Genomic DNA, 144179 nt, shown 5'->3' on the forward strand with positions numbered 1-144179 from the left:
AAAGCCTCGTCCGCGCCCCGCGGGGCGCGGCCAGGCGCAAGGCGGGAAGTGTTGCCAACCCGCACATACTTTTGCTACATGTTCTTGTATGATCTAAAATATACTGTAACATTCTAGACTGTACTGTTCTGGATATATATAGGAGAAGAGGGCGAGAGGAGGGCAGTCCCAGTCATAGTAAGTTAGTGGTAAGTGAAGAGTCAGAGTGAAGTGTACTACCAAGGAAGAACATTAAACTACAGAAACTGTGCAAATTGTTTACATATCTCCTTCCCACGGAGTCTCCTGACGGTGACACGGAACCCAAGTAACACGTCCGTCATAACATTGGCATCAGGAGTGTAGCCATTTGTTTTTTCGCCACGGAGACTCGTTCCCAAGCTGCCCAGAGGGACGACATGTTGACTGAACTTTTGGAAGCCTTGAGACTACAGGGGGAGACACAAGAAAGAGCACAGTAACAACAAGAAAGAACACTCCAAGAACTCAAAGAACAACAAGAAAGAGCACACCAAGAACTCAAAGAACAACAAGAAAAAGCACACGAAGAACTCAAAGAACAACAAGAAAGAGCACAGCAACAACAAGAAGGAACACTCCAAGAACTCAAAGAACAGCTACAAGATCGCTTCACAGGATTACAGCAACAGCTAAAAGCAGTACAAGATGGAAGTGAGTCAGTGCGAAGAGAAATGACTGATGTGACCACGAACTTGGGACAACGCCTGATAGAAGTGGAGAAAGAACACACAAATCTTCAACAAGAGATGGAGGTGGTACGGGAGACGACACACAAAGAAATATTAGAAATAAGTGACAGAGTGAAGGCCCTTGAAGACTGCTTGGCTGGAAACGGACAGCCAGTGCCTGCAGGGGCTAGTTGTACCCAAGATGCTTCTCCTACGCAAGTCCGGGGTAGTTTGAGCCCTGTTTCGCCTGAGTTTATCCCCGCAAGAAGTTCCGCCAGCCCCATGAGTCTGCTGGGTTCGCCTGTTAGAAAGAAGCCTCAGGAGTTTGATGGCAAGGTCTCCTGGGAGGCTTACCGCACTCAGTTTGAGCTGTTGGCAGCTCGGAACGGATGGGATGACCAAGAGTGCGCGGTACAGCTGGCCACTAGCCTGAAAGGGGCGGCGCTGGAGGTCCTTGCTCAGCTCGACAATGCGACAAAGGGCAGCTACAGCGGGCTGGCACAGGCGCTGGAGCAACGATATGGGACCAAGCACTAGAACGAGCTCTTCAGGGTTAGGTTCAGAACCCGCAACAGGAGGCGCGGCGAGTCTCTTCAGGAACTTGCTCAGGACCTTGAGAGCATGGCGCACAAGACATACCCAGGTGCCACCCCTGACCTGCTGACGGTTTTGCTGCGTGATCAATTCATCGATGCCCTGGACAGCCCTCAGCTGAAGATACAAGTGAACCAAGCTAAGTCAACATCAATGCAGGAAGCTCTGGCACGTGCCATGGAGTTTGAGTCCTTTGTTAGGTCTAGCTTGTCAAGCTTCAGGGACGACTCGACTTCTGGCTTTAGGGCACGAAAGGGCGCTGTCAGTGACACAGACAGGTTCCAAGGAACGTGCTGGTACTGCGAGAAGGTTGGGCACAAGGAGAACGAATGCTATAAGAGGAAGAAGGAATATGAAGGCGGCGCTAAGAAGAAGCCCAGACAAGGACCCAAGTGCTGGACCTGTGGAGAAAAGGGGCACTGGAAGAATGAGTGTCGGAAAAATGTGCCCCCAACGAGGGACCACCACTCGGGAAACTAAGAAGGACTGGTTCACGGGGGCAACGACCAGTCTGTCCTGTACATGCCCCGAAGATATCAGTGTGCAGGAGAACCACCATGACAAGCTGCCAAGTGGAGGGCAAGTTGTGGCCTGTGGTCGTCGACACAGGCTCGGAACGCACATTGGTGCGGCCTGACGTGGTGAGTCATCGTCGGCTTCCTAAGACGCCGCATCGACTGAGCGGAGTCACAGGACACTACGCAGAGCTCAGAGGCCCAGTGGACGTGAAGTTTGAGCTCGGAGGAAAGGAAGAGTTCCTCTCTGTGTACGTGGCCGACATGGACGACCCCTGCATCCTAGGTATGGATTATCTTGTCTCCCACAGGTGCGAGCTGGACTTCCGCGCTAAGCAGCTGACTGTAGGAGGAAGGAGGGTGCCACTGACGACTGTGAACAAGGAAGACCTGCCAGTGACGGTCAAGCGCACCACCATTATTCCTCCGAGGTCGGAGATGCTGTTACCCTGTCAAATTACGGGTGCTCCTCCGGCTAGCCTGTGTGTGGTAGAGAGTGGAAGTCGATGCCCGGTAGAAAACGGGGTGATTGTAGGCAGTACTTTGGTAGACCCTGCTGCAGCGGAAGTGCCTGTCGTCGTGGCCAATGTCTCCTTCAGCCCCCAAAAAATAAAACAAGGGACCATGGTGGGGTTGTGCCAAGAGATCGACCAGAAACCAAGAAGCTGTGTCTGCAGGAGAGCCCTGACGAAGCCCCAGGAGGAGCTGCCCGACTACCTGCGCGACCTGTTTGACAGGAGCTCCAAGTGTCTAGAGGAGCCCCAAGTGGAGCTTCTCGTGAGGAATGCAGATGTGTTTTCCACAGGAGACCTGTACTTGGGGTGTACGGACCTGGTAGAGCACCACATCGACACAGGTAGCCACCGCCCAGTGAAGCAAGCTCCTCGAAGGATGGCACCAGCCCGTCGCAAGGAGATGGATGAGGTGATGGATGATCTCCGGCAACAGGGTTTAATCGAGCGGTCCAGCAGCCCGTGGGCGTCTTCTGTAGTGCTCGTCAGAAAAAAGGATGGTTCCCTCAGGTGCTGCGTGGACTACCGAGCCCTCAACGATCTCACCATCAAGGATTCATACCCACTCCCACGGATCGACGACACGCTCGACGCTTTGGTGGGCTCCAAGTGGTTTTCAACACTGGATATGAAGGTCTGGGTATCACCAAGTCAAAATGGCGGAGCAGGACAAAGAGAAAACAGCCTTCTCCTACGGTCAAGGCCTGTGGCAGTTTAAGGCCATGCTCTTTGGCCTGTGCAACGCGCCGGCCACGTTCGAGCGGCTGATGGAGAGGGTGCTGGAGGGATTTCACTGGAAGACGGCACTCATCTACCTCGACGACGTGATTGTCTTTGGCCAGACCTTCGAACAGGAAATGGAAAGGCTATCAGAGGTTTTCGCCCGGTTTAGAGCTGCACACCTTAAGCTCAGCCCGAAGAAATGCTGTCTGTTCCAAAAGGAGGTCCAATACTTGGGACACATCGTGAGCGAGGATGGAGTACGCACTGATCCTGAGAAGGTGGCTGCGGTAAGGGACTGGCCGACACCCACCAACGTGAAGTAGCTGCGGAGCTTCCTCGGGTTGTGCTCATACTACCGCAGGTTTGTGAAAGGCTTCGCTACGATTGCTGCACCACTGCACCTCCTGACGAAGAAGGGGCGCAAGTTTGAGTGGACAGCGGAAACTCAGGTTGCCTTTGAGAAGCTCAAGGAGGCCCTCTGTTGTGGTTGCTGGACAAGATAAACGCTGGCCAAGGGATGTAGACTGTATTAGGCAGGGAATACAGCAGCCAGACGTCAGTGGGTGTGTGGCCAGCAAGAGGCGAGAGCGGTCTGCCACATGACGAGATTATTACAAATATGGCGGCGAACTTAGCCGATGGTTCTTACAATATTATTGAACATAAATATATTCTTAATAATTATATGATGTTTAACTAACTTAATTATATAAATAATAATAATAATAATAACATTACTTAATCTAATACTTAGCCTAGAACATGGCTCGGCCACACCTCACTGTGCCCTCACAGTGTGAAAATAAGGGAAAATGTTAAAAGAAAAAAAAAATGGAGAGCCAGCACAAACATAGCATGGCGAGCAACAATTATAAAAAGAAAGGAAGAAAAAGGCCTAAGGAGACAAGGCATCAAACTTTTTTGAGCCTGTCAGCATGCACAACTTCACTTGCTTTTGACAATACATGCAGAATCTTAAACTTATGGCCGTGAAGCTGTTCCGTAATCACAAAGGGGCCAATGAATTTAGGAGCAAGTTTACATTGACGGTCAGGGGAACGCTTCATAACTTGGTCACCCACAGTCAAGGTGACTGGTGTAGCAATGAGGTGTTGCTTCTGAATCATCTCAGCCCGTGAAGCGGCAAGTCTCTTACGTACTGACTGGTGGATAGACTGGAACATATGGAGCAACACTTGATTATAATCATCACTGTAAAGAGGTTTAGGGGAGTCAAACAAAACATCATAGGGCAGACGCTTATCAGTCCCATAGAGAACAAAAAATGGAGATTTCCCCGTAGATGAACAGTGAGAAGTATTAATACTAGCAGCAACATGTGGAAGCCAATCTTCCCATGAATCATGAAAATCACCTGCAAAGTGGCGAAGGACATCAAGAATTTTCTTATTAGTCCTCTCAACAAGACCATTAGAGGCAGGGTGATGAGCTGCAATGAAGGTTTGCTTTATGTTAAATTTGTCACAAATCTGTTTGAGTATCTGATTTGAAAATTCAGTTCCATTATCTGAGAGTAAGATATGTGGGGTGGTATAAGGACAAATTAGATGAGAGACAAGAGCATGGGCCACAGTCTGAGCAGCTTTGTTCGGCAAAGGCACCAACACGACAAAACGGCTGAAATGGTCTACACAGACGAGCACGTACGCCGATCCTTGATGACTGCGTGGGAGCTGTAAGAGATCAATGCCTACAGTATGGAATGGAGCATCAGGCAAGGGATACTCTAATATAGGAGCAGTCTTGGTAGAGCCTTTGAACTGAGCGCAAGAAGTGCACTGGGCTACATATCGCTCTATGTCAATCCGCATCGTCGGCCAATAATACTTACGACGAGCGGCAGTTAAGGTTCTGTCACGTCCAGGATGACCTGCCTGAGGCATGTCATGGACAAGTTTGAGAGCAGTCTCTACCTCAGTCGAAGGAATGACCAGTTGTTTCACAGTGTCCTCACCCAGAGTGACGACACGACACAGAAGGCCATTCTCCAGTAGAAACTGAGAAAAAGGAACAGGCAGCGCAGGTAAGGCAGACTCGTCACCCGATTCGAGAGCATAGACGACAGCCTTCCATAAGGAATCCTGGCGCTGAGCCTTGGAGAGCTCTTCAGCAGAAAAATTATGAACCTGAGCAACTGCAGAAACAGGGATATTGCGAGAAAGGGCGTCTGCTGCAACATTTGCTCTGCCTGGCAAGTACTTGATGGTAGGACTAAATTCCTGAATAGTTAAATACCAACGAGCAAGACGGCCTGAAAGGATTTTACCTTTACCCTGGAAAAGTTGAGTTACTGCAGTGTGGTCTGTGTAAATGGTTATGGGATAACCAAAAATGATTTCCCGAAAATGTTTAAGTGCCCACACAACAGCCAGAGCTTCAAGGTGAGTCACTGAATATTTACTTTCAGCCGGTGAGAGGACACGGCTAGCATACGCAATCACCTGTTGATGTTGACCTTCCAATTGCTGCATCAAGACAGCACCAATGCCAAGAGCCGATGCGTCAGTGCACATGGTGAAGGGCATGCCATAATCTGGGAAGGTGAGAACAGGCGTATTAGTAAGCGCATGTTTCAAAACATCAAAGCTATGTTGCTGTGCATCATGCCACATAAAGGGGACATCCTTCTTCAGGAGACGAGTCAGAGGAGAGGCAATGGATGCAAAATTTTTGACAAAGGCACGGTAATAACCGGCCAACCCTAGAAAAGAACGCACATTTTCTGTGGTCTGAGGTGTAGGGAAATTTGTGACAGCTTTGATCTTGCAATCCATGGTATGGATGCCATTTTTGTCTACAGTATGACCCAGAAATTGCATTCTAGACTTGAGGAAACTGCATTTCTGAATGTTAAGTGTAAGGCCAGCTTGAGACAGCTTCTGAAGGACAACTTCAAGTTTAGCAAGATGACTATCAAGGTTCTTTGATACAAGAATGAGGTCGTCCAGGTAAACAAACAAGCCATTCCCAATAATACCTGCAAACAAGGTGTTTACTAAACGCTGGCAGGTCAAGGGAGCATTACGGAGACCCATAGGACATCTCAGCCATTCATCGTGACCTGAAGGTGTAGAAAAAGCAGTTATCTCTCTTGACTGGGTTGCAAGTGGAATTTGCCAAAAACCAGACTTTAAGTCAAGGCTCGTAAAGACTGAATTGCCCTTCCCGATGGACTGCAAAAGTTCAGATAGAACAGGCAGTGGGTAAACATCAGGGACAGTGACTTCGTTAACTTTACGAAAGTCAATCACAGGACGAAAAGATCCATCTTTTTTCTTTACGAGGAACATGGGCGAATTCCACGGTGAGTTTGATTCTTGAATGATATTGTCTTTGAGCATACCTTGAATCATGTCCTCAACAACAGCTTTTTGGCTATGAGGCAAACGGTACGCTTGCGTGTAGGATGGGCGTGTGTCTGGTTGAAGTACAATACTGTGCGAGACTTTGTCGGTTGCACCCAACGACTCACCTGGCAACGCAAAAACAGACCTATACTTGGCTAAAAGAGGAAGAAGACTGGGCTTAACCTCAGGGAAATCCAAAACCTTTACATAGGGAGCTATCTCACGAATTGTGGCCGCTCTGTCAGTAGACTCAAGATGCGCTGGAACAGACTGAACAGAGGCAATGAGATGCGGAGGATCCTGGGAAAACAACCCGTCACAAATTTCAAAACTGCCAAGATGGACACCATCCTTCAATTGTACAGGAGAACCTGTAGTATTTGTGACCAAGACATCAGTGATGTGGTCGTCACGCACAGTACACAGAGTACTTTCAAAGGCAAGCCGCTTAACTCGAGCAGTGTCAGGAAGAGACAGTACGGAACTGCCAACTGGGGCATCCTTCAATCGTACTGACAATCGTGCAGCACTAGTAGGGCCCACATACTGATCTCCAATAAGAACAGCAGACACCTGGCATGGAGTGGAAACCGAACTTTTCGATTCCACAGTACCCGACGTGGATACTGCCGCAGGAGCACATACAGGTGTCGCTTGCTCAGACGACTGCGAAACAGCGTGCACAGCGTGAACAAAAGTGTCAGGGACTACATCCATTGGATGGACAACTCGACTGAGAAGAGGAGTGGGAGAATCCATTGCCTGAAGGAAAAATCCATTAACAGACAACTCTCTGCGCCTGGGATACAAATCAAGGGAGTTAGAAATTAATGAATTTAAACCTAAAATGCCATCACACTCAAGTGCAAAGTCCTCAGTGACATAAAATGTGTCTGAAAAAGAATTTGAATCATCTGAAAGGCAAATTTGCAAATTGATAAGACCATTTACTTTAAGAGGAATGCCTTGAACACTAGTGAGAGTTACATCTGAGGACTGGAGTGACAAGGGAGATTGAGCATTAAGCACTTGAAAAGCAGAAAAACTAAGTAAATTTACCATGGCACCTGTGTCAACTCCCAAAGATATAAGCATGCCATTTACTGAAAATGAAAATGTTAATAATGATCCCGAGCATGCAGCAATGACTGATGGGACAGAATATGAGTTTAACTCGGAGCATGCGGAGAGGGGCGCTGAGGAAAATTTTGATTCTTTAGTCTCAAGATTGAGAAACACTCATCAGTCGTATGGTTACCATGCTCATGCACAACGCAATACTTCAAGGAACGAGAAGTCTGCGACTGTTGTGCTACTGGAGCAGGCTTAGAAGAAGTGACAGGCTGCTTGGTAGGGCTAGAAGCCGCAGAAACATCCTTAGGAGGAGTAGAAGCAGTTGGAGCAGCTGTCTTGTAACCTTCACGAGCATCACGCTTCTTTTGAAAGCAGAATCGCGAGGTGTGTCCGTCCTTCGAGCAATACGAGCAGGTACGGGAAGACCGTTTGAGCTGTGGCTGCTGCTGTGAAGCAGTAGGAAGGGATACTGGTGCCCTTGCCGAAACCGGAGCAACAGAAGCTGCAGAAGGAGGAGGAACTTTAGGGGACTCAGTCAATTTTTTGCTAAGTTTAGTGGAAAAATCATAAAATGAGTCAACAGGTTTTAGAGTAAGAGAGGACGCCATACGTCTCTCTGCAGGTGTAAGATATTGGACATAAAATAAAACCTCCAAGACTGTTCTCAGTTTATCTAAGGGGACAGCACCATTTACAGCCCATTTATCTTTGAATGCCGTGATAGCATCATCAGCTATTTCAGAGGCACGGGCCTGACCTCTAAGGTGGCCCACAGAACCTAACTGAGTAGTGAGGGACTCAGCCAAACGAAATGGGAACTGCAATGAATCATCACGCTGACAGGCTCCAAAAATGTTGAGAAAATGGAGCTTGAACTTGTCATAGTCATAGTTCAAAAGATCTGGACGAAAGTGAGAAGCCAGCATGAGATCAGAGGCAAGACTGTTAGGAGTCAACTGAGAGCGTACAAAGGATATTTTGTCAGCATTAGTAGTTACATTAGAGTTGCGCATGGCATCTTCAGCTTGTTGGATAAAAGAGGATGCTGAATACATAGGGTCCTCGCCAGAGAAACGGCGGAGACCTGGATCCTGATGAAGTAATTTAATGCAAGGAGAGACAGAAGTAGTAGCAGACATTGTGTTAGTAGAAGTAGTAGTAGTCATTGTGTTAGTAGAAGAGGTAGGAACAGAAGTATCAGTGACAGGCATGGTGAAAAAATTAGCTGGAAAATAGAGGTTATTAGATCTTAATAGCATAGAAAACACAGAAGAGTTAATACATAATAAGACATATAATAATAATAGTTAATGGCAGAAAAAAATATTGATAAGGGTTACATCAATGCCATATAATCATAAATCATCAAATAAGGGAAGAAAAAAAAATATATAGATGAACACCACTTTCAAAAAGAAAGATAATGTGGACTCACTGAAAGAAAATAATAATGCTAACAGCACAAGCAGTCACTAGTGAGTCAAGTGTTCACACAATGAAATCAATACTGGTTGTATAATGTTTGTAAAATATAAATGTTTTTTCTTCTTTGCCATAAATTTACTTGAGTTACCCCTGAAATTTTTCTGGCAGCAAGGGGGGAACAAGAGAAAACGGGATTCTTCACCAAAAAGTACACAAATCACTTACGGAAGGAAAATGTACACTGGTGGACAAGAATGTGTGTGTAATTGTGACAAAAGAATAAATATCACTGCTGTATACAATAAACTGTGTTAAATGTGCACAAAAAAATTAATGGGACGGAATACAGAAATGGCGCGAAGCAACTCAGCTGTAGCCAATCACATACGCAGGAGGCCGTGACGTCACGGAAGAGACGCTGCCTTTTGAGCCAATCACAGCGCACAAAACACAGCAGCCAATGACAGAGGCAGTAAGCAATGACGTCATCACACAAGGCACAGCGCGGCGGCCATCTTAACCGTTCAAAATTATAAACAGGCACATGCACAAAATAATAAACACAGGGAAAGCACTTGAGAACTCAACTGTCGCGTGGAGCAGGAGAAAGCAGGAGCAGGGTAGCAGTGTAGCAGGGTAGAGCGAGGCTCGAGGAAACTGCAAGGCGGTAGCGGACACACGTGGAGCAGGGGGAGAAGCAGGGGTCCCACGAAGGCTGGAAAATCTTGCACGCCAAAATATCAACCACAGCCACAGGCAGCACACAAGCAGGAAGGGTCCTAAAGCACAGGATACAATGAGAACCCGATACTATTCTGCTAGACAGCAAAGTGCAAACCAAACACAGGCGGGGCCGGTCCAGGCTGGGTGGCGGCGGCAAGTATGGCGACACGCGGTGTGGGCAGCGGGGCGCTCGGAGTGGCGGCCCCACACAAAGTCTTCTTTTTAAGTCCACTGGGGCAGGAACAAGCTCCTCAAAGGTCCACAGTTTACCGCAGCCACCAGGTGTTGTGGTTGCTGGACAAGATAAACGCTGGCCAAGGGATGTAGACTGTATTAGGCAGGGAATACAGCAGCCAGACGTCTGTGGGTGTGTGGCCAGCAAGAGGCGAGAGCGGTCTGCCACATGACGAGATTATTACAAATATGGCGGCGAACTTAGCCGATGGTTCTTACAATATTATTGAACATAAAGATATTCTTAATAATTATATGATGTTTAACTAACTTAATTATATAAATAATAATAATAATAATAACATTACTTAATCTAATACTTAGCCTAGAACACCTCATCAGCTCGCCCGTACTCACCTACCCAGACCCCTCTAAGCCTTTTATACTGGATTGTGATGCCAGTGATGAGGGGATTGGTGGAGTGCTGTCCCAGGCATGTGCCGACATGGAACGGGTTATGGCCTACTTCAGCAAGAAGCTCACCCCAGCCGAGAAAAACTATTGCGTGACCCGGAAAGAACTCCTGGCAGTAGTCAAGAGCCTTGACTTTTTCCATGCTTACCTGTACGGTGCAACTTTCACCATCCGCACGGATCACGCTGCATTGCGGTGGTTGAAGTCACTGAAAAACCCTGAGGGCCAGCTTGCTCGCTGGATAGGTAAACTAGAGCAACATCACTACACTATTGTGCACCGATCTGGGCTAATACACGGTAACGCGGACAGCTTGAGCCGGCGCCCCTGCCTACCTGAGTGTCAACATTGCCTCCAGAGGGAAAGCGTCCAGAATATGTGCCGCCGCACTACAGTGGAACAGACAGCAGAGGTGCCATGGGAAGACTTGGGAAAACTGCAGCGGGAGGACCGAGATCTAAGACCAATTATGGAGTGGCTGAGTCAATCGTCAACGCGACCTGGGTGGGAAGTAATCTCGAGAGAAAGCCCTACCACCAAGAATTACTGGACTCAGTGGGACACTCTTCGGATGGACAACGGGGTGTTGCAGCGACGCTGGGTCTCTCATGATGGTCTTGACCACTACTAGTCCACGGTGCTACCTATGGAGTCCCGGGAAGGCGTCTTGAAAGAAATGCACGACAGCATCACCAGCGGACACCTTGGGGTAAAGAAGACACTGAGTCGCCTGCGGCAAAGGTTCTACTGGGTCGGCATGAGGAAGGACGTGGAAGAATGGTGTCACGCGTGTGAGGTGTGCTGTGCCAAGAAAGGCCCCAAGAAGCGTCACTGTGCCCCATTGCAACTATACCAGGTTGGAGCCCCCATGGAACGGGTGGCAGTGGATATAGCAGGACCCTTGCCTCTGACGACGAACGGAAATAGGTACATCTGCGTCACAATGGATTACTTCACCAAGTGGCCGGAAGCCTACGCCATCCCTGACCAGGAAGCCACTACCATCGCTAAGGTATTGGTGGAGGAGTTCTTCTGTCGCTTCGGTGTGCCTAACGAGCTCCATTCCGACCAGGGAAGGAATTTTGAGTCAACAGTCCTTGCTGAGTGCTGCAAGCTTCTGGGTATCAAGAAAACCCGGACCACCCCTCTGCACCCACAGTCAGATGGAATGGTGGAGAGGTTTAATTGGACGATGGGCCAGGAGTTGGCCAAGCAGTGCAACAATGATCAGTCTTCATGGGATCAGAAGCTGCCTGCGCTTCTCATGGCCTACAGGTCTGCCGCCCACGAGACTACGGGGTATTCACCGGCAAAGCTGATGTTTGGACGTGAGCTGCGATTGCCGGTGGACCTACCGACAGGAAGGCCTCCTGAGGAAAGCCTTCCAAGGGACGCCTCCAGTTTTGCCCGTCAACTAGAGGAACGGCTGGAAGAGATGCACCATCAAGTCCGAGGTGCCTTGAAGTTCTCCGGGGAGGCCATGAAGCGCGGTTACAATATGAGGGCAAGCCACGTTGACTTCAAGGAAGGAGACCAAGTCTGGCTTTACAACCCGCAGAGGAAGAAAGGACAGTCTCCGAAGTTACAGAGCCCCTGGGAAGGCCCTTACACTGTGCTAGAACGCCTCTCCGATGTGACTTACCGAATCCGGAGAACGGAAAGGACCAAGCCAAAAGTTGTCCACGTCAACCGTCTATGGAGGTACCACGGTCCGAGAAGCTACACTTGGAACAACTACAGACACCCAGCAGCCGACGAAAACGCAAGGGACGTCCAGGACCTAGAGGAGGTCGACGACGACGTAGGCCTTCTGGACCTTTCAGCCGAGGGAGATAACCTCCCGGCTTCGGCAGATGTTCCAGGGACACCCCAAGAAGCGGACGACGACGAGGCGCACCAGGAGACAGACGCGCAGGAGGCACCGAGCAGAAGACAGAGACAACGCAGGCGTCCACAACGATACGACGATTATTGTTTTTGATTAATTCTCTTATGTTTGTATATAGTTAAGTGTGTGATCGGGACGATCACAATTAAGAGGGGGGGATAGTGTTGTGCTGGAAGCTTCCCCCGGCGTCCATGGGGCTCTAGAAGGCTCCGGGAAGAGCGAGCAGGGGGGCGGGGAGCAAAACCTCGTCAGCGCCCCGCGGGGCGCGGCCAGGCGCCAGGCGGAAAGTGTTGCCAACTCGCACATACTTTTGCTACATGTTCTTGTATGATCTAAAATATACTGTAACATTCTAGACTGTACTGTTCTGGATATATATAGGAGAAGAGGGCGAGAGGAGGGCAGTCCCAGTCATAGTAAGTTAGTGGTAAGTGAAGAGTCAGAGTGAAGTGTACTACTAAGGAAGAACATTAAACTACAGAAACTGTGCAAAGTGTTTACATATCTCCCTCCTACGGAGTCTCCTGACGGCGACACGGAACCCAAGTAACATGTCCGTCATAACAGTATGATGAAGACGGGGCGTGGATGGTGTGGTGACGCGAGCAGCGAGAGCGGTGTGTATATCACTTATGGTGGTCAGTGGATAACTAAACCGTGTGGGTATCGGGCGCCTCCCTTCTCAACTTTTACTAACACGCAGAACCCATTGCGTCGAACCCGTTTCACCCTTTAATAACTTATGGTACTTGACTAACCACTATTGCCAATTCCCTTCTTACCATTATTATATTATATTATATTATATGTACAACCTATCATACCTATACGGTTATGCACGTATAGTTATGATAGCTGCTTCCCCACACTCCACCTAAGTTCCTAGCCAGTATTTAGAAGCTTCCTGTAGCATAATGAGCTGCAGAAGCTTTCTTCAACTGAGCCTGAGTGCAGAGGAAAGTCTAAGGTAGTCATAGGGTGAAAATCTACGTCTTCTCGTCCCCAGCTTGACAGAGCATGCTCTCATGGAAAGGTGGACTAAATCAAACTAAAATAAATCGAACAGACGGACGAAAAATCAACAGATACCCTTAACATTCCAATGTCTTGCTCCTAGCGTCAAAATTAGAGGTCTAGTCATGTGCGGATCGGCTTTTAAAAGTGGATTATTAATAACTTTTCATGAGCAGGATGCCATGAGACGCTCACCTTAACCCTTCCTTAGTCCGGCAGCCGGGGGACTAAACCTTGTTGTAGCTTTGTAGTTATTTCACAGCTGATTCTGCTGCCTTAGATCATCATTTTGAAGAAATGCGTTACTGGACACCTGTCAGGATTTAGCATTTTGTTATATTAAAAAAAAAAGGTTTTAAATGAACTTTTAAAAATCATGAAAATGGTTTTAACATTAAGACTTTGATCCGATAGCATTGCCAGACTAAATACCAGGGACACCACTTTGGAGGAACTGGCTCATATATATATATATATATATATATATATATATATATATATATATATATATATATATATATATATATATATATATATATATATATATATATATATATATATATATATATTTTGATGGTAGTTAGATCCAACCCTTGAGGACCTCTGCTCCTCCATTGGTGATGAGGCAGACAAAATGTTCATGAAATGCTTTACAGTATTTCAGCCGCCAGAAATAGGCTACATAATACTTTGGCAAATCTAATAGCATAAATGGTAAAAAAAAAAAAAAAAAAAAAAAAAAGAGAGAAAAGTCTCATTTTTATCAGTTTTCACCAAAAAAACATTTGATTCATAAACTTTGAAGAAATATGTTTTATGCCACCTCTCGTAAATAAATTATTGTAATCTACAGTGATTCAGCTACACAATCATAAACAGTAAAACAAAGATTTGAACTTTTCCATTCTTTATATAGAGCTTTTTTTTCACTAAACCTACATTTGTATTTCCGCCTCCTCCTCACCTGGCACATTACTATGATCATTACAACATGTACAAGATTCGTAACATGAGCAAAGTATTGTGCATGATATTTTGGTACGGTTACATCTGCATTTTTTAAAGTTTTGCATGAGTGTATACTCCTGATGGTGCGCTTGGTCACCTTCAGAATCCCTTCTGGCACAACTTTTAAATCTGTGGAAAAAGTGTTTGGCAGCGGTGACTTTGTTTTGTTGTCATTTATCCATCCATAGTTAGAGGCGTCCCGTTTTGGTGAAGTACATTCTTCCAAATGTGCGTCTGCAGATGAGCACGCTGCACATTCTTAACAAGTGCCTGGCAGTGTGCCCAGCGGAGGAGTATGTGTCGCTTCTCTCCTGCCAACCTTTTCCCCCCACACTTTTACTCCAGCTTCTGACATAGATTTACCTTTTGGCTGTCCCTAACATGTTCCTATGAACTTTGTTGCCTGTTCTAATACATCTGAGCCTTCAGCTTCAACATTATCAATACGCTCTAGAGAAGAAACCCCACATCAAGCATTTTTGCCTTCCCTATGATGCAGCAGCAGCATCACAGTGGTGTTTCTACACAGTTGCTTTGATGTCAGTAACACACAGACACCCTCGCCATTGATCACCGGTTCTTCTGGTGTCTGCTCTTCCTATGTATTCCATTACCACTGATGTCTGTAGTCCTTGCTGTCGTGTCCGTGTCGTAACAAAGGACAGTCACCGGCTCCAGTGAGTGACTGCATTATGTGCAGTCTGCTGCCCATTTATGTTATCTGCCTCCTTATAGCTTGTTGTAGGGTCAGTTCTTACTTTGCAACCACCCATTCAATTTGTGCTTGTCCCATGACTACAAGTTTGTTCTGAGATCGGTGGGTATCAGTATCCTGGAGGAAACTTTTACAAAATATTTCAGTCAGCTGCTTCTTATTCTGCGCTACAGCCAGGGCAAGATTTATTGAAGGCAAAGAGAAGTGGCACTCAGCTGAAGAATTCTGGTGTTTCTTTTCTTAAGGTCCTTGTAGAATCTTTGCTGCTGAAATCATGACATATATCAAAGACTAAGTAGACACACCCTATTTCTAGTTTCATTCTTATCAGGGCTTTGAATGTAATCACAAAGTCCTGGACAGTGGGCTGCTGAGCCGTCAATTACCGTGCACACATTATTTTTTGCAGCATGCCTGGCTGAGTGTTCTACACAAGTTTGATTATTTAATTAAGACTGATTTTGCCTTGGATAAACGCAAGTATCCGGAGTCAGTGAAAAAAGCTGTGGGAACAGGGGAGAGTTCACAGGACAACTTTCTTGTCTCTTGAGCTTGCCTGAAGTCCTATGACTCAAGAGTAAATTAGTTTTGTATCATAAACATGACACCCATCCACATGGATAGATTTATCTGTGACGGCCATTGTTACTGTTTTCTTTGGTATGGTATCAGAATCCTGGAGACAGTTTTCTTTCAAATTATTTCATTTGTCTGGTAGCAATTTCAACTGCTTTGTTAACATTTAATGATGTTGGTGCAGTGCCTCAATTTACAGCATTTATGATTCCTTCTGGATGTTGTTCAGAATTTGGTGGGTCTGTGCAGAGACTGAGTGTTTGCCTCAATCCCTCTGTCACCAGCAGTGGTGCTTGCTGTGGCTTTCTCTTTGTGGACTGTCTGCATGTTGGGTGAAGGTTCGTGTTCTCTCATATTTGATATGTCTTCAACTGTCTTAGCACACAGATGCAAGCTAAGTCCCCAGCAGGTTTTCAGTGTTTGAGGTCTCAGTGTGTTTCCGATCATCCCAGCTTTGCCATGACCAAACCGCATAGAGGTGTTTCAATAAACACATCACTCCAGATGCCTTGCCAAACACCCTGTTTGTGTCTCATGACATGTGAACCTTTCACCATGTGTGTAAGGACATTTTCAGGTTGGGATGACATGCTTCTCAGGTAATGTTATACTCCATGTCTTGCATAATTTACATGCCCGGAAGCAAAGAAGTATGGTAACATGAGTTCAACTGCAAACAAGTGAAGAAGCCACACACCTCCTCGTTCTGCCTTCACAAATATCAGTACTGGTTTGATCAGACCATCAATCCACAGCTTAGCAGTGTTGCCATGGGAGAAGAGAAGAAGGAGTTTTTTGGAGAGAAAGGTTATGAAAGTGAGGAAGTGGTTCATGGTGACGAGAGAAAGGAGAGAAACAGTCTAACAGAAAAAGAGGAAGAATAGAAAGTGTCATATACGAATATCATTGGAATAATGCCATCGTGGATATAGTTTAACGACTATTTGAGAGACAAATAACCTGATATTGTGGGGCTGACATAAACTAAGTTGTGTGACCCAATTGAGGTGGTGGGGATTGGAGAAGGTGCATACAATATATGGAGGAGAGACAGAAAGAGAAAACAGGGAGGAGGTGTGATGTTGATGGTAAGGAAAGGCATTAGGGTGGAGGAGATGATTGAAGGTGAAGGTTTGGCAGAGGTACTGGAAGTGAAAATTGTGGGTGCTGAAGGAAGAAGGAGGCAGTTTGTAGTAGGGTATGTGCCACCAAGAACCAATGCATGGGAGGTCCGAGAATATGAACAAATGATACAAGACACGGTGAGTTGCTTGGGTGGAATGTTAAGAGAGTGTGAGATAATAATTATAATGGGTGATTTTTATTGCAAGGAGGTATAATGGGAGAACTGGCAGACGTAAGGAACAGAAGTGTCGTGGGGAAGAAGACTCCTGCAACTGGCAATGGAACATGTACTGACTCAATGGATTAAGGAACATACTAGATTCGGGAAAGAAGGCGAGGCATCAGGACTAGACCTGGTATTTAGCAAGGAGCCGGAAGTAATATAAAATCTTAAAGCAGATTCTCCAATAACAAAGAGCGACCATGCGGTTGTGGAATTTGAAGTAAAAGAAAAGAAAACGATTCACCGAAATGATGATCACAAAATTGGGAGAAGTAACTACTGCAAGGCAGACTTTGTTAGCATGATAACTTTTTTTTGAAAATGCAAATTGGAGTGGGCTGTACAAAGCCAAGAGTGCACAGGATAAGTGGGAAGAGTTTTTAAAACTATACAAGGAAGCCGAAAATAGATATGTCCCAAAGGTAAGCAAAAAGGATGTTGGTAAAAAGGAATGGTTTAACAAAAGATGCGAGGCAGCTAGAAAGAGAAAGGAGGAAGCTTGGAAGGGATGGAGGAGACGAAGTAGAATCTACTCGTGGAACGATTACAAACAAGCAAGGAATGAATATACAAAGTTTAGAAGAGAAGAGAAATGGAAATATGAAAAAGATGTAATCGACAAGTGCAAAGACCAACCCAAACTATTCTATAGACATGTGAACGACAAATTAAAGAATAAAGAAACAATCGATAAACTGAAAATGGATGGAACTACATATGAGGACCCAGCAGAGATGTCAGAAGTGATGAACAACATTTTCCATAGAGTTTTCACAAAAAAAGACGAATTTGTACAACCACCGGGCCATGAAAAAGGAAGGGTTATGCAGGAGATACAGTTAACGGTGCAGGAGGTCAAGGAAAGCTTGAACAACCTGAATGTAAGAAAGGCGATAGGGCCGTATGAGGTATCAGGGTGGATTTTGAAAGAATGTAGTGAGCAACTTGCAGAGAAACTGCACTCCATAATGAGCGCCTCCCTGAGTGAAGGAAAGGTACCACAAGATTGGAAGAGAGCGAACATAGTACCAATTTTTAAGGGAGGAAAGGCAGAGGACCCATTAAATTGCAGACCGGTACCACTCACTAGTGTGGTTGCGAAGATCTGCAAGAGGCTGGTTAAAAAACAGGTGGTCGGATTTCTTAGAGAGTGAGGAAATTATCTCGGATTGCCAGTTTGGATTCAGGAGAAGGAGATCTTGTGTCACCAACTTGTTGTGTTATTACTCAAGGGTGACAGATTTAATACAGGAGAAAGAAGGCTGGGGGCGGGGGGGAGTGTACCTGGATTTGAAATAGGCATTCGACAAAGTACCGCAGATAAGACTAATTTGGAAAATTTAAAAAAAATAGGGGTGGAGTGGGTCATGGACTGATTAAATGGCTGGAGGACTTCCTAACTAACAGGGAAATTGGTACGATAATCAGGGACACGGTTTCCCACTGGTGCCCTGTGATGAGTGGGGTCCCACAAGGTTCTGTGTTGGCGCCAATAATGTTTGCTGTTTATATACATGATATGGTGGACGGAGTGACCAGCTATGTGAGTTTGTTTGCAGATGATGCAAAGCTACTGAGACGAGTGAATGATGTGAAGGACTGTGAGGCATTGCAGAGGGACCTGGATAATATATGGGAGTGGAGAGGTACATGGCAGATGGAGTTCACCCTTAGGAGATGTAAAAGAAAAATAGAGTTTGGTAGGAGTGGAAGAAGATGTGGATATGATTATAAGATGGGAAGTGAGATAATATGCAGAGGAGTGGAAGACAAAGATTTGGGAGTGACTATCTCAGAGAACATGTCACCGGACAAACACATGACGGACGGCATTTGTGTATTTGGACGAGGAGATGATGAAGAAAATAATAGTTACAATGATAAGGCCAAGGTTGGAGTATGCAACAGTGGTCTGGTATCCTCACGGAAAGAAGAACATAAGAAAACTGGAAAGGGTGCAGTGACTGGCAACTAAGATGGTACCGGAACTTAGAGATCGGACTTATGAGGAGAGACTCAGTAGCATGGGGCTCACAACCCTGGAGAGAAGAGGAGAAAGAGGAGACCTGACAGCAGTGTACAGGGTGGCGAGCGGAGTGGAGCATTTGGACAGAGAGGACCTGTGTGTGTGGAACGAGAGAGAAACAAGAGGACTTGAAAATAAGTTGAGGGCGACCACGTGTAGGCGATATGTGAAAAAGTTTAGCTTCCCAAACAGAAGCATTGAGCTATGGAATAGGCTGGAGGAGGAGGTGGTTTGTGCAAGAAACACTCATGATTTTAAGGAAAAGCTGGACACAAGCGGATATGGAGACGGGACAGCGCGAGCGTAGCTCTTTTCTCGTATGTCACAACTAGGTAAATACAACTAGGTAAAATACACACACACACACACACACACACACACACACACACACACACACACACACACTAGCAGGCAGAGAAGGAAAGGAAAAAAGGGAAGTTGAGAGGCAGGAAAATGAGGAGGAAGATGAGGAGGAGGAGAACACACACACACACACACACACACACACACACACTCGTGGCCCAGACCTGACCGAGGTCAGACGTTTGTCACGGCGCTCTGAAAGGAGCAGCCAGGGGCCAGCCTGTTGGCCTCCCCGCTTCCCCTCCATCCCCCTCTCCCTTTTCATCAAAACCCAACACCGTAAGATGCTTTTGTGACATCATGGTGACAGACAGTGAGTGCAGTGCGATTGTGGTGCAGTTAAGACACTGAAGAGTAGAAATGGCCGGTGTGACGTCGACGAGGCCTTACCATCCAACCGACGCCCCAGGTGCCCCCAGGTGCCCCCAGATACACCAGCCCGACCATCATGCTGCTGGGAGAATTCGGTTCAGGTGCAGTGCAGTGTTGAGGCCCGTCACTCAGGTGGACTCATGGTTGGGGCAATCAGCACGCCGCTCAACATACGAGGCAGTGCAGGCGTTATAAATGTTCCCACGCCTACTGCCGCGCGGTCCACCTCTTCCTATCTTGTCACACCGGCTGGATAGAATAGCAGGTCATCGCTAAGCCCATAAGTTGAGTGACTGCCGACGCCTCCTCTACCTGCACCCCTGACTCTTTTTGACCTGGGGTTGACCTTGGGCTTAACACTTGACCCGTCATCCGAAAAAACACACCGCCTGCTACCGCACCAACGCACTGCATTCCACCACCTCCCTCCCCACCCACACCACCCCATACCCCCATATCCCTTTCATATTGTACATTTTCCTTTTTTTTTTCTTTTATATTTCAAAAGTGTATTTTTAACGTGTATATTTTCAGCTTTACAGCTGCTATCACTTAATAAACCGTTTATTATTATTATTATTATTATTATTATTATTATTATTATTATTACACACACACACACACACACACACACACACACACACACACACACACAGTACTTCTTATTGCCCTTAAAAAGTGCATAATCATAAAGTGAAACCCAGGATGAGGTTATAGTATGTAGTACAAGGTTATTCGTGTTGTGAAGGCAGTGGTGACAGGCAAGTACTGGTGCAGCCTCCTCAAGAAACAGACTTAACTGATCCCAACACTCTCTCTCACACACACACACATACACACACACACACACACACACACAATACAGGGACCTGCAAGTATACTTATAACACTGACATGATAAACAAAAGTCAACTCACATTTCTGTCCTTCGCTCTCAGCATGAAGAACTGCCCTCATAACACCTTGGCTATCCTGGACCTGTCGAGACACACCACACTGACTTTAATCAGCTATCCTGGACCTGTAAAGACACACCACATTGACATTACTTGGCTATCCTGGACCTGTAAAGACACACCACATTGACATTACTTGGCTATCCTGGACCTGTAAAGACACACCACATTGACATTACTTGGCTATCCTGGACCTGTAAAGACACACCACATTGACATTACTTGGCTATCCTGGACCTGTAAAGACACACCACATTGACATTACTTGGCTATCATGGACCTGTCAAGACACACTACACTGCCATTACTTGCCTATCCTTGAACTGTCAAGACACTCCAATCTGACATTACAAAACAATGACACAATAATAATAATGATAACAATAATAATTATAATGTATCTGACTACATATCAGGAGCATATGCCCAGGGGTGCGTTGCTTCACACAGTCGCCGCCACCACTCCCAACGGTTCCCCAAACAAGCCCCCATGCAGCCACCCCATCCTTCTCCTCCTCCTCCTCCTCCTCCTCCTCATTCTGTGGGTGGGGAGTGTAAGAATTCCACCACCGTATTCCCTGCGTGTCGTAAAAGGCGACTAACAGGGACTTCTTTCTTTCTCTCCGGACTATTACTTTTATTTTCCTTCCTATGGGTAGTCTATCCAAGGGTTGTCACCCTCCCCTACACTATGAGGACACATCCATTCCTTTCCTTCCTTTCTACAGGTATTCTACCCATTCTCTAGTCTCAGTCTTTCTCCGATGTTTATCTCACTATCCCGGGAGGTTCTAGTCACTTCGGAGTCTTCGCGGCGGTGTTCTTTTTTCCTGCGAAGTCCTCGGAGCACACCTGGTGACAGGTGCCTTGGGTCAGGCCCCGCAAGGCTCGTACTTGAAGGGGGACACCTGTTGCGATGCTCTTGGGTGGCTGACTCCTTTCTCTCTACCCAGTGTGGGTGATGGGTAACCACGCCGGCCCCAGTCTTTTTGTGACAAAGCTCAAGGACAAATTCGACCGAGTTGACAAGGTTACCAGCTTCAAATCCGAAGGCTCATCACTCATAATGGACATTTTTTTTCTGGCCCTGCGGAGGTCTCCATACCTTTATTTTCACGGGGCACTAAGAAACCGCAATATATCTTTGTCAAGGTTATGCTGGGGTTAGGTAAATTATGATTAGAGAAGGCGTGCGCGTGCTTCAGTGCCGGCCTAGAGAGCCCTCACTCCGCCTGCAGGTACCACGTGGACCTCCTCAGACGCTGCTGGGCAGAATTGGACCTGCAAGGAAGACAATACACAAACACACACAACCTAACCCAGCCCTTGAGGGTACTTGTAATAACCTCTACAGGCGTGACTAAGGAGAGACTCCACTCCCAGGTGCCAGAAACAGTAACACACTTCACAACACTAACACAATATTTATTTACTGGAAGCCCCAATCCACTCCCACCCACAACAGGTTACAGTAAAGACAAGCTAACCTAGCTAACTTAAGTTAAAACCATGTGGTGATGAGGTTCGATACTTAGCGTGCACGTGGTCAGCCAAAGGAAGAGACATTCCTCTCAGCTCCTGCCCAGAACCCGCTTGCAGCTCAAACACACTCCTGGTGGGGCAGCTAGGGCCCTCTGCATGTAGTCGGCGATGAAACGGCCCCAGGAACCTTCGCGGGCACGTGCAGACACAGGAGCAAGCCGGCTGGTAGCATGCCGGGATGTGAAGGCAGGAGAAGAAACTTATAAGTATAAGGAAAAGACGTGGGTTAAGTCATTATAAGTGATTACAAGTAGTTATAAGTGAACATACGTAGTTATGAGTAAGTATAAGTCACTATAAGGCCATCATAGATATGTAAGAAATTGTAAGTAGGTATCCTTAATCACAACCTATAACATAACCCCCCTCAGACAACAATTACACAATGTGGTGCAATACTTACGTCACTTTCTCGCCAGAACTTAGCGCCTGTCGCCCCTCCCTTTCCTCCCCTTCCCCCTACCAGCGCACGCACTTCGGAAATGTTGCCAGCCCTTGCTTGTCAATGCCCTATCAGTTAAAGTCATCCACCCTTGCATAGATTTTTTCCGCTGCTCCACATGAAATTTCGTCACCTTGCACGTTAAGAGACCGTACCCATACATAAACTACCCTAGTCTTCCCTTCATTTTTAATTAAACCGTAATAGATTATAAATCAGCTACTTGGCTTCCTTGTCCGCGCGACGGGGCCACCCCAGGGCGGGTATAAAAACTCAGGGTAGCGTTTTCCTGGGCAGACTCGCTGTGTTTTACAGGTTCTGGCGGCCCACTCCCTGCACACACACACATACACCCCACACACCCACACCACCCGTGTATCTTTCCCGACGTGTTCTTTTAGTTGTTAATCTCAATACTTTTCTTCTTTCCGTGATAAGGGTTGTTCTTGGAGCCTGGCGGGGGGGAGTAGGAACGGGGAGTCGAGCCCCCCCCTCAAAAATTTCCGTCTTATGCCCCTATTACGGGAAGGGCTTTGTAAGTATATAGATATCCGAGGCCCACAGATAGAGAGGTCGACCTACGAGCGTTCGAAATTTTTATGATCTGCGCATCCGAGACGTCAGCGGGTTCACAAGAGGTCTGAGTGGGGACCTTGGGTCAGTTAGCAAGCTGCCGGGCAGGTGTTCAGGTGCGTCTCTCTCTCCCATTCTCTCTCTGTTCCGCGCCAACATCGGTCACAATGCCGAGTTGTGCAGTGCGTGACTGTTACAATTATTCAAAGGGAAAATCAAATTATCATTATTTTCGCTTTCCGAAACATAGAGAGACTCAAGACAGATGGATACAGCTGTGTGGGAGGAAGGATAATTTCAACCCCATGACACAGCGGGTATGCAGCAAGCATTTTGAACAGTCAACATTTAAAATAAATCTAAAATATGTATGTAATAAATAAAAACCATTAAAATTTTGTTTTCCTGGTAATTTTGTACCTTAGTCTATTCCATTTGTAAATTTCTGATGTCTAGTTATTGAGAGGTCCCCATTCAGTTACGTGTGTAGATATAAATTGCCTCAATTATATATGTAACGTAAAAATGAAATAATAATAACAATAACGACAACAGCAACACTATATTAATATTAATAATAATAATAGCAAGAGTATAATAATAGTAATAATAATAATAATTAATACCAGTAAGAGTATTGATATCATTAAATATGATAATGATACAATGGTCAAAGAGAGAGAAAGAGAGAGCTCTGACAGTTGAGGGAGAGAGAGAGACCTGTAGGTGAACCCGCTGACGTCACTAGCCCCCCCCCTTTTCCCCCAACGGCTGCCTAAAGCTGCGCGTAGGTCGACCTCTCTATCTGTGGGCCTTGTAGATATCTAGGCCATTAATCTGTGGTTTATCTCTAGCGTAAGAAGTGTGAGTAAGATAAGGGGCTATATATTAGTGTCGTTTCGACGGAAATTGTACTCGCTGTGTACGGGCCTCCCCGGAAGTGTAAAGTCCCCCCCTCTGATTTTTTTTTTTTTATATATCTTATGTACCTGTTTTTTTTAAATAGTTGTACACCCGCGCAAGGGTAAGATTTTTCGTAGAGAATTCTCAGCCATGTTCTTATTACCACTGTGAGAGGAGTAACTAGTACTCAGTCGTGTGTCCATCCGCCTACTTCTGTCAGTCTTTCGGGAAATCGTGCCTTTATTCAGTTATTAGCTGTGAACCTTGTCATCAGGCATGACTATGTGTACCTCCTAAACTAAGTCTCACATGAAGAAATGTACCAACCCCTATTTATAGGCCTGTAATTTCTTATCTCTTCTCCCCGTCGTGAGTTTTGTCCGGCCGGCTGTGTAGTTAAAAGTACCTTTTTACCGCCCCCGAGTCTTCCCCGCTCACCACGTTACCCCCTGCCCAAGGGATCAGAGTCTCGCTCTGGGTCACTTTAACCCCTCATTAAATCCTTAGTCCTTTATATACATATACTTTAAGCTTCCCAGTGAGCTACCGGTGACATAGTTCATCGGTAGATCTCTGGGTGGTAGCAGCAAAACTACCCCCAGGGTGAGTCCCCCTTGTTTTTTCCCCAGATATCCATTAGTTGAATTTCCTTTTTAACATCATTTAGTGCCCCGAATTTCCGGGCACGACACGTAAACACCATAGGCAGAAGGAGGGAACGCGTGCAGACGCTACGAGGGCAGGGACCACAAGGCCGAGCCCGGCCAGCAAGGGTCACCACGGACAAGCGCGGAAGAACACACAACCCCTCACCTCGCACACACAACAGTTTTTTTTTGTCATGCTAGCATGCAACATATTGTAAGCAAGAATTATCCTGCTCTCCACTGCCGCGGGGCACAGGTCTCCGTCCGCACTGCAACTAGTTACACCCATCCAAGGCTGCTGTGGGATAAACGTAACCTTAGTAGGATGTATGACGGGCCAGGGACACCTCTGGGCATCCTACAACATAAACTAAGCGGCATGACACTCACATGATCGCTGGTATATCAAAGAAGGAGTCATGCCGACACTGGAATAAAACGTATTACTATCAGAGAAAACGGTGTGTCATGGGGCAGACCGTGACACTCCCCCTCACAAAGAAAATTTTATCCTGGAAGCAATTAAATTAACGTAAAGATAAAATTTGAAAATCCTAGCTTGCCCTAATTACAGAATAGCACACTGGACGGTCCTCGGGTTCTTTCACACGTAAGCTTCTTGAGAGTAAAACCTCCTGGTCTTGTATCACCAGGAGGAAACTCCTGAAGCTTACGGGGAGGTCCTCTCGGACACAGCTAGGGTCAAACACCCACATTTAGTATTTGTTGTGTGGTGTAGTGTCTGTTGTACACAGTGTAAATGGGACATGTGTGTGTGTTGATAATAACGCATGATAGACAAACATAACAACCACTTCCATACAGTCCAGCACCAGTAGCTACAACGCGCGACTCTTGAGCGGCACTTTTCCTCGTATGACGTCTTGACACGGGGAGGTTGAGAACACTGCTGTTACATGTACGAGTACATCCTGTAGGGGGGGCTAACCTGAGGCGCAGTAGGGCCCTCGTGCGACCAGACCATCCAGCCAACTGCAGCACCATTAACCAAGTCTGGTTCACCCTCTTCAACAAGGCGAGACAGAAGGTCGGCACCCATATTGGTAGTTTCCTTGATGTATCGAATGCTGAAGAGAAACTGCTGCAGGTAGAGGCCCCAGCGGGTGAGTCGAGCGTTAGTCGTCCTACTTGGCCGCAGGTGAGTCAGAGACATATGGTCCGTCTCCAGCACGAAGGAAGCACCGTACAGGAAAAAGTAGAACTTCTTGATGCCCTCGACCACGGCCAGGCACTCCTTTTTAACAGTGTTGTAGTTCCTCTCCGCTGCCTTGAACTTCCTGCTGTGGTATGCGACAGGGTGCAGTTCTCCATCCAATTCCTGAAGTTGGATGTCGCCCAGGCCATCCTCCGATGCATCCGTCCGCAGTACAAAATCCTTTTTGAAGTTGGGCATCTGGAGAATCGGGTTACTGCAGAGCAGCTGCTTGAGCATCCTGAAGGCTTTCTCTTGGGCATCACCCCAGTGAACCTTGTTGGGGGCGTGCTTCTTCAGCAGGTCATACAGTGGCAGGGCAGTCACATCAAAGTTGGGAACGAAATTCCTGTAGTATCCGGCTAACCCGACAAAGGCCCTCACTTGCTTCTTGGTCGTAGGGCGCGGGGCGTCACGGATCTTTGTCACCTTGTCCTCTTGGCACCTGCACTTCCCGGCTCCAATAGTGTGCCCCAGAAACTCGACAACTTGCTGGGCCACTTCACACTTGCTTGGCTTGACCGCCATCCGGTATCTCTGCAGGCGGTTGAATACATCTTGGAGAAGCTTGAGGTGATCCTCGAACGTAGCCGAATGAATGAGAATGTCATCCACAAACACCTCAACACCTTGCACTTTACTCAGCACATCCCTCATTGTTCGGTTGAACACTGCCGGAGAGTTGGTCAAGCCGAAGGGCAGAACCGTGTACTCGTAGAGACCCCACGGTGTACCAAACGCCGTCACCTTGCGGTTTTCTTCATGTAGTGGAATCTGGAAGTAACCCTTCGTCAGATCAAGCTTGGTGAAGTAGCGCGAGTTCGCCAGGCGTGCAAAGATAATCCCGTGGTCAGACATGGGTTTCGCAATGGTCCTGGTGACTGCGTTCACCTTCCTGTTGTCGCCACAGATCCTCACACTTCCATCCTTCTTCTTTACCACAACCATCGGGTTATTGTAGCTGGAGATTGACTTCTCAATCACGCCGGCCTCTTCCATGGCATCCAGTTCCTTCTTGACGCCGGGTAGAAGCTTCTGAGGTACTGGGTAAGACTTAACCCGGACTGGTTCCTTGCTGGTCAGCCCAATACTGTGAGGCTCCACTCCTGCAAAGGGGAGGCTTGTCGGAGAAGACCTCTGTATGCTGGTTTAGGAGACTTGCGATGGCTGCCCACTGTTCACCCGCCAAGTGATGGCTGATGGCAACATTCTCATGGTGTTCCGTCTGTTGCAGTTGCACGGTGATGGGGCCGTCCCCCTCGTCGTCAGATATTATCACTGAGGCACCACACAACTATTGCAATGGCCCTTCCCTAGACCCCAGGGTTGCGACTGGCATCCCATCTCTCCGATAATGGTCCTGTATGATGCCAAGGAGTTGCTGCTGCTCCAAGGTGAAGTTCCTTCCTGCTGCTGCAGCTGCCGTCTCCTCTGGTGGCTGAAAGTACTACTTCAGCATGTTTATGTGGAACCTCTTCCGCTCCGTTCCCATCTTCACAATGTAGTTCAGGTCCGACACACGCTCCACCACGTCGTATTGGCCCTTCCACTGCGCCAACAGTTTGTTGTGGGCAGTGGGCAAGAGAAAGAGGCACCTTTCACCTGGCGTCAGCCTGCGGAGACGAGCCTTCATGTCGAAGTGAGCTTTCTGAGCTTCCCTTGCCTTGGTGAGCTCTTGTCGTCCAAACTCACATGTTGCCTGGAGGCGCTCGGAGGGGTCAAGTACGTAGCTGTAGGTGCTCTTCACGTCGACGTCCACGCATGAGTCATCTCACAGCTCCCTCAGCACTTGAATCGGCCCCCTGACTGTTCTTCCGTACAGCAGCTCAAAGGGGGAGAATTTAAGTGACTGCTGAGGTGCCTCCCGATAGGCGAAGAGGAGCGGAGCGATGAACCGATGCCACTCCTTGGGTTGCTCAGCCGTCATTCGTCTTAGCGTCTTCTTCAATGTCCCGTTGTATCTTTCTTCAAGTCCGTTGGCTTGTGGGTGGTATGGTGTGGTGCGGAGCCCCTTAATGGATAGGAGCCGCATCAGTTCATCCCACATCCGAGATGTAAACTGTGATCCATGGTCAGTCAGCACTTGTCGAGGCAGCCCCATGCCTGAAAACACTTCTTTCAAGGCTTCTGCCAGAGTCACCGCCTCGATGTTCTTCACGGGTATCGCGTCTGGCCGCCGCGTGCTGAAGTCAACGAGGGTGAGGATATACCTGAAGCCCCCGCTTGAACGTGGCTCCACAGGCCCCACAATGTCCACACCAATCCTCTCAAAGTGCTCGGAGATGATCGGTAGGGGCTGTAGCTGTCCTGCTCTCACTCGTCCTCTATCCATGGTGCGTTGACAAATGCTGCAGGAGCGCACCAGACGGCTGACGTCGGCAGTCATCCCAGGCCAGAAGAATGCTGCTTCGATCCGTTGCAAGGTCTTCTGTCGACCCATGTGCCCGGCCAGAGTGCTTGTATGCCCCAACTTGAACACTGCGTGCCGGTACTTGGCTGGCACCACAAACTGTAGCTTCTCCTCGCCTGATGGGGACTGCAGTAGCCGATACAGGCGGTTCCTCTTCTTCACGATAGTGACAGTGGCGTCTCCCCGCAGCGTTCGAGCTGTACCCTCTAGGTGTTGCCTTCGCAGACACCTGAGCGACGGGTCTGACCACTGCTCCTCGACGACATCTTCACTCTTCGTTAGTTCTTCTACCGTTGGAACCACCAGTGGCACGGAAGGCCTCGGCCTCCTCCTTGCCCCGGCTCGTGTGGTGACAGCAGCCACCATGTCACAGGGCGTCTGGGTGCTCGCCTCCGTTCCTGCATAACCTCTTGTTCCAGGAATGTTTCCAATGACGAGATCATAGAGAGGATCTGGTAACGCTGCAGCGGTGATCCTTCCTGTGTAGAATGGTGTCTCCACTTGAACCCTCACTTCGGGACACGTAACTTCGGATGAGTCCATCTGTTTGAGGTGAATCCTGTTCCCTGTGTAGTGTTCCTGGCGCACAAGTTGCTGGCTCACAACACAGCCCGTTGCACCCGAGTCACGCATCACAACCACCTCCTGCCCTTCCAGCTTCCCTCACTGTGTGATAAGGCCAGAGGTCAGGGAGCAGGCTGTCCCCACTTGTCAGAAGACTTCACCTGGTTGGTGGACCATTGCTGCGGCTTCCTGGCGAGCTGAACAGTCGACGCTGTCCCTTGGAGGAGAGTATATGTAAGTAAATTCGGTGGCTTGTTCACTTGCCACAGCTGCCGTCTGCCGAGATCCATTGTAGCCCGGCCGTTGGTAGTGTCCACGACTATTCAACCAAGGCTCCTTCCTTTCCTGGTGTTGCTGTTGTCTCTGTTAGCCGGTGCGGTCGCCAGGCTCATTCCTCCCCACTTCAGAAGGTTTAATCCTTGGGGTGATGGGGGAAACTCTTGTTGGCCTGTTGGCTACCGTTTGGGAAGCTTCCTTTCTTCTACATCCTCTTCTCATAACCGTGGGTTGAGAACCATTCATCAGCGACTTCTGCGAGGGCTTCCCGAGAGCTCACCTTCTTGATTCGGGCCAGGACCAACAGGTCCGGGGGACATGAGCGCTCAAACTGCTCACGGAGAATCATGTCGAGCAGTCCTTCGTAGTTCCTGAGGCTGCCGTCTTTGTCCAGCCATTCCATGAGGCTGGTGGTGAGGCGGCCCATGAACTGGTGTACAGTCTCCTTACCCTTAAGGTAGTTCTCTCGGAACGTCTCCCGGAGATGGTCAGCTGTCTTCCCATAAGCAGCGGTTATGGTCGCCTTCATGTCCTCATAGGAGTTCCGGCCCTCCTCCAGGCGATGGAGTGTGTCCTGAGCCTTCCCTGAGAACAGGCTGAGGAAGTAGGCAGCCTTCACGTCGTCATTGCAGTCGTAGACGCTCACCATCCTCTCAAACTTGGCCACGTAGGTTTCAATCTTGTCCCTTTCATTGTAGGGCTGGAGCTTAATCTTGGAGAACAGCCCTGCACCTGAGGCCTGGGACCCTCCACTGGAGTTCTGGGATGGGGTCCGCGAGTCGGTAATATTGGCCAGAGCAATTTATGTCGCTGCTTTTCCCTTTGCATCAGACGTTCGTGATCTCTCTGGGCCTTGACCTCCTCTTGGTGCTGCTCGTAGCACCGTTGCTCCCTCTCCCGTTCTTGTGTGACGTAATCCAGAAGCTTCTCACCCGTCAGCCCAAAAGCTTCACCCTGCCGGATAAAGGCTGACGTGTAAACACCATATTTCCTGGCTGTCTTACACTAACTGCACGCAAAAGGGAGTGAAGCTATACTGACACCTGCTTCTAGCCTAGGACTAGAGAACACCCTAAAGAGACCCTGTTCGGGTGCCAAAATGTCAAGGTCATGCTAGGGTTAGGTAAATTATGATTAGAGAAGGCGTGCGCGTGCTTCAATGCCGGCCTAGAGAGCCCTCACTCCGCCTGCAGGTACCACGTGGACCTCCTCCGAGGCTGCTGGGCAGAACCTGCAAGGGAAACAACACACACACACACACACACACACACACACACACACACACACACACACACAACCTAACCCAGCCCTTGAGGGTACTTGTAATAACCTCTATAGGGTTGACTAAGGAGAGACTCCACTCCTTCCAGGTGCCAGGAACAGTAACACACTTCACAACACTAACACAATATTTATTAACTAGAAGCCCCAACCCACTCCCACACACAACAGGCTACAGTAAAGACAAGCTAACCTAAAGGTGCGTCCACACCTGCGACACAACAAGTCGGCAACATTAAGTACAACTTTGTAGGCAATAAGTTGTTCGACTGTTGACGGAACATTGTTGTCGACATGTTGGTAGCGATTTATTGGTGATATGTTGGCAACCCTGGTATGGACGAGTCGATGTGGTTGGAGATATCCGAGCAGACACAGAACACCAACAGCGACTGCGTGAGCGTGACCATGGAGTGGTCAAGAGAAAAGACTGCTCAATTAATTGAAATTTATCGAGGATACCCATTGCTATGGGATCCGACCCATGCCCTATACAAACACAGGTTCAAGAGGGCAGACGCCTGGCGTGAAATAGCTGAAAATATCCAAATGGAGAGAGATGAAGTGGAGAAAAAAATGAAGAACCTCGTGACACAGTTCAGAAGAGAACTGAAAAAATCTCAAGAAAAGAAGTCTGGTGATGGAACTGAGGACGCATACAAGAGTCAGTGGTTTGCGTTCAGCATCATGCTGTTTCTAGCTGACAAACACAAGCCACATAAGACCTATGATGCTGGATTTCAGGTAAGAAACTGCATGTTCGTATACTATTTTTTTTTTCACATTTACAGCACACTAATTTGGTGTCAAAGCAGAACATTTGTAATCACTTGTTTAACTACATACTGTGGCTTCAGAAAATATAACATAATTGAAATTGCAGGTACGCACAGTCATATACAACATTATTAACTTGGTTGCCAAAAATGAAGCAGTTTTAATAACTTGTATACACATATACAATACATTTTTGTGTTTACAGAAAACCGAACACAGTCAGAATCAGTTATACAATGCCTAATTGTATCTGTCTTGCCAACTTATACGACCTACATCACTGATAAAATATTCCGTAAAGCCTTCACGGATGTCCTTGCTCTCCATGTTGTTGTTTTCCGGTACTGACTCCAGTGGCATCATTGTGGATTCCATACCTGGCAGTGCATCTTGTCTCCATGAACCTGGGATAAGTGTGTCATAATCCATGTCATTAGCATCAAACGTACGTGGGGGAGTGTACAACTGTCGTGATGTTGAACTCCGTCGGAAGAAATTGTGTAAGTGTACACATGCTAATGTTATTTTCTTGGCAGAATCAGATTGCACCAGCATTGCCCTACGAAGAATTCTGAACACAGCAGTGAGAATTCCAAACACGTTCTCAACTACTCGTCTAGCCCTGCTTAATCGATAGTTGAATATCCTCTTGTTAGATCCTGGACTGTGTTCACCTGGGTAGGGTTTCATAAGGTTCTCTGTCAAGGGAAATGCGTCATCCCCAACAAATATGTAAGGGGTGGCAGTCTGACGCCCCGGAAGTGCATGTGGAGGTGGCAAATGCAAAGTTCCATCCCTGAGGGCTCGACTGAAACTAGTGTGTGAAAAAACACCTGCGTCAGATAACCTACCCTGGCAACCTACATTCACGTAAAGAAAATTGTACATACTATCAACTATGGCAAACAATATGATACTAAAGTAGCCCTTGTAGTTGTAGTAGTCGCTGCCAGTAGAAGCTGGTGCCTGCACGGTGATATGTTTACCATCAAGTGCACCAACACAGTGCGGGAAATTCCACCTTTGCTCAAATCCCCGGGCCACTGTTCTCCACTCGTCCTCGTTCGCTGGTGTCTGAAAACCATAATCGCATCCTTTATTGAAATATGAATGGATAATTAAGTCATAGGCATAGTTCTCTCTCGGGGGGATATGATTGAAGTATTCAAGTGGATGAAGGGCATAAATAGGGGTAGTATAGATAAAGTATTAATACGTTCAAGCCTAGTTGATACACGTGGAAATGGAATGAAACTTGAAAAGTACAGATTCAGACGCGATACCGGGAAGTACTGGTTCGGGAATAGAGTAGTAGACTTGTGGAATAGGTTACCTAGGGAAGTTGTCGATTGTAACACGGTGAATACTTTCAAATTAAAGTTAGACGACCATATGGGTAACAGTGGGTGGTTGTGAAAAGGACTTGCCGAGTATGGGCCTAATGGCCTTCTGCAGGAATCCTCATTCTTATGTTCTTATGTTCTCTCTCTCTCTCTCTCTCTCTCTCCAGAGATACGGAGGTCAGAGGTTTATAAATGTATTAATGTGTTTTCTTATCCAACAGAAGAGTGCAGATAACGCATCGACATTGGCTGACGCTGATGAGTGCGCAGGAGACATGGTAGTGGGTGAGTCTACATTCGAAGGAGACGAATATAGCCGTCCGAGCACAAGTGGAACAAATGCTGCTGCACCCGCAAAGATTAGGAAGATGTCTGTGTCTCGGAAATCAAGAAATAATGATGATGACATGTTACAAGAGGCTTATGACGTTATGACAGGAGTACATCGCCGCCTTACTGAAAAAGATGAACATCAAATGTTTGCAGACTTAATTGCAACAAAACTTCGAAAATTAAAAACACCTTATGCTCAGGCAACTGTACAGAATAAGATCCAAAACATGTTATATGAGGCAGAACAAGGAATATATGATAATCCCCCACAATACCATACCCATAATATGTCCTCCCTTTCAACAGACAATGTCAGATGTGATGTGACTGTGCATGCCACTGATGTTAACTTGGATGAAATACACAGTGCTCAGTTATAAGACTTGTTCGTCCTTTTTTATCCTTATCAGCAACAAGTGATATATGCACATATGATGTAATGCTTTATATGTATTATTGGTGAAGGGTACTGGTAATAAAAAGTAAATTTGGCTTTGGATGGGGCATGTCAGGGTCTTACTAACGTTTGTATATGTCTTAAATTGGATAATTTCTTGGTAAATTGCACTCACTCTTTTCGGGGACATAACGATTTTTTTACTTGGAAGGTTTTGACGTTTTCTGAAATAATCCAACACGCATTCTATCGAAAATGACTAGTTAGTTTTTTTTCAGCCCCCCTCTCCCTCAGGTTCATAACGAATCATTTCCGAGCGAATCGAATGAAGTTATTTAAGAAAATCACATCAAAACGTTTCAGAAAAAATAGTTTTCGCCTTTAAGTAATGGGATTGACTTGCTTTGGCATTGTAACCTCCTTACCTTACGGGGGGTTCTTCCCCCCCTCGTCGGTAAATGAAACGCTGTTGAAGGGTTGGGTTGCTTACTCCCCCACATCCAATCCCGTGTGCTACGACCCGTTAAATGTAAATTGCCAGAGAAGTTTATAAAAATAATAAAAAAATTGCTAGTTATGCATGATTTCCGGGTCAAAATAATCCGTTTCTGCGAGTGCAATGTACCGTTATATCTTAAATTGTACGGTAATGTACGACCGTACATGCGTTATTACACTTATCATAATTCAGTGTTAGTATAGTACATTATTGTATGAGGTCCTCTTACCTTTATGTACTCGCTGAGAGCTGTAATCAATGCATCGCAGACTTCTGGAACAATCCGGCTGATTGCTTGCTTGGACATCTTGAAAGAGTATCCGAGTCTCCTGTTGCCAGAAAGCGCAGTGTCACACCAAGGCGGTCTGATGCCGATATTGGCTGCCTGAATCTTGTGTCTTCTTTAGTTATAGTAGGACCAATCATGTGCAACAAATACTCAAAATCGGATTTGGTTATCCGAAAGAAAGTCTCGAACACTCCTTTTTCGTACATTGTACGTGGCAAGAGGGAGACATCATCCTCTATAACGGTGCGCACGAGATCTAAATGTCCTTCAGTGTTCCTATTATGTAATAGGGAGGGTCTCGTCCACACTCTACGTCGACGTCTTCTCCGATGAAGACACAAAATCACAACAGTAGCAGCTGCTGCCGCCAATGCGTCCTCGCCCGCCGACATACTCTTCAGGACTCCAGAGAGAGGTGTGGACGGTTTCACCAATTCGACTCGTGTTGCCACTATGTTGGCCAACATTCTAGCAGACAAAGTTTCAAACATTGTTGTCGATATGTATCCAGATGTTGATTGTAAGGTTTCGAACTTTGTTGTCAATATGTCGGCAGACAAAAAGTCGCAGGTGTGGACGCACCTTAAGTAACTTAAGTTAAAACCATGTGGTGGAGATGAGGTTCGATATTTAGCGTGCACGTGGTCAGCCAAAGGACGAGACACTCCTCTCAGCTCCTGCCCGGAACCCGCTTGCAGCGCAAACACACTCCTGGTGGGGCAGCTAGGGCCCTCTGCATGCAGTTGGCGATGAAACGGCCCCAGGAACCTTCGCGGGCACGTGCAGACACAGGGGCAAGGCGGCTGGTAGCAGCGTAAACACCATAGACAGAAGGAGGGAACGAGTGCAGACGCTACGAGGTCAGGAACCACAAGGCCGAGCCCGGCCAGCAAGGAGCACCATGGACAAGAGCGGAAGAACACACAACCTCTCACCTCGCACACACAACAGGTTACTTTGTCATACTAGCATGCAACATATATGTAAGCAGGAATTATCCTGCTCTCCACTGCTACTCCGATGGGCGTCCTGTGAATTCAAGCTCACAGTTAACAGATGATGAAAGAAAAAGAGAGAGGGATGAGCCAACACTGTCTGGCAACTCCGCGCCAGCCGCGGGGCACAGGTCTCCGTCCTCACTGTAACTAGTTACACCCATCCAAGATCTACAGTACCAGGTCTCCTCAATTCCGACGTATTTTCGCAGATGCTTGTTCATTGACGTTACCAGGCTGTTCGAGCGTAGGTTCAGCTGGGCCGATGGGGTCAGTCGCTCTTCCAACCTCCGTGCAGTAACAGCTAGCTGGCAGTCGCTCTCAGTTTCTCACACACACACACACACACACACACACACATGTAAGCTAGTAATAAGAATGGAGTAGAGGGTATCTACTCATAGCCATTGACAAGGCACATTATAAGAATTACATATAGAAAAAATATGAAGTAGGGAGATATACAAAATATTATAGCTGTTATGCGTACATTGGAGTTTGTGAGTACACACACACCACACACACAAAACTACTGCTACTTATAATAATGATAGCATCAACATCTAGGGGCAAATATGGGGTATTCTTGAGAGAGAGAGAGAGAGAGAGAGAGAGAGAGAGAGAGAGAGAGAGAGAGAGAGAGAGAGAGAGAGAGAGAGAGAGAGAGAGAACGGCAGCGCAATGAGAGAACGGGGAATATATAATAGTTTCCCGTCTTCCTCACTGTCTCACAGCCAGCTGACGTCACAGGCTGCGCAGTAGAGGTAAAGTGAGGAGACCTGATACTATAGATCTTGCACCCATCCAAGGCTGCTGTGGGATAAACGTAACATTAGTAGGATGTATGACGAGCCAGGGACACCTCTGGACATCCTGCAACATGAAATAAGCGGCATGACACTCACATGGTCACTGGTATATCAAGGAAGGAGTCATGCTGACAGTGGAAGAAAACGTATCATTAACAGAAAAAAACGGTGTGTCATGGGGGCAGACCGTGACACTCTTTTCTATGCATTTAACTTTTTTTAAATTGGTGACAACCTTAAAGTTTGCAGTAACTGCACTCTAATTGCTTTTATTGTCAGTTAATAAATTGCTAATCCAAAATGCCGTCCAACCTGAGACATTGCGAAGTATGTTGCGAGAAGTACGCCCCTAAGCATTTTAGAAACTCCTTTGCCTGTCGCTTGTGTGTTAGCGACCGTAAGTACGACGATTTGCAAATGAAATATGACATCCTAGAAAAAACAACACGAATCACTGAAGGAGTTTGTTGCGGCCAACATAGTTGTGCCGCAGGCTAGCGACACTGCCCCTTCTTTGTGAGGTAAAAGCAGTTATTGCACTAATGCTGTTTACCAGAAATGAAGCGTTTATGGGCTCTACTTACGGGGGTGCTCACCCCGAGAATAGGCCTATAACCTTCCAATTATCAAAATTTCATATTGTCAAGAAAAGTGATCAGCAATTATCTAAAAATATTGTAGTACTGTAACACAGGAAAGGGTGTACGTGAGCCCGCAGATACATAAAACGGGTTTAAAGGGACACGTGTTTAAAGCGCTGCGCCACAATAGGCCGGAATGACTCCCAAACAGAGGCTCATATTTGCTTGTAAAATGTTGTTTGATGCGTCTCTTTTGAGCATGGGAGGTGGTGGTGCATATTGGCAACTAGACCTCCCTCCTCCCTCCTCCCCGGTCTCCATAGAAACAGGGCTCAGAAGCTGCTCTAAGAATTGCCACGAGTGAGCTCCTTGAGAAATGCAAAGGAGACACGCAGAACTCGAATGAGAGTTTACACACCGTGATATGGAATGAGCTCCCTAAAACAAAATTATTCAGCCTGCTACGCATGATGTACTGCACATACAGAGCTGTGGTGAAATTCTACTTAGGAACGGCAGCGATGGAGGCGGCGGAGGAAAATCAAGGACTGGAGGCCAAAATCATCCACGAGAAGATTGATCAGAAGAGAAAAGCAAACGCTTTGAGAAAAACAAAGAAAAAAGAACAAGCAAAAAATAAGAAAATAAGGAAAATACAAGAAGAGGAAGAGAAAATCGCAGAGGAGGGAGAGACATACGGCCAGGGATGGCCCCTCTCCCTTAGAGGTATGCATGCCGCACACCTGTTTGGTGAGCCGTGTCACGAAGGAGAGGGAAGGCCCTTATTACTGGAAAAAATAAACCCCTCTCTGATGAAGTGGCACTGTGATGACACCCCAGAAATGAGGCAAAAGCCGGTAAAAGTGAAAGTAGAAAATTATCAGAAAATCAGGAGGACCGTCGGCACTACTACCCTTTGGTGAACACGTGACATCAATAAGTAGTAGATATTTAAATTTTGCAATGCCTAGCTCACTACATTTTCCCAATTAGATGCAGAGTATTATGTGTATAAATAGTGCCGATTAGTAAACAAATAGATGTGGGACTGCTTTTTGAATACTTTAAACGCCCGTATCTCAAAACTACATTTTTTATATGTAAATCGGTGGTTACGAGCGAATATCATTTGGAATCTCTTACAAATCGCCATACTTATAGATTTTTTTTATGCTCTACAAAATGGTAAATTTGAAATTTTCATAAAGTGAATATGTACAGTGCCAGAAAGAGTTTTATCTGAAAAACTGGCGAACGGCGCGCGTCGGCGCAGCGGTCGAAATCATTATGACGTCATTTCGTGACATACTAATAAATTTAAAAAAATCAAATTTACAGTTTTATAGGTGTTCCATTGTAGATTATAGCAAGACAAACCACAGGTCTCTAATATCGATAATAAGCCTGAACCACCTCTTGAAAATATGAAACCGTTATGACGTAATAAAGTCATGACGTAAATGACATAACGTATTGTCATGAAGAGAGATTGTAGGTAATCATATTCTGATTATAATTTGAAAATTTCAAGTCGATTGTTTTAAAAAAAAAAATTACGATTTTTTTCTACTCTGGGTGAGCACCCCTTTACGTCGAAAATATATATTTTGTAAATAAACCCACCAACGGCGCCCCGGGGGGCGAACGCCATTTTAATGGGGACAGTGCGCATGCACAATAAATGCAAGTAACGCCTATATTGCTTAAGGATCGTGTGTTAAGGCTAAATCAAGTAGTAAATGTATAGGATTCCGGAGTTCAAATAGTTGGTTGGAGAGGCTTTTATGTTGGTTTCATATGTGGCGAATCTATCGAAGGTTCGAGGTCAGGTGTTTCTTGGCTTGCACCTGCTCGGCTCACCTGGGTTCTGAACATGTTTTACTGTTTTACTGAAGAAATGGCGGCCAGATGTGCTGGATGTGATTGGAACTTATTGGAGTTGGGGAGGATGTTTGAGAACAAAGAGAAAACTTTGGAGTTCTTGTGTGGGCACAATTTGATACGCGGCACCTACATATGCCCAAAATGTGACAGTGAACTAGAAATTAAGGATACTTTTGTGTTCAGGTGCAATCGGCAGCGTCGTGTTGAAAAGAACAAGAAACGTGTGGTTCAGCGCTGTCGTTCTTCCTGTCGACACGGAAGTATTCGTGGTTTGGCGGGTCAAACTTGAGAGTTAGCCAGATAACCTATGTAACCTATTTGTGGAACCAGCGACAAAAAAGTGTTAAACAATATGCGCGGGAAGTGCGTATTGACGCCAAGACAGTCATTGAATGGTTTTCCTTGTGCCGGGTAGCGGCTGCGGACTATTGCGTCACCAACGCAGTCAAACTTGGTGGCCAGGATAAGACTGTGGAGGTAGATGAAACCAAGTTTGGAAAGAGGAAATACAATCGTGGACGTGTCATAGAAGGCACGTGGAAAGAGACTAGCAACATATATCTAGTACCTGTGGTGTCCCGGGACAAGGACACTCTCGTGCGAGTTATCAAAGACAACATTCTCCCGGGCACTCACATACTTACAGACTGCTGGAGCAGCTATAATAACTTAAGTGCCGAAAGCTACACCCACTCCGCAGTCAACCACTCTTTGAACTTTGTGGATCAGCAGAGTGGTGCCGACACCCAAAATATAGAGCGGGAGTGGAGGGAAGTGAGGATCAGCATTCCAGGGTTCGGGAGGCGAACTCACCATTTCGCCAGATATCTAACCGAGTCAATATTCAAGGGGACGTTCCCGGATGTTGGCGACCGCTTCCACCATTTTCTTCTCCACTCTGCAAACATATTCCGTCCAGTAAAGGTAAGGGGGGGTCCAGGGGGGCGCAGCCCCTCTTGGTTAACATGGGGGTCGAATTCGGTTGGAGCTGTTTAAATATGCTCCCCCACCCCAAAAAAATGACTTCCCGCGGGGGGGGGGTCCAGTGGGGGTGCAGCCCCTCTTGGTTAGCAGGGTGGTCGAGGGGGGCAAAGTCGATCCTTTAGCAGGTCGTAAAGTTCGGTTGGAGCAGTTTAAATATGCTCCCCCACCCAAAAAACCCGACTTTCCGCGGGTTTTCCAAGATCGTTGGGGGAAGGAAATTAATTCGGCTTTTTCTTTACTTTTAAGTTCTTCCGCCTTCATATTATGGTTACGGGACATGTATTTAGTCCCTTAACCATAATATGGAGACGTAATATCGTATCTTGGAGGCGCGGAGTGATTTTCCACAATTACCCTTTAGATACCATTCTTCTCACTGTTTCCTTTTTGTCTCTGTTGAATATCAACACCGTGGCTAAGACCTGGAGGTGAACGGTGGGTAGAGAAAGGCTGGTGGCTGCTCTCTCTTACGCCATGCTGAGAGTTGTTCATTTCAGCGACAGGAACTTATACAGACAAAAACCGAGAAAGCAAATATACACCTACCTCGGGTCAACTAAGAATACAAAAACTTGACTTACAGAAACTAAATGAAATTAATTATAACAAAGGGGAATAATGGATTCAGTAATTTGAGCTTAAACTGTTAAGATTTATCAAAATATATGGAGGAGTAATTAAATAAACTGTACTTTACATGGGAGACTCAAATAACTTCTTCACTAACTTCAACATACTCTCCACCATAGGAGTCTAGCACTCCTTTTAAATATGACAACTGTTTTCCTGAGCGTAAAGCATCAACCTTAAATTATTCATACATATCACTCGGGAAATATTTTTTACGGACTCAGAAACTAGTCCGTCAACTTGAACGTCAATTGAAGTTACAAGTCAAGTCTTCTAGGAACTTTAACCGACCTACCAGAGCGAGTATGAGTTTCAGCAGGTGTCTCAGGAAGTGGACTGGAATATGAGGACTCCTGGACAGCTGCATCAACATCAGGTAAATCTTGGGCAGTCTCATTAACATCAGTATAATCATGGCTAGATACTTCCAAGTCATGTAACTTCTGAACTGCCCTCTTTAGTACTCATCTAGAAGTCTTCACATTTACACTTCTGAGAGCACCATCCTGACCAGGAAAAATATCTACAACCAAACCCAGGGGCCACTGTACACTTGGAATGTTGTCCTCCTTCACTAGGACTAAGTCACCTTTCTTAATACTGCATTTTGAAGTGAAATCCTCAACAGTTGGGGGCAAATTGGAAATATAATCTAAGCTCCACCTCTTCCCAAATTACTATAAAGTCTGGTTAGGATCCAACTCTGAGTGAGTACTAGTATTTCTGCCAATGAGGAAATGTGAGAGATAAGGGAGTAGCACTATTAGGTTAATCCCCAACATAAGTGAGAGGTCTTGAGTTTATACATGCTTCTATTTCATGTAGTACAATCTTTAGTACACTTCTGGAAATATACTAAACACTTAAGAGTTTTCCTGATGGCAGACTTAACAGATCTTATCAAACGTTCCCACCACCCTCCACACCATGGAGAACGGGGAACTATAAACTTCCAGTATGGAGATATGTGACCATAAACCTTCTGTATTTGCCCACTGCAAGCAACACAAGTTTTGGCATTATCTGAGAACATCACTGAAGGTCCTCTCCGTGCAATGAATCTGCGTAGGGCAAGCATGCAATCCTCAACACTCATAGAGTCAGTGAGCTCTAAATGTATAGCTATGACAACAGCACAGGTGAACAGTAAAATGTAAAATTTCTTGGAAGGGAAATCAGAGCAGAATAGAGGGACAGCAAAATCCAGGCCAGGTACTGTAAATGGTGGAGCAGCCTTAACTCTCAGTTCTGGTAGTGGGGCTATTGGTTGGCTACAAGCTCTGTAATCATGTATCTGGCATCTCACAAATTCCTTGATCACAGACTTAGCAACTCTTCTTATTCCTATAATCCAGAAACTTTCTGTCAAGGTAGATACAGTGGAAGAAACAACTACATGTTTAAGGATCATGTTTCTTAATGGTCCCCCCAAGCGAAAAATATAGAAAAAATCACCCCTCACACAAACCATTTCATAATATATATCAAAGCATTTGTGATCAGATTATGTATCATCTATTTTGGGGGGGTTAAATCATGGCACAAATTTGGCCCGTCGCTGCTACACGGTAAACCCACAAATTTGGCCCGTCGCTGCTACCGGGTTAAGAAAAAAATGGTGAAACTTGACCAGTAGCTTTGCTAGGTGACATTTTGAAATTAGTATTGGCTGTTTGCAGTCAACACTTAATTAGGCATTTTCCAGTCTACCTATGATTCTCAATAAACCTTTATCATCTAGAAAGGGATATAGATTAATCAACTTTGACCCCTTAGGCTTGTCACTCAGCAGAGCCTTATCTCATGAGGAAACATATATATCTGTACATGATCAAACATCTTTACCTTGGCATCATCTAACTTTTTGGCTGAAAGTGGACCAGAAATCTTATCAGGTGTTATTTTTATTTTTTTATATTTATTTTTATTTTTTTTACGTCGCGGCCTATTGCGCCGATAGGCTTCTTCCCGGTGGGACCTGATGGTCGGCCCAAGGCTTCTTCCCGGTGGGTCCTGATGGTCGGCCCAGCCCGTTCTGGCGCAGGCGAGTGTTTATAGTGGCGCCATCTTGCATTGGCTCATGCTGCCCTCCCGGAGCTCATCTTTAATCCTAGAATCTAGAGTCTGGGTTGATAGGTGGTCTTCTGGACAGCATGTGGGTAGTTTTAAGCCACTCGGCGGCTGCTGAAAAATCCCAACTTGGTGGCACCGGTCGGGGATTGAACTCGCGTCCTCCTGAACGCGGAGCCATCACTCTGTCGACTCAGCCACCGCCTCCCCAACACATTATGTGTATACCTTAACACCAAGCAACAACACGTTGAGCTTTACTAAAGTCATCCCACCTCTCATACTCAAACACAGGTGGAGTAGGGTGTACAGTTACACATGCTAGAGCAGGGGTTCCCAACCTGGGGTACTTGTACCCCCAGTGGTACATTTGCACTTTTCAGGTGGTACATTGGGTCCGAGAGAATAACCACTACTGTACAATACATCTGCATTCAAATTGCACAATGTCGTTTTCTTTTTTCAATTTCCTTATTTTAGTAAGCAAAACTTATTTAAATTATAACATCAGTCTACACATACAGATATCATTATAAAATAATATCAAAATATTACAATTTCATCGTTTTTTATCCTAAATGTTTAGGGGTACACGGGAACCTATACAAATGCCCAAGGGGTACAGAGGGACAAAAAGGTTGGGAACCCCTGTGCTAGAGCCTCAGTAGTCTTGTACTCCCCATTTGTACAAATTGATTATGTTTCCTTTATACTGATACTGAGAGGTTCAGCTAGCCAAGATGGTCAACACATCCACAATCTGATCACCTAAGACACCTCTAGGAATTAAATCAGCTTTGAATTTCTGCGACTGTGTTTGCAACAAACCAAGCTAGAGTTATCTGTGAATCAGTCCAGCATAATACTTTAGCATTCATGTTTAGATGAAGGGCATGCTCCATAAAGCTTACTAATCTTGCACACAATAAAGCCCCCATCAACTCCAATCTGGGCAGAGTTATGGTCTTATTTATTAGGTGCCACTCTAGACTTTAAAGTGACTATTGCAACCCTGTAGGCACCATCTGGTAAGCAGGAACGGATATATACACAGGCACCGTAACCTTTCTCTGAAGCATCTCCAAAGGCATGAAGCTCTACATCAGTTAGGCTATTCCATTTAAGGGGGGGTTGTAAAGTAAAGTAAAGTTGTAAAGTATCAAATCCCATGTTAAATTTCTTATGTTCTAAGCGTATCTCCTCCCTTATTTACGGGCCGATTTATTTCATTATAAACACATTTTATTTAAGAAGGATGGGAGATCAACGTTTGCTATTGGTAAGTTTTATACAATAGTACGAATTTTTTTTTTAAAGTTCGATGTAATAAATGAAAATTACCATATACATATTTTTCAAAAATCAAAATCAACTTCAAACAATAGTTCCGATAGAAGACCCTATTTCTGACACATACTTTCATAAGTTGCAGTAAGAGATATGTGTATAACAAAAAGTGCAACGGAGGGGATATTTTTTTAATTACAAAATCATGGTTTTGAGATATCAAGTGATGAAGATGAAATATTTTTTTTGTATTTTACCTATTCCAACGAGGGACTTGAAATCCACAGGATACATACATCAGGATATGAAGAAAAAAGCAGACATGGTTTCCTTAACTTACTGCCTTTGGATGTGTACACAGGCTGCTTTGTTTACCCATGGTTAGGTGTTTTTTACGGGGTCACAAATGCATGTACTGGAATTTGACCATATTTCAAAGTAAAAAACAGTCTTCTACTGTGTAAAATCAGTAACATATAATTCAAAAGACATCTGAGGCGGATATATAGAGTGTTTTGTTGGATTTATGAAAAAAAAAATATTATGTAAGTCGATTTTCAGGGATAAATATGAAAATATATTAGTTATATTAGTGGCTGCTAAAACTTCCCATTTTCTCGACTAGTGGAGTGACAAACCTAAGAGTATCATGACAGACCATGAAAAAAATCCTAAAATTAAAAAAAATGGGTGAAAACAAAGATTACAAGCCAGTGCCACCACGCGGAAGCTCATTACAGGACGTTGCATTGCATTGCAATGCATGTTGCATACCAATGTATTATTTTTTCACCAAATTCATTCATACACCAAAAGAAAGAGAAAATTCGCAGAACTGTCTAAGCCAAAATAATAAAAAAGGATTTTTTTTTAGGCCGACCATTTACAACTCCCCTTAAGAAAAGGAAAATAACATCTGTCCATCTTCCAATCCCTGAGAGATGCTGCACTCAGGACCCTCTTTTCAAATTTATGCTTCACGTCCTAAGGCAATTTATCATCCCACTGAAGACCCAGCCTCCAAATAGCTTGAAAAAGTATTGTGCCAAACATCACAAAAGGGACTGATAAGACCTAGAGGGTCAAAGATCTTGGCAATCAAGCTCAGCATGCTTCTTTTGCTATATGTCAGTTCAGTCTGGGTGTTCAATTGTAAGCCTTCAAAAGGAAACTCATCAGAAGTGTTACACCACTGCAAGCCTAACACTTTAGTAGCTTCCTCTCTATGTACTTGATCAACTTTATCCTGATACATGAAAGTTACTGGTTTAGTGTTTGAAACCCACTTAGTCAGAGGCATGCCAGCATGTGCCAAAACCTCACAGGCCTCTCTAAGTTTGCAGGCAGCTTCCTCCACACTGTCAGCACCACTCAGCCAGTTATATACATACACATCCTCTCAGTTATTGTATTACTTCAGTACATGGATACTTCTCTAAATGATGCTTTATTGTGTCATTCAGTAGAAATGGGCTGGCAGTGTTTCCAAAAGGAACCCGCAGGAATCTCATGTACTTAATCTCATCCTCATCTCTCAACAAGAAATGGTGTACATCTCAGTTTCGTCTTTTCACACACAACTGTAGAAAGGCTTTGGTAACATCAGCAGTAAGAGCAATAGGCCATCTTCTAAACCTGATCATCACTTCTACTAAATATGGGTTGAGTGATGGACCCTTCAAGAGACAATCATTCAGTGAAATTTCATTATACCCGCTGGCTGAGGCATCAAAGACAGGTCTCACCTTGGTACTGTTACTAGTTTATTTAAACACAGGGCGGTGAGGCATATAAACGGTAGGATTCTCACAGACTATCTCATTGCTAGGGATTTACTCAACAATACCTTCTTGCACACAGTCCTCAAAAAAACTTGTTATATGCAGCTTTCAATTCAACATCTTTATCTAGTTTGGCATGTAATTTATCCAGTTTCTTCATAGCAAGTTTCTCGTTGTTCAGAAGGGCACTTTTCAAGGAGTCACTTTTCCATGGTAATGACACATCATATCTGCCTTTAGGATATGAAACATTCTGTGAAAACTCTTGCAAGGCAGCATCTGACTCAAACTTATGATCTGATTCCTTGGACTGTATCCCTATAGTCTCTAAGTCCCAAAACATGCTCACATCATACTCAGACACTTGAGGTAACCGTGTGTTTAGACGCGTATGTCCCGTCCGAAGACGGGTCAAGGCTGTCTGCGAGCGACGGTCACGGACATTTTCGTATGACCAAGGACGAGACACAGTCCTGGTAATCTCTCCCATTTTGGAAGTCGCACCCCGAGCATTCCACCTCTCCTGCCAACTGGCAAGAATTGCCTTGCGAATCTCTGGAAACATATCTGTACATGGGACAGCACTAGTGGGGGCAGCTCTAGCTGCTGCCTCCCTTGCAAGTCCATCAGCTCGTTCGTTCCCGTGTACGCCAACGTGTCCTCGAACCCAACACAACCCAACGCAATATCCCCTGTTGCTGAGCAAATACAGCCACTCGAGAGCAGATAAAACTAGGGGATTAACAGAGGGAGTAAAGGAGCCCAGCGCAGAAAGAGCGCTACGAGAATCACTAAAGATCATAAAAGAGTCCACAGAAAGCGTAAAAATAATCTGTAAAGAGGACTATTGCAGACAGCTCTGCAGTAAATACAGAAGCAACCGAAGAAAGATTACCTCCCCGACAAAAGGAGGGAAACACAACACCAAAACCAACTCCAGCATCCAATTTAGAGCCATCAGTAAAGACAGGGATGGAGTCCGAGTGTTCAGTGAAATGCTCTAAAAATAAGGCTCGGGACGCATATGGCGGTAATTCCCTCTTACTATCTATAGTGGGAGAACACACGGATACACCGGGGAACTGCCAGTATCCAACCCTAGGTACTCGATAAGGGCAGATAGGAATGGGAGGGAAAGACAACGGTGAATTGGCAGACGCTACCCGAAACCCAAAAGGTTTAGGGAGACTAGGTCGCACATCATATGCAGGCGAACGGGAATCCCGCAAAATTGACACACAAGGAACTGATTCTGGAAGGCGTTGGACGCGGAACCAACAACGGAATAGAGAGGACTGGCGTCTCAAATCCAGAGGCAGGACGCCAGCATCCACGAGGAGGCTAGGTATCGGTGAAGACCGGAATGCACCAGTAGCCAAGCGGACCCCGGCATGATGCACTGAGTCCAACACGCGTAGGCGAGCCTCCTTGGCGGAGGAGTATACCTCGCAGCCATATTCCAACTTGGAAAGGATGAGTGTTCTGTGGAGGAGGAGTAGCGTGTCCCTGTCTGCACCCCAAGAGGTATGAGCTAAAACACGAAGGAGGGACAGGGCTTTCTGACAAGCCGCCTTAATTTTTTTTTTTTTTTTTTTACAACAAAGGAAGCAGCTCAAGGGCACACAAAAAAAGAAAACAATAATAAATAAAAGCCCGCTACTCGCTGCTCCTAAAAAAGAAACAAAAGAGGTGGCCGAAAGCAAGATCAAATACGGGAGGAGAGGTGTCCTGATACCCTCCTCTTGAAAGAGTTCAAGTCGTAGGCAGGAGGAAATACAGATGAAGGAAGATTGTTCCAGAGTTTACCAGCGTGAGGGATGAAAGAGTGAAGATGCTGGTTAACTCTTGCATAAGGGGTTTGGACAGTATAGGGATGTGCATGAGTAGAAAGTCAAGTGCAGCGGGGCCGCGGGAGGGGGGGAGGCATGCAGTTAGCAAGTTCAGAAGAGCAGTCAGCGTGGAAATATCGATAGAAGATAGAAAGAGGGGCAACATTGCGGCGGAATTTAAGAGGTAGAAGACTATCAGTATGACGAGGAGAGTTGATGAGACGAAGAGCCTTAGCCTCCACTCTGTCCAGAAGAGCTGTGTGAGTGGAGCCCCCCCACACATGAGATGCATACTCCATACAAGGGTGGACAAGGCCCCTGTATATGGACAGCAACTATGCAGGGGAGAAGAACTGGCGGAGACGGTGCAGAACGCCCAGCCTCGAGGAAGCTGATTTAGTAAGAGATTAGATATGAAGTTTCCAGTTGAGATTTTGAGTTAAGATAGACCGAGGATGTTTAGTGTTGAGGAAGGTGATAGCTGGGTGTTGTCAAAGAATAGGGGATAGTTGTTTGGAAGATTGTGTCGAGTGGATAGGTGGAGAAACTGTGTTTTTGAGGCGTTGAAGGACACCAGGTTCTTCTTGCCCCAATCGGAAATAATAGTAAGATCTGAGGCTAAGCGTTCTGCAGCCTCCAGCCTTGAGTCGTTAAGTTCCTGTAGGGTGGGTCTTCTATTAAAAGAAGTTGAGTAATGCAGAGTGGAATCATCGGCGTAGGAATGGATAGGACAGTTCGTTTTGGAAAGAAGATCATCAATGAACAACAGACAAAGAGTGGGAGATAGGACAGAACCCTGTGGGACACCACTGTTAATAGATTTAGGGGAAGAACAGTGACCGTCTACCACGGCAGAAATAGAACGGTCAGAAAGGAAACTGGAGATAAAGGTACAGAGAGAAGGATAGAAACCGTAGGAGGGTAGTTTGGAAAGCAAAGATTCGTGCCAGACCCTATCAAAAGCTTTTGATATGTCCAGCGCAATAGCAAAAGTTTCACCGAAACGGCTAAGAGAGGATGACCAAGAGTCAGTTAAGAAGGCTAGGAGATCACTAGTAGAACGCCCCTTGCGGAACCCATACTGGCGATCAGATAGACGTAAATGAGGCACCCAGGACGAGGTAACAAGTCGTCTCTACACAGGACAGTCGCCTATTACCAAGATATAAGTCAGGGTCCGGATGAACGCCTCGGATGTTAAAGAAATAGGACGATAGTTAGTTGCTTGGAGATGATCTTTCCCAGACTTCAGAATGGGAAGAATTACAGCCACACTCCACAGAGATGGAAAATCACCGGTACGCCAAATGAAATTGTAAAGATCCAATAAAAATGTAAAACCACAGTCAGACATGTGGCGTAAGAAAGCATAAGGGATGTCGTCTTGAGCTGTCGAGGAATCATGACACTGGGATAAAGCCGTCTTCAGCTTGAAGAGAGAAAATGGGATATTATAAGATGCCCCTCCGGTGGAAGCGAAGTTAACGCCAAGTGATTCCAAATCCCGGCGATGATGTGCCCTTGGTGCAGTAGGATTTTTCCTTAAGACACTGGCAAAGTGCTTGGCGAATAGGTCAGCAACAATCTTAGGGTCCGCCACCGTCTCCCCTGCATGTGATAGCACTGGAGGGGGAGGGGGGGGAAACTTCCCAGAGATCTTACGAACTATGTTAAAGACTTCTGTGAGTGCAGTTCTGGTAGTGATGGAAGAAAGATAAGCCTTCCAAGAAATTCGTTGAGCCTCCTTGAAAGTGCGTCGTGCTCGAGCACGCGCTCGCCGAAAAGCATCCAAACACTGGGGGTCCCCACGGTGACGACGAAGTCGCGAGAATGCAGCACGCTTCTCTTGCACAGCAGTAGTGCAAGCAGCGTTCCACCAGGGAACAGGACGTTTAGGGAACTTGCCAGACGTCCTGGGGACGGATTGAAGGGCTGCAGAATGTAAGGCATCAGTGAAATAGGATGCAGCCTCGTCGGAAGTTCCAAAGTCAGCCAACGGACGAAGAGAGGAGCTAAGTTCCGTAAATCGCTGCCAGTCTGCTTTATCTAGACGCCAGCGAGAAAGGCGTGACTGTGGTACGGAATCAATGCGTTCCAATAAAATTGGAAAGTGGTCACTGCCATACAAGTCCGGTAAGACCCGCCAACTAAAATCAGGAAGAGAATTAGAAGTGCAAAGTGAAAGATCTATAGAAGTAAAAGTACCAGTCTGGCTATGAAAATGTGTCACCTCCCCAGAGTTTAACATTTTTAATCCCTGATCCTCAATAAAAGAAGCAACTAAGAGTCCGCGTGGGTTGGTAGAACCATCATCTCACAACGGATGGCGACCGTTAAAATCCCCTAATAAAAGTAAAGGCGAAGAAAGTTCCTGCACCAGGTCGTCAAGATCGTGTCTGTCAATGGGAACACCGGGAGGGAGATAAAGGCTACATAATGTATAAAATTTGCCCAAATAAACCTTAACAGCAACAGACTGCAACGTTGAGTGAAGCTGTAATGGAACATAAGGGATATCACAGCGAACGAATATGGCGGTGCCACCATGGTGGCCCTGTCCAGGATTAGGGGTACTGTAAACGGCAAGATACCCAGGAGGACTAGAGTGAGGGTAGTCTCCGAGCATTGTCCCCTGTAAACAAAGACAAGCAGGAGAAAACCAAGATATCAATGCTCGGAGTTCCTCCCGCGAGGCCCGTAGGCCTCTACAATTCCACTGGAGGAATCGGAAGAAGTCTATTTACGAGTACGGGGAGGGTTCCCAACACTGTCTCCAAGGGATTCCTCAGTTTCCATATCCCGATCAGGAAAACCACTAGACGCAACAGGAACTAGAACAGAGGGAGTCGCAGCAGGCTCAATATGAGTCTCCGCATCTTCCTCCATAGGCCTTTCATGGGAGACCCCATACCTCTGGCGGACTTCGGCGAGGCAATGTAAGGTGCATGTACATCAACATGCATCACCTGGGATGAGGCCGGAGAAGCCCCATCAGAACCTGGAGGTGACTCGACAGAATCACAGGACAAAAGGGAAAATATATCATGGGACGTAGTAACAGTAGCTTCAAAGGGCCGGAAGGAAACCGTAGAGGACACCTGAGCAGCGGGCTGGGCAGAAGAGCGAGTGCCTAGCGATGAGGTGTACGTCTTTGCTCCAGTACCGGCCTTCTGGCGGTAGAGGAGAACACGGCGCGCACTACCAAGGCTGATAAACTGACTATTTGCAAGTTGCAAAATATCCTGTTCCAGGCGATATCGTGGGCACTGTCCGGAGGACAACCGGTGAGCATCCTGGCAATAGAAGCAATAAGCATCTGACTCACATTCCGCCGTGGAGTGTGAGCCTAATGCAGAACAATTACCACACCGAGAAGGCTCAGTGCAGTATTTCTTACCATGACCATACCCGTAACATGAAAAAACACTGTAGAGGGCGGTCAACAAAAGGCTTTACCCGAAGATGGAGGGGGCCAATACTGACACGGTCAGGGAGGGTAGAACCAAAAAAGGTGAGATGTATCATTTTACCTGAACCCTTCATCTTGGACACCTTATGAACAGAACTAGGGCACATCCCAAGTATTTCCTCCTCAGAGAACTCATAGAGGTCATGATTATATATACTGCCTTTACTATAATTGAAGGCATGGTGTGCTTTGACCGTTTCAAACATGTCGTCAGCAGGGCATGGTAGATGTTGCAGCATTTTAGCTCGAGTAATATCTTCAGCCCTGACTAACACCCCCTTCCCATACCTTTTCAGATTCCCCTCAGGGATCGTGCCAATTTCTTTGGCGAGGTACCAAGTAGCATGAATGAAGTTGCCACGCCCATTCCTATAGTATGCAACAAACCAACGAAGGGGAGGGACCTGGCTGTCCCTGGGAGTTGGCTCTAACAAAGGGTCTTCAATGAGATTCGGGACATAGTCCATGTCACTGTCCGAAATATTGGAAGAGCGAAGATGTTTCAATTGAAATCCAGCACCTGCGATAGGCAGAGTCGCAACAGCATCACACGCCGACTGGGCTTCAGCGCTGGAGGCAAAGGTCACATAGCATCTGTTTGACTTGGTCTCCATCATAAATGAGACGGATACGAAGGAATGTGCCAAATGGCTTGAATAAGGAGTGCAAGGCACGGTAGGAAAACGATGGATCGATATTCACCATCTGAAGTGCGTCCAGCTTGGAAGAAGGACTCACATCAGAGTTACCCCCGGAATGGGAGGCAGCCTTGTCAGACACAAGTGGACTTTTGTGTCGCACGGACTTATCTTGGTCGGCCCCTCAAGGGGGTAGGGACTTTCCAGCGGCACCACCAGGAGCCGTGAAAGGCTCCAAGGTGGCGACGAGAGAGGACCGTGTAGGGGTAATCGGGGACAGGCGGACGTCAGGGAGAGGCAGGCCGAGGCAAGGGAAACTTACCCATACACAGGGGAGGTGTTACACTCCCCCACACCCCCACCCACCACGGAGCCCAACAAGGGGAGGCTGAATGTTGGGGCCAGACCGCACCCAACAGCCCCAGGGGTAATGGGGAAGTATACGCATCCACTGTCAGGTGTTTAACGGCGGCCGCGGGACCGTTGCGACCGCCCACCCGGCAGAGACTACTTGACCCTAGCCATCGCATGACCAGCCGATTGATTCAGTGGGGCCACACTGAACCGCCCGTCTTACCCCAACCCTCCCACCAAAGGAGCGTGTTGCCTACCGAAGGGAACTACACCCTGCCCCTGATGAGAGGGCACGGGGAGAATACGGGACGCCACGCACGGCAAACACGTGGGGAGACAGTAGCCCTGCCCTGGGTGGTAAAAGGGCAGGGCGGGCGAAGGCAACAACAACAAGTAGGCCTCCTCTACCGGTGATGAGGGGGGAGCACTTGGTCCACGAGGCCAACGGACATCGAGCCCTACCGAGGTGGGCAAGCCACCACGGTAGGTGGTGCCGCCGATTTCGCTTCAAGCCCCGTCACCACGACAAGGTGACTCCCCTTCGACGGGGTCTCTTTAGGGGAAGACAGACTCTCCCTCTTACCCGCTGTGACGTCCTTGAAGGCCTTTGACTTATCGATGCCCTCAATTTCATGTCGTAGAAACGTCAGAAGCCAGTCGAGGTCACTCTTGTCCAGCACCCTTGCGAGCCCACTCCAGACGAATCTCATTAGGCAGATGGGACAGGATGATGGGAGTTAAAGGAAGATTTCACACTGCTTGCCTGACACGCCTAGGCCTTCTAAACTTCTGATGTGTGTCAGTATCTCATCTCTGAAACACCAAAGTTGAGACACATACTTGGGTCCCTTGTCCTTCCCAGGGACATGGCTACTCAAAAAGGATTGTACATGGGCAAATACAATTCTCTCAGGCCAATATATCTCTCCTTCAGTAGGTCACAAGTAGTACTGTAATTAGCACTAGTATGTGAGAGACCTTGAACTACTGATTTGGCTTCTAACAAAGACACCAGATAACTGAACTTACCTACAACTGGAATCTCTGTGTCATTTATGTGAGATCTAAACCGATCCCAGAAGGACACCCATTCTGTAACATCTCCTTTAAACTTTGGCAGTTCAAGCTTGGGTAACTTCACTTCAGGTGACTTGCCAGTTATATGTAGAAGCACTCCCAACAGAAGATGATTCCATCTGACTGTCCTTCATTAGTTCTTGTAACTTCTCATTTGCACGTAGCCAGTTCTCTTGACTGGCACGTCTGAAACTGTCTGCATCATCTATGCACTGGTCTAGTAGGTCACCGTCGCCTTCTAGAAGTTCAAGTTCAGGCTGTCTCTTATCTATAGTGCTTAATCTGCGATCAAAGGTCTATATGGCACTTCTCAACTCAAAGTCACTGATGCTGGGTTCGTCTAGTAAGACCTTTAAAGTTTTGGACTCTGGTGACCCAACTTCGAGCAGCTGTTCTTTTTTATGTTGCTTCTTCCTTCGCTTGCCCCATTCTGACTGGTTATCTTAGCCATGATTACTCTCAAGAAAGTATTGAGGGCTCCACTTCCCGGGTCTGGGCACCAATATGTTGAATATGAACACCGTGGCTAAGATCCGGAGGTGAACGAAGGGTAGAGAAAGGCTGGTGGCTGCTTTCTCTTACGCCCTGCTGAGACTTGTTCATTTCAGCGACAGGAACGTATTCAGACAAAACCCGAGAAATTAAATATGTACCTACCTCGGGTCAACTAGGAATACAAAACTTAACTTACTGAAACTGAAAATAATGGATCCAGTAATTTCAGCTTAAACTGTTAGATTTATCAAAATATATGAAGGAGTAATTAACCTTCTAGCTTTGCTATGCGGCGTTGTTATTGTCCAGTATCTACTCAGGCACGCCGTATATTTTACCTGATAAGTAGACTGCGGCGGCGGGCCACTGGAGTGGCTTAGCTAGTAGACTGCGTACGGTCACCCAGGTGGCTTAGCAAGTAGACTGCGGCGAGCCACTCGAGTGGCTTAGCTAGTAGGCTGCGTAGAGCCACCCTGGTGGCTAAGCAAGTAGACTGCGGCGAAAGCCACTCGAGTGGCTCATCGAATAATGCATGAAAGTTATCATTATATTTTAGTTGAGAATAAATTTGTATTTTCTTACCTTTAATTACATATAATTAAATAAATTGTATTTTGTGTACGTAGGTTGATAAGTCGTTTGTCTTCTCTTTTTTTTTCTTCAAAACGATTTCAGTTGAGCTCAAAGTGGCACTGTGAAAGGTGAGGTTTTTACTGATTTCAGTGTTTTTGTTTACGTTGCTAATACATAGTGTCGTTTTTATGTCTACTGTGTAATTTTATGCTGCATAATGATAGTATTTTTTACATTTTTAGACCTGCTGTTGAAAAAAATGAAATTCGAAAAAAATGTGGCATAAACTCTACGTAAAGTCTATGGATTTGTCAATTTCTTCAAAAGAATACTGATAAAATACATATACTATAATAGTCAAAAATAACGGAATACAAAGACCAGTAGGCCAAGAAACAAAGGTGTCGGCAAAGGTAAATATATAACTTCCATATTCTAATAAATACTTATTGTACACTGAAATTTGTTTGGGCTCATTTCAATTCTATAATGTATGAAAATTAGTAACTAATTTTATTATTCATATAATGGAATGTAGGCATACATTCCACGTACTTTCTCTACTCCTCATGCTAAAAAGCCTTGGTTTAATCACGCTTGTTCTCGTGCTGTCAAAGATAGAGTGGCAGCTCACAAAAGGTAAAAAAAAGCCTTCGAACTCCCGCTAACCATGACCTTTACATTTTGCCCGGAATCGTGCCAAATCTATTCTCCGATTTACCAAAAGCTCCTTCATTGATAGAAAATGCCAAAACCTTGCATTTTCTAATTCTTCCCGTGACTTCTGGCATCTAGCCAAAAACATATCCTCCAACTTCACTTCTTCATCTTTCCTTTCTCTCCTTAGTCCTGACGGCAACACCGCCGTCTCATCTATATCTAAGGCTGAACTCTTCTCTCAAAGTTTCTCTAAAAACTCCACTCTGGACGATTCTGGGCATATTCCTCCTGCTCATTCCCCCTCTGACTCCTTTATGCCTGTTATTAAGATTCTGTCCTCAATGGACTCAATCCTCAGAAGGCTTATGGACCTGATGGAGTGCCTCCTATTGTCCTTAAAAACTGTGCTTCCGTGCTGACACCCTGCCTGGTCAAACCCTTTCGCCTCTGCCTGTCAATATCTACCTTTCCTTCCTGCTGGAAGTATGCCTTAATACAGCCTGTGCCTAAGAAGGGTGACGTTCCAATCCCTCAAACAACCGTCCTATAGCTTTGCTTTCTTGTCTATCTAAAGCTTTTGAATATATCCTTAACCGGAAGATTCAAAAGCACCTTTCCACTTCTGACCTTTTATCTGATCGCCAGTATTGGTTCCGCAAGGGGCGTTCTAGTGGTGATCTTGCCTTCCTAACAGATTCTTGGTCATCCTCTCTTAGCCGTTTCGGTGAAACCTTTGCTATTGCGCTGGACATATCAAAAGCCTTTGATAGGGTCTGGCACAAATCTTTGCTTTCCACACTACCCTCCTACGGTTTCTATCTCTCTCTGTACCTTTATCCCCAGTTTCCTCTCTGACCGTTCTATTTCTGCCGTGGTAGACGGTCACTGTTCTTCCCCTAAACCTATTAATAGTGGTGTTCCGCAGGGTTATGTCCTATCTCTCACTCTCTTTCTGTTGTTCATCAATGATCTTCTTTCCAAAACAAACTGGCCTATCCATTCTTACACCGACGACTCTACTCTGCATTATTCAACTTCTTTTAATAGAAGACCCACCCAACAGGAACTAAATGATTCCAGGCTGGAGGCGGCAGAACGCTTCGCCTCAGACCTTACTATTATTTCCGATTGGGGCAAGAAGAACTTGATGTCCTTCAGTGCCTCAACCCCGCTGAGGGGAGTTCCTTGCCGTGGTAGCGGGGCTTGAAGCCTGGTCGGCAGCACCACCTACTTAGGTGGTCCGTCCACCTCTGTAGGGCTTGCTGTTTGTCGGCCAGAGTGGACTAAACACTCCCCCGTCACTACTGGTAATGGAGGCTTACCAATGGTGACGTATGTGCCTGCCCGACTACCATCAAGGGCATGGCTGAGCCTCCCCACGTGTTTGCCGTGCGTGGCGTCCCGTACACTCCCCGCGCCCTCTCGTCTGGGAGTTGAGTCCACCGCGGGGTAGGGTGTAGTTCCCTTCGGTGGACAACACGCTCCTTTGGCGGGAGGGTTGGGGTAAGACGGGTGGTCTTGTGTGGCCCCGCTCTATCAATCGGCTGGTCATGCGTTGGCTAGGGTCAAGTGGCTGTTGTCTGGTGGGCACCGCAATGGTCCCGCGGCTGCCGCCTCACACCAGGCAGCTGCCACGTATACTTCCCCCACTACCCCTGAGGCTGCTGTGAGCTGTTGCTCCAGCATTAGCCTCCCATGTTGGGCTCCGTGGTGGGTGGGGTGGGGAAGTGAAATAATTGTCACCTTTATGGCATCGAAAATCCCTGAATTTACCTCGGCCTACATCCCTACCTGACCTCCGACCGTCCCCGGAAACCTCTTCTCGCCTTCCTCATCGCCACCCTGGAGCCGTTTCAGGCTCCGAGTGGCACTAAAGGGCATCTGCCTCTTCTTTCTTAATCCCCAGACGGTGGCTCCCGGACCAAGAGCCGGAAGCAGGGACCAAAGAATGTGCCAGTCTCGCAGAGTTCTCAAGTTGAGGTCCTGCCCGGTCTATTTGAATCTGTATTCTATGACAAATACATCACCGTAAAGTCCCTAGATGGTCGATCTGTTAATGATCTCGACATTTTCGAAGTCCACCGTGAACTTGTCAAGACTTGCGGCAGAGAGCCGAAGATGCTTCCGCAGGGAGATGGCAGCCTTCTTGTGGAAGTCTCTTCTCCTGAAGAGAGTGAAAGACTCCGTGCCCTCACCTCAGTTCCCGGGGCTGCAGTATCATGTGCCCCCCATGCTACCATGAACCAATCGCGCGGCGTGGTATTTTCAAGAGACCTCCTTCGTTACTCGGAGGAGCGCCTGGTTAAGGAACTCGAGGAGTATGACGTTGTTGCGGTGAGGCGTGTCCACAAGAAAGAAGAAGGAGCACTGACACCCACACCCACACTATTCATAACTTTTAATCGGCTAGAGCTCCCTAGAACTGTAAAATTGGCATGGTTAAACCTCCACGTGAAACCATATGTCCCAAACCCCAGACGTTGTTTCCATTGCCAGTTATATGGACATGTGACTCGGACATGCCGCCGCCTGCAGAATGGTCTCCCTAAAGTATGCGTCACCTGCGGTAGGGATGACCATGGTGAGGAGTGCCCGGGCCCTGTTCGGTGCTACCACTGTGCCGAGCCCCATCCAGCTTCATCGAAAGAGTGTGATCGCCTTAGATTTGAGAGAGAGGTGCTTACCATTCGAAATAAAGAGAAATTGTCTTTGTAGAGGCAAAGCGACTCGCCCTTACCAGGCTGTCTAGTCCTGGTAGAACCTATGCCTCAGTTCTCCAGTCACACGCTCAACGCCGTCTCAAAACCTCCCAGGATATGTCGTGCCCTGCAGCTCCCGTCGTTTCTGTGTCGACGCCTTTACCTGAAATCACACCAAATCGTGTCCCGCTCCGAACAGAGCCACAACAACAGAAACGTTCACGCAGTGAGGAGTCTCGATGAGACTCCCCTACCAAGCTGCAAACCCGGCGCCAGTTGTAGGATCGCCGGAGGTACCCTGGCGTCGGCTGCTGCCGCCGCCCCTGCGCCAGCTGCTCCGGCTGTCTGTGGGCCGGAGTCTGCTGGTGCTCAGGCTTGCGGTGCGTCGCTGCCGGCGCCCGTGGCCTCAACCTCCGGAGAGTCTTCTCCGGGGACCTCCTCTGCTTCCTCCTCCTCTGCTGCTACCTCAGAGTGGCGGACGGTTGGGAGAGGCGGGAGAGGGAAGACGCCGGCAGCAGTCGCGGGCAGGAGGGTAGTTGAATGCCCCCAGCCTGCCAATCGGTCTGCGGTACATATGGTATCGCAACCAGCTACAGCTCGGACCAAGGGTCCTTTAATGAAGGGTGATGGACCCTTTAAAAGGAACCCAGTAGGTGCAGGGCGATTCCTCTCCGGAAGAGCCCCAAAGCACCTCACTAAGTAATCATCTTCAATATCGTGCAGTGGAACTGCCGTGGTCTGCGTGCCAATTGGGAAGAGTTGCTCAGTCTTATAGCCCGTTATTCCCCAGTATGCATTTGCATTCAGGAGACCATGGTAGGAGAAAGTACCTTTTGGGCCTCCTGGTTACCATATTTTATATTCTTATCCTCTACAAGACCAAGGGAATCGTGGCGGCAGTGCCATACTGGTCCGCCGTGATATCCCTTTCTCACGCGTAAGGTTGTCAGCTCCTTCCAGGCGGTCAGCATCCAGCTCTTTCTCCCACGACAGTACACAGTTTGCAGCTTATACCTTCCTCCAAGCGCTCATGTAGAGAGGAGGGATCTTGATAACTTGATCGCTGATCTTCCTGCCCTTTCCTCTTACTAGGCGATGTGAATGGCCGTCATCCACTGGGGAGACTGCACCACTAACCCTCGAGGCGTGATGCTGGCATCTGTGGTAGAAGATGAGGAACTGGGAGTTCTTAATTCTGGAGATATGACGCACTTCCATAGCCAAACGGGTATTTTACGGCTATCGATGTGTCTTTGTGTTTTAATATTATTTTAGATTTCAACTGGAAGGTTTTACCGAACTTGCATGGAAGTGACCACTTCCCTATTGTTTTATCGTCAGCCAAGGGCGAACCACGCACTCGCCTCCCACGCTGGCGTATAGATAAATCAGACTGGCAACTCTTCAAACAGCTAAGTTCCACTGCACGGTCTTTAGATGACTTCAGCAGCACTGGCGAAGCGGTGGCATATTTTACTACCTTACTACACTCGGCAGCCATATTAGCAGTTCCAAAGACGTCTGGTCACTTTCCCAGACGTCCCATGCCTTGGTGGACCCCTGAGTGCGCCGCTTCTGTGAAGGCAAAACGAGCCGCTTTCTCACGCCTCTGCCGACATCGTGGAGATCCACATTACTTAGAAGCCTTCAAACGGGCGCGTCATGCCCGACGGGTCCTTAAAGAGGCCCGTCGTGCTTCGTGGAAGGCATACGTATCCACCCTAAACAAGGAGACGTCCCTAGCGCAGGTATGGAAACGAGTGAGGAAAATCTCTGGGAAATATACCGTCCCTTCCCCTCCTGTCCTGTCGGAAGCAGGCAGGAACGTGGCCGAACCTATTGCAGTTGCTCAAGTCCTTGCCCATCATTTTACAAATGTATCTAGGAAAGACACTACATCTCCTTCGGGACGCCATCGTCGGCGCTTGGAGTCTGCTGGCCTCAGTTTTGCTTCTAATAACGGCGAGTCGTATAATGCCCCTTTTTCTAGTCTTGAACTCCGTTCAGCTCTAAACCAGTGCCATGACTCGTCACCAGGTCCCGATGACATCCCATACTCCTTTTTACGTCATATTCCTGACGAATCACTTATGTTTTTATTGTCTCTTTTTAATAGAATTTGGTATACCGGTGATTATCCGTCTTCCTGGAGCGTTGCCGTTATTATTGCAATCCCTAAGCCTGGAAAGGACCACCGGCAGGCAACAAATTACCGTCCCATATCACTCACTTCATGCCTTTGCAAGGTTATGGAGAAGATGGTGAATGGGCGGCTCATGTGGTACTTAGAGAAAGGGAATATTTTATCACAAGTACAATATGGTTTTCGCAAAATGCGATCCACCTCAGACGCCCTTCTATCTTTGGAGTCATCTATATGTGAGGCCTTCGCCTCCAACCAACACCAAGTTACAGTGTTCTTTGATTTGGAAAAAGCGTATGACACTGCCTGGCGTCATGGCATCTTACTTTCCCTCCATGAGTTTGGTCTTCGTGGCCGGCTCCCGATTTTTATCAAACAGTTTTTATCGAATCGTTTCTTGAGGGTGAGGGTTGGAGACATGCACTCTGATGCTCTTCTTTTAGAAGATGGTGTGCCGCAAGGGAGTATTCTCAGTGTTACTCTCTTCGCCGTGGCCATCAACAGCGTTATTAGTGTACTACCAGAAGGAGTCCGAGGGAGTTTGTATGTCGATGACCTGTCCATCTCAGTCTCTGGATCCAGGATGTCACTGATAGAACGAAAATTACAGCTGGCACTTAACAGGATATCCACGTGGGCTGAAACTCAAGGTTTTCGGTTCTCCCAAACTAAGACTGTGGCCATGCACTTCTGCCGTATTCATGGAGTCCACCCGGACCCAGACCTATACTTCTACGGTCGCAGAATCTCATGTGTGGAGGAGACCCGATTTCTTGGGCTGATAATCGATGCAAGGCTGACCTGGGTCCCTCACCTCCGGTATATCAGGGCAACTTGTTTGAAGGCAATTAACCTCCTTAGAGTTTTAGCCCATACCTCTTGGGGTGCGGATCGCCAGACCCTCCTCATGTTGCACAGATCACTTATACTTCCGAAACTGGAGTATGGGTGCGAGATATATTCATCTGCGTCGGATGCTCGTCTCCGTATGTTGGACTCTGTGCATCATGCTGGGGTCCGTCTTGCAACAGGAGCCTTTAGGTCATGTCCGATTGCTAGTATGTTAGTGGATGCCGGCATGCATTCCTTGGACCTGCGCCGGAGGTCTTTAATGCTGAGATGCTGGTATCGGACTCACCGCCTTCCAGATTCTGTGCCTTGTGTTACCGCCTCCCAAGATTCTCGCTCTCGTGTATGACGCTCGGCCGAGTTTCCCTAAACCTTTTGGATATAGGGTGCAGTCACTTATGGCAGCCTGGGCAGTTCCTCCATTCACTGTTTGTCCCCACCGCATCCCGAGGGTGGGCTATTGGCAGTTTCCCAGCGTAGAAGTGTGTAGACCTATAACGGATCAAAAGAGCTCCCTCCCCTGTTACGCAGCACAGTCCTTATTTTTAGAGCACTTCTCACGAGGGCTCTGTTCCCGTCTATACAGATGGGTCTAAGTCGGACACTGGAGCAGGCTTCAGTGTCGTCTTTCCCACCTTCTGCCGGGGCGTTAGCCTTCCTAGAGTGGCGTCAGTCTTTACGGCTGAGACTTCCGCTATCTTACTAGCTCTCAAAATTATGTTTAGTCTCCCCCAGAACTCCTTTACTGTTTATAGCGACTCTCGTAGCGCACTGGCTGCTATAGCGGCCCGTGATTACTGTCATCCCCTTATTTTATCGATTTTAGAATGGCTTTACTTATTAAACCGTCGAGGTAGTCGGGTGGCCTTTTGCTGGGTCCCGGCCCATGTAGGGGTTCAGGGGAACGAGCAGGCCGATCGGCTGGCCAAGGCGGCGGCTACCCGGCCTGTCCCTGCTGATGCACCTCACCTTCGCCCACTTCCCTGCAAAGACTTGTACCCTAACATCCGAGCCACCGCTGATAGCGTGTGCCAGGCCAGATGGGAGGATATGACTGCCACCACCAAGATGGGGGAAGTCACGACCAGGGCAAGACGTCCGTGGTCTTACTCCCACATAAAGTGTCGCAAAACGGAAACCGTTCTGGCCCGCCTGAGGACGGGTCACACACGCTACACACAAGGCTTCCTCATGTCTCGGGGTGTGCAGCCTTACTGCGACGACTGCTTGGTCCCCATGACTGTCCGGCACTTGCTGGTCGAGTGCCCCAGTCTGCAGGACCTGCGTGAGCAGTACCTCTCCCGGTGTCATGTAGATGGAAATTTTTCCCTCTCCCTAATGCTGGGGGAAAAGGTGCTCACCCCGGGATATGACGTCATGGGGTATTTGCGGGAGGTGGGCGTTCTCCATCTCCTGTAGTCTTTTAAACGCTGAAGTTATTCTAATGGACCATTTTAGAACACTTTTTAATACCCCTCAACATACTTTGGTCCATGGATAGATTTTTCTAAACTAAGATTATTTTACTAATTTGCTTTCCATTTTATTACGCACTCCGGCGCCATATGACCCAAGATGTTGCGGCGCCACGAAGGAAATCCCAAATCAATCAATCAATCAGTGCCTCAAAAACACAGTTTCTCCACCTATCTACTCGACACAATCTTCCAAACAACTATCCCGTATTATTTGACAACACTCAGCTATCACCTTCTTCAACACTAAACATCCTCGGTCTATCCTTAACTCAAAATCTCAACTGGAAACTTCATATCTCTTCTCTTACTAAATTAGCTTCCTCGAGGCTGGGAGTTTTGTACCGTCTCCGCCAGTTCTTCTCCCCCGCACAGTTGGTATCCATTTACAGGGCCCTTGTCCGCCCTCGTATGGAGTATGCATCTTACGTGTGGGGGGGCTCCACTCTCACAGCTCTCTTGGACATAGTGGAGCCTAAGGCTCTTCGTCTCATCAGCTTTCCTCCTCTTACTAATAGTTTTCTACCTCTTAAATTTCGCCTTCATGTAGCCTCTCTTTCTATCTTCTATCGATATTTTCATGCTGACTGCTCTTCCGAACTTGCTAACTGCATGCCTCCCCCCTTTCCGCGGCCTCGCCACACACGACTTTTTACTCAAGTTCATCACTTTACTGTCCAAATCTCTTTCGCAAGAGTTAACCAGCATCTTCACTCTTTCATTCCTCACGCTGGTAAACTCTAGAATAATCTTCCTTCATCTGTATTTCCTCCTGCCCACGATTTGAACTCTTTCAAGAGGAGGGTATCAGGACACCTCTCCTCACGAAACTGACCTATCTTTCTGCCACTCCTCTAACTATTTTTATGAGCAGTGAGTATCGGGCTTATTTTTTAACATTTGTTACCTTTTTTATGCCCTTGAAAAAATAATTTTTCATGCATCTTCTGATAAAATATTTTCTCTACTTGTATATAATATTATGATTGTAGTAAAACGTTCTAATCTAAATATTTTCTCATCAATATTTTACCGATTAGGCTACAACTGTGTGTTGTATACTGTGGACCGACACAAATCACATCGAACCATTTTCTAGTTTTATACACAAAACTAGAGTTAACACACTGCACACTGTAAAAAAAATATATATATATTTTATTTAGCAGTTGTGTAAATAATAAAACTTGGTAATTACCGGTGAGTTTTTATGTAAACGTTAACGTGCGTTGCGACTGTTGGCAACCTCAACTGACAACTGTTACCACATTCTCCTTTTGTGACAAAAAAATGTATATATCAGTCATCATTAATCACACCATGATATATCTAAAAAAAATACAACACTTACATATATTGAATTTAAATATCATTTAAATTTCATGTAATGTGACATCTGAGAATTTATATCAATGCATTATATAGCCATAATTCATATAAATCAACAATAAAAAAATATGCAGTAATTCGTATGTACGTATTACAGTGTATGTATGTAGTGTTTCTGGTGGTCTAGTGTGTAAGGTGCGCACCTGGCAATATGTCGGACCCGCGATCGAATCCCCACGGCGGCCCCGGATGATCAGCCTTCCCAGCTGTTCCTTGTCCACAGGAGAAGGAGACGATCTTCGGATCGCAGCTATGCACCTCTGGCGTATGCCCCTCCTTATTGTATATATTTTTATCTAATTTGCAAATATGATAATTATTTCAAAAATATTCAGGCGTGCATGAATAATATTTGCTCAAAGTTATCAATAATATATATATATATATATATATATATATATATATATATATATATATATATATATATATATATATATATATATATATATATATATATATATATATATATATAAGAAAAACACTCGTTCACAAGAGTCCGTGTGGTCTACAGACAGAGCATTCATTGCATGAGCACGAGTTCCATCCTTGGTTGGGCGTTTGTATCTCCTTCAACTCCCTCAAAGGACTAAATCTGATGACAGTTACCTGAACACGTACAGGAATATCTTCCTGTAAATTCCCAGTTTTTTTCCCTTTTTTTCCTTAGTGTTTGCATAGTTTGCGTGAGAAGGGAGGGCACAGAGCGTTTCGAGGCTTGGGGAGTTACACAAGGCTTGAAAAGCACAGCATCATGTGTTATAGGAGGCACACGACTGCTGACGGTCGAATGCTGGCGGCTCGGCCATCCGCATCGCCATCGGGGTGGGGGAGAGCCGGGGACATAGCGGGCCTTTGCCACTTGGGAAATGCCCATCAGGGGTGGGAGGGACATCATACTGTATATAGAGAGGAAATGTTGTGTTTTATGAGTGATACGTGATAAATAATAAGTTGCTGTCCAATGCTGAAAGATATACGTAGAATCATACATACGTAGTTTTTACATACTAATGGAATGGACTGGGGGGGGGGCATACGTCTTTCAGGCGCTTGTCCACGATCTGAAGACCGTCTCCTACCCCTATGGTCAAGGAACAGCTGGGGAGCCTGATCGTCCGGGGCCGTGAATGGGGACCGAACCCTGACTCGGCGCGGTGTCTCGCCCGCATCTTACCCGTTATAGACCACCGAAAACACAAACTATGCTGCCTTTATATCCATTAAGTTTGGTTGAGTCAAGTCACAGAGCGTCTTGACTCAACATGTGTTGGAAATGAGGGGATGATAGTTGCTATGTAACTTTACTGAAATCCTTCGCACCTAGCAGGTCAAGTCGAGTGATGGTGACTCCGTGGTATGAAACGTTTTTGCAAAAGCATATACCGTTATAAAAAGTAGTTTCCTTGCATGGCGAGTCATGTAGAGTCAACGCTTTGTGACTTGACCCAACTAGTTTGGTTTGGAGCAGCATAAGTTCCGTATGAAGAAAATTGCAGTATAACCCCATAACATGCATAGTGCAATGTAACCTTGACCTACAGGTAAATGGCGGTCAGAATGCCTTCCAATGACCCAGGCTAAGATCCTGATGACCCATACCCAGCCAGTGATGATGAAAGCATCGTCAGCCAGAGGTCTACACTCTCCACACCGACGGAAGTGCTGGGTAGTGATGAGGAAAACAGAGAAGCCTCACAGTTTGCTCAGGATGATGAAAGGGATGATGATGAAACTAGTGATAATGAGTGGCATTTTATTTCAGGAAATGACGCAAAGCCACGCTCAATTCCCTTTGCAGCATCACCAGGACCAAAACATATGCCTAACCCTGAACAAGCTAAACCCATTGACTATTTCAACTTATTCATCACAAACAGACTCATTGACAAAATGGTAAATGAAACCAACAGGTACGCTAAACAGGACAAGACAAAAAATGAGGAACATTTGGCTCAACATTCAAAAGCACGTGTACACAAGTGGTTTAGGGAAGGTCCGACAAAATCAGAGGTAATGCGTGCGTTTCTGGGAGTAGCTTTCAACATGGGTCTTGTCAAAAAAAAAGTATATAAAGCTATTGGTCAACATGTCATCCCTGCATGGAAACAAAATGGTTCAATCAGCACTTTCATCCTCTTTCACTGACCATCCTGGTGAACAAGCCTACAACTTTGCTATCCTCAACGACCTAGAGCAGTTGGTCCAGCACCCTACACGTATTCCCGACCGTCTTGGAGATCGGCCCAACATTCTAGACCTCTTCCTTACCTCAAACCCTTCTGCTTATTCTGTCAAACTGTTCTCTCCGTTGGGCTCCTCCGATCACAATCTTATTTCTGCATCCTGTCCTATCGCTCCTGTACATCCTCTGGACCCACCGAAGTGGCGATGCTTCTGGCATTTTGCTTCAACTCGGTGGGACGACCTGAGGATGTACTTTTCCGATTTCCCGTGGAATGATCATTGCTTCCAGGATAGAGACCCCTCTGTGTGTGCTCAGCGCATCACAGAGGTGATTGTCTCTGGAATGGAGGCATACATTCCTCGTTCTTTCTCTACTCCTCACGCTAAAAAGCCTTGGTATAATCACGCTTGTTATCGTGCTGTCAATGATAGAGAGGTAGCTCACGAAAAGTACCAGAGCCTTCAAACTAATGCTAATTATGAACTTTACATTTCTGCCCGAAATCGTGCCAAATCTATTCTCCGACTAACCAAAAATTCTTTCATTAATAGAAAATGTCAAAACCTTGCTTTCTCTAACTCTTCCCGTGACTTCTGGCATCTAGCCAAAAACATCTCCTCCAACTTCACTTCTTCATCTTTCCCTCCACTCCTCAGTCCTGACGGCAACACTGCCGTCTCATCTATCTCTAAGGCTGAACTCTTCTCTCAAACTTTTTCTAAAAACTCCACTCTGGACGATTCTGGGCATATTCCTCCTACTCATCCCCCCTCTGACTCCTTTATGCCTGTTATAAAGATCTTTCAAAATGATGTTTTCTATGCACTCTCTGGCCTCAATCCTCAGAAGGCTTATGGACCTGATGGAGTGCCTTCTATTGTCCTTAAAAACTGTGCCTCCGTGCTGTCACCCTGCCTGGTCAAACTCTTTCGCCTCTGCCTGTCAAGATCTACCTTTCCTTCTTGCTGGAAGTATGCCTTCATACAGCCTGTACCTAAGAAGGGTGACCGCTCCAATCCCTCAAACTACCGTCCTATTGCTTTACTTTCTTGTCTATCTAAAGCTTTTGAATCAATCCTTAACCGGAAGATTCAAAAGCACCTTTCCACTTCTGATCTTCTATCTGATCGCCAGTATGGGTTCCGCAAGGGGGGTTCTACTGGTGATCTCCTAGCCTTCTTAACTGACTCTTGGTCATCCTCTCTTAGCCGTTTCGGTGAAACTTTTGCTATTGCGCTGGACATATCAAAAGCTTTTGATAGGGTCTGGCACAAATCTTTGCTTTCTAAACTACCCTCCTACGGTTTATATCCTTCTCTCTGTACCTTTATCTCCAGTTTCCTCTCTGACCGTTCTATTTCTGCCATGGTAGACGGTCACTGTTCTTCCCCTAAATCTATTAACAGTGGTGTCCCACAGGGTTCTGTCCTATCTCCCACTCTTTTTCTGTTGTTCATTGATGATCTTCTTTCCAAAACAAACTGTCCTATCCATTCCTACGCCGATGATTCCACTCTGCATTATTCAACTTCTTTTAATAGAAGACCCACCCTTCAGGAACTTAACGACTCAAGGCTGGAGACTGCAGAACGCTTAGCCTCAGACCTTACTATTATTTCCGATTGGGGCAAGAAGAACCTGGTGTCCTTCAACGCCTCAAAAACACAGTTTCTCCACCTATCCACTCGACACAATCTTCCAAACAACTATCCCTTATTCTTTGACAACACCCAGCTATCACCTTCCTCAACACTAAACATTCTTGGTCTATCCTTAACTCGAAATCTCAACTGGAAACTTCATATCTTATCTCTTACTAAATCAGCTTCCTCGAGGCTGGGCGTTCTGTACCGTCTCCGCCAGTTCTTCTCCCCTGCACAGTTGCTGTCCATATACAGGGGCCTTGTCCGCCCTCGTATGGAGTATGCATCTCATGTGTGGGGGGGCTCCACTCACACAGCTCTTCTGGACAGAGTGGAGGCTAAGGCTCTTCGTCTCATCAGCTCTCCTCCTCATACTGATAGTCTTCTACCTCTTAAATTCCGCCGCAATGTTGCCTCTCTTTCTATCTTCTATCGATATTTCCACGCTGACTGCTCTTCTGAACTTGCTAACTGCATGCCTCCCCCCCTCCCGCGGCCCCGCTGCACTCGACTTTCTACTCATGCTCATCCCTATACTGTCCAAACCCCTTATGCAAGAGTTAACCAGCATCTTCACTCTTTCATCCCTCACGCTGGTAAACTCTGGAACACTCTTCCTTCATCTGTATTTCCTCCTGCCTACGACTTAAACTCTTTCAAGAGGAGGGTATCAGGACACCTCTCCTCCCGAAACTGACCTATATTTCGGCCACCTCTTTGGATTCTTTTTTGGAGCAGTGAGTAGCGGTCTTTTTTTTTTATTAATGTTTGCTTTTGTGCCCCCTTGAACTGTCTCCTTTGCTGTAAAAAAAAAAAAAAAAAATGAAAATCATGATCCCAGTATTCCACATCAAGTTCTTCACAAAATTCAGCCTCTAATCGATCACTTGCAAAATGCTTATTTGCACTACTTCCATCCTGACAAGAACATATCTGTTGATGAAAGCATGATAGGCTTCAAGGGTAAAACTCCCAACCTGAGACTGTTTTTGCCTAACAAACATCATGCAAGGTTTGGAATCAAGATGTGGTGCGTTTGTGATGTGAGAACAGGTTACACTGGTACATTTGAGGTATACTGTGGGGAAAACGCTTATTTTCTTATAATATCTTAGAATTCTACAGAAATATGTACGTATAGTTTGATGCGTGTACATGTACCATGTTACATATTTATAATATAAGCTACTGTATACAATTTACTACACAAAATATATACATACAATTATTTACAATAGTGTTATATTTATAAGAAATTCGTAATAATATAATATTGTATTTGTTACAAAAATCACAACATAAAAGATAACATTATCAGGTAAAATATAGGTCGCGCCTGAGTAGTAAGTAAGTAAGTAAGTAAGTAATGTTTATTGCCATAATATACACACATTGATATATACATATAAATATAATTATAATTCTGGCAACGAATCTAGCCTGTCAAGCCGAAGCTTCCCGACAGACTGTATATTTATTTCATTGCACTATTAATATCTTTCTAAAGGTTGCAGATAGCTCCCAACCATAAAGCTAAATACAAATATACAATAAATAACAACATTAACTATAATACCAGATGAAGTTATAATAGTTATATCTAAAATGTTAACTATAATAACAACTACAACAGCATCAACAATAATAATAATAATAATAATAATAATAATAATAATAACAATAATAATAATAATAAAAATAATAACAATAATAATAATAATAATAATAATAACAATAATAATTAATAATGTAAATTTGTGTTCATGTTTCAGGAATAAATTATAATTTTAACCGTGATTGTTTTGGATTGCAAATAAGTGTGTTTTTACTGACTTTTTAAATAGAGAGAAATTATTACTATTAAGGAGATTTTTTATTTCTACTGGCAAAGAATTCCAAACTTGAGGTCCTGAGCATAAAATACTATTTCTGAAAAGAACTGTCCTGAACTGTGGAGAGATAAGGTTTATATTGTTCCTGCGCGTATTATGCAATGTATTAATAACTTGAAAAGGATAAGTTCCATGCATCAGTGCGAGGTTTTTATAAATAAATAATAGTAGAAAATAACAATGAATGTTTTTAAAATTAAGAAATCTATGTGTGGAAAATACGTTATGTGTGGAATCAAACTTGTTCATATAAAACATACACCTAAATATCTTATTTTGAGAAACCTGAAGATTTTTAAGAAAGGAAGGCCACGTACACGCCCACACAGATACACAATAAATGAGATGCGGGTAACAAAGTGTATAATAAATACTGATAAGTGCTTCTTGTGTAAGGCTATTTCTTATTCGATACAGTATGCCACATATCCTAGATAGTTTATTTGCAACAGAATTAATTTGGTATTTCCAATTGATATTTTGATCTATGAAAACGCCCAAAAACTTAGTATAAGAAACTCGTTCAAGTACTTTTCCTTCAAGTGTTATAGGTGGCATGTTAGTAGTGACTGATCGGTTTTGAAAGATAATGTATTTTGTTTTAGTGATATTTAACCTTAACTTATTATGTTTAAGCCACATATTAATTGAATTGAGCTCATTATTAATGTTTATATGCAAACTATATATATTTTTATCATCTAATAGTAAATTAGTGTCGTCAGCATAAATGGTATACTTAAATTTATTACTAGCATTGACAATATCATTAATATAGATGAGAAAAGTATAGGTCCTAGGATAGATCCTTGCGGTACACCCTTGTTGATAGGCTTGAAAGAAGAATATTTAGAATTACAGTAAACAGCTTGAAATCGATTTGTTAAATAATTTTGAATAATTCTAAAGGAACTCCCAGAATCACAAAATTACTAAGTTTACTTAAAAGAATTTTATGACATAGCGAATCAAAAGCCTTAGAAAGATCTAAAAAAATTCCAACTAAATAATGTTTCTTTTCCAGATATTTATACACATTATTGGTAAACTGAAATATGGCCGACTCAGTAGAGCGCCCTGGTCTAAAACCATGCTGACAATTCGAAAATAAATTATTTTTCTCAATGAAATTTACAAGACGAGTGCATATCACTTTTTCAAAGACTTTACTGAACACAGGAAGAACTGATATAGGTCTGTAGTTATTGACATCATCTCTATTATCAGACTTAAATAATGGAATAATTTTAGCTTTCTTAAGTTCGTCCGGAAAAACTCCTTTCTTTAATGTGAGGTTAACTATGTGTGTTAATGGCAAGGAAATTATGCTGGCAGTTTGTCTTACGACCAAGGGAGAAATTTCATCAAAACCAGATGAAGTACCTTTTAATGTCTTAAGAAAGTTTTCAATTTATATATGTGTAGCTGGTGATAAGTATACCGAGTAATTAGGTGAGTTGTGTAAATATGTCATATATTCATCCCCTACTATATCATGATCTAGCCCCCCAGCCTTCAAAAAATGGTCATTAAATGTTTCAGAAATGTCAGTACAATGTGGCTTTAATTCAATAACTGTATGTTTAGCACCTGTGCATCTACCAAGAATAGTATTAATGGATCTCCAGTGTTGTTTTGGATTACCTTGGCTATTAAGTAACTGCTCTTGGTTATACTTCTTCCTGGCTAATTTTAAAAGTGACGTTAATTTATTTCTATATATTCTATAAGGCTCCTTAAACGTTAAAGGCCATTTATGAGCTAGTTTTTCAAGTCGATGTTTTTCTCTAATACTATTCTTAAGAGCTAGAGTAATGTGTGGACTACGTTCCTTTTTAAAACTAAATTTAATTTTTCTTTCCGGAAAACACTTATCAAAACATGTTTTAAATTTACTGTAAAATAAGTTGTACGCCTCATTAGCACATATACAATTTAATGTGTCACTCCAATTAGTTTGTGAGAGACTATTACTAAATTTTTCAAGGGAGTCCTGATTAAATATTCTTTTAGTTACGTAAGTGGGAGAAGGATGACGATATTTATCACATTTAAATACAGAGATTACTGGGTAGTGGTCACTGATATCTGTCTTTAATATATAATTGGCAGTATTACTTTCAATCTGAGATGACCAAACATGATCAATTAACGTGGATGAAGTTGAAGTTACTCGAGTAGGCAAGGTAGTTAGAGGAAATAAAGAATAGCTGTACATTATATTAATTAAATCCTGCACATTGTCATTATTACATTGTAACAAATCTATGTTTAAGTCTCCAAACACAAAAACCTCCTTGTAATTTTTATCTTTAATTAGGGATAAGATTTCATTAAGTGAATTGTGAAAATTATTTATACTGCTTTGAGGTGGTCTGTAAATACAAAGAAATAAATAGGTATTAGCATTACATATTGCTTCGATTCCCAAACATTCCATAAAAGGTTCCAATTTAGAAAATTCATTGATCACAGAAGATTTGTACTTACTAGAGATATAAATGGCCACTCCCCCACCAAACCTGTTTCTGTTATTAGTGAACATTTCATATTCCGGTAGTCTGTACAGTGGAGAAATATCTACATCTAAGCGGGTTTCTGTTAATCCTATGACATCAAATTTAGTTTGGCACGAAAGGACAGTGTCTACAAAGTATTGGAAATTCGATGAGAAGAAAAAGAAAAAAAAGAGAAGAAAAGAAAAAAAAGAGAAAGAGAAGAAAAAGAATGAGAAAGAGAAGAAAAAGAAAAAGATAAAAAAGAAGAAAAAAGAGAAAGAAGAAAGTGAAGAAGAGAAAGAGAAGAAAAAGAGAAAGAGAAGAAAGAGAAAGAGCAGAAAAAGAAAAAAAAGAAGAGAAAGAAGAAAGTGAAGAAGAGAAAGAGAAGAAAAGAAAAAAAAGAAAGAGAAGAAAAAAAAGAGAAGAAAAAGAAAAATTAGAAAGAGAAGAAAAAGAAAAAAAAGAGAAAGAGAAGGAAAAGAAAAAAACGAGAGAAGAAAAAAGAGAAAGATAAGAAAAAGAAAAAAAGAGAAGAAAATGAAAAAAAGAGAAAGAAGAGAGAAAAAGAGAAAGAGAAGAAAGAGAAAAAAAGAGAATGAGAAGAAAGAGAAACAGAAGAAACAGAAGAAAGAAAAGAGAAGAAAAAGAAAAAGAAAGAGAAAAAGAAAGATAAAAAAAGAAAAAGAAAAAAGAGAAAGAGAAGAACAAAGAAAAAAAAAGAGAAAGAGAAGTAAAAGACAAAGAAAAGAAGAGATAGAAGAAAAAGAAAAGGAAAAAAAATGAGAAGAAAAAGAAAAAGACAAGAGAAAGAGAAGAAAAAGAAAAGAAAAAAAAGAGTTGAAAAAGAAAAGGAACAAAGAGAAAGAGAAGAAAAAGAAAAAGAAAGAGAAAGAGAAGAAAAATAAAAAGAAAGAGAGAGAAGAAAAATAAAAATAAAAAGAAAGAGAAGAAAAATAAAAAGAGAAAGAGAAGAAAAAGAAAAAGAAAGAGAAGAAAAAGAAAAAGAAAGAGAAAGAGAAGAAAAAGTAAAAGAAAAAGAAAGAGAAGAAAAATAAAAAGAAAGAGAAAACAAAGAAAAAGAAAAAGAAAAAGAAAGAAGAAAAAGAGAAAGAAAAAGAAAAAAAGAGAGAAGAAAAAGAGAAAGAGAAGAAGAAAAAGAAAAAAAAGAAAGAAAAAGAAGAAAAGAGTAAGAGAAGAAAAAGAAGAAAAATAAAAATAAAGAAAAATAAAAAGAAAGAGAAGAAAAAGAAAAAGAAGAAAAGTAAAAGAAAAAGAAGAAAAAGAAAAAGAAAGAGAAAGAAGAAAAATAGAAGAAAGAGAAAGAGAAGAAAAAGAGAAGAAAGAAGAAAAAAGAAAGAAGAAAAAGAGAAGAGAAAGAGAAGAAAAAGAGAAGAAAGAAGAAAAAAGAAAGAAGAAAGAGAAAGAGAAGAAAAAGAGAAGAAAGAGAAAGAGAAGAAAAGGAGATACACAAAGCTGGTGGTCGTCCTCAAAGCCTCGTCAACTCCAGCACTCTGCCTCAGCCCTCCCACCCGGTCCTTGTCCATCTGGCTCTGGACAAGGTGGCTCCACGCAGATTCGCCCTCAAGAGACAAGGCCTAACCATCCTAACACCACACCTCCCAGTTCTCACATCATAAACCCAGCCCAGTCTTCCCCCAACTCCTCTAGACCCGAAGCTGCCAGGACAGCTCTGCCTGGCTCCAGACAGTCCAGGTTTATAGCATGCGATTCGGCTCCTCATCGTCCTATCCAGCCAAGCCACAACCGTTCGTCACAGTCTCCAAGTAACCCACACCAGCCCAGAAGCATTCGGACCAACGTTCCCAGTTTCTCTAGGAACGGTACCAATAATAACTGGGGACAAGCAAACCAAGTACATTCAAGGTATAATCAAGCACCCAGACCATCATCTGGTGGTGTTGATCATACACGCTCCGCGACTATCCAACCCGAGTACTGTTATTACTGCAGGCATAAGGGGCACACGGAGTCTAATTGCCGAAGAAAAAATAAGTGTGATTATTGCTTCCGCCTAGGACACACTGTTGATGTGTGCCGTACCCGAGTTGTTGAGGAAAGGCAGGAGGAGCTCCTTCAGAAGTTCAAGGCTAGCCAGGCTGAGAACAACTCCATTCTTGTGTCATCTCTCAGTCCAGCTCCAGTCCCGCCCCTGCTCAGCAACTCGAATACTCAATCAGGACAGCTAATCCCCACGCCCTGGGCACCCTCTGCTTCTTCAGGGTTAAGTCATCTAGTCAGTAATTATCCAGGACCGTGGCCTCATGCAACCCAACAAGCAGGATTACCTCTCTATCATTTCAGCCAACGTCAGGGGTCTTTAAACTAACATTGGAGATCTTACTCACTCTCACGTCATTCCTCACACGCCTGACGTTGTGGCTACAGTAGAAACATTCTTAAATGAGTCCGTCCCTTGTAACTATGGGCAAATTGAAGGGTACACGGGTTGGCACCGTCGGGATAGGACACGCGGAAACTTTGGAGGTGTTGCTGTCTGTTTCCATAAGAACCTGACGGTACAGCCACTTGACATCACCCTTCCCAATCATCTTGAGATGATGTTCTTCAAAATTTGGACTCAACATCATGGTTCAATATTCTTCTGTGTCTGCTACCGTCCTCAGTGGCAAGGCAGTGAGCCATTAGAGTTTCTGTACACTCACCTTGACAGGTTGCTGCAGCAGTACTCTTGCAACCACACCGTCATCGTGGGTGACCTTAATCAACATTTGGTCGCAAGAACTTTTGAAGAACTCCTCACCGTTTATAGTCTGACTAATCACGTCGCCTTCCCCACCCATAACTCAGGCTCCTCCCTTGATCCGGTCATCACCGACCTTTCAGATGGCGTTGTTGCCTGCCGCCCTCTCAACGCAGTGGGGTCCTCTGATCACATGGCGGTCCTCAGTACAATTTGCGTTGCCGCGCTTAAAGGCGCCCCCATGAAGCGCACCAACTGGCTGTGGGGGAAGGCTAATTGGGAAGGCCTCCAGGACGCACTGAGTAAAACTCCCTGGCACAGCATCCTTGCAGACGTTGATGCTCAGGTGAGAACCTTCACCGATACAATCCTCTGCCTCCAAGAAATATATGTTCCCAGCCATACGTTCACGGTCAAACCACTTGACCGCCCTTGGTTTGGGTTTGACTGTAGAATGGCAGCTGATGAAAAAAGCAGAGCCTGGACACGCTTTAGACGACACCCAACCGACACTAACAGGCAACGACACAAGGAGGCCTGTGCCAATATGAAAAGAGTACAACGGCTGGCTCAACAACGGTGGCAAGAAGACCTTAAACTTAAACTCTCTGGTCGTTCAGTGGGAAGCAAATCATGGTGGGCTGCCCTTAAGGAGCAGCAAGGTTTTACTCCTGACTCTCACATTCCCCCACTAAACAAAGCGGATGGTTCGGTCGCTTCTTGGAGCTGTGAGAAGGCTGATGTGCTGGCATCCCATTTTTCAGGCAAAATGACCATTCCTGAACCTAACCGTCTTCCTCCTGTTATGCCACGACTTACCAATGCCACTCTTGATGCAGTTGTTGTAATGGAAGCGGAGGTTAAGCAGCATTTAAAACAGCTTGATACTAAGAAGGGTTTGGGTCCGGATGGTGTTTCGCCTCACATCCTCAAACACTGTGCCGCCCAGTTGGCAGAACCCATCACCCTCTTTTTCCAATGCTGCATCAGCAGTAGTACGTGGCCTTCTCTCTGGAAAGTTGCGAGAGTTGCAGCCATTCACAAGAAAGGAAGCAAGACTGACCCGAAGAATTACAGGCCGATCTCTCTTTTGTCTGTACTTGGCAAGATATTAGAAGCAATCATTGCCAAAAGGGTTACCTCCTTTTTCACCACACACCATATTCTTAATAATCGGCAGTTTGGTTTTCGTCGCAACAGGTCAACTAATGACCTTCTCCTCCTTATGTCTACTTAATGGCATCAGTTCCTAGATAGAGGACGTGATGTATTTGTCATTGCCCTGGACATAGCCGGAGCATTTGACAGAGTGTGGCACTCTGGTCTGATCGCCAAACTCCGAAGCATGGGTGTGAACGGCGGACTCCTCCACCTCCTTCACGACTACCTGCGGCACAGAACCCTCAGTGTGGTGGTGAATGGACAGTCCTCGGCAGAGCACCCTGTTGGAGCTGGTGTTCCTCAAGGTAGTGTCCTTGGACCCCTTCTTTGGAACGTTTTCCTTAACGACCTCCTCCAGCTCATCCCTGAAGCCTATGCATACGCGGACGACTGTACACTAACTTTCCCCTGCGACACTACTGACCACCACACTACAGTCACCCTAATCAACCATGTGATGGAGATAATTACTGTATGGGGACAACGGTGGCAGGTGGATCTTGCCCAGGACAAGACCCAAGTCATGTTGATCTCCCGGCGGCACCATTCCCTGGACAACCCTATCCCATCCATCCTTCTAAATGGGAAGATCCTACCTCTGAAGCCATCGATTCATATTCTTGGTGTTGAAATCAACAGCACCCTTTCCTTCACCAACCATGTCCAGAAAACAGCTGCCAAGGCTGCCAGCAGATTGAGCTGCGTCAGGCGCGTATCCCACCTACTGGACGCTAGAGGGGTAATCAACCTCTACAACGCCCAGGTCCGTTCTGTCATGGAGTACGCTCCCTTGACGTGGTCGGTCTGCCCCCCTTCGTACCTTAGTCTCTTAGACAAGGTTCAGAACCGTGCCCAGCGGATCGTCACGGCAAAAGTAACAACTAGACAGCTGCTGACCCCTCTGCAGCCCTTACAGCACAGGCGGGACGTGGGCGGTTTGTGCTCCATATACAAGATCCACAAGCAGGGCACCCCGCACCTTGCTTTACTCCGGCAACTGTGGGCGACGCCTCATCCTCACTCCACCAGGGATGCTCACACGAGCAGTGCACAGCTGGCTGTTCCCTTCGCCAGGACTGAGATCTTTCTCCGCTCCTTCCTGCCGCGATACACAAGACTGTGGAACTCTATGGTGCGACAGACTGACATTTACCAGGTTAATTCTATTTAGACTTTTAAGTGTGCAATGAATACTTGGCTAAGGTGACATGACACTTAACTGTGTGACACGTCTTGTAATCTTAATCTTACTGTATTTTTAATCTTTTAATTTTAATCTTTTAGTCTTTTAATCTTTTACTTTTAATCTTTTAGTCTTTTAATCTTTTAATTTTAATCTTTTAATCTTTTAATCTTAATCTTACTGTATATTTCTCCTGCCAAAGATAGTCCGCAGCACCTCACTGTAACTTCTGGCAGTTGTATGTTTCTGTATTGGGATTTGTTTGTATCTAGTAAAAAAAATAAAAAATAAAAAAAATAAAAAAATAAAAAGAAAAGAAAAAGAAGGAGAAAGAGAAGAAAAAGAAAGAGAAAGAGAAGAAAAAGAAAGAGAAAGAGAAGAAAAAAAAAGAGAAAGAAGAAACATAAAAAGAAAGAGAAGAAAAAGAAAGAGAGCATGAATTGCAAATGTTTCAATTAAAATCCACTATTCAGACTCAGCATAAAACCAAGATCACAAAATACCTACCTTTACTCCCTCAATTCTCTGATAAAGATCCAGAGACTTTCTTTGGAGAGTTTTAATAAGAAAAAGTGTTTCAGACTGTTCGTGATGTTTTACCTCGTCGTCATCATCATCATCATGTAGAAGACATTCATTATCGCATTTCTAAATTAAATTCATGTAATCTAGTATATTTCTAACTGCATTATATTATAATATAATATAATATTATACAACATTATAATTTCACGGTCACACACACACTGTACACACTGATACGCGTCACTAACATCACCAGTGAATGCGCCACCGTGGTATAGTTGCCAGATACCGCCACCAGGCTAAACATTCTGAAAACCGTGACACTACTCTCTATCGTCGACTGCACCTGTCCTCGACCCGGGCTGAGCTGTATGCCATACTTGAGGCTCTCCACACTGTAGCAGCTTTCCGCAAAGGTGTATACTTGTTTGTCGATAGCCAGGCTGCATTACATGAACGTGTGTCGTCCTCCCCTACAGACTGTGATCTTGTGACTAAGTGCCTGATGCCCTCCGTGCCCTTGAGGCCGCAGGTGCCACGGTCCACTTCACCTGGGTGCCCTCCCATGTTGCCACCCAGCACAATGAAAAGGCAGACTGCCTTGCTCGACGTGCCCTCCAGGATGACACAGTGGACCCTGGCACTGACTATACGCTTAGCTATGTTAAGAATACAATTAGGGATTATTTCCATAATAGCATTGCTTCCCAACTCAGACACTGCTGTGCCAATGGCAGCACCAGCAGAGTCCATTATGCTAGTGTCTCCCACCACTGTGTTTACCTCTATGGGAAACACAGTGCACCTCAAGATGTGGTAGCAATGCGTCTTAGGCTAGGCTATAGGTACTACTGCAGGTTAGTAATTCCCCTGTGTCTGCTGCACCCTGTGTGCCAGGCCGAGGGGCCACACACAGCAACACTATGGGCCGCTTTCACAGTCGTTTTATTTGTTTTGATCGTCACCAATGGCTGTTATCGCTGTTATAGTATTTTCACGGCTGCGGGGTTAGCCTAGCCCCGCACCTTGCCACACACACTCAACACCTCTTGCTTCCTCTGCAGCCGCCACTACCCCATAAGCCAGTTTCACGTGGAAAACTATTGCGTCAGTCGCCGCCATTGGTAACGATCAAAACACACGAAGTGACTGTGAAAGCAGCCCTATGTCATGGAATGCCGGGGCCCTTTCATTGTTTTTTTTAAGCCACGGGACTGCCTTGACCTTAAATGTCGTTGATAATAGATCTACATTAAATATATAGGAAAATATTATGTACTTTTCGTAACTCAAACCATCAATTCTTTTTTTCATTTCTCGTCCTGTATGCTAAAACAAATGGTAAATTCCCTTAGTTCAGCCAAGGAGATCGCAATGTCTTGGGTCTATCTGTCGATTGTAAGCTCCGCCCACAGACTCGGTAAGCTCCGCCCACTGGCTTCACTCGCCTGTATTGGGACGGCGCGGGAGTGTATGTGTATATTATAATGTACATGTGTATGTATGACTGTACGTGTGGCGACACCCGGTCGGTGTCACACAACAGTATGCTTAACAACACGTCGTGCTTTTGGCCGTGGGAAGCTGTGATGAACTGACACTAGGATCAGCAAATGATGACTTTCATCAGCCGTCATCAACCGGAACCCACACCCTTCCGGATCTGGGATGTAATGTGTATATTATAATGTACATGTGACTGTATGACTGTAAGTGTGGCGACACCCGGTCGGTGTCGTATGTAATGTGTATATTATAATGTACATGTGAATGTATGACTGTAAGTGTGGCGACACCCGGTCGGTGTCGCACAACAGGATGTTTAACAACACGTCGTGCTTTTGGCCGTGGGAAGCTGTGATGAACTGACACTAGGATCAGCAAATTATGACTTTCATCAGCCGTCATCAACCGGAACCCACACCCTTCCGGACGAACTACAACAAATAAAACGAGCGAACAACGCGAAGACGAGGGGAGAAGACGAGAGAAGGCAGCGGGTAGCGGGCGCACGAGTGGTGCTCGCCGGCCCCGGGCACGTTGGTGTTGCTGTCTCTGGTGTGCGTGCGACTCGCTCACGTAAACTGTAAACTTTTGTGTACAACTGTTAATATAGTTAAAATACATTTTGTATTTGTACTTACCCTGTGAGAGAGAGAACTTAAGTGAACTAAAGTGAGCTTATAACGGCTACCGATCGGCCAACTAAAAGGCTATTGTGTTATCACACCTACTACAACTTGTGAAATCAGGCAACGGTACACCGGACCTGACGTGAGATAGCAGTTCGCGCCTTAAACTTAAAAATAAACTCAACACTCATCACTTTAAAAATAACGTTTAAAAGTTACTAACATAAAATGGTGTGCAGCGTGATTACGAATTGCTCCGAATTGTTATATCTCTCTCTCAACCGTAACTTCAGTGACTGTGTGAGGGCAAAGGCAGAGAAGTGTGTACCTAGCGTTCTGCTGACACAGCGCGCGGCCTTCCTGCTCCGTGAGCGTCCAGTAGGGATGGGCAAGTACCGTTAATTTGAGTACCGGTAGTACCGGTACCGAAAACTCAAGTACCGTTAGTACCGGTACCGGTACCCAAAGGAGTTTTTTTTTTTCTTAATGACTTCTGATGAAATTCCCAAACAAATTTCCTGTAAAGAAAACTCTCTCTTCCTTCAACTTAATATCAACTAGAGTAGAAATGCAACGTTTAGGAGCCTTCTGATTAATGTAAAATCACTTAGGTTTAAGGACAGACCACCTAGTTTGTACCATGGGGTCTGTGTGGTCTAATTTTCTATGTAAATCTATGTAAATCTCTCTCAATCTCTCTCTCTCTCTCTCTCTCTCTCTCTCTCTCTCTCTCTCTCTCTGAATGAAGTGAATATTTATTTTTTCGAAAAAAAATAGCATGTATAGTTATTATGGATGTACTCGATCATAGTCTAATAACAATAAAAATATTTATTAGCAACCTAAAAAAGAAAAAGAATCGGACATGAAGAATTATCCAGTAACTCCAATAAATAAATAAAATAATAAAATAATGGAAACGGGAGCCGTGATGGAAACGGAAAGCAGGACAAAATGGTGGGAACTTGGGGAGACGGTCAGCGGGGCAGTGACTCAGCGTCTACACACAGGGCTCATACCACATGGAGGCGGGCGAGCACCGAGCGTCACTAAGATCCTAACGGCAATGCGCAGTGCCGAGTGATCATTAAGCTTCCCGGAACCCAAGTGATCATGATGCTTCGCGGTACCAGTACCGATATCAGTTATCGATACCAGTACCGGCGAGTGATCATTAACTTTATCGGTACCAGGTACCGGTACCTGGTACCGATAACAGCGGTCCAATTTTCTCCCTTGTTTTTGTTATATACATCTGAAAGAATCACGTTTCACACGAATCATGATTCGCTTCACTCATTTCACACACAGCTCCCTGCCCTCACTCCGAGAGGTCAAACCGCACGCGCTCCCACTTCCGTGACCTCTCTCGCTTGCGATTCCACCCTCGTGTGCTGTACTGAACTGTACTGTAGATCTTGCTGTGCTGTGTGCCGTGTGCTATTTCGCGTCGTGCTGCGTACTGCTTATTGTCAACCGAGTTAGCTGCCTGCAGAGGTGTGCTGTTTGCTGTGCGACCACGTGCTTCGCTGGACAGGATTAAGTGTTGCCCTTATTTTTACTACCTCTCTCTGCCTGTATCTACCCTCTCGCCGTAGCGCCCTGTAAAACATATACACAAAACACAGTGTTACACTCTTTCCGCCACATTCTTTATATATTTTCAGATTCCACTCCGACGCCACTCCATACGCAGGTGTTCAGACTTACCTGACCTGACTTGACCAGATTATTCCCCAGAGACAGTAATCCTCTAAATTTTTCATCACCTGCGTCACTCCTTCTCGTCCCTCGCGTTTCGCTCCTTTTCTCTCGCCTCCCTCCATTGCCCCCCCTCTCTCTCTCTCTCATTACTACCCCCACTTGCCCCTCTCTGTCTCTCCTTCCTCACTCCCTATCTCGTTCCCACCCTCTCTCTCTCCCCCCCTTTCCTTCGCCCTCTTCCTCCCTCCATCCCTATCTCCCTCCTACGCCTTCCCATCTCTCTCTCTCTCTCTCTCTCTCTCTCTCTCTCTCTCTCTCTCTCTCTCTCTCTCACTCACTTATTCTCGCTTATTCACGCACGCGTCCCTCTGCCCTACGAAAAAAGAAAAAGCAAAGCAAATATATAGATAAACACTACTCACTTGCTTTCTCCTCCTTACCAAGATGGCGCTAAAGAAATGTTCGACTTGCACAGGAAACTTCTCTGGTCATTTCTTCTCAGGACGATCGACCGTCTGCAAGATCTGCCTGTTGACACAGCAGATGGAAACGAGACTCCTTCAACAGGACGAAAGGCTGACGGCTGGCGAGAAGAAGATCACCGAACTAACAAGTACTGTTGATACCTTGCAGGAGTTTATCCAGGCCAACATCGTCGCCCCTGCTGCAACGGACGCCTCATCACCCTCCTCACCTGCACTCGATGCCCAGCCACCTTCCGAAGAAGGCACGTCACAGGGAACCGGTAGAGCTGACGCTGAATGCTTCACCCCCGTGAGAGGAGGAGCCAGACCCGCCCCTAGAGCCATTTATCCTACTCATTGCTACAACAGATTTGCCATACTGGAGGAGGAGGACGAGGAACAGAGCACCTTCTTGGTCGGTGACTCTATGATTCGCCATCAGGTGGTTGAGTTCTGTGGCAGAGTCCCCCGTCGTAGGCGTAACTACTGTTATCCTGGAGCTGGTGTTGACGACATCACAGCTGCCCTGGACGAGGTCTCCGCTGTGGCCTCGTAATGACTCACTCTTTGTTCTCCACACAGGTACAAACGACGTCACCACGACCCGGTCTGAGGAACTGCTGGACAAGTACCGTAGGCTCATCCAGCAGTATAAGTCTAAATCCCCTAATATTATGATTTCAGGAATTCTACCACGGACATGGGATGAGGGCGACTTCTACAGTAAGGCCTTCAGCCTCAACAACCGCCTGCAGACTCTCTGCGGAGAGCTTGACGTCGAATTCTTTAACGCCTGGAACGATTTCTACGGCCAGAGTAGACTTTTCCAAAGGGACGGCATACACCAGTCCCCATCAGGGCAGCCAGATTGGCAAGGCCCCTCAACAACGCCGTCCGTAACGCCCGAACACCAAAACACGACTCTCAGCCACGTCCTTCCATCCCGCCCGTGTAAATAGACACCATACACCGCAACAGACTCGTAACATTGAACCCTCCAGTACCTCTATTACCAAGCTTCAAGATAACCTAAGAGTCCTTAGTTTCAATGCGCGTAGCCTAAGAAACAAGTTTGATGAACTGCGATGTCTTGCTTTGACAGAAAACTTTGACGTAATTGCTATAACCGAAACATTTATTGACACCACTAATATTGATTTAAGTTCCGAATACAACATAGATGGCAACAGATTCTTCAACAATGATCGTGTAAACCGTAGAGGGGGTGGTGTCGCCCTTTTTGTCAAAAGCTACTTGCAACCTACTGACAAAACACCAAGAAACAGTAACGTTGAACATTTGTGCGTGCGAGTAAACATTGCAAAAGTCAATTTAAATATATCTGTCACTTACAGGCCTCCGGGGCAATCACTTGATGGCGATCTTGAAATGTACAGCGTCTTAAGGCAGTCACTTAATAACAGCGACTCACTGATACTAGGAGACTTTAACCTCCCCCATATCGACTGGGCGACACTGTCGGGTACAGAAGGTGAGTCCCATTGAATGATCGAATTTCTAGAGGAAAATTATCTAAGCCAAATGGTTTCTGAACCAACTCGACAAAATAACATACTTGACCTTGTTATAGCGACCCAAGATAACCTAGTCAGTAATGTCACGGTAGGAGAACACCTCGGTTCCTGCGATCATAAACTAGTGCGCGTTGACATTAGAGCTCAAACATCGGTGACTGAAAATAGAGTTAAGGTGCCCAATTTCAAAAGAGCCAACTTCGTAGAAATCCGACGAAAACTAATAGATATGCAACTATCAGATGACGGCAATGCAGAGGATGCCTGGCTAAACTTTAAAAATCACTTACTCACTCAGCAGGACACATTTGTACCCTTGTGCGAGAAGCGAATTAACACTAATAAAAGTCCACCGTGGTTTAATAGCGAAATTAAACACTCAGTCAAGGAGAGAAAATTGTCTTACAGGTTAAAGAAAGACCAAAGCACGCCCGAAAACATTAGACTTTACAATGATGCAAGGCGACGAGTAAAAAGATTAGTGCATCAGGCAAAGCGTAGATATGAAGAAAATATTGCAGCCAACTGTAAAAATAATCCGAAATCCTTCTTCAGTTACATAAACAACAGAAAGGCGATCAGAAGTGGAATTGGACCTTTAACAAACAGCGACGGTGCACTAGTGACTGACAGCCAACACGTTGCAAACCTATTAAATAATTACTTTTCCTCGGTGTTTAATAATAACAGTCCTCCCACCACCACCACCAACACCAGTACTAATGTAAATCCCGAGCATGCATTGTCTAACTTTGAAATAAAACCCGATGAAGTCCTTAAAGCCCTCAAATCACTTAAAACAAATAAAAGTCCTGGACCTGATAAAGTATATCCAACTCTGCTGAAAGAAACAAAGAGCGAAATACTCTCCTTCCTCACAACCGTATTCAATATGTCCTTGCGACAAGGCATTGTCCCTTCAGATTGGAAAAAGGCTAACGTGACACCGATTTTTAAGAAAGGAGACAAAAAAGTACCAGGTAATTACAGGCCCATTAGTCTAACTTCGGTTGTAGGTAAGCTACTTGAGGGCATAATTAGAGACAAAATTGTGAGTTACCTTGAAAGCCACTCACTAATTGGGGACTCACAACATGGCTTCCGAAACAAAAGATCCTGCCTATCAAATCTATTAACCTTTTATAACGACCTCTTCACTGTTTATGACGTAACCAAATCACTGGACGTAGTCTATCTTGATTTCCAGAAAGCGTTTGATAAAGTCCCGCATCATAAATTACTTTACAAATTAAAGCGAATAGGTATTGACGGTCAGGTAAACCAATGGATCGCGAATTGGTTGAGCAACAGACAACAAAGAGTAGTGATTGACGGATTTAACTCAGAGTGGGCGCCGGTCACTAGTGGCGTCCCTCAGGGCTCGGTTCTTGGCCCAGTGCTCTTCATTATTTACATCAACGACGTGGATGTTGGACTCAATAACCGCATTAGTAAATTTGCAGACGACACAAAGATTGGTAACTCGGTTCTCACTGACGAAGACAGGCAAAGCCTCCAAGAGGATTTGCACAAAATTTCAGCTTGGTCGGATAGATGGGAGATGCCCTTTAACGTAGACAAGTGCCAGGTCCTTCAAGTTGGAACGAGGAATAAGAAGTTTGATTACGAAATGCGCGGCGTTAAACTCAAAAGCGTTCAATGCGTCAAGGACTTGGGGGTCAAAATCGCGTCAAACCTCAAATTCTCACAGCAATGCATCGATGCAGCAAATAAAGCGAACATAATGTTGGGCTTCATTAAAAGAAACTTTTTATTTAAGAATAAGGATGTAATACTCCCGCTCTACAACAGTTTAGTCAGACCCCACTTGGAATATGCGGTACAGTTTTGGTCTCCCCACCATGCAAAGGATATTGCTAAATTAGAAGGTGTTCAGCGTCGGGCAACGAAAATGATCCCTTCCTTGCGCAACAAATCCTACGAAGAAAAGCTTTCTACCCTTAACATGTTCTCTCTTGAGAAACGTCGCCTCCGAGGAAAACTGATCGAATGTTTTAAAATACTTAATGGTTTCACGAATGTAGACAGATCAACATTGTTTATGATCGATGACACTTTGCGCACGAGGAACAATGGCGTAAAACTCAGATGTAGACAAGTAAATTCAGACTGCACCAAATTTTTCTTCACCAACGTTGTAGTGCGAGAATGGAATAAGCTCCCATCATCAGTGGTCCAGTGTAACACGATTGACTCCTTCAAAAATAAGCTCGACCGTCACTTCCTTCAACTTAATATCAACTAGAGTAGAAATGCAACGTTTTGGAGTCTTCTGATTAATGTAAAATCACTTAGGTTTAAGGACAGACCACCAAGTCTGGACCATGGGGTCTGTGTGGTCTGATTTTCTATGTAAATCTATGTAAATAAATCAGTTCCCCAACTCACGTTTCACAATCGCGAAGGTGACGACGTCTCGATTATGTCAATGCTCTGTGTCTCTCCGTCCGTCGACAAGTGCACAGATATGCGTCCTACACGTGAATTTTCCTGCAACATAGTGCTTTCAGAGGAAGTCGTAGTTGCCTTCCTACGGCAAAACCATCTTCTTGATGCTGCAAATGATAATGTGAGTAAACTGTGCAGATACCGAGTAAGCCTAATAAGCAAACCCACCTTCAGGATGCTGCAAATGATACTGTGAGTAAACTGTGCAGATACCGTGTTAGCCTAATAAGCAAAACCACCTTCTGGATGCTGCAAATGTTACTGTGAGTAAACTGTGCAGATACCGTGTTAGCCTAATAAGCTGTGCAGTTACGCAATTAACATGTAACTTTCACATTTCAGGCCCCATGTAGTTACTGTGGTGGAGACATGAAAGAAGTTAACAAGAGGAAAAGGAATGGAGAGATGAACTTAATGTTGCGGTGCCGCAGGAAAGGTCAGAAGTACCGTTCCGTTCGCCAGGGTAATCGTTTCTTTCACTTCACCGATATCAATGGAAAACTGAACTCACTCTGTGCCAGATCCTTGAATTGGTCTACCTCTTCCTTCTCAACATTCCGAATTTTACAGCCGTGACCATGTCCGGCAGGGGAGCTCATACTCAAGGTATATAAAGACTGTGGCTCGACGCGGAGACTAAAATTATGAAAACCATGCGGGGCACCCTGAGACACCTACTACAGGCGCATTTGGACTAGTGCTCCTGGCAAATTAAATTACTCCGTCATGATGCTGATGACCTTTTTGTGGCATTTCTCCGTGATATAAGGACTGTCTTTCGATGAATGGCTGTGAATTTCCTCATGTTGTACTATTCGGCTGTTTTACTTCATTCACCATTTTTGCTTTTTAATTTGACGAATAAATTTGTTCTAAACTACTCTACTTGAACTATTCAGGTGTTTTTCAATCAATTTTTAATTTGACGAATAAATTTGTTTTAAACTACTCTACTTAAAGGTAGATAACATACCGAAACAGAAAACACATGGTAGATAACAACAAAACAACACACTCTATTTTCTGATAAATTCCTTTATTTAACCCTATCTCGTGTTTTAGTCCACGAGTCATCCACTTAAGGTCATTGTTTTCTAAGTGTTTGCTGGGGTATATGCTGTCCTTGCCCCTCTACTATTACACTAACTAAATTATTGTAAGACATTTCTACCCGGTTCTTGTGGCTCTCCAACCCACAGTTCTGACCCTCATGAATCTCTAAATTTTCCCCGTTTACCCCAACAAGATGTCTTCCCCTTAGGTTATGACATACGTAGTATGTCCTTGACTCCTTAGTGCAGTGGTTCCCAGATGATTATGGGGCCGTTTGTCTTGGTGCCGCAACTGCAAGGTCATGTCGAATAAAATATTAAATACACTATATTTTAAAACTATACCAAACAGTATGTAATTTTAAGCAAGGTATAAGAAATAATTATATTGGAAAACAATATAAAACTGGTATAAAGTAAAAATATGATATAAAATAACGCTAATGAAACTATATAAAACCGTTTATAAAATTAAATACGTGATAAAAACAACACTTAATAAAACTATATAAAACAAGTTAGAAATTAAAAACATGATAAAACAACAATAGAAGTTCAATAAAGGCTACAGGAGGTTGAGGACGCCAGCCTCCTGTAGGAAGCCAAAAACATCATGTCCCGGGGAGAGTATTTATTTCCCCCAGCACCAGAGAGAGAGTGTAATGTGTATATTATAATGTACATGTGAATGTATGACTGTACGTGTGGCGACACCCGGTCGGTGTCGCACAACATGATGTTTAACAACACGTCGTGCTTTTGGCCGTGGGAAGCTGTGATGAACTGACACTAGGATCAGCAAATGATGACTTTCATCAGCAGTCATCAACCGGAACCCAAACCCTTCTGGACAAACAACAAGCAAATTAGACGGGCGAACAACGCGAAGAGAAGACGGGTGACGGGCAGGCGAGCGGTGCTCCGCTGCCCCGCGCCCTGTGGCGGTGTGGCTGTCTCTGATTTCGTGCGACTGGCTCACGCAAACTGTAAACTTTGTGTACAACTGTTGATATAGTTAAAATACATTTTGTATTTGTACTTACCCTGTGAGAGAGATAACTAAAGTGAACTAAAGTGAACTTATAACGGCTACCACTCGGCCAACTAAAAGGCTTTTGTGTTATCTCACCTACAACAATCAACTTGTGAAAGCAGGCAACGGAACACCGGACCTGACGTGAGATAGCAGTTCGCGCCTTAAACATTAAATATAACACTTAACACAACCACGTTAAAAAATAACGCTTAAAAACTTGTAACAGGAGAGAGAAACTTCCATCTCCACCTCGACACCGGGGGAGGTACCGCTCTCGCAGGTTCCCCAGACTGGGGCACTCGACCAGCAAGTGCCGAACAGTCAGGGGGACCAAACAGTCATCATAGTAGGACTGAACCCCCCGGGACATGGAAAAGCCATGTGCGTATCGAGTATGACCCACCCTAAGGCGGGTCAGAGCAGTCTCCTTCTTACGATTCCTAATGTGGGAATACGACCAGGGACACAGCCCTGGGCCTGGATTCACTAAGGAGTTACGACGTTCGTATGTCACAAAAATGTCTAAGGCAATTTTAGGCTGTTTTGGGCTATTCACTAAACATTCACGACACTCTTCCGGCACCGTAACTTTACGGCAGCTCGAGACACCGCGTAAGGTATCATAACCCGGACCTAGGGCCTCCACAATACAATACGAATCATGACAGAGGAAGAAGAAGAAGACCCGCGACCATAACAACAGCGAAACTAGCCCCATAAAACACACTATGAAGAAGAAACCTGAAGAAGAAACACCCTCCGCACCACCTCCATGGGCCAGAGTACCGCACCAACTCCTCCCCACAGTCTTGTGTGAGGAAAACGTCGTATTGGACACACGACTCAGCGATCACCTCCACCGCCTGCGCCTGCCCCTGACCCCTGGGCAGGACCGTCGAGGAGACCACTGAGCACCTGCTGCTGTACCTCCCACGCTTCCACTCTCACCGAGTGCTGCCACGATACCACCGCGGCGCTCCCTGGACGTGCCCACCTTCGACCTGCCCACCTTCGACCTGCCCTCTTTCGACCTGCCCACGGTGCTGCTGGTGGCAGCAGGCGTCCACCCCTCACGGCAGGAAGCAGCAGCCATCCCCCTCACCTACGCCTTCTTCAGGAGGACGGGGCAGCTGATACGCCTATGAAGCCCTCACAGGATGACACAAGGGCTCATATGAGTTGAGTAGATCGCCGTGGCCCAAAACAACAAGAACAAGAACCTGAAGAAGAAGTAGGGAGAAGAAAGAAAACGAAGCCAGAAGACCCCAGTATATTGAAGATGAAGAAATGGAGTTACAAGCAGTATTAACACACGACCGGGCTCTCAGGAGAGAAAGGATCTTCAGAGACCCCTTGAACCCCCAAGAAGTGGAAGACGAACATCTCTTGAGATATTTTAGATTCCCTCGTAGGGAAATACTTTGGCTCTGTGATGAACTGGAACCAGACATTGGTCGTGTGACAAGATCTCATGCCATCCCTACTCACAAGCAAGTGTTGACAGCACTGATATTCTACGCTAGTGAAAGCTTTCAGAGTGTTGTGGGAGATGCCTCTGGACTCAGCCAATCAAGTGTCTCACGAATAATAGGGAAAGTATCAGATGCCTTATTCATCAGACTCCGCAGAGCAAGACGTGAGATAAAAATGCCAAGAAGTGCAGCAGACATTGCTGCAACAAAGCAGAAGTTTTACCAATTGTGTAATTTCCCTAATGTGATTGGTGCAATTGATTGTACCAACATCGCCATCAAAGCCCCACAGATTAACGAGGACGCATGTCAATCGTAAACAATTTCACTCGCTGAACATCCAGGTGATCGCCAACTCTGATCAGGTAATCACAAGCTATTCAGCAAAATACCCTGGAAGCAGTCATGACTCTTACATATGGAGGAATAGTTGTGTTCGCCGGAGTTTCAGCAGAGGGGAGCTTGGACACACAATACCTGCTTGATGAGTATTTTGTTACTTTGTAATTATATATCCCTGACATTGTTTTGCAGACCTGAGTGATCCATTTCCGAGACTGTAATTATATATCCCTGACATTGCTAAGCTGACCTGAGTTATCCATTTCAGACACTCAATTTCTGGTTAAATTATAATACTTTTTCATGTGGTGATTGTTGTAATCACCAGGAAATGGCTACGATAACCATTTAGTTAAATTGTTGATAGTTTCGCACTTTAGCAGTGATAGGTTATTACCCTCTGCAACAAAGGATTCCTATCCTCAGGAGCAATATATTACTATTTTAGGAGGTAGGTTACCATTCTCTAGGTCAGTGGTTCTTAACCTTATTACTACCATGCCCCCTCTAGGAATTGGTCCTTCCCTCCACGCCCCCCTTGCATCTATGAATAAAGTTTCCTCCCAGATTTTAAATAAAATAGTAAGCCCTAATTATGTAGTGTAGCAACTTGCCTGATGGGCGAACCTCCCATAACTCAATCTGCGAGGGGGGTACCTCTTTGGCCAACTGGTTAAGGAGTGGCTCTCTCATCGTGCTGGTTGCAGGTTCGATCCCCAGCGCCGGCTAAACCTTTCATTGTCTGGATTAATTTCTCGTGTGTTTCGTTACACACAGAGATCGAGTTGGAGTATAGTACCTGAAGAGTAAATTCTGGCATTTCAATTACACTATAGGAAATTAAAGTTAAGGCGATACTTTTGCATTTTCTCATAAACTTCTCAATATTTGCCCACACTCTTGTTAAGATAATAACAAATTTAATTAGAGAAATTCCAAGTTTTCTCTAGGGATCGTGCCCCCTTTGCAAATTACTGACACCCAATGAGGGGGGCACGCCCAATATGATAAGAACCACTGCTTTAGGTTAATGTGTGTTTATTTTAGTTTATAGATAGGTTGTAGGGTCAAGACAGCTGAACAATCTGTCATAGTGTTTGTTATGATACTTTCTGCAATAAATTCACCCTCACACCGTTATGGCTCTTTTCTGGTGAAAGTCATATCCACGTGAAAGAGATCATATAATATTTTGCTTGGCTTGTTTTACTATGGTGTCATGGGTACTGTATCAGTGTAATATACAATACATTACCTGGGGAATGTTTTCTTGCAGATGATCACTGTGTTTTTGTTAAGTGCTGCTGGTCAACAATGTAATTAGATGTGATAAATAATTTCAAACTAAGCAAATGTGCCTACCTAATTTAACCTATATAGGGATATAAACCTATTGCTGGTAAATTAGTAACTAAACAGTACCCTGTAAGGTTTGATTCGTCACTCATTCTGAAAGCCATTCATAGTGGCCACCACTGATTTATAAAAAAAAATTGCCAAAAGACTGATTTTGATGATTAGCAACTTGTCACTGAATATTTTTTTCATTATTTGCCATTTCTAATGCTTGTAAAATAAAAATAAAATGTCAGCCAACAACTAATGTGTTCACTGTGGTGCAGATATTGTCAGGCTAAGGATACTCAAGGTATCACCCAGACATATGGCGCTGTGAGCGAGTGGGAGAAGATATGAGAAGGGGGGGGTTGGCTCAGGTATGCATTGAGGTGGGAGAAAACTATCAACAGTGCTAGTTCACACTCTATACATAACATTCACTCTATAAAAAGAGGCAACAAAACTTGCTGCAAGCTTTTAACACCTTTCATACAATCATCTTGAATAGACCTTTGATACTAGATATTGATGCTGACCTTTGTTGGGATTATATTTAATTATTATTTGTGTAATTCCTATGGTTTGTTCTGTGAGTTCAATGTTAGGTTATGGTTAAGTTAGGTACTCTAGTGTTTGGTATAAGGGTGGTATATTATATTAGGTCATAATAACTCGTGCACTGATTTTCATGTGTTTTTGAGGTCATTCCCTTCTCAATTATGTTAGCACTGCAAATTTTTTGAAAGCATTGATTAGTTCTAAGATGCAGATAAAACATAAAAGTAAATATTTCTTCACACCAAACCTTTTATTTTGCCTCTGCTTGAAATGTACCCACATCTAAAGATTGCTCTCTCTCTCTCTCTCTCTCTCTCTCTCTCTCTCTCTCTCTCTCTCTCTCTCTCTCTCTCTCTCTCTCTCTCTCTCTTATATATTGTTAGGTGACAGTAGATATCCCTTGGAACCCTTCTTGATGAAGTCCAATGAAAATCCTGCCAACCCTGCGGAGCAGCGGTACAACAGAAGGCAAATGAGGACACGTGTTGTTGTACAACAGACCTTTGGAACTCTCAAAACACGCTTCCGATGTCTTCATAGATCTGGAGGGGCACTCCAGTATGATCCTGCCCGCTGTGGAAAAATTGCAGTAGCTTGTATGCTCCTGCATAACTTTTGTGTGAGGAGAGGTATACCCATGCAAGATGCTGTTGAATATCATGAGGAAGCTAATCCACCTGATATTGGTAATGTAATTGTTGGGCATGGGAGGGTTGAAAGGTAAGAACTCATCCAACAAGCATTTGTACTGTAAAGCTGACTTTCAATAGCCATATAATACAGTAATAAGTTCAAGTACTACACAGTTTCAAGGTACTATGCTAGATTAATGTAGATATACTGTTTTCAGGTTGAGTCAAATATCTTTAGATATTTTTTTTTTATATATATTATGTCAGTGTAAACATACATTTGCTTACTCTTGCACTTATACTGCACCATTAGGACTAGAAAATAAGATTTTTTTTTTGTAATAAATTTGATATATAAAAATTCTTGAATCAAAAATATTGTCTTCATTAACCAGAGTAATAAAATATTAAAATAAACACTTTGACTCCATTGACAATAATATTTTTTTTTACAGAAACACACTGACTACAATAACGGCAATATAATAGGTTATTTCTTACATAAAAAAGAGTGACTCCATTGATAATATATAAATAACTTATTTTAAACAAATACACAAGAACTCCATCAATAAATACATGCATTTTTTTTACATAAAAAGGTACTTGACTATTGTAACCTTATTTAATAGTTAACTGAAACTGGCTTCATAGCTCCTAGCTGATTACGTAACTACGTTGCTGATTGGCTGTCTGATATATCTGATGCCCAACACACTCGAGCAGCTGCATACTTACGGTGAGAAAAAATAAATAAAAACGGTTGGGAATGAAAGATTTTAGACACTTATACGGTGGCTAAATTACATAACTGCATTGGTTACCTGTCAGCAGCAGCCTCATGGGCGGGCACCAGTCGACTCTGTTTTCTAATAGTGATTAGTGATCTGGCACGGTTGTACGTAGTGCAAGGTGTGGCAGTTAACCGATAATTATTAAGACATAACCGACTGGTGCCCAGCCATGAGGCTGCTGCTGACGGGTTCCGGACAAAAGTTCGTATAGAAAAACTTCGTATGGCAATAATTCGTAGGATAAAGTTTGTTTGCCTAAAGTACGTCAGGATAAAGTACGTAGGGTATAAAGTTCGTCATGTTAAAATTCGTAATGGAAAAAAATCGTAAGGTTAAATGTTCGTCGTGCAAATGTTCGTTAGAAAAATGTTCGTACGCGTAAAAGTTCGTCTGGAAAAAGTTCGTATGTAAATGTTCGTATGCAATTGTTCGTAAGCAAATGTTCGTAAGGGATAAAGTTCGTTTGAAAATAGTACGTACACAAAATATCGTACGCTAAAGTTCGTATGCAGACGTTCGTATGGTATAAAGTACGTATGCAAAATATTCGTAACGACAAAAGTTCGTCGGGACAGAAGTTCGTATAGAAAAAAGTTCGTATGGAAAAATTTCGTATGAAAGTGTTCGGAAGCAAAAAGTTCGTACGCAAATGTTCGTCAGGGATAAAATTCGTCTGACAAAAATACGTAAGTAAAAGTTCGTACTCTAAAGTTCGTATACAGATGCTCGTATGGTATAAAGTACGTACGTAAAATATTCATAATGACGAAAGTTAGTCGGGACAAAAGTTCGTATAGGAAAAGTTCGTATTGAAAAATAATCATATGCAATTATTCGTACGCATATGTTCGTCCGGCATAAAATTCTTCTGGGTAAAGTAGTACGTACCAAAGATTATATCCAATAAAGATAGCTCACTAAGCTTTTGTTTCACCGACAATGCACCGCGGATGACGTCACAAATGTAGACAAATGGTGCTTGGCGGCAAACTGGTTAACTTCACTGTGTTCTCACCGTAGCGTGCTCTGTGAAAATGGTGATTTGTGGTGTGTATGGGTGTTACAGTGGCTCAACCGCGGAAAGTCGTCAAGATGTTAAGTTCATAATTAGGTTTCCTAGCGATAAACACACCTTGGACAAGTGGATTTTGGCCTGAAACCAAAAGATAAAGTGAAGGTGAAGTCTGCGCGGGTGAGGTCCAATTAAATATTTTTCAAGAAATTGATAACATTAAAGAAAAGCCAATAAAGCTCTATAGTGAAAGTTTGGTAAAGGCAAATTCATTGGCTAAATAGTATACAATATATATGTATGTATAAAAATAAATACTTTCATTATATACGACAGGATTAGTTACCCCTGTAAATTAAGTTGTAGAAAACTAATGTTAATAAAAGTTCAGAAAACGTAAGCATCGATGATAAACAGCAATATTTCTGCAGCTTGTTTACCATGTTTCTCACATTATTTATATTATTGTATACTATTAGCCAACACTACAGCTGTCTAATTTAAGTACTTATCCATATCAATCAAAAAAGCGCAAAATCTGACCATGAATAAGAATGAATAAGAGTTTTCTAGTACATTTTATACCGTGAGAGACTTACTGGATCGCGTTCATGGCCGCTCACTCGAGATCGGTCATCACGGTGCCACCGAGGCCCGGGGCGTCTGGGTGACTCTCATGTATGGCTGCGCGCACTTTGCTCAGCACCTAAAAACAGGAGAACATAAGGGAACCTGCAAGAAGCCCGCAGGCCTACACAAGGCAGTCACTGTATAAAACATACGTACATACCTATTTCCACCTATCGTCCTTATCCATAAATTTGCCTGCTCTTCTTTTAAAGCTCACTATTAACTGCCCCAGCAACCTGATTACTGAGTCTATTCCAGTCATCTACCACTCTGTTTGAGAACCAATTTCTTCCTATTTCCTTTTTTTAATCTAACTATATCGAGCTTGAACCCGTGCCTGAACATATCTGCCTGTAGGTGTGTGCGCTCTTGTCTTCCAGCAGTGCGTATGCACAAGGCACTGTTATGCCCAGGACGGTGGCGTGTATTGTATACAGTTGCTGGAAGAGTACTGGAGAGACCTTGAACGTGTCATCAGCTGCCCAGTGAAGACAGTAGGCCAGATTCTGCAACCCCCAGTCACTGCTGTACAGTACTATCCTTCTGCCATTGTATTCCTCGTCATCGCCGCTGTCATACAACAAGAAGCGTGTCGCAGGCAGGCCCCGCGACTCATGGGTCAGACCAAGCTCCGGTGGTATGACGAGATCACCGATGGTCACCGGCTCAGCAGGAGCTTGCCTTGCTCGCTTGCGGTAGCGTCTGATGCTGCGGTTAATGTCACCTTCGCGTGGCATGTCAGCCCTGGCAGCCAAGCTCATGCCAATTTCAGCCGCATCCCTCACTGCATGCACTGGCTCCACGGTCCCCTCAGCCCTTTCTTTCACCACAGCGCGCGCTTTTGCACGCTCGATGACAGACTGATCTGGTGCGTGGCTATGCTATGCGGTTGTCATGAAGCCCTCAGCAGTCCAAATTCCGCGGCCCTTGCAACACATGCCCTTCGCCACGCTGCACTTCATATAGGTCTTGTCTTCCCTCACATAATCTGTCACATAGAAAAATCCTTCGTGAGCAATCCGGGACCGCTTACATTCCGACACCACCTCCATTTTGAAACTTGCAACTACAATAAACGATCTCAGGCGATCTACAGCAGCCACCTTCGTCCACGTAAAACGCGCTACCACTGACGATGCCAACGGCAACGACAATAAAAGCAAGATAGGCAACTAAGGCAAGTACGGATACGGATACTGTACGGGTCCTGTACGCGTTTTCCCGTTCTGACACATTTTTGCACACTCTCCTCTGCCCCCGCTCTCCACGTGGTCTGACAGCCAATCACCGACTGCCAGTTGCAGAATCGCTAAACGTGTTGCCAGTTGTGAAACATTTTCTCCGAGACGCTTATTGTAGTACTAGTATGTGAATGCATGTCATTAAATTAAAAAGTGGATGAGAGAGAGAGAGAGAGAGAGAGAGAGAGAGAGAGAGAGAGAGAGAGAGAGAGAGAGTTGTGGTGGTGGTGGTCGAGTTCGTGATGGTGTAATTGTTGTACAGTAGTAGTAGTAGTAGTACACAAAAAACGCGCGCGTCTGTGTGCACTACTACTACTACTACTACTACTATCCTCCATATACAACAACAACAACTACTACTACTACTGCTACTACTACTACTATCCTCCATATACAACAACAACTACTACTACTACTACTACTACTACTACTACTACCCTCCATATACTTCTACTACTTCGTACTACTACCCTCCATATACTACTACTACTACTACTACTACTACTTCCCTTATCCACATGCTACTACTACTACTACTACCCTCCTCCATATACTGCCCCGCTGAGGGGAGTTCCTTGCCGTGGTAGCGGGGCTTGAAGCCTGGTCGGCAGCACCACCTACTTAGGTGGTCCGTCCACCTCTGTAGGGCTTGCTGTTTGTCGGCCAGAGTGGACTAAACACTCCCCCGTCACTACTGGTAATGGAGGCTTACCAGTGGTGACGTATGTGCCTGCCCGACTACCATCAAGGGCATGGCTGAGCCTCCCCACGTGTTTGCCGTGCGTGGCGTCCCGTACACTCCCCGCGCCCTCTCGTCTGGGAGTTGAGTCCACCGCGGGGCAGGGTGTAGTTCCCTTCGGTGGACAACACGCTCCTTTGGCGGGAGGGTTGGGGTAAGACGGGTGGTCTTGTGTGGCCCCGCTCTATCAATCGGCTGGTCATGCGTTGGCTAGGGTCAAGTGGCTGTTGTCTGGTGGGCACCGCAATGGTCCCGCGGCTGCCGCCTCACACCAGGCAGCTGCCTGTACTTTCCCCACTACCCTGAGGCTGCTGTGAGCTGTTGCTCCAGCATTAGCCTCCCATATTGGGCTCCGTGGTGGGGGGGGGGGCCAAGTGAAATAATTGTCACCTTTTATGGCATCTAAATCCCCGAATTTACCTCGGCCTACATCCCTACCTGACCTCCGACCGTCCCCGGAAACCTCTTCTCGGCCTTCCCTCATCGCCACCCTGGAGCCGTTTCAGGCTCCGAGTGGCACTAAAGGGGCATCTGCCTCTTCTTTCTTAATCCCCAGACCCGGTGGCTCCCGGACCAAGAGCCGGAAGCAGGGACCAAAGAATGTGCCAGTCTCGCAGAGTTCTCAAGTTGAGGTCCTGCCCGGTCTATTTGAATCTGTATCCTATGACAAATACATCACCGTAAAGTCCCTAGATGGTCGATCTGTTAATGATCTCGACATTTTCGAAGTCCACCGTGAACTTGTCAAGACTTGCGGCAGAGAGCCGAAGATGCTTCCGCAGGGAGATGGCAGCCTTCTTGTGGAAGTCTCTTCTCCTGAAGAGAGTGAAAGACTCCGTGCCCTCACCTCAGTTCCCGGGGCTGCAGTATCATGTGCCCCCCATGCTACCATGAACCAGTCGCGCGGCGTGGTATTTTCAAGAGACCTCCTTCGTTACTCGGAGGAGCGCCTGGTTAAGGAACTCGAGGAGTATGACGTTGTTGCGGTGAGGCGTGTCCACAAGAAAGAAGAAGGAGCACTGACACCCACACCCACACTATTCATAACTTCTAATCGGCTAGAGCTCCCTAGAACTGTAAAATTGGCATGGTTAAACCTCCACGTGAAACCATATGTCCCAAACCCCAGACGTTGTTTCCATTGCCAGTTATATGGACATGTGACTCGGACATGCCGCCGCCTGCAGAATGGTCTCCCTAAAGTATGCGTCACCTGCGGTAGGGATGACCATGGTGAGGAGTGCCAGGCCCTGTTCGGTGCTACCACTGTGCCGAGCCCCATCCAGCTTCATCGAAAGAGTGTGATCGCCTTAGATTTGAGAGAGAGGTGCTTACCATTCGAAATAAAGAGAAATTGTCTTTTGTAGAGGCAAAGCGACTCGCCCTTACCAGGCTGTCTAGTCCTGGTAGAACCTATGCCTCAGTTCTCCAGTCACACGCTCAACGCCGTCTCAAAACCTCCCAGGATATGTCGTGCCCTGCAGCTCCCGTCGTTTCTGTGTCGACGCCTTTACCTGAAATCACACCAAATCGTGTCCCGCTCCGAACAGAGCCACAACAACAGAAACGTTCACGCAGTGAGGAGTCTCTCGATGAGACTCCCCCTACCAAGCTGCTCCGGCGCCAGTTGTAGGATCGCCGGAGGTACCCCGGGCGTCGGCTGCTGCCGCCGCCCCTGCGCCAGCTGCTCCGGCTGTCTGTGGGCCGGAGTCTGCTGGTGCTCAGGCTTGCGGTGCGTCGCTGCCGGCGCCCGTGGCCTCAACCTCCGGAGAGTCTTCTCCGGGGACCTCCTCTGCTTCCTCCTCCTCTGCTGCTACCTCAGAGTGGCGGACGGTTGGGAGAGGCGGGAGAGGGAAGACGCAGGCAGCTGTCGCGTGAAGGAGTGTAGTTGAATGCCCCAAGCCTGCAAATAGGTCTGCGGTACATATGGTATCGCAACCAGCTACAGCTAGGACCAAGGGACCTTTAATGAAGTGTGATGGCCCTTTAAAGGAACCCAGTAGGTGCAGGGCGATTCCTCTCCGGAAGAGCCCCAAAGCACCTCACTAAGTAATCATCTTCAATATCGTGCAGTGGAACTGCCGTGGTCTGCGTGCCAATTGGGAAGAGTTGCTCAGTCTTATAGCCCGTTATTCCCCAGTATGCATTTGCATTCAGGAGACCATGGTAGGAGAAAGTACTCATTTTGGGCCTCCTGGTTACCATATTTTATATTCTTATCCTCTACAAGACCAAGGGAATCGTGGCGGCAGTGCCATACTGGTCCGCCGTGATATCCCTTTCTCACGCGTAAGGTTGTCAGCTCCCTTCCAGGCGATCAGCATCCAGCTCTTTCTCCCACGACAGTACACAGTTTGCAGCTTATACCTTCCTCCAAGCGCTCATGTAGAGAGGAGGGATCTTGATAACTTGATCGCTGATCTTCCTGCCCCTTTCCTCTTACTAGGTGATGTGAATGGCCGTCATCCACTGTGGGGAGACTGCACCACTAACCCTCGAGGCGTGATGCTGGCATCTGTGGTAGAAGATGAGGAACTGGGAGTTCTTAATTCTGGAGATATGACGCACTTCCATAGCCAAACGGGTATTTTTACGGCTATCGATGTGTCTTTGTGTTCTTATAATATTATTTTAGATTTCAACTGGAAGGTTTTACCGAGCTTGCATGGAAGTGACCACTTCCCTATTGTTTTATCGTCAGCCAAGGGCGAACCACGCACTCGCCTCCCACGCTGGCGTATAGATAAAGCAGACTGGCAACTCTTCAAACAGCTAAGTTCCACTGCACGGTCTTTAGATGACTTCAGCAGCACTGGCGAAGCGGTGGCATATTTTACTACCTTACTACACTCGGCAGCCATATTAGCAGTTCCAAAGACGTCTGGTCACTTTCCCAGACGTCCCATGCCTTGGTGGACCCCTGAGTGCGCCGCTTCTGTGAAGGCAACACGAGCCGCTTTCTCACGCCTCTGCCGACATCGTGGAGATCCACATTACTTAGAAGCCTTCAAACGGGCGCGTGCCCATGCCCGACGGGTCCTTCAAGAGGCCCGTCGTGCTTCGTGGAAGGCATACGTATCCACCCTAAACAAGGAGACGTCCCTAGCGCAGGTATGGAGACGAGTGAGGAAAATCTCTGGGAAATATACCGTCCCTTCCCCTCCTGTCCTGTCAGAAGCAGGCAGGAACGTGGCCGAACCTATTGCAGTTGCTCAAGTCCTTGCCCAACATTTTACAAATGTATCTAGGAAAGACACTACATCTCCTTCGGGACGCCATCGTCGGCGCTTGGAGTCTGCTGGCCTCAGTTTTGCTTCTAATAACGGCGAGTCGTATAATGCCCCTTTTTCTAGTCTTGAACTCCGTTCAGCTCTAAACCAGTGCCATGACTCGTCACCAGGTCCCGATGACATCCCATACTCCTTTTTACGTCATATTCCTGACGAATCACTTATGTTTTTATTGTCTCTTTTTAATAGAATTTGGTATACCGGTGATTATCCGTCTTCCTGGAGCGTTGCCGTTATTATTGCAATCCCTAAGCCTGGAAAGGACCACCGGCAGGCAACAAATTACCGTCCCATATCACTCACTTCATGCCTTTGCAAGGTTATGGAGAAGATGGTGAATGGGCGGCTCATGTGGTACTTAGAGAAAGGGAATATTTTATCACAAGTACAATATGGTTTTCGCAAAATGCGATCCACCTCAGACGCCCTTCTATCTTTGGAGTCATCTATGTGAGGCCTTCGCCTCCAACCAACACCAAGTTACAGTGTTCTTTGATTTGGAAAAAGCGTATGACACTGCCTGGCGTCATGGCATCTTACTTTCCCTCCATGAGTTTGGTCTTCGTGGCCGGCTCCCGATTTTTATCAAACAGTTTTTATCGAATCGTTTCTTGAGGGTGAGGGTTGGAGACATGCACTCTGATGCTCTTCTTTTAGAAGATGGTGTGCCGCAAGTGAGTATTCTCAGTGTTACTCTCTTCGCCGTGGCCATCAACAGCGTTATTAGTGTACTACCAGAAGGAGTCCGAGGGAGTTTGTATGTCGATGACCTGTCCATCTCAGTCTCTGGATCCAGGATGTCACTGATAGAACGAAAATTACAGCTGGCACTTAACAGGATATCCACGTGGGCTGAAACTCAAGGTTTTCGGTTCTCCCAAACTAAGACTGTGGCCATGCACTTCTGCCGTATTCATGGAGTCCACCCGGACCCAGACCTATACTTCTACGGTCGCAGAATCTCATGTGTGGAGGAGACCCGATTTCTTGGGCTGATATTCGATGCAAGGCTGACCTGGGTCCCTCACCTCCGGTATATCAAGGCAACTTGTTTGAAGGCAATTAACTTCCTTAGAGTTTTAGCCCATACCTCTTGGGGTGCGGATCGCCAGACCCTCCTCATGTTGCACAGATCACTTATACTTCCGAAACTGGAGTATGGGTGCGAGATATATTCATCTGCGTCGGATGCTCGTCTCCGTATGTTGGACTCTGTGCATCATGCTGGGGTCCGTCTTGCAACAGGAGCCTTTAGGTCATGTCCGATTGCTAGTATGTTAGTGGATGCCGGCATGCATTCCTTGGACCTGCGCCGGAGGTCTTTAATGCTGAGATGCTGGTATCGGACTCACCGCCTTCCAGATTATGTGCCTTGTGTTACCGCCTCCCAAGATTCTCGCTCTCGCGTGTATGACGCTCGGCCGAGTTTCCCTAAACCTTTTGGATATAGGGTGCAGTCACTTATGGCAGCCTGGGCAGTTCCTCCATTCACTGTTTGTCCCCACCGCATCCCGAGGGTGGGCTATTGGCAGTTTCCCAGCGTAGAAGTGTGTAGACCTATAACGGACCAAAAGAGCTCCCTCCCCTGTTACGCAGCACAGTCCTTATTTTTAGAGCACTTCTCTTCTCACGAGGGCTCTGTTCCCGTCTATACGGATGGGTCTAAGTCGGACACTGGAGCAGGCTTCAGTGTCGTCTTTCCCACCTTCTGCCGGGGCGTTAGCCTTCCTAGAGTGGCGTCAGTCTTTACGGCTGAAACTTCCGCTATCTTACTAGCTCTCAAAATTATGTTTAGTCTCCCCCAGAACTCCTTTACTGTTTATAGCGACTCTCGTAGCGCACTGGCTGCTATAGAGGCCCGTGATTACTGTCATCCCCTTATTTTATCGATTTTAGAATGGCTTTACTTATTAAACCGTCGAGGTAGTCGGGTGGCCTTTTGCTGGGTCCCGGCCCATGTAGGGGTTCAGGGGAACGAGCAGGCCGATCGGCTGGCCAAGGCGGCGGCTACCCGGCCTGTCCCTGCTGATGCACCTCACCTTCGCCCACTTCCCTGCAAAGACTTGTACCCTAACATCCAAGCCACCGCTGATAGCGTGTGCCAGGCCAGATGGGAGGATATGACTGCCACCACCAAGATGGGGGAAGTCACGACCAGGGCAAGACGTCCGTGGTCTTACTCCCACATAAAGTGTCGCAAAACGGAAACCGTTCTGGCCCGCCTGAGGACGGGTCACACACGCTACACACAAGGCTTCCTCATGTCTCGGGGTGTGCAGCCTTACTGCGACGACTGCTTGGTCCCCATGACTGTCCGGCACTTGCTGGTCGAGTGCCCCAGTCTGCAGGACCTGCGTGAGCAGTACCTCTCCCGGTGTCATGTAGATGGAAATTTTTCCCACTCCCTAATGCTGGGGGAAAAGGTGCTCACCCCGGGATATGACGTCATGGGGTATTTGCGGGAGGTGGGCGTTCTCCATCTCCTGTAGTCTTTTAAACGCTGAAGTTATTCTAATGGACCATTTTAGAACACTTTTTAATACCCCTCAACATACTTTGGTCCATGGATAGATTTTTCTAAACTAAGATTATTTTACTAATTTGCTTTCCATTTTATTACGCACTCCGGCGCCATATGACCCAAGATGTTGCGGCGCCACGAAGGAAATCCCAAATCAATCAATCAATCAACCTCCATATACTGCTACTACTACTACTACTACTACTACTACTTCCCTTATCCACATACTACTACTACTACCCTCCTCCATATGCTACTACTACTACTACTACTACTACTACTATACTATCACTACTACTACTACTATTACTACTACTACTACTACTACTATTACCACAACAATTACACCACCATTACAACCACCACCTTAACACACACACACACACACACACACACACTCTCTCTCTCTCTCTCTCTCTCTCTCTCTCTCTCTCTCTCTCTCTCTCTCTCTCTCTCTCTCTTCATTCACACCCGACCTCTGCTGAGAGAAGGTCGTGACCTCACCCCGCTGCGCCCCACAACATCGCTTGCCCTGTGTTTTCGTCGTGCTCTTGGGCGTTTGTGTGTTCTCGCTTGTGGACCTTGTGTGTTGCCTGTGATTTCCCGACACGTGTTTGGTGTGTGTTCGCTTGTGGTTTCTGCCTGTGGTTGCCTCTGTGATTTGTGTTTCCGGTGTTTTTGCGTGTGATCTGGCTGTCTCCGGTGTTCTGCGTGGGTTTCAGAGTGATTCAAGTGTGTTGTGTTTCCGGTGTTTTTGCGTGTGATCTGGCTGTTTCCGGGTGTTCTGCGTGGGTTTCAGAGTGATTCAAGTGTGTTGTGTTTCCGGTGTTTTGCGTGTGATCTGGCTGTTTCCGGGTGTTCTGCGTGGGTTTCAGAGTGATTCAAGTGTGTTGTGTTTCCGGTGTTTTTGCGTGTGATCTGGCTGTTTCCGGGTGTTCTGCGTGGGTTTCAGAGTGATTCAAGTGTGTTGTGTTTCCGGTGTTTTTGCGTGTGATCTGGCTGTTTCCGGGTGTTCTGCGTGGGTTTCAGAGTGATTCAAGTGTGTTGTGTTTCCGGTGTTTTTGCTTGTGATTTGGCTGCTTCTAAGTGTACTGCGTGGGTTTCAGAGCGTTTTGAGTGTGCTGTTTTGTTTCCGGTGTTTCTGCGTGTGATTTGGCTGTTTTCGAGTGTTCTGCGTTTCGAGTGTGTTGTGTTTCCAGTGCTTTTACGTGTGATTTGGATGTTTATAGTGCTCTGCGTGGGTTTCAGAGTGTTTTGAGTGTGCTGTTGTACTTCCGGTGTTTTTGCGAGTGACTTGAGGGTGTTTAGTCGTGCTTGTGCTTGGGTTTCTGAGTGTTTCGTGTGTCCCGAGTGTGACTTTGTGTTCCCGAGTGTCTCACGCGTGATTTGGGTGTGTCGACAACCCACCCTTTGAATTCCCTGAGGATTCAATCTGCTCCTCCTCATTACACCCTCTTTAAATCCCCTAGAGGATTAACACTTCCTACACCCCATTTCCTCACCTCACCTAAGCCCCCCCCCCACCCTCGCTCACCTCACCTCCCTTTTGCTCCTCCTCATCCCCTAGAGGATTAGCCCTTCCTACTCCTCCCTCACCTCCACATATTTCTAAGCCCTTCCCCCCTCACTCACCTTACCTCACATCCTATTTACGCATCCCTTCACCCACCTTACCTCGCCTCTTTCTTAACCTTTCTTGTTCTCACACACCTCACTCACCTTACATCCCTTCCTACTCCTCCTCTCTCCCACTTACCTCCTTTCCCAAACTCCCTCTCACTCATCTCACCTATTTCCTAACCCTCCTTGATCTCACACCTCACTCACCGCCTCCTTTCCCCTCTTTACTCACCTCACATCCCTTCCTACTCCTCCTCTCTCCCACCTCACCTATTTCCTAACCCTCCTTGATCTCACACCTCACTCACCGCCTCTCTTTCCCCCTCTTTACTCACCTCACATCCCTTCCTACTCCTCCTCTCTCCCACCTCACCTATTTCCTAACCCTCCTTGATCTCACACACCTCACTCACCGCCTCCCTTTCCCCTTCTTTACTCACCTCACATCCCTTCCTACTCCTCCTCTCTCCCACCTCACCTATTTCCTAACCCTCCTTGATCTCACACACCTCTCTTTCCCCCTCTTTACTCACCTCACATCCCTTCCTACTCCTCCTCTCTCTCACTTTTCCTCCATTACTAAACTACCTCTAACACACCTCACCCCCTTTCCTAATCCCCTTCACTCTGTGTTTTTATCTCTTTCATTTCAGCTAAGATGGCGCCTAAGAAGTGCAGTACTTGTAACGGTAGCTTCTCAGCTCACTTTTTTACAGGGCGTTCTGCTGTCTGTCGACTGTGTCTGTCCAGGCAGCATCTCGAGACAAGACTGCAGGAGCAGGAAGAGAAGATGGAAGAAGGCCAGAATAAAATAATAGAGCTTTCTCTCACCAGGCAGCATCTCGAGACAAGACTGCAGGAGCAAGAAGAGAAGATGGAAGCAGGTCAGAATAAAATAATAGAGCTTTCTCGCACTGTTGCCTCCTTGCAGGAATTCATCCAGGCTAACGTTGCTGTGGTGCCAAACCCTTCTCCAACCGCCCCCTTGCCCTCAGCGGTACCGTCGACACCAGCGGACAACACCACGCAACGGGAGGATGCTAGTGGCACCGACCATGATGGCTTCACCGTCGTGAATGGAGGAGCCAAGCCAGCCAGACAAGCGATTTATCCTGTTCATTGCTTCAACAGGTTTGCCATTCTGGAGGAGGAGGACGAGCAGGAGAGCACCTTCCTGGTGGGTGACTCCATGATTCGCCAGCAGGTCGTTGAGTTCTGCGGCAGAGTTCCTCGTCGAAGACGGAACTATTGCTATCCTGGTGCTGGGATCGACGACATAACTGCTGCTCTTGAGGAGATCTCCCCCCAGGCTACTAATGATTCACTGTTTGTTATTCACACAGGTACGAACGACGTCACCACGACCCGGTCTGAGGAACTCCTGGAGAAGTACCGTAGGCTCAGCCAGCAGTATAAGACTAAATCCCCTAACATTTTGATTTCAGGAGTTCTACCACGGACTTGTGCGGAGAGCGACTTTTTCAGTAAGGCCTTCAGCCTAAACAACCGCTTACAGACTCTTTGTAGGGAGCTTGACGTGGAGTTCCTAAACGCATGGGACAATTTCTATGGACAAAATGAGCTCTTTCACAGGGACGGATTACACCTTTCTCCCATCGGGGCAGCCAGACTCGGAAGACTCTTCAACGAAGCAGTGCGTGTCATCCGAACAAAAAACGAATCACGGCCACGTCCCTCCACCCCGCCCGTGTAAATAGACGCCGTGCATCACAACAAACCCGTAACCGTGATCCCGCAAGTACCACCACCTCTATTACCAAGCCTCTAGATAACTTAAAAATCCTTAGTTTCAATGCGCGTAGCCTAAGAAACAAATTTGATGAACTGAGATGTCTTGCTTTAACAGAAAATTTTGACATAATTGCTATAACCGAAACATTTATCGACACCACAAATATTGATTTAAGTTCCGAATACAACATAGATGGCTACAGACTCTTCAACAGAGATCGTGTAAACCGTAGAGGCGGTGGCGTCGCCCTTTATGTCAAAAGCTATTTGCAACCCACTGACAAAACACCGGGAAACAGTAACGTTGAACATTTGTGCGTGCGAGTAAACATTGCAAAAGTCAACTTAAATATATCTGTCACCTACAGACCTCCCGGGCAATCACTCGATGACGACCTTGAAATGTACAGCGTCTTAAGGCAGTCACTTAATAACAGCGACTCACTGATATTAGGAGACTTTAACCTAACCAATATAGACTGGGCGACACTGTCAGGTACAGAAGGCGAGTCACATAGAATGATCGAATTTCTAGAAGAAAATTATCTAAGCCAAATGGTTTCTGAGCCAACTCGACAAAATAATATACTCGACCTTGTTATAACAACCCAAGATAACCTAGTCAGTAGTGTCACGGTAGGAGAACACCTCGGTTCTTGCGATCATAAATTAGTGCGCGTCGACATTAAAGCTCAATCATCAGTGACTGAAAATAAAGTAAAGGTGCCCAATTTCAAAAGAGCTAACTTCGTAGAAATCCGACAAAAACTAACAGAAATACAACTATCAGATGACGGCAACGTAGAGGAAGCCTGGCTAAGCCTTAAAATCACTTACTCACTCAGCAGAACACATTCGTCCCCTTGTGCGAGAAGCGAATTAACACTAATAAAAGCCCACCGTGGTTTAATAGCGAAATTAAACAATCAGTCAATGAGAGAAAATTGTTTTACAGGTTAAAGAAAGAACAAAGCACGCCTGAAAACATTAGACTTTATAATGATGCCAGGCGACGAGTAAAAAGACTAGTAGGTCAGGCAAAGCGTAGATACGAAGAAAATATTGCAGCCAACTGTAAAAATAATCCGAAATCTTTCTTCAGTTACATAAACAACAGGAAGGCGATCAAAAGTGGTATTGGACCTTTAACAAACAGCGACGGTGCACTAGTGACTGACAGCCAACACATTGCAAACCTCTTAAACAATTACTTTTCCTCGGTGTTTAATACTAACAGTCTTCCTCTCGCTACCACCAACACCAGTACTATTGTAAATCTCGAGCATGCATTGCCTAATTTTGAAATAACAACCGATGAAGTCCTTAAAGCTCTCCATTCACTTAAAACAAATAAAAGTCCTGGACCTGACAAAGTATATCCAACTCTGCTGAAAGAAACAAAGAGCGAAATACTCTCCTCCCTCACAACCGTATTCAATATGTCCTTGCGACAAGGCATCGTCCCTTCAGATTGGAAAAAGGCTAACGTGACACCGATTTTCAAGAAAGGAAACAAAAAAGTACCAGGTAATTACAGGCCCATTAGTCTAACTTCGGTTGTAGGTAAGCTACTTGAGGGCATAATTAGAGACAAAATTGTGAATTACCTTGAAAGCCACTCATTGATTGGGGACTCACAACATGGCTTCCGAAACCAAAGATCCTGCCTATCAAACCTATTAACCTTTTATAACGACCTCTTCACTGTTTATGACGTAACCAAATCACTGGACGTAGTCTATCTTGATTTCCAGAAAGCGTTTGATAAAGTCCCGCATCATAAATTACTTTACAAATTAAAGCAAATAGGTATTGACGGTCAAGTAAACCAATGGATCGCGAAGTGGTTGAGCAACAGACAACAAAGAGTAGTGATCGACGGATTTAACTCAGAGTGGGCGCCTGTCACTAGTGGCGTCCCTCAGTGCTCTTTACTTGGCCCAGTTCTATTCATTATTTACATAAACGACGTGGATGTTGGACTCAATAACCGCATTAGTAAATTTGCAGACGACACAAAGTTTGGCAACTCGGTTCTCACTGACGAAGACAGGCAAAGCCTCCAAGAGGATTTGCACAAAATTTCAGCTTGGTCGGATAGATGGGAGATGCCCTTTAACGTAGACAAGTGCCAGGTCCTTCAAGTTGGAACGAGGAATAAGAAGTTCGAATACGAAATGCGCGGCGTTAAACTCAAAAGCGTTCAATGCGTCAAAGACTTGGGGTCAAAATCGCGTCAAACCTCAAATTCTCACAGCAATGCATCGATGCAGCAAATAAAGCGAACAGAATGTTGGGCTTCATTAAAAGAAACTTTGTATTCAAGAATAAAGATGTAATACTCCCGCTCTACAACAGTTTAGTCAGACCCCACTTGGAATATGCGGTACAGTTTTGGTCTCCCCACCATGCAAAGGATATTGCTAAATTAGAAGGTGTTCAGCGTCGGGCAACGAAAATGATCCCTTCCTTGCGCAACAAATCCTACGAAGAAAGGCTTTCTACCCTTAACATGTTCTCTCTTGAGAAACGTCGCCTCCGAGGAAAACTGATCGAATGTTTTAAAATACTTAATGGTTTCACGAATGTAGACAGATCAACATTGTTTATGATCGATGACACTTTGCGCACGAGGAACAATGGCGTAAAACTCAGATGTAGACAAGTAAATTCAGACTGCACCAAATTTTTCTTCACCAACGTTGTAGTGCGAGAATGGAATAAGCTTCCACCGTCAGTGGTCCAGTGTAACACGATTGACTCCTTCAAAAATAAGCTCGACCGTCACTTCCTTCAACTTAATATCAACTAGAGTAGAAATGCAACGTTTTGGAGTCTTCTGATTAATGTAAAATCACTTAGGTTTAAGGACAGACCACCAAGTCTGGACCATGGGGTCTGTGTGGTCTGATTTTCTATGTAAATCTATGTAAATCTCTCTCTCTCTCTCTCTCTCTCTCTCTCTCTCTCTCTCTCTCTCTCTCTCTCTCTCTCTCTCTCCCCACCATTTCTCATGGGTTTCGGACAAAAGTTCGTATAGAACAAGTGTTAATAGCACAAAAACTGTGCTGGATCGGCGTCGCATGACCCTCCGACACACCTTCAACATTTTACATTATGCAACTAGGGGTCTAAAATGGAAAATGCTGAAAAATAAAGATGGCGCCACTATAAACAAAAACACTAAAAACAAAACAATAAAAAGCTGACTGTTTATAATGCTATGTAGGGTTCATCAGGGCTAACAAATGTTATTATACAATGTGATGTCTACAATGCATGGCTAAGCCAGGAAACCAACTTGAAGAAAACAACAACAACAACAACAACAAAATGGACAATCTGTTGATCGGCGTCTGCGACGCCGATAGAAAGTTCGTAAAGCAACTGTACATAGCAAATTATTGCCATACAAACATGCTTACGAACTTTTCCGTACGTTCTACTTTACCCAGAATAATTTTATCCCTGACGAACATTTGCGTACGAATATATGCATATGATTTTTTTCTATACGAACTTTTCCTTTACGAACTTTTGTCCCGACGAACTTTCGTCATTACGAATACTTTACGTACGTACTTTATACCATACGAACATCTGTATACGAACTTCAGCGTACGAACTTTAACTTACGTACTTTTGTCAGACGAACTTTATCCATGACGAACATTTGCGTACGAACTTATTGCTTACAAAAAATTTCATACGAATTTTTTTTCATACGAACTTTTTCTATACGAAATTCTGTCCCGACGAACTTTTGTCGTTACGAATATTTTACATACGTACTTTATACCATACGAACATCTGCATACGAACTTTAGCGTACGAACTTTTGCGTACGTACGTTTTCCAAACGAACTTTATCCCTTACGAACATTTGCTTACGAACAATTGCGTACGAACTTTATGCATACGAACTATTTCCATACGTACTTTGGTCTTAGAATCGCTGCTGGCACATAACTAATGCAGTTATGTTACGTAGCCATCACATAAGTCTGTCTGAAATCTTTCTCCCTCAAGATCAGTCTTTCATGACGCAAGTAAGTGGTGTCTTGTGCAAGCAATCGCATACCTTTAAAGAGTGGCATATACTCATCATAATTACTTTATTTATACCCAAACAAGTTTTGCAAACCACTATATAATTGTAAAATCACAGATTCATCCTAAAATGTTGAAATAAATCTACCTATCTTGTGTAAGAGACAAGCCAATTATATGATTATGAATATTTCTTGAATCTATGAAATTGTGTTGTGTTGGGTGACAAAGACAGCAGACACCATGTCAGCCAAGAGCAAATCAGCAGCGTTCTTACTGAGCTAGGAGCTATGGATTAAGGCACTGTTAAAGGGAATACAACCTAATTAAATTATTCTCCTTAAAACCAAAACAAAGACCTTTACCATAAGAAAATGATATATATTGAATTCCGTGCCCTGTAGAACTCAACAAAGTCCTGAAAACTTTGAGCGATGGAATTCATTGAAAGTGATATTTTTTTCAAGTGAATTAGCACCCTTTCCCACACCAACCTTTATTTCTCCTTGAACTTGCAGCATTTCTGGTGCCAAAGGGTCTGTCTTTCTTTTGGGAAACCTCCCATGTGGATCCACCCCGGGCCTGGTAGTGGAAGGGCCTGGACTGCTAGGTGCTGCAGCACCTGTTAGTCTTTCCAAAGTGGGCCTAGAACTGGAAGACTCTGGGCTGCATGGTGCTGTAGCATCTGTTTGGCTTCCTGAAGTGGGCCCAAAAGTGGAAGTGTCTGGGCTGCTGGGTGCTGTAGTACCCAGCTGCCTTTCTGGGGACATTTGAGGCAGGAAGTAATCATGCTCCATGATCACATAATCCTCTTGAACTTCAAACAATGAGCCTTCTGTGAAAGGAAATTAATTTACTTAGTCTTCATTAGCAGGTGTCACACTTGCTGCTTGTTAGTAGGCTACATTCACCATCCACACAGTTTACCTCTTTTAATTTTCAATGGTATGATCTCTTATACTGATATAATGTGCAGAATATTATCCTCAGAGTGTATATAATGAAAATGTAGAGTAATATTATTTTTTTTTCGCTGTGATGTATTTCGTATTACTCAATAAATAAAAATTTAGAAAAATGAGCACAAAAAAAAAAAAAAACATACAATATCACATTACTAACTCAATCTGCATCAAATGAATTTACAACAAGAAATATCACTCATAGACACTTACATCTCAGCAACTGGGTAAAGGCTGTTTCAACGCAATATAACTTAACCCTACCCAAACCCATTAACCCCTTCTTTACTGGATGTGTGTCTTGTGACACATATCTGTCACAGTTTGATGCAGCCACGAGGCAATGGGTGCACCCACTGTGACACACCCATGTCAGAGTAATGCCCCGTTCACATTGTGCTGACTGAGCCACGACTACCTACTACTCTAGGGTAGACGAGGCCTTGGGTGTTGATGTGAAAGGGTCGGGCATGTCTTGAAAGAGGTCTTGAGCCTGTTGCCGAATGCTGAGTGGACGTCACGAGGGGAGTGTGGGGTCGTGAGGGTTAGGGTGACATGTTGGCAACTAGCTGGCCGAATGTCCCAGACAGTCGTCAAGACACCAAGACGCCAATAAAACCTCCCTCCCCTTCTTGAACCGTGGGGTCCAACTTGTCAAATGGAAAAGTCACTGGGTTGTCGTGGCACAGAGTCGGTACAGTGTGAATGGGGCTTAAGAATATGTTGGTTTTGAGGGCTCACAAGGACTCGGTTTTGGGGTTATTTAACAGCGTGAGGTGGCACTCAGTGCATTGTGCCAGCACCAAGCTGTGACACGCATGTTTCATAAACACATCTGTTACAAAACGGGTTAATATTAGTTGGGGACATATAATAAGAGCTATGCATTGTGGTGGCACTAATCTTCATCACTTTAGCCCGTAAGCTTGTAGTTTGAAAGCACCCATTACCCTGGGACGGGGGCCATGGGGCCACGTTGCCATGCAAGTCACCACATTTTACCTTAAACAGGTTCTCCCCCAGGTACCTATTTATCAACCAACACAAAAGGAAGAATGAACACCTGTGTGGGTTGTGTGATGACTATCCTGTATTGAACCTGGGCATGCAGACTCATAGCAACAAATGTTAACCACTAAAAAACTGTAACTCAGAAATCCAGAGAAAAAAAGAAGCAACACTATTAAAGCGATCTTCAGAAGCTCAAAACATCAGCACTCGTGTACCTACCATTGTCAAAAAGTCATAAGGAGCATACAGTCACTGCTGATTCTTTCTTTTCTAGTCCTTCTGTACTTATACAAAGGCTTCACCTAAGGTTGTTCTAGTTACTCTATAAAATGGCATTGAACCAATTACCCAAGGACAGTGATTCCCAACCTTTTCTTTCAGACGAACCCACTCATGCACCTCTAGACATGACTGCAACCCCACTAGTTTAGTCGTATATGTGTTATTATAATGTAATAACACCATGTTTGATAATTTGAGGTTTTGGAGACCCCAAGAAAAATGCTTAGTGACCCCAATTGGGGTCGCGACCCCAAGGTTTGGAAAGGGGGCCCTCGGACATAAATTAAAATAGTACCTGGAACTTCTTAATAGTTAGGGACATCAGCATGTCCAACAATGGCAAAATCGCTGATTAATGCAGCCATTGCTTCCTCAGCAGCGCTCAATTTGGTGTCTGCGGTTGGTCCTCCTCCTGAAGAAATAAAAAATAATTACATTCCTTTTTTTTTGTGTGTGTGTGTGTGAGAGAGGTAGAGATAGAGGTCCTCTCTCCGCCGTCTTCACGTCTTGCCTGAGGGAGTGCAAGTGGCCTTCACTATGGAAGGAGGCGCGTGTGGTTCCGGTCCACAAGAAAAATTCGAGGTCCGAGCCCAGCAACTACAGGCCCATCTCCTTGCTTTCTGTGGTGGGCAAGGTGCTGGAGCGTGTGGTGGCCGCAGTCATCTGTCAGCATCTGAGTGAGAGCCATCTCCTCTCAGATAGACAATTTGGCTTCAGGCCTGGCCGGTCCACCGCGGACCTCCTCCTCCTCCTCTCCAAGGATTGGCAAGACGCACTGGATGAAGGCCTGGACACACTCGTGGTAGCCCTGAATATTGCTGGAGCCTTTGACAGGGTTTGGCACGCGGGGCTCATTGAGAAGCTTCGCGCTAAAGGTGTCCAGGGTGCCCTACTTATGCTGCTCAAGGATTACCTCCAGGGGAGGACCCTTCAGGTGGTGATCAAAGGGCAGTCATCAAGGCCTTCACCAGTGCATGCCTCAGTTCCACAGGGTTCCGTGCTTGGCCCAATCCTGTGGAACATATATATCGACGATCTCCTCCGGCAGCTATCGGCAGTGTCAGCCTACGCCGATGACTGCACACTCTCCCGCTCCTACTGCCGCCCCGACAGCCAGCGCGCCGTCGAGAAGATCAACTGGCAGCTCAGCCTGGTGGAGCAGTGGGGAGAGGAGTGGCAGGTCACCCTCGCCCCGGAGAAGACGCAGGCCATGGTCATCTCACGGTTCCCAGACGCCTCTCGAGCAGTCTCAGGCCAGCTGCGTCTTGGAGGCAAGAGTCTGCCCCTCCAGGACCACATTAAGGTCCTGGGAGTGACTGCGGACCAAAGCCTGCGCTTCGACCTCCACGTCCGAGCTGTTGCCCGCCAGGCCTCCCTGCGAGTCTCTGCCCTGCGAAGAGTAGCGGGATCCCTCGACCCACGGGGCATCCTCACTCTCTTCAAGGCACAGCTACGTCCGTATCTGGAGTACGGTGCCCTGTGCTGGATGGCGAGTGCTGCCACCCACATGCAGAGGCTCGACGCAGTGCAGCGACGAGCACTGCGTCTGGTGGAGGCCAGCGAGCACCTGGAGGAGGAGTCTGCCACTGTGACATCGCTGGAGCACCGCCGTGATGTCTCAGCACTGGTGGTGTGTCACAAAGCCCAGGTGCAGGGGGTTCCCCACCTCAGCAGCTTGAGGCTCCCTCCACGCGCTGCTCAGAGATTCACCCGGACTACACTCTCCGGTGACCAGCTCGTGGAGGTGCCTCGATCACACTCCAGGCAGCACCAGCGCACTTATACAGCCAGGACCACACGCCTGTGGAACATATTCACGGCAGCCACATGAGCACGCAGCAGGTGAAGCTGGCTGCTCACAGGTGGCGTGAGGGACACCCAAGTGCGCTAGTGCTATAAACTATAAATATAAAGTGACAAACTGACATTATTCCATATTGTTTTTACATGTTTTTCTTTATTTTTTTCGTATTTTTGTATATGTATGCTTGTATGTTTCAACATTCGACAATTCAATTTGTCCCATACACAGGCTCTTAGAATAATTATACCGAAAAAGTGTAATTTTGAGCCTCCTTTTTTTGTAAAAATTTGTTTAAATAAAAAAAAATAAAAGAGAGAGAGAGAGAGAGAGAGAGAGAGAGAGAGAGAGAGAGAGAGAGAGAGAGATAATGAGGAAAGTTTTGATAACGTGTCAATTTGAAGAATATAAAGAAATTTAATGACTAAGTTATGGCAGAAGCAATGGCATGGGTTGTGTCTAGATATATAATAAGCTACTGGGTACTTTCATGGGTTGTGTTTTTGAGCCTAGTGGTAATTAGACAAGGCTTGTGCATCACCAATGTGAAAAACACTCATAAGGACCTGACTGATGTCCTTTGTGACCTTAGAAAATAGTTGTTGTAAGAGCCAAAAGCATCCGTGAATACGGATCATGAATTTTACACTGGTTTGCAATGGCCAATATTGTGGGCAAGACTTAAGATGTATTAAGTCACATAAAGTAAGGTTAGCCGAAGGTTAATTACAAGAAAAGCACCCCTCATGTTATGCAGTCAACCTGATACTCATGAAACATTCAACCTGATATTCAGGAAACATTTGACTTGCATAAATTTTGTTAAAGTTGACAGAATTGCAAAATAAAAGGGGGGTGGTATGGAAATCAAACTTAACAGATGGGCGGCATACATTGAGCTTCTTTGTAAGCAGAGTACTAAATCTCACCAATCCACCACTTTTCGTTAAGCTATTAATAATTTAGCATTTATAAGCTGCTATTTTATACATATATATATATATATATATATATATATATATATATATATATATATATATATATATAGAGAGAGAGAGAGAGAGAGAGAGAGAGAGAGAGAGAGAGAGAGAGAGAGAGAGAGAGAGAGAGAGGAGGGGGGGGAGGTTAATGTTATAAATAACTGGTTAAGTTAGTGTCATAACACCATGCAGAGGATGGAATATATAGGGTTCACTTTATAAGGTGAACTGAGACTGAATGTGAACTGAGTGTAAAGTGAGACTGAGGGAAGTCAAGGTGAATTGCATGAAATATTACATGGGCTACCAACGTTTTTTTTTACATGCACTTATTTCTTAAAACTTAAGAGGCTATATACTGATAAGAGACTCTGTGAATACTGTATACGTTTAATTAATATACACAATGGAAGGTGATAAGTAAATAACTAAGCAACACTATGTCACTAATTTTGGACCAATAAGTTACTATTTTAGCAGGTCAGAGCAGGGACGTGTGGCTCAGCAAGGACAACCCCAAGGAGGAACAAGTTAAAGTTGAGACTGACAAAAAGATATACATGTTCAAAAAGTTACCTAATGACACCTTCCTGCAGGTAAACGAGCAAGTTTCACTCAATAGATGATTGCCTGACAGGTGATGGGCTTACCTGTTCTCAGCATTTTCTGTCTTGCATCAGCAACCTTTACGAATGAGCGGGAATCACGAAACTTCTTCTTCACCTCGTCCTCAGTTCTTCTGGTGACGCCAACAGCGTTGACAGCCTCCAGCACAGCCAGCCACGCCATGTTCTACCCCTCCCTCGTGACACGTGTTGAGTCCAGCTTACCCAGCAACATTGTCTTTCTGTCTGTCACCTCCCTAATAAGGACTAGAAGTTCTTCGTTGGAAAAGTTAGTGCGGCGTTTCTTGGCTGGAGGGGCTGCCATGGTGTCGTCTTCAGCGTGGCTCCTGCGGCGTGGAGATAGGACGCGACTTTGATGTAAATGCGTAGTTGTAGCCCTTGGAACGGCACCTCTTGATTGCTGATGATGTCCCAATTATTTTCTTTTTTCTTGTTTTCCATTTCATATAAGATGTTCTTGATGTGTTTATCCCTTATGATTTGTTATTGTTTTCTTCACTGGCCCACGTGTAACTGTTTATGTTCCTGTGATTGGCTACTGTCTCTAGAGTACATATGTATCAAGCGTTCCTATTGGTTGAGGGAAAAATGGCATCAACAGAGGGACGGAACGGAACGGAACACCACACCACACCACTGTCGTCTGTCGGCGGAAGCGTGAAACAGCGCCAAGGCAGGAAAATCTAAACATGGCGGACTTGAGATTTTTTGTGAATAGCAAAATACGATATTCTTATCTCCGCCATATTGGATCCACTTAAGAACGTCGTATCTGCGTAGCGTTAGTGAATCCGCCCCTTGGTCATGACTTCCCCCATCTTTGTCGTGGCAATTATAGCCGCCCACCTGTGCTGCCACACATTCCTGAGTGCAGACCGTACGGTGGGATGCAAATCCCGAAGTGGAGGAGCACACTGTGAGGGAGGACGAGTAGCAACGGCCCGCGCCACCTCATCGGCCCCCTCATTACCACACACAGAGACATGGGCAGGTACCCAGCAAAATAATAATTGGTGGCCACGCCTTTTGGCCAGAACCAGCCAGCTAAAAATATATAATACTATAGAGTGGGTACTTCTAAAATCTTCCATTGGGGACAGGGCTGCCTGTGAGTCAGAGTAGACCGACAGGCAAAGTGAATATTGTGCGAATTGTTAAAAGAATAGCAGATAGCTCTGAGGTAAACAATTGAGGCTAAGGCAGATAAAGTTCCGGAGCGGGAAAAGTCTGGAAAGACAGCTCCAAATCCGACGCCAGCATCGGATTTGGAGCCGTCCGTATATACGCATACATAATTGGCGTGACTAGCTGTGTGGGACAGAAAAAGCTGTCGAGCAGTTGCTGTTGAGATGCTTGAATTGTTGAAGTACCGGCAGAAATGTGTGTTTGGGAACTCCCACGGTGTGATGGGGGGGTACCTGTTAAAATGCTTTAGGGAAGTATGGTAGTGAGAGGTCACGGAAACCAAAGGGGCGAGGTAGGAGAGGCATGTTTATGTATATCATATCCAAGTTGTTGTCTAGGGCAATGCTTTATGCAGGGTTGTTAGGATGGCGTTGTAGTATGTACCAGTATTTAATTATGAGTTCGTCTCTATGTAAGTCCAATGGTGGTATTCCTGCGTCAACTAAAAGACTTGATATGGGGATGATCTAAAATCACCTGTCGACAGTCGGACTGCCGCGTGGTGGACTGCATCAAGTGTTATTATTATTTTTTTTTGTACAGCTAAGGAGACAGTTCAAGGGCGTAAAGAAAAATGTATATAAAAAAAGCCCGCTACTCACTGCTCCTGAATAGAGATCACAGGAGTGTCCAAAAAGATAGGTCAATTTCGGGAGGAGAGGTGTCCTGATACCCTCCCTTTGAAAGAGTTCAAGTCGTAGGCAGGAGGAAATACAGATGAAGGAAGATTGTTCCATAGTTTACCAGCGTGAGGGATGAAAGAGTGAAGATCCTGGTTGACTCTTGCATAAGGGGTTTGGACAGTATAGGGATGAGCATGAGTAGGAAGACGTGTGCAGCGGGGCCGCGGGAGGGAGGGAGGCATGCAGTTAGCAAGTTCAGAAGAGAAGTCAGTATGAAAATATCGAAAGAAGATAGAGAGGCAACATGGCGGAGGAATTTGAGAGGTAGAAGATTATCAGTATGAGGAGGAGATTTGATGAGACGAAGAGCCTTTGACTCCACTCTGTCAAGGAGAGCTGTGTGAGTGGACCCCCCCCCACACATGAGATGCATACTCCATACGAGGGCGGACAAGGCTTCAGTAAATGGATAGCAAATGTGCGGGGGAGAAGAACTGGCAGAGACGGTACAGAACGCCCAGCCTCGAGGAAGCAGATTTAGTAAGAGATGAGATATGAAGTTTCCAGTTGAGATTTTGAGTTAAGGATAGATCGAGAATGTTTAGTGTTGAAGAAGGTGATAGCTGAGTGTTATCGAAGAAAAGGGGATAGTTGTTTGGAAGATTGTGTCGAGTGGATAGGTGGAGAAACTGTGTTTTTGAGGCGTTGAAGGACACCGGGTTCCTCTTGCCCCAATCGGAAATAATAGTAAGGTCTGAGGCTAAGCGTTCTGTTGCCTCCAGCCTTAAATCGTTAAGTTCCTGTGGAGTGGGTCTTCTATTAAAAGAAGTTGAGTAATGCAGAGTGGATTCATCGGCGTAAGAATGGATAGGACAGTTCGTTTTGGAAAGAAGATCATCAAAGAACAACAGAAAGAGAGTAGGAGATAGGACAGAACCCTGTGGGACACCACTGTTAATAGGTTTAGGGGAAGAACAGTGACCGTCCACCACAGCAGAAATAGAACGGTCAGGAAGGAAACTGGAGATAAAGGTACAGAGATAAGGATATAAGCCGTAGGAGGGTAGTTTGGAAAGCAAAGATTTGTGCCAGACCCTATCAAAAGTTTTTGATATGTCCAGCGCAATAGCAAAGGTTTCACCGAAACGGCTAAGAGAGGATGACCAAGAGTCAGTTAGGAATGCAAGGAGATCACCAGTAGAACGCCCCTTGCGGAACCCATACTGGCGATCAGATATAAGGTTAGAAGTGGAAAGGTGCTTTTGAATCTTCCGATTAAGGATTGATTGAAAAACTTTAGATAGACAGGAAAGTAAAGCTATAGGGCAGGAGTTAGAGGGATTGGAACGGTCACCCTTCTTAGGCACAGGCTATACAAAGGCATACTTCCAGCAGGAAGGAGAGGTAGATGTTGATAGGCAGAGACGAAAGAGTTTGACCAGGCAGGGTGTCAGCACGGAAGCACAGTTTTTAAGGACAACAGGAGGCACTCCATCAGTTCCATAAGCCTTCTGAGAGTTGAGGCCAGAGAGGGCATATAAAACATCATTTGGAAAAATTTTAATAATAGGCATAAAGGAGTCAGAGGGGGTGTGAGTAGCAGGAATATGCCCAGAATCGTCGAGGGTGGAGTTCTTACAGAAAGTTTGAGCGAAGAGTTCAGCCTTAGAGACAGATGAGACGGCAGTGCTGCCGTCAGGGTTAAGGAGAGGAGGGAAAGAGGAAGAAGTGAAATTGGAGGAGATATTTTTTGGCTAGATGCCAGAAGTCACGGGAAGAATTAGAAGAAGCAAAATGTTGACATTTTCTATTGATAAAAGAAGTTTTGGTAGGTCGAAGAATAGATTTGGCACGATTCCGGGCTGAAATGTAAAGGTCAAAGTTAGCGGGTGTTCGAAGGCTCTGGAACCTTTTGTGAGCTGCCTCTCTATCTTTAATAGCACAAGAACAAGCATGATTAAACCAAGGCTTTTTAAGCATGAGGAGTAGAGAAAGAACGTGGAATGTATGCCTCCATTCCAGAGACAATCACCTCTGTGATGCGCTGGACACACACAGAGGGGTCTCTCTCCTGGAAGCAGTAATCATTCCACCGGAAATCGGAAAATTACATCCTCAGGTTATGATCGGAGGAGCCCAACGGAGAGAACAGTTTGACAGAGTAAGCAGAAGGATTAGAGGTAAGGAAGAGGTCTAGAATGTTGGGCCTGTCTCCAAGACGGTCGGGAATATGATTAAGGTGCTGAACCAACTGTTCTAGGTCGTTGAGGAGAGCAAAGTTGTAGGCTTGTTCACCAGGCTGGTCAGTGAAACAGGATGAAAGCCAATGGTGAACATTTAAATCACATAAGATGGAGATTTCAGGAGGGGGACAGTGAGTTAAGATGTGCTCCACTTTAGAGTGCGGAGGCGGGCGGTTGTTGCCGACGTGTATACTTCGCAGTCGTAGGACAGTCTCGACCCAATGAGTGAATGGTAAAGGCGTAGGAGTATTGTGCGGTCAGCGCCCCATGAAGTGCATTACAGAACACGGAGGAGATCGAGGGATCTCATGCATTTTGTTTTTAGGCATTTACTAAAAAAAATGTGGATTTCAAAGGCTGTGAGTTTTCGTTTTTTGGGAATAACTTTGTAACCAACACTCGTTTCAGCACAATATTTTGTTACAGTGTATTTCGCGCACTGCCCTAATTTTTATGGGAATCGTGAATCACCAAAAGTAGATAATAAAGGCACTTCTCCCTGTAGCAAAAGGGGAAAGTCGGACTGGCCACTCAAAGAAACGAACACAGGTAGTGACGTACTACTATGACGTATCAGAAGCTCCGCCCACTCTGTACCTCTTCCCTCCCTCCACTTCGTCCCCTGCCCCCTCCCCCCTCCCCCTTCTCTCTCTCTCTCTCTCTCTCTCTCTCTCTCTCTCTCTCTCTCCATGAAAAATATATAAGTATTTTTGAAAGTGCAATTAAGGCATGAATGATGTGGTAGTGGGACTATTTTTTTTTCTTATTATTATGGTGACACATACCTGAACATCGTGACATGTGATAGAAGGATGGGAGTAAAGGTTAACCACCATAATTGATGGTAGAACGATTGTTCGATTGTATTCCTTTATTTTTTTTCCTATATTTCTTCGTCACATGACTTGGACTCTCGACATCAGTCGTGTACTTCTATCAAGAAACTCAACAAAGTATGGTCTTCAAGGTTCAGCATATTCGGCATGGCTGTAAGAATGCGTTTGTCACGCGACTTTTCAACTTTTTAACAAGGAGAAAGCCACCAATCGCATGAAGATTGCTTTGAATAGGTAAGTGGTTATGCTTATTTGATGTGTAACCTATAATAAATGAGACTTTGTGCCGCCCCGTCATTAGAATTACAGCCTTACTCAAGCCGAAACCCCTATTTTTAATCCATGAAAGGTAATTTTTATGAAACTTTACATCAACCATATATCTACATTGCCCTTCCTCTCCACAGGCCTTACCACCGTGTTGCTGCGGCCTTAGGGATGTAAGTGAGTACGGTGCAGTAGGGGTGGGCAGGTACCGGTACCAGTACCGGTACTAACGGTACGGTACCGGTACCAGTTGCTAGGATTTATTTATTGGATTTATTGATAATTCTTTATGTCCGATTTTTTTTTTAGGTTGCTAATAAATATTGTTATTGTTATTAGACTATGATCGAGTACATCCATAATAACTATACATGCTATTTTTTATCGAAAAAATATATATTCACTTAATTTAGAGAGAGAGAGAGAGAGAGAGAGAGAGAGAGAGAGAGAGAGAGAGAGAGAGAGAGAGAGAGAGAGAGAGAGATCACCACTCAGTGAGTGGATATCTCGGTGATATAGGTACTCGACTACTCGATCATAGTCCAATAACAATAAAAATATTTATTAGCAACCTAAAAAAGAAAAAGAATCGGACATGAAGAATTATCCAGTAACTCCAATAAATAAATCAAATAACAAAATAATGGAAACAGGAGCTGTGATGGAAACGGAAAGCAGGACAACATGGTGGGAACTTGGGGAGACGGTCAGCGGGGCAGTGACTCAGCGTCTACACACAGGGCCCATACCACATGTAGGCGGGGGAGCGTCGAGCGTCACTAAGATCCAAACGGTACCGGTACTAGCGGCAATGCGCAGTGCCGAGTGATCATTAAGCTTCCCGGAACCCAAGTGATCATGAAGCTTCGCGGTACCAGGTACCGGTACCAGGTACCGGTACCTGATACCGCGAAGAATCGATTCCTCGCGGTACCCGGTACTAGTACATGGTACCGCGAAGCCTCATGATCACTTGGGTTCCGGGAAGCTTAATGATCACTCGGCAGTGTGCATTGCCGCTAGTACCGGTACCGTTTGGATCTTAGACGTCGTTGTGGCGATTACTCCATGTAATGGGATTCCGGTATAGGGCCTCTCAACGGAAATTCTATGTCGATAAGGAATCTATGGACATCGTGTGCCGCAGAATACGCGCCCTGCGGAATCTAAAAAGACATCGGGAAGAAAGCAGGATGGTGGTGTACGTGGACGAGTCCTGGTTCACCACCAGGATGAGCCACAACATGGAGTGGGTGGATAGCACGCAGCCTGTCACCAGTGCCACCTACAGCCGTCAGGTGCCTCCAGGAGACGGGGAACGCTTTGTGGTAATCGCAGCTGGCGGAGCCAATGGTTTCATTGAGGGCTCCTTCCTCTCTTTTCCTGCCAAGAATACCGCCGGCGACTACCACGGGGAAATGAATAGCGAGCTGTTCATCCTGTGGCTTACATCACAACTCCTGCCGGTCCTGGAGGAGCGGGCAGTATTGGTGATGGACAATGCTCCATATCACAGCCAACTGACTGAAGAGAGCCGCTGTCCCACCACTGCCACGAGGAAATCCGGTCTCATTGAATGGTTGGAGAACCGAGAAATACCTTTCCCGCAGCATGCAACAAGGCCTGAGCTCCTCAGTATCAGCCGTCAAAACAGGCCAGACCCTCAGTATAAGGTGGATAACATCATCCGTGCATGGGGCCACGAGATCGTCCGTCTGCCACCCGCTCATCCTGAGCTCAATGCAAATGAGCAGGTGTGGGGGTTCATGAAACGCCACGTGCGCTCCTCACTGCAACGCTTCACGCGAGCTGACCTGCAGGCCAGGATGGAGGAAGCCAGGCTCTCTGTCACTGAAGAGGTATGGGAAGGTGCAGTTCGTCGATCACGAACCTTCGAGGACAATTATTGTTTAGCAGACAATATTCATGAAAGTGTCGGTCCTGTCATTATTAACCTTGACAGTGACAGTGATGATGAGGGAGATTTATTCTTAAGTTGTGATGAAAATTAAAAGTTATAAATATTTTGTTCGTATCATTAGTCAACCAATCGTGTCTCGGTTTCAATTTATTATATGTAATCCTATAATAATAAACGAACAACACAACAAAACCGCCAAACCACTACGCTACCAACAATCACGGCGTTTACCACTAACACGTTATCCACTCACTTTTACTCAATAAAGGGTGTCTGTCAGTATAAAAGGGGAAAAAAATATACAAGGCCACTACCAAATACTTCATGTCTTGATAGTTATGAAACCTGCGTCAGTGGCCACATTTTGAGAGAGAGAGAGAGAGAGAGAGAGAGAGAGAGAGAGAGAGAGAGAGAGAGAGAGAGAGAGAGAGAGGGTAGGGGGTGAAGTGGAGGGAGGGAAGAGGTACAGAGTGGGCGGAGCTTCTGATACGTCATAGTACTACGTCACTACCTGTGTTCGTTTCTTTGAGTGGCCAGTCCGACTTTCCCCTTTTGCTACAGGGAGAAGTGCCTTTATTATCTACTTTTGGTGATTCACGATACCCATAACAGTTAGGGCAGTGTGCGAAATACACTGTAAGAAAATCTTGTGCTGATACGTGTGTTGGTTACAAAGTTATTCCCAAAAAACGAAAACTCAAAGCCTTTGAAATCCACAGTAGGTGTGGAAGCCATGTGAAGCGCCTGTCAAAGGTGAGTCCTAAGAACTTGAGTTCTTCCACAATAGGTAAACGTGAACCGCACATGCTGAGATCAGGCTCTGGATGGGGGCCTCTCAGGCGGCAAAAGTGCTTGGCAACCGACTTCAATGGTGAGAATTGGAAGCCATGATTCTCTGCCCATCTAGATATTCTGTGATTGGAATGTTGCAGTCTTCGCTCCGCGGTGGACATCCGAGACGCTGAGTACCAGATTGCCATGTCGTCGACATAGATGGAGGGCGATACCCCATTGGGAGCGATGATGCAAATCCATTTATTGCGACGGCAAAGAGGGTGATACTCACGACGCTTCCTTGGGGAACTCCTTCCTGCTGCTCACAATGTGGTGAGTAGGAGGTACCAACTCTTACGCGGAAGATCCGTTCACCAAGAAATCCCTCAATAAGCTTTGGCATCCGCCCAAAGTTATAAAGTTGCTTTAAAGTCCCATACCTCCATGTGTCGTAGTCCTTCTCGAGGTCAAACAAAATGCAGACCATGTATTGTCTTTCAGCGAATGATTGGCAGATAGCTAACTCGAGACGTACAAGAACGTTTACTGTAGATCTCATCCTCCGGAACCCTGACTGGTAAGGAGACAGGTGGACATATTATATATATATATATATATATATATATATATATATATATATATATATATATATATATATATATATATATATATATATATATATATATATATATATATATATATATATATATATATATATATATATATATATATATATATATATATATATATATATATATATATTTTTTTTTTACAACAAAGGAGGCAGCTCAAGGGCACACACAAAAAGAAAACAATAATAAAAAAAAAGCCCGCTACTCGCTGCTCCTAAAAAAGAAACAAAAGAGGTGGCCGAAAGGAAGATCAAATACAGGAGGAGAGGTGTCCTGATACCCTCCTCTTGAAAGAGTTCAAGTCGTAGGCAGGAGGAAATACAGATGAAGGAAGATTGTTCCAGAGTTTACCAGCGTGAGGGATGAAAGAGTGAAGATGCTGGTTAACTCTTGCATAAGAGGTTTGGACAGTATAGGGATGAGCATGAGTAGAAAGTCGAGTGCAGCGGGGCCGCGGGAGGGGGGGAGACATGCAGTTAGCAAGTTCAGAAGAGCAGTCAGCGTGGAAAAATCGATAGAAGATAGAAAGAGAGGCAACATTGCGGCGGAATTTAAGAGGTAGAAGACTATCAGTATGAGGAGGAGAGCTGATGAGACGAAGAGCCTTAGCCTCCACTCTGTCCAGAAGAGCTGTGTGAGTGGAGCCCCCCCACACATGAGATGTATACTCCATACGAGGGCGGACAAGGCCCCTGTATATGGACAGCAACTGTGCAGGGGAGAAGAGCTGGCGGAGACGGTACAGAACGCCCAGCCTCGAGGAAGCTGATTTAGTAAGAGATGAGATATGAAGTTTCCAGTTGAGATTTTGAGTTAAGGATAGACCGAGGATGTTTAGTGCTGAGGAAGGTGATAGCTGGGTGTTGTCAAAGAATAGAGGATAGTTGTTTGGAAGATTGTGTCGAGTGGATAGGTGGAGAAACTGTGTTTTTGAGGCGTTGAAGGACACCAGGTTCTTCTTGCCCCAATCGGAAATAATAGTAAGGTCTGAGGCTAAGCGTTCTGCAGCCTCCAGCCTTGAGTCGTTAAGTTCCTGAAGGGTGGTTCTTCTATTAAAAGAAGTTGAGTAATGCAGAGTGGAATCATCGGCGTAGGAATGGATTGGACAGTTCGTTTTGGAAAGAAGATCATCAATGAACAACAGAAAAAGAGTGGGAGATAGGACAGAACCCTGTGGGACACCACTGTTAATAGATTTAGGGGAAGAACAGTGACCGTCTACCACGGCAAAAATAGAACGGTCAGAAAGGAAACTGGAGATAAAGGTACAGAGAGAAGGATATAAACCGTAGGAGGGTAGTTTAGAAAGCAAAGCTTTGTGCCAGACCCTATCAAAAGCTTTTGATATGTCCAGCGCAATAGCAAAAGTTTCACCGAAACGGCTAAGAGAGGATGACCAAGAGCCAGTTAAGAAGGCTAGGAGATCACCAGTAGAACGCCCCTTGCGGAACCCATACTGGCGATCAGATAGAAGGTCAGAAGTGGAAAGGTGCTTTTGAATCTTCCGGTTAAGGATTGATTCAAAAGCTTTAGATAGACAAGAAAGTAAAGCTATAGGACGGTAGTTTGAGGGATTGGAGCGGTCACCCTTCTTAGGTACAGGCTGTATGAAGGCATACTTCCAGCAAGAAGGAAAGGTAGATGTTGACAGGCAGAGGCGAAAGAGTTTGACCAGGCAGGGTGACAGCACGGAGGCACAGTTTTTAAGGACAATAGGAGGCACTCCATCAGGTCCATAACCCTTCTGAGGATTGAGGCCAGAGAGGGCATAGAAAACATCATTTTGAAGAATCTTTATAACAGGCACAAAGGAGTCAGAGGGGGGATGAGTAGGAGGAATATGCCCAGAATCGTCCAGAGTGGAGTTTTTAGAAAAAGTTTGAGAGAAGAGTTCAGCCTTAGAGATAGATGAGACGGCAGTGTTGCCGTCAGGACTGAGGAGTGGAGGGAAAGATGAAGAAGAGAAGTTAAGAACATAAGAACATAAGAACGCAGGAGTCTGCAAGAGGCCGGTAGGCCTGTACGAGGCAGCTCCTTTGACCTTAAGCTCCCGTGTATCTAACCCCACTAATATCGCTGTCCATGAATTTATCTAGTCTATTTTTGAATGTGACAATTGTATTGGCACACCACATGACTGCTAAGCCTATTCCACTCATCCACCACCCTGTTAGTAAACCAATTTTTGCCTATGTCCCTGTTGAATCTGAATTTATCCAGTTTAAACCCATTACTTCGTGTCCTACCCGGTTCTCTTACCAACAAAACCTTATGAATGTCTCCCTTATTAAAGCCCTTCATCCATTTATAAACTTCGATCATGTCTCCACGCACCCTTCGCCTTTCTAGAGAATGCAAGTTTAACTGTTTGAGTCTTTCCTCGTATGGCAAGTTTCTCAACCCCTGAATCATCTTAGTCATCCTCCTCTGCACCGATTCTAACATTTTGATATCCATTCTATAGTAGGGTGACCAGAACTGAACCGCATAGTCAAGATGAGGTCTAACTAATGCTAAATATAGTTTGAGGAAGACTTCGGGGCTTCTATTGCTTACGCTCCTTGAAATAAATCCCAGTACCCTATTAGCTCGATTTCTAGCTTGAATGCATTGTGCCCTTGGACGGAGATCAGAGCTCACTAAGACTCCTAAATCCCTCTCGCACCCAGACCTACTTATGAGAGTGTCATTTAAGCAATAGTTATGTGAGGGGTTGTTCCTACCTACACTCAGAATACTGCACTTCCCTACATTGAACTCCATCTGCCATTTATCCGCCCAGTCATATAATCTGTTGAGTTCACCTTGGAGAATACTAGCGTCCTGATCCGACTCAATTACCCTACCGATCTTGGTATCATCTGCAAATTTACTAACATCACTACTAAATCCTGTGTCTAAGTCATTGATATAAATAATAAACAAAAGTGGACCTAATACCGAACCTTGTGGGACCCCACTCGTAACACATCCCCAGTCAGATCTTTTTTCATTGATTTGCACGCTTTACTTCCTATTGCTAAGTCACGCCTTGACCCAGTTCAAAACTTTACCCTCTACTCCGTGAGCCTGTAATTTAAGCAACAGTCGTTGGTGAGGAACTTTGTCAAACGCTTTACTAAAATCAAGATAGATTACATCATAATTTTCATCTCTGTCAACCGCCTCAAATACTTTATTGTAGAAGGACAAGAGATTGGTGAGGCATGACCTACCTTTTGTGAACCCATGCTGCGAGTCGTGAATTAAGCTATGTTTCTCTAAATGCTCCCGAATGTTCCTGGCTCTTATGGACTCCAGCATCTTCCCTATAACCGATGTTAAGCTAATTGGGCGATAGTTTGAAGCAACTGACCTGTCCCCCTTTTTAAAAATCGGCGTCACATTAGCTACTTTCCATAGGCTCGGCACATAGCCAGTATTTACCGACATCTTAAAGATGTCGGTTAGTGGGTCACTGATTATATCACCTAACTCCTTTAATACCCTCGGAAATATCCCGTCAGGACCTGGCGACTTGTTCTTCTTAAGCTTATCTATCTCATCCTGAACTACTTGCCTGGTAATGATTATATCCCTCAATGTATCGCCATCCCCGCCCTCGTACACCTGAACTCTTTCTGGTATAGCCGTTCGATCCTCCTGTGTGAATACTGAAAGGAAGTAGTCGTTCAACAATGTGCTCATATTTTCGTAATTTTCTACTAGCTCCCCTGTGTTTGTTTTCAGCGGTCCAATTTTCTCCCGTGTTTTTGTTCTATACATCTGAAAGAAGCCCTTAGGATTACTTTTCGCCTCATTTGCTACTTTGATCTCATAGTTCTTTTTTGCTATCCTGGTGTTTTTCTTAACTAATCTAGATAGTTCGACGTACCAGCCCCTGAGATGTGTTTCCCCATTCTTTATTTTCTGATAAATTCCCTTATTTAACCCAATCTCGTGTTTTAGTCCACGAGTCATCCACTTAGGATCATTGTTTTCTTTTCTAAGTGTTCGCTGCGGTATAAGCTGTTCTTGCCCCTCTACTATTACTCTAACTAAATTATTGTAAGACATTTCTACCTGGTTCTCCTGGCTCTCCAATCCGCAGTTCTGGCCCTCATGAATCCCTAAATTATCCCAGTTTACCCCTTCAAGATGTCTTCGAAGCCCCTCGTAGTTTGCTCTTCTAAAATCTGGCACTAACACTGGGTTTGGTTCGCGGGTTACCGCCCAGTCTAAGCTAAAACGAACCGTTCTGTGATCACTATTTCCTCACTCTCCGCCCACCTCCAACTCACGTTGGAGGAGATGTTTTTGGCTAGATGCCAGAAGTCACGGGAAGAGTTAGAGAAAGCAAGGTTTTGACATTTTCTATTAATGAAAGAATTTTTGGTTAGTCGGAGAATAGATTTGGCACGATTTCGGGCAGAGATGTAAAGTTCATAATTAGTATTAGTTTAAAGGCTCTGGTACCTTTTGTGAGATACCTCTCCATCATTGACAGCACGAGAAGAAGCGTGATTAAACCAAGGCTTTTTAGCGTGAGGAGTAGAGAAAGAACGAGGAATGTATGCCTCCATTCCAGAGACAATCACCTCTGTGATGCGCTGAGCACACACAGAGGGGTCTCTATCCTGGAAGCAATAATCATTCCACGGGAAATCGGAAAAGTACATCCTCAGGTCGTCCCACCGAGCTGAAGCAAAATGCCAGAAGCATCGCCTCTTCGGTGGGTCCAGAGGGTGTACAGGAGCGATAGAACAGGATGCAGAAATAAGATTGTGATCGGAGGAGCCCAACGGAGAGAACAGTTTGACAGAATAAGCAGGAGGGTTTGAAGTAAGGAAGAGGTCTAGAATGTTGGGCCGATCTCCAAGACGGTCGGGAATACGTGTAGGGTGCTGGACCAACTGCTCTAGGTCGTTGAGGATAGCAAAGTTGTAGGCTTGTTCACCAGGCTGGTCAGTGAAAGAGGATGAAAGCCAAAGCTGGTGGTGAACATTGAAATCTCCTAGGATGGAGATTTCAGCGAAGGGAGAGTGGGTCAAGATGTGCTCCACTTTAGAATTCAAATAGCCAAAGAATTTTACATAGTTGGTAGAGTTAGGTGAGAGATAAACAGCACAGATGTATTTAGTAATAGAATGACAATGAAGTCTTAGCCAGATGGTGGAAAATTCAGAAGAGTCAAGGTCGTGGGCACGAGAGCAAGTGATGTCGTTGCGCACGTAGGCGCAACAACCAGGTTTGGATTGAAATTTAGGATAGAGATAGTAGGAGGGAACAGAGTTGAGATTGCTGTCAGTAGCCTCAGAAACCTGTGTTTCGGTAAGGAAGAGAAGGTGAGGTTTAGAGGAGGAGAGATGATGTTCCACAGAATGAAAATTAGAGCGAAGACCGCGAATGTTGCAGAAATTGAGAAGAAAGAGATTCGAGGAGTTATCAAGACACCTCTCGGGTCGGCAGCCAGAAGGGGAGTCCTCCCTGGGGGAATTTGTGGTCCCCCCCCCAGGCGGGGACTCCGAGGCTTGGTGTATGTGCGTCATTTTGAAATTTTTATTTTGGGAAATTTTGAGATCATATCTCCACTCACCCTTCGCCTTTCTAGAGAATGCAAGTTTAACTGTTTGAGTCTTTCCTCGTATGTCAAGTTTCTTAACCCCTGAATCATATTAGTCATCCTCCTCTGCACCGATTCTAACATTTTGATATCCATTCTATAGTAAGGTGACCAGAACTGAACCGCATAGTCAAGATGAGATCTAACTAATGCTAAATATAGTTTGAGGAATACCTCGGTGCTTCTGTTGCTTACGCTCCTTGAAATAAATCCCAGTACCCTATTTGCTCGATTTCCAGCTTGAATGCATTGTGCCCTTGGACGGAGATCAGAGCTCACTAAGACCCCAAAATCCCTCTCGCACCCAGACCTGCTTATGAGAGTGTCATTTAAGCAATAGTTATATGAGGGGTTGTTCCTACCTACACTGACAATACTGCACTTCCCTACATTGAACTCCATCTGCCATTTATCCGCCCAGTCATACAATCTGTTTAGTTCACCCTGGAGAATACTAGCGTCCTGATCCGACTCAATTACTCTACCGATCTTGGTATCATCTGCAAACTTACTAACATCACTACTAATTCCTGTATCTAAGTCATTGATATAAATAGTAAACAAAAGTGGACCTAATACCGAACCTTATGGGACCCCACTCTTTTTTTACAACAAAGGAGGCAGCTCAAGGGCACAAAAAAGGAAACAATAATAAAAAAGCCTGCTACTCGCTGCTCCGAAAAAAGAATCATATGAGGTGGCCGAAAGAGAGGTCAATTTCGGGAGGAGAGGTGTCCTGACACCCTTCTCTTGAAAGAGTTCAAGTCATAGGCAGGAGGAAATACAGATGAAGGAAGATTGTTCCAGAGTTTACTAGCGTGAGGGATGAAAGAGTAAAGATGCTGGTTAACTCCTACATAAGGGGTTTGGACAGTATAGGGATGAGCATGGGTAGAAAGTCGTGTGCAGCGGGGCCGCGGGAGGGGGGGAGGCATGCAGTTAGGAAGTTCAGAAGAGCAGTGAGCGTGGAAATATCGATAGAAGATAGAAAGAGAAGCAACATCGCGACGGAATTTAAGAGGTAGAAGACTATCAGTAGGAGGAGGAGAGCTGATGAGACGAAGAGCCTTAGACTCCACTCTGTCGAAAAGAGCTGTGTGAGTGGAGCCCCCCACACGTGAGATGCATACTCCATACGAGGGCGGACAAGGCCCCTGTATATGGATAGCAACTGCGCGGGGGAGAAGAACTGGCGGAGACGATACAGAACGCCCAACCTCGAGGAAGCTGATTTAGCGAGAGAGGAGATGTGAAGTTTCCAGTTGAGATTTTGAGTTAAGGATAGACCGAGGATGTTTAGTGTTGAAGATGGTGATAGCTGAGTGTTGTCGAAGAATAAGGGATAGGTGTTTGGAAGATTGTGTCGAGTTGATAGGTGGAGAAATTGAGTTTTTGAGGCATTGAAGGACACAAGGTTCCTTCTGCCCCAATCGGAAATGATAGCAAGGTCTGAGGTTAAGCGTTCTGCAGCCTCCAATCTGGAGTCGTGTACTTCCTGTTGAGAGGGTCTTCTATTGAAAGAAGTTGAATAATGCAGAGTGGAGTCGTCGGCGTATGAGTGGACAGGACAGTTTGTTATGGAAAGAAGAGCATTGATGAATAACAGGAGGATAGTTGGTGATAGGACAGAGGCCTGTGGAACACCACTGTTGATAGGTTTAGGGGAAAAACAATGACCGTCTACCACCGCAGAGATAGAACGGCCGGAAAGGAAACTGGTGATAAAGGAACAGAGAGAGGGATAGAATCCCAAAGAGGGCAGTTAAGAAAGCAACGACTTGTGCCGGACTCTATCGAAGGCTTTCGATATGTCGAGCGCAACAGAGAAAGTTTCACCGAAACGGCTAAGAGAGGATGACCAAGAGTCTGTTAAGAGAGCAAGAAGATCGCCAGTAGAACGCCCCTTGCTTTTGAATCTTCCCGTTAAGGATTGATTCAAAAGCTTTAGACAGACAGGAAAGTAAAGCTATAGGGCGGTAGTTTGAGGGATTGGAACGGTCACCCTTCTTAGGCACAGGCTGTACAAAGGCATACTTCCAGCAGGAAGGAAAGGTAGATGTTGATAGGCAAAGACGAAAGAGTTTGACCAGGCAGGGTGTCAGCACGGAAGCACAGTTTTTAAGGACAATAGGAGGCACTCCATCAGGTCCATAAGCCTTCTGAGAGTTGAGGCCAGAGAGGGCATAGAAAACATCATTTGGAAGAAACTTCATAACAGGCATAAAGGAGTCAGAGGGGGTATGAGTAGGAGGAATATGCCCAGAATCGTCCGAGGTGGATTTCTTACATAAGGTTTGAGCGAAGAGTTCAGCCTTAGGGACAGATGAGACGGCAGTGCTGCCGTCAGGGTTAAGGAGAGGAGGGAAAGAGGAAGAAGTGAAATTGGAGGAGATATTTTTGGCTAGATGCCAGAAGTCACGGGAAGAATTAGAAGAAGCAAGGTGTTGACATTTTCTATTGATAAAAGAAGTTTTGGAAAGTCGGATAATAGATTTGGCACGATTCCGGGTTGAAATGTAAAAGTCATAGTTAGCGGGAGTTCGAAGGCTCTGGAGCCTTTTGTGAGCTGCCTCTCTATCTTTAATAGCACGAGAACAAACATGATTAAACCAAGGCTTTTTAGCATGAGGAGTAGAGAAAGAACGTGGAATGTATGCCTCCATTCCAGAGACAATCACCTCTGAGATGGGCTGGGCACACACAGAGGGGTCTCTCTCCTGGAAGCAGTAATCATTCCACGGGAAATCGGAAAAGTACATCCTCAGGTCGTCCCACCGAGCTGAAGCAAAATGCCAGAAGCATCGCCTCTTCGGTGGGTCCAGAGGATGTACAGGAGCGATAGGACAGGAAACATAAATAAGGTTATGATCGGAGGAGCCCAACGGAGAGAACAGTTTGACAGAGTAAGCAGAAGGATTAGAGGTAAGTTAGAGGTCTAGAATGTTGGGCTTGTCTCCAAGACGGTCGGGAATACGTGTAGGGTGCTGAACCAACTGCTCTAGGTCGTTAAGGAGAGCAAAGTTGTAGGCTTGTTCACCAGGCTGGTCAGTGAAAGAGGATAAAAGCCAAAGCTGGCGGTGAACATTGAAATCTCCCAAGATGGAGATTTCAGCGAAGGGAGAGTGAGACAAGATGTGCTTAACTTTAGAATTCAAATAGTCAAAGAATTTTACATAGTTAGTAGAGCTAGGTGAGATATACACAGCACATATTTATTTAGTAATAGAATGACAATGAAGTCTTAGCCAGATGGTGGAAAATTCAGAAGAGTCAAGGTCGTGGGCACGAGAACAAGTGATGTCGTTGCGCACGTAGGCGCAACATCCAGCTTTGGATCGACATTTAGGATAGAGATAGTAGGAGAGAACAGAGTAGAGGTTGCTGTCAGTAGCCTCAGAAACCTGTGTTTCGGTGAGAAAAAGAAGATGAGGTTTAGATTAGGAGAGATGGTGTTCCACAGAATGAAAATTAGAACGAAGTCCACGAATGTTGCAGAAATTTATAAGGAGGAGGTTCGAGGAGTTATCAGGACACCTCTCAAGTCGGCAGCCAGAAGGGGAGTCCTCCCTGGGGGAATTTATGGTCCCCCCCCCCCAGGCGGGGACTCCGAGGCAGTGCTGTTTTTTGCCATTTTGAATTTTGAATTTTGGGAAAAGGTGTGTGTGTTTTCTGAATGTAGTGTGGTGTAGAAAGAGAGCGGAACTGTCTTAGAGAGCATGCTGAACTGCTCTCTGGTGTTGATGAGACAAAAGGGAAACGGTTAGTGAGGACATGGGAAGGGTCTTTGAAGGGCTTCAGCACCCTCCTCGCTTCCCATATATCCTCACCGGGAGTAGCTCACGCCCGTTCGGTAGGTGTCTTCATATCTCTTCCTATACTATTCCTATATACTTCTATATATACTCATATATATATATATATATATATATATATATATATATATATATATATATATATATATATATATATATATATATATATATATATGTTCATACAAAAGCATGTGTGCAGACTACAACAGACACATCATAAGCAATTGGTATTGGAGTGTGTGTACATGATGGCTTTGTCTAAAGTCTGCTATATTTTTTTCTTTCGAGTACTCAATCAAACTACCAGGATTATTTGGCAAAAGTAGACATATATGAACTATACTATATGAAGAGGAATTCATACTACCCATTATAAGTGCTTGTGAAGATGGAATCACTTTTATAAAGGCCAGAGTTGCTGCTGAAATGAAGAAAAAGATTAGTTACAATGTTGATGTGTCAGTAGATGAACGTGGTGTTGTGGTAGAATGTCAGTGTGATTGTGGTGCTGGAATGTATCCTGAAGCTCACTGTAAACATGTATGTGTTATCATATTTGCATTAATTAATTTTTCACATTTAAAGCACATAACTGTACGTAAAACGTGCACAGAAAATTTACAGACCTTTCACAATTAAACAGTATACATGGCGGCCACTTGAAACAAAAGACCTAAATTTGAGAAAATCTGCAACTGCAAAGAGTTTCTTAAAATATTTAGCTTCCTATGACCCCCGGGCAAGTACATTTATTAAAGCAGACAATTACTCTTCTCATTTTTTTAGTCTGTGCCTCAATCCGCACGGGTGTTATAAATTATTTACAATGATTATGTTTTGTTCAGGAAATACATATATTTATTATTGAACATGAGAGATATGTCTTGTATGCTTTTTCTATCCTAGTGAATATATTTATCATTGCACATACATAGATTAAAGCATGCTAAGGTGAGAAAGTTGATAAGTATTTATGTTTTCAACAAATCTTTCTTTATTTGCCATATCATTTATGTTGATAACAGTTTTGTATATAGATTTAATTTTTATTAGCCTACTGGAATATATTTACCAACAGATGAATGAACAAAGCTCAGCACTATTTAGATGCCTATTCAAAGAAGATACAGCTTGTACAAATATATATTTTATGTAACTACCATTGGTCTATTAATATTATCAAATCCTACTGTAACCACTTAAAAAATCTTGGTTCTTCAGAGGTTCTTTCAAGGAAAAGTAATTTTTTTCAATAAGTATTAGAAATTTACTTATTTAAAATGAGTACAAATGGCCGCAACAATATTATGAAGGGCCGTTCACAATGAAAAGCATTAATATTCATAAGACACTTGTACAAAGGTATAAAGAACACAAGTACACCTTATAAACTAAATAGTTTCATGCCACAAAACTGCACAATATCCAGTATTATGAATGATCTCGCCCTCCATTCTAGTCACTCCACAGGTTCCTCTCAAATAGCTCATTTTTACAGCATGCACTCTTGACTGCTGTGCCCTATGCCATATCAGTGCTTCTGACCCATACGCTAGTGTTGGCAAAATAATACCATTCCTCACCGAAGCCTGAAAGGGTGTTGCTTGTGACTTGGTCAAAACTATCACTCGACTCTCCGTTCACTTTCACACATGGGTTTGCTCTTCTATAAAAAGTCTTTATTCCTTCCAGTACGTAGCTGCCCTCCCACGCCACATATTCGCAAACGCTCCAAAGAGCATCCCTGTGTATCCAATCATAGGCTTTTTCCAGGTCCATGAAGGCTGCATACATTTTCCTACCTTTCCTCCTACCCCTTCCTTTCCTACTTTTCCTCCATGCTTGCTGGCATATCAGAGACATCGAGTCTACAACTGTTTCTCCTCCAAACTCGCAATTATCTTACCTTCCTCCTCCTAATGATTCTACTATACCCCCATCTACCTCTTATTCTTAATTTGGCCAGAACTTCATAGTGATCTGACATGTCAAACAGGTCTCTCACTACCTTTGTATCCAACACATCCTTCCTCTCCCTCTCATATGTTATATATGTTAGCCATTATAATTCCCTCGAGTTGTACTGCACCTTTTCCTAAAGTATTAATGTGTCATTGGCACTCATACATGGCTACGTTACTCACCACAAAGAATATAGTCTTTCTCTCTGAAGTGATCTTTACACACGACACTGAATTCTGAAGGATTCCAGTTGTCGCGCTTTATTGCTGCCATCCATGCCTTCCTTATGTGTGGATTGTTTGGAAAGCGATGACCACCCCTGTTGTTGCAGAGAGGCACACAGCAATGGGAGCCTACAGGTGACATGGTGCTGGTAGCTTCCTCTTCTTCCTCTGACCCAGTTCGTATGCCTAGAACAGTAATGTAACCGCATTAACAATAACAATGTATGAACTCTTTCATGCTTCCATATCCTCTACTTTTCCAACATCCACTTGGCTCTGCTTCTAGAACCCAAACGTCTTCAATTCATGTCTTCTATTTACTGTTCAGTATCATCCCAAATACTCGTGCTATGATGTTAACTACTGCTTCATCTGTATACTACTATATCTTCCTAAGGTTTATCTCCTTTGTGGATAAATGTCACCCTACTTCTTCAGTTTTGTGGCACGTCTTCCTGCATAAAAAAAGCCCCCCAAAATGCCTCATAATACCCTAAAGTACCCCAAGGCACCACAACTAATTGAAAATGTCTTTTTACCCCAATGAAAAGCAAATACAGCACTGTCTTTTTACCGCAAAGTACAACAGAGGACCCACAGGATCCCTCAAAATACTGTATTACTATGGCAGATGTCAGAATAAGTTTCTTCCACAAAGACAATTAAGGTTTCTGCGATAAATGTACCCAAAATACATATCTAATAACACATATATTACGCATCCTGCATATAATCTAACATATTTTAGAAATTATCCATTACCTACTTTCCTATGTTCCTGCTGTATTCCTCTTCCTCCACAGTGCCTGACTCATCTCTTCCTGGCCCTTCTCCTGCACCGTGTTGCTCACCCTATGCTTCAAATCTTTCTCACTGTGCCACAGCATCATATTTGAGGTTGTGAAGCCCTCCAGCCCACACTTCCTCTCCCACCTAATGCTTGCTCTGACCCACTTCCTGCCCTGTCCTGACCACTCATATACCCTATGAGCCCACCTAGTCTCATCCATCTTCCACAACCTCACCTTGTACCTCAGAACAGCCTTTCCTGTTCTTTCATCAAACGTGCTCCACCCAGCCTCGCCCCCCACTGCCTCTACAGCCACATACCTATTTGCTCTCAAAGCCAGTTTTCCTAATCTATTATGCACCATCTCTAGCTTATCCAACTCCTTTGCTGTCCACCTCATACATTCAAGCCCATACATGAGGCCTGGTACAGCTATACCCTTCCCTCACTCCCTCACCTCCCTCCGTTACTTAGCGGGAGCTTCTTCGCGTGCTGCCTCTCCCCTCGCCCAGCACGAAGCTCATAGTTCATTGCTCTTCCACCATCCTTTCAATCTAATTGTTTCTGTCTCCTACGTTAGTTATTCACTCCTATGGTGTATGAAATCTATTGTACTTTAAAAGCAAAACCAAAAGTCACACTCCTGTTGATGTTGCTTAGGGGTGGGAGGATTGGCCGGTGTTGTGGCAGCGAGGGGCAGCGAGGACTCCTCACGGCACGACGGCGACAACAAAGTGACCTAGTGTCACGTCCTGACATTGGGACGTTCTGTGGAGTTGCTAAGCGCCATTCTGTTTCTTGGCCAAATTTTCATCGAAAGAGACACGGACACACCCAGTTTAGGTACTCAGGATATGTAGCAATGCAAGAAGAAATATTTTCGAAGCCTTTTTATGATTAAATTTGCATTACTTCCATGCAACTACGTGTTTTTTTTCCATCCGAGTTGTCAAGTACCGTCATATCGTCATTATTTTCGTTTTGTGTAGAGAAAGAAACATATCCATTACATTTTTTATACAAACAATATCAGTTTCTGTATTGATGTGTATTCATAGCTTGCCAAGAAAGAACGCACGGGATTTACGGTAATTAAGAGATATTTTCAGGGAAAATCTCGTTTGGTCAACCGACAGTAGAGACATCTGGTGACATGAACTTTACAAGTCGCCCATTCAGCAGCATAAGCTGGAATCCCTCCAAAAAGTTGTGCGAGAGCGGCGGGTCTGAAACAATTGCCCGAGATCCAACGTTGCTGCACCGACTGCTCCACTTCGCGCCTCACCCTGTTCCATTGAGTGAGTGCGTCTGAGAAAGTTTGGAACACCACGAATCGGCCTCGTTCCCTGCAACGAGGACTAATCTCTCTCAACCCCCGCCCCCCTCCTCACTCCTACTGCCTCAGTCCGCTCAAGAAACAGCGCGCGCGACATCAGATGGGTAGAGGCAGCCGAGCATGGTGGATGCTATTGCTTCCCCTCCTTGCCTGTCGGCGTCTCCTGGTATTTTCGGCTTCCTGTAGGGTCTTGGTGTCTATTCCTGTAGGCCCGTTGGCAGGTTTACTTATTCATTTATATAATTTTACTGTTTAATCCCCAGCATAGACAACACTGTGAAGTTTTAAACTGCGCTGGCTCCAGTAAGGCTGGTGATGAGGTGACCTGCGGGTGTGGAGGAGTAATGGGGTATTGGAGGAGGAGGGAAGGCACGGGTGATACGGCAGTACGAAGGGAATGGTAATTTACACAAAAAAACAAACATAAGAGGAGTAAGGGTATAAATAACTTTCCGTACATTAGAAGTTCAATATCACAATGACCAGAGTGAGCACAGTTGTGTTGCAGGACATCAGCTGTGGTAACCTGGATCATACGCTGGCCCTGTGTCGCGAGATAATGTAGTTCTCACGCACCACAATCTCGGGGACCAATGCGACGGAAGTGAGCACCAAGGCCACGCACAGTTATAGCTTATGCCTTTAACTTACCTTTTTTTATTTATTGTGCACTCACGGGTATCAGAAGACGGGTGGTTGCAGCCACTACAGTGCCAAAGCATTGGAATGACTTCCTACAGGTTGATGCAAACAAAACATAAGTGTTCATATATCTCACATATAGGCTGGATTCACACGAGCCACTTTTTAGTGGTCAGTGGGCGCCATAAAATGATGGTCAAACAGTGGCGAGTTGTGGCGGGCGGAGCCATTTTTCCGACCACGCCACTGTGGCCAGAGATAGATACCGTTGTTTCAAATGGCAGCGTGCACAAGAGTCGCTATCGGTGACCACCACCCTGCCGCCCGCCGCTTTCCCCCTGTCTTGACACTTGAACACGTGAATGTTAACTGTCATAATGATGTATAAGTATGGCCTTTACGCATAAGTTGTGTTCAGGATATACTGGATGAGCTCTTATATGCTTTCAGAACTAATGTTTCATTTCGTCTCACAGTTTTGCATATTAATGGATTCTGCTGTGGATTAATTACTGAATGTGGTAGTTTTATTTACCCGGAAGTAGAAATGGGAAAATGTTATGTACCCGCGAAGACTTTATTTTTTTTATTTTTTTTTTCTTACAGCAAAGGAGACAGCTCAAGGGCACAAAAAAGCAAACATTAATAAAAAAAAAAGCCCGCCACTCGCTGCTCCTAAAAAGAATCCAAAGAGGTGGCCGAAAGATAAGTCAGTTTCGGGAGGAGAGGTGTCCTGATACCCTCCTCTTGAAAGAGTTCAAGTCGTAGGCAGGAGGAAATACAGATGAAGGAAGATTGTTCCAGAGTTTACCAGCGTGAGGGATGAAAGAGTGAAGATGCTGGTTAACTCTTGCATAAGGGGTTTGGACAGTATAGGGATGAGCATGAGTAGAAAGTCGAGTGCAGCGGGGCCGCGGGAGGGGGGGAGGCATGCAGTTAGCAAGTTCAGAAGAGCAGTCAGCGTGGAAATATCGATAGAAGATAGAAAGAGAGGCAACATTGCGGCGGAATTTAAGAGGTAGAAGACTATCAGTATGAGGAGGAGAGCTGATGAGACGAAGAGCCTTTGCATCCACTCTGTCCAGAAGAGCTGTGTGAGTGGAGCCCCCCCACATGAGATGCATACTCCATACGAGGGCGGACAAGGCCCCTGTATATGGACAGCAACTGTGCAGGGGAGAAGAACTGGCGGAGACGGTACAGAACGCCCAGCCTCGAGGAAGCTGATGTAGTAAGAGATGAGATATGAAGTTTCCAGTTGAGATTTTGAGTTAAGGATAGACCGAGGATGTTTAGTGTTGAGGAAGGTGATAGCTGGGTGTTGTCAAAGAATAGGGGATAGTTGTTTGGAAGATTGTGTCGAGTGGATAGGTGGAGAAACTGTGTTTTTGAGGCGTTGAAGGACACCAGGTTCTTCTTGCCCCAATCGGAAATAATAGTAAGGTCTGAGGCTAAGCGTTCTGCAGCCTCCAGCCTTGAGTCGTTAAGTTCCTGAAGGGTGGGTCTTCTATTAAAAGAAGTTGAATAATGCAGAGTGGAATCATCGGCGTAGGAATGGATAGGACAGTTCGTTTTGGAAAGAAGATCATCAATGAACAACAGAAAAAGAGTGGGAGATAGGACAGAACCCTGTGGGACACCACTGTTAATAGATTTAGGGGAAGAACAGTGACCGTCTACCACGGCAGAAATAGAACGGTCAGAAAGGAAACTGGAGATAAAGGTACAGAGAGAAGGATAGAAACCGTAGGAGGGTAGTTTAGAAAGCAAAGATTTGTGCCAGACCCTATCAAAAGCTTTTGATATGTCCAGAGCAATAGCAAAAGTTTCACCGAAACGGCTAAGAGAGGATGACCAAGAGTCAGTTAAGAAGGCTAGGAGATCACCAGTAGAACGCCCCTTGCGGAACCCATACTGGCGATCAGATAGAAGGTCAGAAGTGGAAAGGTGCTTTTGAATCTTACGGTTAAGGATTGATTCAAAAGCTTTAGATAGACAAGAAAGTAAAGCAATAGGACGGTAGTTTGAGGGATTGGAGCGGTCACCCTTCTTAGGTACAGGCTGTGTGAAGGCATACTTCCAGCAAGAAGGAAAGGTAGATGTTGACAGGCAGAGGCGAAAGAGTTTGACCAGGCAGGGTGACAGCACGGAGGCACAGTTTTTAAGGACAATAGGAGGCACTCCATCAGGTCCATAAGCCTTCTGAGGATTGAGGCCAGAGAGGGCATAGAAAACATCATTTTGAAGAATCTTTATAACAGGCATAAAGGAGTCAGAGGGGGGATGAGTAGGAGGAATATGCCCAGAATCGTCCAGAGTGGAGTTTTAGAAAAAGTTTGAGAGAAGAGTTCAGCCTTAGAGATAGATAAGACGGCAGTGTTGCCGTCAGGACTGAGGAGTGGAGGAAAGATGAAGAAGTGAAGTTGGAGGAGATGTTTTGGCTAGATGCCAGAAGTCACGGGAAGAGTTAGAAAGCAAGGTTTTGACATTTTCTATTAATGAAAGAATTTTTGGTTAGTCGGAGAATAGATTTGGCACGATTTCGGGCAGAAATGTAAAGTTCATAATTAGCATTAGTTTGAAGGCTCTGGTATCTTTTGTGAGCTACCTCTCTATCATTGACAGCACGAGAACAAGCGTGATTAAACCAAGGCTTTTTAGCGTGAGGAGTAGAGAAAGAACGAAGAATGTATGCCTCCATTCCAGAGACAATCACCTCTGTGATGCGCTGAGCACACACAGAGGGGTCTCTATCCTGGAAGCAATAATCATTCCACGGGAAATCGGAAAAGTACATCCTCAGGTCGTCCCACCGAGCTGAAGCAAAATGCCAGAAGCATCGCCTCTTCGGTGGGTCCAGAGGATGTACAGGAGCGATAGGACAGGATGCAGAAATAAGATTGTGATCGGAGGAGCCCAACGGAGAGAACAGTTTGACAGAATAAGCAGAAGGGTTTGAGGTAAGGAAGAGGTCTAGAATGTTGGGCCGATCTCCAAGACGGTCAGGAATACGTGTAGGGTGCTGGACCAACTGCTCTAGGTCGTTGAGGATAGCAAAGTTGTAGGCTTGTTCACCAGGATGGTCAGTGAAAGAGGATGAAAGCCAAAGCTGGTGGTGAACATTGAAATCTCCTAGGATGGAGATTTCAGCGAAGGGAGAGAGAGAGATGTTAATAAATTACATCTAATGTGACTTAATATTCTTTGTTTAGTCTTATATTAAGATTTCCCCAATTCTCTCTTCTACTGGGACACAATTCCTCGTGTTGATGTCCTGCCGTGTTATACGTGGACCAATTATTGCCATACGATGATCAAACCTATCCTATGACCTCCTGAAGTAGTACAAAAAGTATCGTGTTTTTTTAGTTCTGTTAATAATGTGTGGAATGCTACACGCAGTAGTCTGTTGTCAAGTATGGGGTGAACCTATGGCAGTACTTTCTTCAGCACTTTTTACCAAGAGAGCACAGACAGCTGCTGCCTCTACGAGATCCATGTCAGGTCACATTGGACAGGAGAAGAGAGCACCATCTTTTCGTCGGTTATAAATATTTATTTTCCATCATCTACTGGCCCGCAAGTGACTTAGGCTGGGTTCACACGAGACACTTTTTAGTGGTTAGTGGCCGCCACAAAAAGTGGTAAGTAGGTGCACCATGCACACGAGCCACTTGGTGGCAGTCACTAATGAGGTCAGCACGTGGCGTTATGGATCTCGTAGAGGCAGCAGCTGTCTGTGCTCTCTTGGTAAAAAGTGCTGAAGAAAGTACTGCCATGGGTTCACCCCATACTTGACAACAGACTACTGCGTGTAGCATTCCACACATTATTTACAGAACTAAAAAAACACGATACTTTTTGTACTACTTCAGGAGGTCATAGGATAGGTTTGATCATCGTATGGCAATAATTGGTCCACGTATAACACGGCAGGACATCAACACGAGGAATTGTGTCCCAGTAGAAGAGAGAATTGGGGAAATCTTAATATAAGACTTGTTTAGTGTATACGCCTTGGAATGTCACAAAAGTATTTCCTTGTTCCTGATGGTTGGTGTGGTTTCCATGCCTCGTTACTAATCAGATGTGCACATTATTTCTCTCTCTCTCTCTCTCTCTCTCTCTCTCTCTCTCTCTCTCTCTCTCTCTCTCTCTCTCTCTCTCTTAATGACACATCTTTTACCTTCCCACAATCATTCTCCACCTTTTTTTCATTATTTTCCCCTGTGATCTCTCTCTCATCGTTATTGATAAAGGTGAAAAAAGGCATTGTTTATTATATTAATTAGTGTTACTTTAAGTACATTGATTGATTGATTTTATGGAAGTAAATAAATGTGCCACATCTGAGAGCATATGTCACAGTGGCGGATCTACGGGGGAGGGGGAGTTAACTCCCCCCTTTACCTGGAGAGCATACGTTGGTGGGTTTATTGCCAGAAAGTTTCCACAGTACCACCTTGGTTCGAAATATCTGAAGAGTGAGAAATCAGCATGGATTGATACAGTGAGCAGGCAAGTGACAAACTGGTAAAGCCAAATGACGAGTTCATGGGGAAATTGGAGACGCTTGGTCATCTTTTCAACTGTTATCATGGCGAAAAGACTCTTAAACCTGGGAAATCTGTGGTCAGCAAAGTAGCAAGTAGCTTAAAGGACTATGTTGAACTGCCAGAGGAAGTTATCTTATTTTATGTAAGGTGTCGAACTTTCTTTCGCATCCGTATCTTGAATAACAGCATAAGAAATAAAGTGATGCAAAGAAAAGTACGTTCAAAGATGTTCAACTTGGTAAGGTAATTAGTAAACTGTCAGAAACTGCACTGTGAACTTATTTTCATTTATGTCTTCAGATTACTTATAAGTAGGGGTAAGACATCCGGACCTTAAGCCTGGTTTTCCGAAGCGGGTGCATGAGTTATGCTCTCCAGGTAAAGGGGGGAGTTAACTCCCCCTCCCCCGTAGATCCGCCACTGTGACATATGCTCTCAGATGTGGCACATTTATTTACTTCCATAAAATCAATCAATCAATGTACTTAAAGTAACACTAATTAATATAATAAACAATGCCTTTTTTCACCTTTATCAATAACGATGAGAGAGAGATCACAGGGGAAAATAATGAAAAAAAGGTGGAGAATGATTGTGGGAAGGTAAAAGATGTGTCATTGAGAGAGAGAGAGAGAGAGAGAGAGAGAGAGAGAGAGAGAGAGAGAGAGAGAGAGATAATGTGCACATCTGATTAGTAACGAGGCATGGAAACCACACCAACCATCAGGAACAAGGAAATACTTTTGTGACATTCCAAGGCGTATACATAATTATTTCTTCGAGGGTTTCTCCCTAATGGCTAAGAACTAAAACAACTGATTCTGTTCCTTCTACCTATGTAAGGGAAGTATGATCAAGGGATTAAATCGTCCCCAAAGCAAGTAATATCGAGGGGAATCCCCTTCCAATGAAGTGATTTGTCCTGTTTCTAGGCGACAAAGACCATATAGAAACGATCGATGTTCGTGGTTGGGTAACTGGGGTTCGAACCTCCGCCACGGTGCACCATCAGGCGGAGCACACGCACCCTAACCCAAACGGCCACCACTAGCATAAAGGGAAGTATGAACCCATTTATATTGTGATAGATATAGAGACACTACTCTTAAGCCCGACACAGGAGAGGTTAGTCCCCCCTAAATATCATTAAGAGAACGCATTGGACGAAAGAAAACGAGAGGGAGTAGGGGTAGGGGCGAGGGAAGGGCCTCCCTTGACGTCACGCGGCTCTGCTCGAAGGCTCCACCCACTGGTTGAGAAATATCTGTAGGTTGACCTGAGTCTTATATGGATATTGGTCTCCGTGGTCTAGTGGTCAGCGTGGCTGACTACCACTACGCGGCCTCATGTCCGAATCATGACCCGAGGAGTCAGCGTGCTGCTCACCCAGCTGTTCATCCTCCCTCTCGGGCTGGTTGATAAATGGGTACCTGGGGAAACCTGGGGAAGGTAAACTGTGGTAACCCGGATGTCACACTGGCCCTGTGTCCCGGGGTGTTGGGCTCCCTCCTACCACAGGCTCAAGGGTTAATGCAACGGAAAACCCACGCGCAGCGCAGCTATAGCGTGTGTCCCCAACTTTACCTTAACTTTGGTAATACTACAGTGAGCCTGACGCCAGTAAACCTCAATAAGTATGAATTGTGAATGCTATGAAATAGGTCAAGGAAGCAGCCTTCATTACTGAGCCTGCCCACCCCAGCATGGCCAATATTAATATTTCACACCATTATGGGGAATAATTACATTGGCCATCTAAGCTCAAGCTTATATTCAGACAGACCTTGATGCTTAAGTTCCACTTCAAATGAAAATAATCCTTGATGAGGGTGATGACACAAAAGATTAAATATAATTTATATTACAGAAAAAGCAGCAATGGCAGTCTACAGACACCTTTTTTTTTTTTTTTTTACGTTGTTGCCTATTGCGCCGGTAGGCATCTTCCCGGTGGGGCCTGATGGTCGGCCCAAGGCTTCTTCCAGGTGGGGCCTGATGGTCGGCCCAGCCCGTTCTGGCGCAGGCGAGTGTTTATAGTGGCGCCATCTTGCATTGGCTCATGCTGCCCCCCGGAACTCGTACTTGATTCGCTTGGACGGCTTCCTCTAGAGTCCGGGTTGATGGGTGGTCTTCAGGACAGCATGTGGGTAGTTTTAAGCCACTCGGCGGTGACCGAAAAATCCGAGTGGTAGCGTGAGGATTCGAACCCGCGTCGTTCATCAC

The 144179-nt window shown here is 45.2% G+C and overlaps 1 protein-coding gene across 1 annotated transcript; it reads left to right on the forward strand.

Annotated features, from left to right (window-relative positions):
- Positions 1-30586: 30586 nt before the first annotated feature.
- Positions 30587-88043, forward strand: LOC126982050 (uncharacterized). Its single transcript, XM_050833766.1, has 3 exons — positions 30587-31132; positions 32730-32878; positions 87851-88043. Exons 1-3 carry the CDS (start codon positions 30725-30727, stop codon positions 88041-88043), a joined length of 750 nt encoding a protein of 249 aa, XP_050689723.1. The 5' UTR covers positions 30587-30724.
- Positions 88044-144179: the final 56136 nt, after the last annotated feature.

This window comes from Eriocheir sinensis, chromosome 50 (assembly GCF_024679095.1).
Source record: "Eriocheir sinensis breed Jianghai 21 chromosome 50, ASM2467909v1, whole genome shotgun sequence".
NCBI classification, from domain to species: Eukaryota; Metazoa; Arthropoda; class Malacostraca; order Decapoda; family Varunidae; genus Eriocheir; species Eriocheir sinensis.

Bases quoted from the DNA above. Each gene is read 5' to 3' on its own strand.
- LOC126982050 (XM_050833766.1), top strand. From the start codon at position 30,725: ATGGACGAGTCGATGTGGTTGGAGATATCCGAGCAGACACAGAACACC. The intron at 31,133-32,729 runs GTAAGAAACTGC...CTTATCCAACAG, and splicing joins CCTATGATGCTGGATTTCAG to AAGAGTGCAGATAACGCATC. The intron at 32,879-87,850 runs GTCTGTGTCTCG...ACTCTCACCGAG, and splicing joins CCCGCAAAGATTAGGAAGAT to TGCTGCCACGATACCACCGC.